General features: G+C 42.2%; 5 protein-coding genes across 5 annotated transcripts; 3 read left to right on the plus strand and 2 right to left on the minus strand.

The window, feature by feature from the left end:
• The first annotated feature begins 8,888 nt into the window (after positions 1-8,888).
• On the plus strand, positions 8,889-82,720 carry LOC121193932 (contactin-associated protein-like 5). The gene is made up of 25 exons (XM_041056362.1): positions 8,889-8,895; positions 9,391-9,474; positions 27,336-27,446; positions 29,530-29,723; positions 41,591-41,738; positions 44,379-44,582; positions 45,606-45,790; positions 47,998-48,141; positions 49,404-49,677; positions 55,502-55,645; positions 55,772-55,931; positions 59,737-59,843; positions 62,984-63,103; positions 65,402-65,602; positions 72,474-72,630; positions 73,483-73,610; positions 74,074-74,244; positions 74,884-75,102; positions 75,249-75,488; positions 78,107-78,334; positions 78,497-78,630; positions 80,111-80,198; positions 80,651-80,854; positions 81,778-81,852; positions 82,509-82,720. Exons 1-25 carry the CDS (start codon positions 8,889-8,891, stop codon positions 82,718-82,720), a joined length of 3,939 nt encoding a protein of 1,312 aa, XP_040912296.1.
• A 7,091-nt stretch (positions 82,721-89,811) lies between these two features.
• Positions 89,812-114,456, plus strand: LOC121193933 (secretin receptor). The gene is made up of 17 exons (XM_041056363.1): positions 89,812-89,960; positions 90,073-90,138; positions 90,266-90,382; positions 95,499-95,566; positions 95,816-95,895; positions 96,098-96,212; positions 103,215-103,310; positions 105,851-105,951; positions 108,096-108,205; positions 109,090-109,222; positions 109,914-110,067; positions 110,244-110,304; positions 111,008-111,077; positions 111,236-111,327; positions 111,602-111,740; positions 111,953-111,994; positions 113,160-114,456. Exons 1-17 carry the CDS (start codon positions 89,812-89,814, stop codon positions 113,337-113,339), a joined length of 1,773 nt encoding a protein of 590 aa, XP_040912297.1. The 3' UTR covers positions 113,340-114,456.
• On the minus strand, positions 98,099-100,516 carry LOC121194195 (piggyBac transposable element-derived protein 4-like). The gene is made up of 2 exons (XM_041056887.1): positions 100,293-100,516; positions 98,099-100,129 (listed from the first exon to the last, which is right to left on the minus strand). Exons 1-2 carry the CDS (start codon positions 100,457-100,459, stop codon positions 98,449-98,451), a joined length of 1,848 nt encoding a protein of 615 aa, XP_040912821.1. The 5' UTR covers positions 100,460-100,516; the 3' UTR covers positions 98,099-98,448.
• Positions 114,457-114,807: 351 nt separating the features above from the next.
• On the minus strand, positions 114,808-119,324 carry dbi (diazepam binding inhibitor (GABA receptor modulator, acyl-CoA binding protein)). The gene is made up of 4 exons (XM_041056888.1): positions 119,175-119,324; positions 117,849-117,966; positions 116,883-116,945; positions 114,808-115,160 (listed from the first exon to the last, which is right to left on the minus strand). Exons 1-4 carry the CDS (start codon positions 119,187-119,189, stop codon positions 115,087-115,089), a joined length of 270 nt encoding a protein of 89 aa, XP_040912822.1. The 5' UTR covers positions 119,190-119,324; the 3' UTR covers positions 114,808-115,086.
• Positions 119,325-130,193: 10,869 nt separating this feature from the next.
• Positions 130,194-131,556, plus strand: LOC121194734 (putative nuclease HARBI1). The gene is made up of 4 exons (XM_041057741.1): positions 130,194-130,632; positions 130,718-130,830; positions 130,910-131,021; positions 131,120-131,556. The coding sequence occupies exons 1-4, from the start codon at positions 130,194-130,196 to the stop codon at positions 131,494-131,496; spliced, it is 1,041 nt and encodes a 346-aa protein (XP_040913675.1). The 3' UTR covers positions 131,497-131,556.
• The last annotated feature ends 12,623 nt before the right edge of the window (positions 131,557-144,179 follow it).

Raw genomic sequence — 144,179 nt, forward strand, 5'->3', positions numbered from 1 at the left:
TTATCTATGAAGTTAATAACCAGAACCATGGACTGCTTCAGGAGGGGAAGAGAGAGAGACTTCATTTAGCTCTCACCACCTCTAATACCAAATATTACAGTGTAAAATAAAAAGCTCATTACTGGTGTGAGAAACTCAGGCTGAGTTTCATAACTAACTTATTTCATAATCAGTCTGTCATTGCATGGAGAAATATTGTCTTTGTGGCTGTCGTAAAAGAGAAAACCATCGTGGAACAATAAAGGCTCAAACCACCGGAGTATAATAATGTATGTACTGCATTGTAGTGGAAGGTTCTCTTTATACCATTGAAGAGAACAAAGAACCTCCCTGTCCTGTTGGTTTAACCATGACAGAGCTCCAGTTTCTGGAAGCACTCAGCCTTCTCATACATCAGTCCTGTGGACACACAATAATATAAACACAACACACATATCACAACTACCAACAATGTGAAACTGATACAAAAACATTACAAGTCATGAGTTCAGACTATAAAAAGTAAAATTCCTGTTGTATCATATTCACATATGTAAAGATATTATAAGGTGTTGGCTGGCTGCTGAACTGAATACCATGGTTTGGGGGCTCTGCAGGAGCAATTTCTGATCTGACATCCATGCAGTGCGATGTAATGACACATAGGTGCACAGAATAAGGCATGAAAGCAGCCCGTGAGCCATGATGAATAAACCACACCCTGCACATGCCCCCCGATCAATCACGTTACATGCAGCATTGATGTTAAGAATAAGTCCAGTGCTCTGCCCACGTGCATCCAAACTTGCTGATTACAGGATGTTTGATTCTGATTTGATTCCGTGTCTTTCTCTCATCATTCACTGCAGCATTAGAAATGCTATTGGTCATTAATCAGCTTTTGAGGCCCGGGGGAGCTCAGCTCTCACATAATTCTGACGCTGCTCTGTAATCACTTCTGTGACGGCGATTAACAGGCCGCACACCTCACTGAAGGTAGATGTTCATTTTCGCATTAGTGCATTGAATTGTGCTTTTTTTTTTTTTTGCACTGCTCTCTGTGGCACTGGCATGGCCCAGGTGCAAACACACCCCTCACAACCACAGCACAGCAGTTTTATATACTGCACACATTCAACAGTGGAGTGTCTCTCCTCAGGACATGAAGCTTTTCCCTCTGCTTTTGTTCCAGTCTCACGTGGTTCATTAGGACTTTTCACGTGACTCATTGTTCTTACTCTGTAAGTCATGTGACCTGAAGTACATATACATGGGATTAAAAAAAAAAAACAAAGTAAAATAACTGATGTTTTGGTACAGAATAAAAAACTACTTTGTCACAATAATGAAAGTAAATGTAATTTATTACTTCTATCCATGTTCTAAAGCACATAGTGATAAAATAGTCTCTCCATGTACGTTGCGGTTACATGGATTGCGCTGTTTCCATTCAGCTACCTGAGCCTTCCCTCTGTGATGATTTCTAGTTGACAGTGATAAGCCCTGCTGTATTTCCCATTTGGACATTTGCCTTAGTTTGAATGAAAAGAGCCGAGTGATTCAGATGAAAGCATGAAAGGAAATGAATTGGCTTTTCACCCAAAGAATAAAAAAAAAAAAAAAAGCTGGCCAGAACTTGCAATGAAACAAGAAACACTGGCTTTGGAAACCAGCTCTACAATCCATGCAATTAAAATGAAATGGCTGACAAATGACAGTTAAGTTTTTTTCTCCGTTCAGCAGCTCATTCCTTTGATCCATTTGTAGAGCTCTGTGGAAGAGGTCATCGCAAGACAAACACGCTGAGGGACAATTACTGAAAAAGCAACAGCATTTCAGATGTGTGTCCTGTTCACACTGACACCAGTTCCAGCCTGACACTGTCTGCTTTTCTGCTGTTTTAACCGGTGACTGATGACCCGCGTACTCTCAGCTGCTGACTGAGTCTGCGAGTTCAGCACACAGGGAGGTGAGTCCATGTCACCTTAGGGGACATGATTGTGATAACATGGACACAGAGCAAAAAAAGCAAAGACAAATAACTGAGGCCATGGAGTAGATTTCCCATCACATGGTTCAGACCATCATTCGCAGCGCTCTTGTCAACCTCATGTTCAGCCACAGCTGTTTTCAACACATCAAAAAGAATAATAAAAAAAAAGAGAGAAAGAAAGAAAGAAACAGGAAAACAAGAATAAATAAATAAAAAAAACAGAATGTCTAACTTTATGCTCTGGTCCCACCCGCTCCCATGAACTTTTTCTTGTCCCGTCCCAACAACATGATGAATAGTGATACTGATTCTCATCCCACAGGAATCCTGAAATACTGTCTGCCTCTGCTGGGATTAGACAGCCTCTGCCTCATCCCTTATGTCTCTGCAGTGTTTCCCCTCCGTCGTTTGTCCCCTGTTTGTCTCTTCTCCTGTGTGTGTGTGTGTGTGTGTGTTTGTGTGTGTGCGTTGTCATGGCCTGAGCGTGGCCGACCTATTTTCTTCTTCCTGCCAGATCTCCTGCACACCTGCTGTCCATCACCTCATCAACTACACCTGAAGCTGAAGAAAGTGCAGGACTCCGGTCCTGCACCTCCTTGGTAACATTCAGTCGACTCTCGCCAGAGTTTATTCTTCATCTTGTTTTTCCTCGTGCTCACCCTGTTATCTGCTGTGCCTCAGGTTCACCTGCACCTGTTTACCTGCTACCCAGCCACACGTCCTTTCTTCCTGTGGATTCCTCTTCTGCCAGCTCGTTAAGCAAGTCTACCCCACCATTCCTGCATTCTCACTCACTCCAGCCTGCCCTGCTTCTTCTTCGGTGATTTTATTATCACATTACTTGTGTTAGAACTCATTACTGTCTTTGGCTCTGAGATCTATGTTTAAGTGGTAAAGTGACACTGTTTAAATTTAACAAGCCTCCAGCAGAAAGCTGAACATCTGGTAGCTTATAAAGTCTGATAGTTTGAAAAGCAGTTGGTGGACAGAAATGTAGCATTGAAAACAGATAAAGAGACTGAATGGAACTTGCATTGGTACATATGGGCAGAAACAATCCCAAACGAATGCTAATGTCGCTTCAGAAGTGCTGGCTGTGTAAAGAGACAGCTGTTTGCTAACAAGTTTGTCAGATCAACTTATTGTTATGGTTAGACAGCATCTCTCCCTCAGTCCTAGTGTCTTCCCTCTCTTCTTATCTCTAGTGTGTCTCTTGCCGTGCGTGTGTCTCAGCCTGGGTGAGTCGTTCAAGTTTTCTTCTCCTGCTAATTCATCAGTGCACCTGCTGCCTATCTCCTCATCAAGTCCACCTGAAACCTGCAGTATTTAAACCTATGGTCCTTCACTCCACTTTACACCAGATCATTCTGTGGGTCCATGTGTTATCATGTTCAGCCAACTCGGCCAAAGTGTCTTGTCTATGATGAGTAACATGGTCTGAATAACGCAGCGTACTTGGCAGCTTTAGGAGACTGTTGTGGGTAAGAAAGGAAAGTTTTTTTCTAAGCTAAGGACAATGCACAAGTCACCATCAAGTGAGACGATGCACTGTCCGCAATACTGTTTTGCATGGGCCTATACTATATGAGTTGCAAGAAAAAAAATGAGTGAATGTGTCATGACTAGCCCCTAGGGGGGCTGTTTTCTGAGCCCTGTTACTTTGTTTCTTGTTGGGTTTGCTGCTCCTTGTTCAATCATTTTTCCTCGCTAGAGTGATTTTGTGTTCGCGTTTTGTACTTTTGTTTTTCTGCCCTTTTTCCCCATTATGGGTGATCCTTGTTTGCTACTTTGTTAAAATAAAATTATTACTTTTGATTTTGTCTGTGGAGTTGTGCGTTTGGGTCCAAGTCCTTCCTCAGTCATGACAGAATAGAAAAATTTTCCCATCTTTCCTATTCTGCCAATACTGCATTAAAATTACACAACACAGATTGTGAGCAACATTCAAAAAAATGCCCCCAAAAAAAGTTTTGTCTTAGTTTGTGATGGTTTTAAAGCAAAATAATAAATTCAGTTATTAAAACTTATCAGAAGGCTTTAGTACTCCTTAATTATAGTTTCATCCCTGGCTTTGAAACCAACTTTCATCCATCTCTTTCAAAAACAAGATAAAAAAAACATAATAATAAACAATCAGTTTGATGAATAAATACAAATGGGAAAAGTAGTTCATTTTACAGACTTCTTTTAGTGCTTGCTCAAACCGTTCTTGGGAAATTTGGACTCACGGCCTCAGTGTCCTTTAAATCCTGGCTAACCTGGTTACTGGCCTTTAAGTAATTATCCAACCCTGTCCTGACCTCTACAGTATATTCATGACACAAGTCCTGGTTCATCTTTTATGCTGCCAAATTTTCAATAATTCCTTTTAAGCCTGGGAACCTTTGCAGCAAAGGTAAGTTTGGGCTTTGTTGGCTATTTCGCCGACTTAAATCCACCCACAAAGCAGCCTTTAATTGGCTCAGTTGTTTCTCTGGATGGCTTGTACCAGCCTGCCAGCTGTGAAATGCTGTTGCTAAGGATCTGTGGGAGCAAAGAAGGCCAATCCTGCTGAGGCTCACAGATCACCTGAATCTGTGACACCTCTCTGATTGCAGCCTGCTCAGTATCTCCTATCTGGCACATCACCGCCTGAGTGAAACATCCTATGATGCAGCCACTGTGGAGAATTTAATTTGGGGAAACTGAGGCACTACACAGAGTTTCACTCATAAGGATGATGGATGAGCAGGGGTTTTCAGATGCAAAGGACTCTCACATTTAGGGCCCAGCACTTCTGATGACAGTGCCCTTGAGGAGATTGTTCTCTTTCACAATCACAGCAGCCAAGTAACCAGAAAACCGAGTTTCAAAGCATAACTGAGCAGACCCTCTGAATCTCTTTTCCTGAGTTTTTAAAGCAGCGTTTAACAGTGTCAGACCGTTGTAGGTCCGGACCTGGAGGAGGGCCCACTTCAACCTCCTTCACATCCTTGGGTTGCCAACTGTCATCGCAACTTCTCTGGACAGAGGGTTTCTGGCTGTCCGTTAGAGAACTGCCTCTGAGTCCTGGAAGCTGGCTCTCTACTCTGTGGGTCCTTCCCACCTCCAAGGTGGTCAACCCAGCAGTGGTCTGTCTCTGTCAAGAAGAGTCCTGGTCAATCAAAAATGCAGCAGCAGTTCCTGCAACTTGGTTCATCTGTTGTCTCAATTCCTGCCACTAGATAAAGCTGTGAATTGAATTGAAATTACTCTGTCATAGTCTGATCTATATTTATCTTTGATCTTCTGTTTCTGAAAATGTCTTCCAGACATCTGTTCACCTGACACGACAGATGGATGCAGAGACACTCAAATCATTCATCCATTCATATTTATACTTCCGTATAAATCTCTATTTATACCTCTGTACATACTTTGTATACTTGTTTATATGCATCTACATGTGTTTGTGTACATCCAGATGGTGATAAATTAAAGAAAAAAACTGCAGAAATATAATGAATCTAGATGGTTCCACGCAGGTGTACTGTGTAGTACAATGAGGTAATTAACATCCATCATACTCTGTAGCATGTGGATTTCACTGAACAGGCACAGTGGATTCTGATTTTACATCAATATGTATAGAGGAAATGATCTAAGTGACTTTGAAAGAGGGTTCATTACTGGAGTCTGGATGGAGGAGCTTTAGTCACACACACTGTTCGACTGGCTGTTTGAACAGGAGCAGATACTAAAGTGACATCTGCATTTAGATCTATTGGAAGAACGTTAGTAAGCAGGATCTCAGACTGTGGTGCACAGAGCTCATTAGATGATAAGGACCTGATTGTTCTGCTTATTCTGAGTGATCATCTTGATGAAACCTCTATCCTGATGGGAGGGGTCTTTTCCTGGATGACAGTGCCCTCAGCCACAGGGGTATTAACATGATGTGATTGTAATTTTGGGCTGATGGATTAGACACTTCTCTCCACCACCATAATCTAAACACCACATGAGGGAATATCTTCTGGTAGAACAGCGTCCATCAAACTCCAGAAGAGTTTCAGAGACTTGTAGCTTTAATGTTAATTAAGGTGCGCTAACACCTCACTAAGACATTTTACTGATGCTGATTTTTCCATGAATTTGTCACTGTAGCTGTATATATGTATACCTCTGTAACTGTGTATATACTCCAGTGCATACATTCTTGTGTATATACTTTTGTAGAGATGGTTCTCGGACATCTGTTTTTCATCGTGTGTAAACAGCGTCTCTGTCCTTGTGTCTCTGTGTCTCTGTCTGAGCTCATGTGTGAGAGGGAAGGAGCTGTCCATCCCCGTGGTGCTGAAATGATCTACAGCCACAAACACACGCAGCGGGAGGGGTGGGAGGTTTTATATGACACGTGCGCACGTTTAAGTCTTTATGAGCATGAGGATTAATTTGTGTGTGTTTCCCTTTTGATGACTCGTCGTTAATTAGTCGTTCATTCGTGTTTAGTTTAGATGTGGTTTGTGATTTCAGTGCCTTTTAGCAGCATAAGTGACTCATGCAAGTCCGTTTTCATTGGAACTACAGGGAGAGACGCTGGGATGAAGAGGGGCTACGGTCTGACGAGCGAACAATACAAATAAACACAATCCCGAATTCAAAGCAGTCCTTGGACTGGATCGCAGAATGTGTAAACTGTTGCCGCTGCAGCTCTGGCTCTCTGTGATAGTTGTCATTTTTAGTGCGATGCTCTCAGACGATGAGGAGTGAAATTTTGGGGGAAGAAGGGAGAGAGAGAGAGAGAGAGAGAGAGAGAGAGAGAGAGAGAGAGAGAGAGAGAGAGAGAGACGCTGGTTAAATAGGTAGAGGAGGGGAGGTGGGAGTGAGCTGGCTGTAGTTCACAGTGAGGGAGTGTCTGAGTGTCGACGTGGGAGCGTTTCACTCCTTCACACCACCACTCTCCTTCCATCCCTCCATGCTGGAGGCGCGAGAGAGGAGGACCGTCTCCTCTGTATCTTCTTTCTCTCTCCCCCCCACCCCCCTCCTTCCCCGACATTGATCACGCGGCTGCGGTCACTCGGATTTACCGGCCAGTCCTCAGTCCGGTTGGAAGATGGATCTATCGCTGCAGCTCATTTGGCTTTACTCTCTGAGCGTCTTCAGCGCTGCGTCGGCCGCCACGCACTGTGAGTACACTGACTACAGTCCACTGACTTACAGTACACTGACTGTGTTCACGCACAGCTCACCTCCAACCGGACTTGCACATCCCACATTCTTCTGGTTTTACCAAGAAAGGAGACGCGCTGTAGTGGGAGGGTGGAGGTCTGCTCATCCGTGGGCTGAGGAGAACAGGCTCAGACCCGCCGCGACTGGAGAAAGATCAGCATCTCTTCTGTTGTTGATCTGACTTTAATGGTCATGAGTGAGTCTGGGGGGGGGGGGGGGGGGGGGGGGGGTGCGCAGTGTTGGTGTCAGACACACTGATGTTATATCTTCACTGTGGGCAGAACAAACTCTCCACATGATGTGAAGGTCAAGCAAACAGGTTCATTTCATTTCATTCAGGATCCTCTGACTCTGCAGCCTGGAGATGTGTGTGTATGTGTGTGTGTGGCAGTATTTCACATGATCTGTCACATAAAGCTGAAGGTGCATTTGTAGGGACAGTCAGGTCGGGCCGGTCTGGAGATCAAGGAGGCCCGACCGACTCCAGCTGTGCTGGAGTCCGCTGATGGCTCTGGATATGCCGTTTAGATCAAAGCAGCCGGGTGAAGTTTCCACAGCCGCTAGAGGGCGAGTGTCTGTCGGCGGGGGTTGAACAATGAGAGAGGGGGGGATGAACCTGGGGCTGTTTGACAAATTCAGTTAAATTTTGAAGCCAACAGCAGAACAAAGAAGATGATGTCTTCTCCTTTATGTATATCCAGACTTAGAGTTTTTCCTCTCATCACCTGCTGGTGGTTTTATTCAAATCAATTAGGAGAAAACCTTCAGCTTTGAACAAAAACTCGGTAGGGTCAAGAAATCAAATGATAACAATAAATAACAATAAATATGAATTAATAAAAACAAGGCTGGAATTTGTTGTGTGAAGTGTAGTTTATAAAACCATAACTTCCAGCTTCCAGATTTTATACTGTGCTGTCATATTTATTTAAAGCACACGTACTTCATTCGTGTTCTGAGGGCTGCTGAACAGAAATAAACAGTAAATGGATAAAGATAGAAACCACCTACCTTTGCTAAATGTGCTAAGCAAACTGCTGCAGCAGCTAACAGAATGTTTTTTTGCTTTCGAAAATGGCTCCACAATGCTCATGATCTTCAGCAGTCATTGGGGAGACTCCAGTCAAGAGCACAAACCAGTTGCACATTTGGTTGTTTGGACCAAAGCACCATAATAACTGAATTCATGCTGGACTGATTCAGGATCTGAACTGCTGAGGGTTTGATCAGGTTTATGCCACATTCAGTAGCTTCAAAGTTATTTGGCTTTACATTTTTGACAGTACTAAGAACAGCCCAGTCTACAGTGTGTTGTTAGTTCTGTCCTATGTCATAGTTTGAGCTGTGTTGCTGAATTGGTCTTTGCAGCTTAGAGGACATAAGTCTTTATTCAAAATCCTGATTAACACTAACAACACATTGTAGCTTTTTATTTTTTGATCAGTGTCAGATTTCACCCACTCATAGCACCATGGCAACACTACATAGACATATCATACATGATAAGGTTGTATTATTCCTTCAGCATATTTCCTACATTAACTGTGTTTACTTGCTTCCCTGTATTTTCGGATATAGTTGGGAAACACACACACACACACTCATAGAATTGGAGTTACATCCAGTAGCTTCTCTTTTACCTCGTCTCATTACTGAGACAAAGACCACAGCTGTGAAATCAGCAGCTTTACGTTTTTTTAATTCACTGTCAAAGACAACTGCGATCATGGCGAGTAGGTTTTCAGTGGAGATGTCTGTTTGTGGATGCCTGATGTGTGTTAATGGAAAACAGCAGATTACAGAGCCTTTCTTCCATCTGCCTCACATCAGCTCCATATCAATATCACCTCCACCGCCATTAGAGGCTGAGAAGAGAAATATGTGAATATGTGCTAGAGTTGGTATCAGCAGCAGCCGAGCTGAGTCGGGTCCAGTGTAGAGGTTTGTAGCCAGCACTGCCAGAAGCAGTGTGAATGTACATGTATAGGAGGCGTTTATGTTGTAATATAATTTCTGTTGTAAACTGAACTAAACTGACAGCTGCATTACTCATTTATGATGCTCCTGTGCTTCTCAAATGCATCCAGTGATGAGAATTGACATGCTGTGCTGAGATGAAATGGTGAGATGCTCCTGGAGGACAAGGAGCCGCTCTCATATTTACCTCTGAGAAACAGAAGGAGGGGAGCAGACATCTATCAGGGCTGCTTTCGGTGGCCTTGTGTCAGGTGACACAGATAATGGCAGCCACATCCTCTCAGAGGACGATGTTGTGTTGCTCTTCGCCTGCCTTTACAAAGAGATGAGGAGAGGTAGTCTCTGTTCTCATCCCCACTGAGAGGCATTCAATACGTCTCCTCAGAAGCTCTGATACTTCGCATTACCGTGCCCTTTCAGTGCCTCGTGATCGGCAACGCAGCAGCTTTTCACAGTCGGACGTGCAGGGTCTGAGGCTTCCACTCGTTTCCTTTATCATATATAACTATAGGGAGAGCACAGCGAGGCTCAAGTCCTGAACTGAAATGAAACTGCATGTTTTTTTTTTTCTGTTCTGCAAACAAAATCTCTTGTACTCTACCTACAAGGGAGAAATGTATATTGTAGCTTTTGTAGTTTCATAACAGTCCCACCTGTGAATTAAGCAGTCAGAGCATTGTTCCTGTTGTCCATTGTAGACTGAAAAAAATCTTCCTCAAAGCCAAACAGATCATAATCATCATCATAAACCTGTAACACCACCATTCAGTCAGGCTTCCATGCAGGGGATTGCAATTAAGGTTTTTATTTAACCACCTTCCTCATATCTCAACCGTAGTTTATTTGCGATAACCACAATCATTCCCAGAACTTAAATATACTGTTTTCAGTGTATATAGTTTAGGGTCTATGTCCTCATGGCTTAGATGGGTAACACGAGCTCTGGAACAACCAACGTACACTCTATTAGCTACTATGATGCCAGAGCTGAAGGTCAAGAGCGGTTTTATGTGATGGGACAGGTTAGCTAGCCCAGCAAATCACATATAATCTCATATGGTTACGTATACCCTCCTGATGTTCAGGATGAGTCATCAAAAATATTATTATATTTTACACAAAGGAATACGAGAGAGTTTAGGGACATTCTATTCATTTATTTGATATATTATTAGGGACACAGAACTCATCTTTTAAAGGATAAGTTCCCATTAAAAGACCAACACCAACAAGGGTGTGTGTTGGTCGATCAATACTGATCAATAATACACTCCTGTGGAAGATGTGAATTTTTTAAAAACACCCCACAAAGATAGACACGTATCAAATCTTTTCTGACTTCAAGGGGATTTTTCTGATGTGAGGGTTTCGTTGTTTTTTTTTTTTTGTTTGTTTTTTTTGTTAAACCGTCTCTTGGCTGCAGACAGCGGGGGCTTTCATTACCACGCTGCTGTCTCATATGACACTTTTCACCGCAGGTCTGTGGGTGGAATATTGTTGCCCTCTCAGAGAGGTGGCCCCTCACAGCTGGTGGAAGCACGCTGCACCGGCATCCATCTTTTATAACCAAAGATTCTGTCGCTGCAGCAGCTCAGCTCAACACCCTACCTATATGTTGTTTTATTTACTTAAACTTTCATGCTTTAAATGAGCTCAGTGAGCAGGCACTTCACAGCAGATTATTTCCCACTCGCTGCGTGTTTGAGCAGAGGTGGCACGCAGCTTCACAGCAGCCACTTCAGGAGCTCCTGCTGTTGTTCGTATTCATGAGGACGTGATAAATTTATCAGTGGGTAAATGAGGCAGAGCAGTGTGGTGTGATGCCACTGACACGTTACCTTTCAGCTTTGAACAGGCAGCATGTTGCTCCACAGAGACACAAGTAACCGAGCACAATATTCAGTCCAAACATCCAGAGGCACTGATGAATAAATAATTAATATAAAAGTACCAGAATACCACTGATGAAATGATAAAACCACAAATGGGAGAATAAAACATACACAGTGAATTTACTCTGCTCACGCTAATCAGCCTCAGCTCACAGGTAGTCCCGACTTTATATTATAGAACATATTTTATTTTGGAATATAAAATAATATTTCATGGAGTCACAGTAACTTGGATTTCAGCCAAAGAATAGCTATAAATGCAGTGTGTGTGGGGACATACAGCGTGTTGTATACACACACACAAAAGGGGGTGAAAATTGTGATATTAACTTGTGCACTATGATCATGTGATTTATTGCAGTCCAGATGTTGGGGGGTCATGTTTTTAAAGGATGCACATGTGCACATGTTTCCCTCTCAGATGATGTGATATGTGCCTAGATAAACACCCCATTTTTTTTTGTTTTGTTTTGTAAAGATGTGACTAAAATGATTGACTCCTGCCACACAAACAATAGTAAACGCAGGCAGAGATAGATTTGGACAGTCCCTGAGGAGGTACGGTTTCTCTCTAATGCTGCTGATGACTGGGTATCGTTTACCACAGTTCCTGGGCCAGTCTCATCCTTCTGAATTTGCTGTTTCTAATACTGCTGGGCCACACGTCTTTGTAAATAACACAGCACATGGTTTCAGTTTGGCTTCAGGTAGAAGTAGCATTAGCTACTGCTGCCTGAGGTGACAGCAACCCGTGCAGGTGGAGGTGGACAAAGCAGATAACAGCATGCTGAAGGGGGGGAAATCTGCAGTCAGACGATGGGGGTGATCGACCAGACTGAGACTAATCAGCCTTCCAGGGAGACACTGAGTGGACCAGAACCTTTAGCACACGCACTACTGATCCGCACACAGCTGTTGTGTTCACTGTTGCCAGCATGAAGCAGAAGGAGTTCAGGGAGCGCTACCACTGGTTGGTTTGTTGGTTTGGTTAACGCTGAATACTGAGAGGAACAAATGAGCTTTCATTCTGCTTTTGGAGGCAGCTGATGATGGGTCGGGTCCACTGCAAAAACTGGGAGGGGGCATATCTGAAGGCCATGAAAAATGGAATAACTTCAGGCAGCATCCAACAGGAATCAGGCATGACTTGAAGCAGTTACAGTGTAAATGAGGAATGTATAGGGTCAAGTACATGCTAGAAGCACGAGAGAGCAGAGAGAAGGAGGGAGAGAGACAGAGGAGAGAGAGAGACAGAGAGGGACAACCTTGGGAGGACTGATTTTCAGAGCCTCCTGCAGAATCAGTGGAGTCAGATCAGTGGATGTGACTGAATCTTTGGCTGTTTTTTCTGAACATATTGGTTCATCTTCAGACTCCTGACTGTACACACACACGCTGTGTACTGTATATACTCACACACAGCTTTACATATATACACACACAGAATTATCTTGTGAGAATATATGCTTGTGCATGACGTCTCCTCTGCAGACCTTAGAGGTAAAATCTACCCTTTCACATGCACTGCACATATTCCCATATACGTGTATGTACAAGATGTGCATGCAAGCAGTGCCATTCAACTATCAGCACTTAACTGTAATTGTACTTACTGTGCATTCCCTAAGGGAAAAGTAGAAAATACACATAAACACTGTGTATAATGAAACCCTACATTTACATGAGGGCATGTTACTTTCAAGTGGAGGCAAATGATCAGTTTACCACACTTCATTTGTTCATGTTTTCATGTTTTAAGCCGTGGTAGGACAGCTTCATGTTTCTTTTCTTTTTTTTATTTTATTGGAAGGTGGCATGAGGAGTGTTGGATTGATCAGTGAATTTATACAAAGGGCTTAAAAGACTATTTTTCATCCCTATTAATCTTTGAATTATCTGGATGTTTGGGATTAGCATTTATGCCAATGCATTGGATATCCGATCTGACAGGGCTTTGCTATAAATAAAGGAAAAATAACCTGCAGCGCACCAATTTTCTCTTTTCTCCTTCATAAAAAAGTCACCATCAGACACTGAAGTGTTGATAAAAGCAGCCAGCGGTTTATCAGTCTGCTGCCTTTTGAATGCAGCCTGCTGATGTTCTGCTGTCTAAAAGCCTTCCTTCCTTTATGTGTGGAGACCAGCAGAAGATATGTCTGTGAAGACAGGTCATGGTTATGGAGGAGCTGACAACATTTGGCTGAAGAAATCTGAAGGCTTTGATTTCTTTTTATTCCCTATATAAATGAAGATGGATGAGGATAAGGTCTTTTATTTGTTTACTGTTTTCATCCTAACTCTATCAAAAAGAAGTTTTATATAAGTGAACTTACCTGTAGTACACCTAGAGGCAACAGATTTGTCTTTGCATTATGGTTTTACAAATGTGTTTATTGGTGGCATACATTAGAAGTTCCATCATATAAAGGTTTAAATGAGGCAATGCACCTGTTTAATGCTGTGAAATATAAGGTTCACCCCCCAACACCCCAACAATTTTCATACAGTCCCTTAGCTGATTCATTTCCCCTATAAAAGCTTGATCTGAAAACGTTATTTCGCTGATATAGGGGCAACTATGGATTCAATGAACAATCAGTTTTTGTAGTTTTCAACCCCCACACCAGAGGCAGTCCAGTTTAATATATGTTCAGTCAAAGACATTTCATAGTGTGACAGAGTCTTTATCATGTTTTTAGCTTTAACATTTGTTTGGTTGGAGCTGGTGAAAGACTAAAGCTAAAGAAAAATCTAATTCTCTATCAGCTTAGACTGAGAAAGGGAGGAGTGATGCAGACAATCAGAGAGATTAAATATGCATTTAAGAACCGATGAAAGCTGCTGCTGCTGCTCGGGGCCTGAAACGTTTTTGGGTTGTTTTATTTTGTTTGTTTTTTTTTTTTTTTTGGTTTTTTTTCCAGCTGATTGTTCACTAAAGCCTCCCTCCAAACAGCAATTGTCCAATCATAGCTTAGCAACTGCGTCAAGCTTTGGATTAGTCCATGTGATGAAACAGCACACAGTGTTCATGCTGCTCTTACAGAGTGTGGAGAGTTAGGCTAAAGTTTTTAGACTGAACGGTGTGTTTGTTAGCCCTAAGCTGCACCGTTAGCATGTCCCTCACACCGGTTCACTACCTAATAAACAGGCATTACTTTCAAAGCAGTCCTCGTCCAGCACATCCACTGTATATGATAAGTTTTCCACAACATGGAAAATCAGAGTTTACGCTAATGTCAGTCAGTCAGCTCTGCTGTTTATTAGATTTGAGGAAATTTAGACAGCCATCATGACCTGAGACAGCCATGTCTGTCAAGCTCACCGGTTAGTCCTCGTCCTACAAACCTTTTCTCTTGTAACGTTAGAAATGAAACTTTCTGTTTGAAAATAGGAACAAGGTTACTTTAGAAAGAAATTAACAGTCTGATCTGATGTTGTTTCTTTATCTCCATGTTTCCTACATTGGTAAAGACATGACTTTTAATCTGGGACCTGGTAGCTTTATGTTTCAGCAAGAAATGTGGACATCAAGTGCATAGCTTATTTAAGACATTTTTACAGATTTCTCATTTTAAAAAGACTCAGCTGGAAATATGAAAAAGTCAGGAGGAGATAGGGTTTGACCTCAGGGTTCAACTCACGCCGCTAACATTAGCTTGATTCCTTTTTCATTACATTAGCACAACATTAGCTTTCTTTCTTTTCTTTTTTTTTAATTAGCTGATAAAATCAAAACTGACAGCTGCTGAATAGAAATGAGAAACTTTATCCTCTTCAGTCTCAAACCAAGGACCCATTGTTTCAAAAATGACAATGGGAAATCTGCCGTTATCTTCATCCTGCATGCCGTGCAAGAACACGAAGTCGACATGCATAGTAACTGGGGCCTAGTGAACTGGGAGTTCTCACTACAACCCACCGTGCATGTCCGCTCTTATATTAACTGCTTGAAATGCCTCTGATAAGTCAGTTTATTTGTTGCTGCAGTTAAAGTAACTCACTGTGAATGAGAGGAGGATAAATAATCCTGTATGCGTGTTTCTTCTCTCACAGCTCTGTGTTCTGAGAATTAAGGTGACTCTGCATTGTCAGTGAGCAGAACACAGTGCTATTTGGTAGTAATAAGTAATTTACTGAGAGAAAACAGCATGGATATATGATATCAGGCGATGTAGAGCAATAATTTCTGCTCGGTCTCCTGGGAGTGGAAAAAAATCTGTTTTGATGAATGCAGCACCAGTGGAGGTCTTTTCCATTTCCAACTGCATTGCTCACACGAATGCTGCACCAGTTTCCAATCTATAGAGCACAAACAACAAATGTGCTTGAAACAGCCGAGGAGTCCACAAGTTTCATCATCTGTTTATTTTCAGTCTTACTGGCGGAGGGTTTTAGAGGATTATTAACACCCACTTTTTATTGACCGTGCCAATAAGACAACTGCAATAATCAGCAAGGGATTACTACAGTAATGAAAACTGGCAAGATGCTACTTTTTCAACATTTAGTCTCCAAGAATGAACAACTGGGGAGTTCAACTCAGAAAAAAAAAGGCGTAGAATTGCTCTGAGAAAGCTTCTGACTGTTGTTTTAATCAGACCTGCATTACAGGATTTCACACTTCTCAAACCACTATATCAAACAATCTAATCTATGTTATTTGATGTGGTGTCCATTCGGAGAATGGTTGTGAATCAGACACAGGTTTTCTGTCACTCTCGGATATTGATTAGGATTATCTGTAATGGATGGAGAAGAGGGGAGAGAGCTTGATCACACCATTAACATGCAGCCTGTTGAAGATGAGTACGCACAGTGCCATCTGTTGGTGTTTTCCTCACCCAGTGTACGTCCCTTTGGTTAATTGCACTTAGCTTGTATTAGATGAAACACAGGTTTAATCCCCGCTGCTGCGTGATGGCTGCTGCAACTTAATCAATTCAAAGGAAAATGTGTGTCCCACTTCCCCATCACTGTCATAGTTTCTGGAAAACCCCAGGTCTCTGACTTAGACTCTAAGTGACGTGGATGAGATTATTGCTAACACCCCGTGTACACAGGAGGCATGGCATGAACAGCACGTTAGCAGAGCAGCAGCAGCTTCACTGCTAAACAGGATGTATTCAGGAAAAGTACTGAGCTGTAGATAAGCAGGTGCAGGACTCAAAATATAGACTACAGCCCAAAGAAAATGGCTTGTTTGCACCTGGTGTCAGATCAACAGTGAATGTTGACAACAATCTTTCCCCCCTGCTTCCTCCAGACATTATGCTAAACTAGGTTAATCTGTCCAGACTCCGGTATTGATATTATCAGCTAACTTTCAGCAAAACAAGCAAATAAATGCATTTCCAAAATGTTAAACTATGCCTTTAAACAGCATATTAATGAAGCCTCGTCCAGGTTAAACCTGCTGTATCAGCTAGGACTCAGTGATGGTTTCCCCAGACTGTGAGGCTCAGACTGTAACTCAGACTCAGTGTAAATGTAACCGATGTTTCCAAGTGTGTTCACTGGAGGCAGCGTCTGCACTAAGATGCTGGGAAACCAAGGTGTCTGTCTGGAGGCCTGGCATTAAGCAGGAGCTAATCAGCTTCTAACCACTGGTGTCTTTGAGCAGAAACAGACAGAGAGTATTGTCTAATGACGGGTTCACTGCAGGGCTAACTCTCCACCACCAGCACCGCTGCTGAGAGCAGCTGAAGGAAATCTCCTAAGCCGACCAATGATGAACAAAATCCCTGTTTAGCAAAATGTGTGAATGAGGCTGAATAAGTAATGGCTGGCACATCAGATGAACATTTGCACATTTGTATTTTTTATTTATTTTTTTTTACCTTTCTACATGACACTGCATTTCATAAGAAAATAATTGATGTAATTATGTAATACTGAGCTCACAAGCAAAGATATTTGAAACTTCAGGAGAGGAAATTCAGAGAGAGTTCCTCCATTATCGTAGCAAAGGACAAGGAAATAAAAAACAAGAAATTAAAATTGTATCACTATTGTAGTAAATCAAGGAAATACAATAAAACCAAACCCTACTCTTCCTCACAAGACATACTTGTGCTTTTGATACATGACTCAATTTATCTTTCAGGACGTTAAATTTCAGGAATTTAATTTGTATTTTTGCTCAGTGGCCCGTGGAAGCTCATTCCTGCCAGAAAAAGTAAGAATCATGGAAAAAAAAAAAAGTAAAAACACATCAAAATTATGAGAAGGACTTTTTACCTATTGTCTTATAATTATGCTTTGCTTGTCAAATTTTTTGACTTAGTATCCAATTATTTTCACTTAGAAAGTCTCCATTTTGAATCAGCTCGTCATCATTTTGACTTAAGCTCCGAATTTTAATGAATAAAAATGTAAATTAAACGCTGAACCATTTTAATCTAATAAAGCATTTAGATGTGTTTAAATTGTCACTGAAAAATAACTCTGAATGTGGTTAAAGCAGGAAACGTCAGTGGATCCGTTTCATCTGTAAATGACTGAGTGAGTGTTGTCCTTTCACTGGACATAAAAACTTCTCCTTCTCTTGATTAAATCCCTGTAGACATCTGAGGGCAGCAGAACACACTGCCATTACACAAGGCATCCACTGCGTTTACCTTCATTAAACTGTGCAGATGACACCAGGCTGCTAAATAACAAGCCCGTACAGTGCTACACATACAGCCCCCATACAGACCTCTCCGTTATAACTCAGAAGACAGATTGCAGCAGTCTATCTGTTCTGTGTATTGTCTGCTGTCTTCCATTTTACAGTGTGATGTGACCATTGATGACATGACATAGAGAAGAGTTAAAAGTGAAATAGCACTCATTAAGCCCCTTCATCATCATTGTTTTTAGTTGTTGTTTTATGTGAGGTGCTGTGTGTTCTGATTGTGCTGCTCTGCATCATCCACATCCAACAACATGATTCACTGAAGAAGGATCACTACTTTCAGTCTGAACTCACTGGGACACACTTGATCAATGAGTGGTTTTAGCAAGTACAGATATTGTACATTGCTCAGTGGAGCTAAGGTATTTGTTGGTTTGGTTTAATTTCTACATTGGCCTATGATATATTACAGTTACATTCTGGTGATGGTGATGGTAAAAAATGCCATGAATTTGAAGCAAGGAGCAAAATCTCTCAAAATCATTGATCTCAGGATACATTTAATATTCATGTCAGATATAAAATATTATTCTTATCAATCACATCAAGACGGACAGGTTTAATATCAGTTGTCTAGTCCATCGTGTTTGGACATAGAGAATAATGCTCAACGTGTCATGAACCTTATTCTTCATGTCAGCTGATAATAAACGCGGCCTATAGCTGTATTATTCCCAACAGATGGTCTGATGTGGATCAATAGGCCGTGATAGATTCCTCTTCTCCTCTCTGGTTTCAGCAGCAGTGTGAGTAACGTACATGTTACGTGTACAATGTGTACACCTTCTACCTCCGGACATGTGAAGGCACACTGAAGTTCTCAGGACCGTAGATGTGTGTGTGTGTGTTGGGACAGACAGAAATCCAGCACTGTGACTTTCTCAGTTCTGTTTGTCAATCACTTGTATTGATGGAAGCGTCCTCGAATTCTGCCATCGTTTGGGACTAATTGTCAGCTGATATCTCAGCTCCCCTCAGAGTACTGCTTAGCAGAAGCCACCGAGCCCCAAGTCTGTTAATCCATGTGAGGGATCATATGAGGCTTTATCGACACCACCGGAGGTCTGGAGCCCTGCTGCCACCAAACACCGTCTTTATACCCTTTGATATTTTCTTCTCTGTGGTCTGTGACGAAGACACTCCAGAGGAGGTTTTCTCAGATTTTATGATTTTTAATCAGCAGTTAAAGAACATAATACATTTCGATGGAGTCTTAAGATATTTAATTGCGATCAGTGAGTACTGCAGATAAAGTGAAAGATTCAGTTTTGAATTTGATGATACATTAATAGATTAAAGGTGAAAAAAAGGGTTCTTAAATTAGCTAGTTTATAATGTTTTCTCTGTATAACTTTTTTTAATCATGACATAATGATGGCTTTAAATGAATGTATTTAAATTTAACTTTGTTTCCCATGTGTCTGTCTTAAATTCCATCTCACAGTTCAGTTGTTTCCTAATTTAACATTTATAGTTTCTGATTGGAGATCTTTAATTTTTAATTTTTAATTGAAAATCCTATAATTGTATCACTTAGCATACTTAATTGCATTGGATAACTTGTAAAGGGAACGTGTGATTACTGTTATGATTGCTATTTATTTATTTAGTATTTTGTGGACTTGATCAATCCAGTAACTGAAAAAAAGTCAAATTAAAACCACACCAAAAGTAAAATAAAATAAAAAGTCTTTTATTTCCAAGACTTATTTCCAGCTTTAGGAAAAAAACAAAAATAACAACAAAATAAATAAATAAATAAAGAAGACAAAAGTCACAGAAACTCTTTTGTTTGTAACGGGATCTCATAAATTTATGAAATTATTCAGAAGTCTGGTGTTCTGTCAAATCAAACACTTGTGTGTTTGGAAAAAAAAAAAAAATGACCCAGCTCTAATTCTATTGAAAGGTTTGTCAGCAGATCAGTCTGGCACTGCTTCACTGGCAGGAGAGAAATATCAGATCAAAAATCAGTAAACTGATTATCTGAGAGAGCAGCTGGCTTTCCAACACATTTGAGCCAAGATCGCAAAGCTGCGTAAATCTTCCAATATTCAGATCAGTGATAAACCGCCTGACTCTGTCTGTTGTGGGGGATTTCTACAAGAGTTAAATTAATCTTCTCTGCTGGAAAAATGGGACTTGACTGGTGTCACAAGCTGATGCTCATTCATGCTGTGGCTGCTGGGTCAGTGGAAGAATTCCCAAAGATCAGTGGAGAACTGTACGCCTGTTTAAGCAGGCTGGTCTCTGACTGTGCAGATGGAATATTAAACCATATGTGCTGGGTCCAGTTGGTAAAGAGGTATCATAGTCTGCATGTTTCTGTAACACAGAAGCTGTCTGTCTATATATCATTATATGTTAATACATCGGAACTGCTCTCCTATTTAATGTTGCTTTTTGGTGTCAGACACTTTCAGTCAGCCTCCTGCTCTCTCTCTCTCTCTGGCCAAACAAAACCATTCATTGATGAAACATACAAAGCAGCTGTATACATTAACAAGGCTGCATCTGCGCAGGCTAACGCCTGCTCCATGATTTGTGGCCTGGGTTGGAGGGAGCCCACACACACACACAGACAGGCCTCTCCTAAATCAATAAACACCTTTCACTGATGTGTTTAGCCTCTCTGGTCTCTGCTCTGTAATTCCACAGAGTGTGAGATGGGCTCCACTATGAAATCACTGAATAATGGGTTTAATCATATGAATTATTAAATTCCCATACACAGCAGCAGGGATGACACAAGCATCTCCATATTAAAAACACACACACAGATTTTCACACACATGGCACAGCAGCAGCAACAACTTCATGAATTATTTATAATTATTAATTATCCCATCACAGAGAGAGAACTGGTCCGGATCCTCTTCTTTTATACACATCGAACACTTATCCAGACAGACCCTTTGGAATAAAGCAGCCACCCTCAGGATGAGCCCTGATCTCCAAACAGCTCATTTAATTTCAATGCAAGAGATGGTGGTAGTTCAGGCTTCCAGGCAGGCAGAGGAACCAAACAAATATTTAGAGAGCCAAGTGGAGAATGGGAAACAGGTGATCAGGTGAGTGTGTGGACAGTGAGGACATCTGCTGGGTGGATGGGGAGCGGCAGGAGACAAGGGCACAATGAGACAAAAAAACTAGGACTGAGACAAGAATCCTGACAGCAGGTTTCTGGATCACAAACCTGTGATGAGCTGAAAACTTTACAGCAGACAGTCAGTGCTGTGGACTCCTGCTGCACAGGTGGACATTCTAACTGTCCAAAGTACTGTTCCTGGGACCTCCAGGGGTGCTAGCCACCTGCTGGTCCCTGGTGATATCTGACATCACATTGAATCAGGCTAAAACAACATCTGATCTGATGCATATTTATTTTATCATTTGAACGAATCTGCACTGGTGGGGTGTCTGTGCCTGTTTCACTCATTGGTGGAAACAACTGCTCATGTCATTGCATGTGAAACAAACATCAAATCTGAATATTTCACATGTGAAGACGTGAATTTTCACGTTTGGTGTGATTTGATTGTAACGTCCTGCATCAGCAGGTTGTTGGTTGTTTTCTTTGCTTGGGCAATGAACACCACATGAATACATCAGTCAGTTTGGTAAATGGCTGTGAGTAATTTTACTTTGCTCTTCAGTATTGCTGTATTTCCCTCTATTCAAAATTCAAACTACATTGTCATCCTGCCTTTCGTACTTGTTATTAATTGATGAGCATCTTATAAGCCAAAGGGCAAAGTCAGAATTCACTTTGCTGAAATGTGAATGTGTTTGCGATCATCCATCTTTGTGTGCATCACTGTATGATTGCTACAGAACTGACTGGCGGGGGGGAGGGAGGAAGAGGTGGCATCTATTATTTTTAGCCCAAAACACAATCAAGCGATAACCTTCTGGTGGTGTAACACCAGCTCGGGGCGTGGGGCTGACTCTGTTGTGCGCAGCCGTCAAGCTGTCGGCCTGTACAAACAAATATCACTGCGACACTTGAAAGTCTTTGCTCTGCTTCTTTTCTGATGTATTTATGGCTGGGAGAGTCTTCACACTCATTCACAGTTGTGTATTTGTTCTGTCGCTTGCAGATGCACGTCTGGGTTTGCATGAATATGAGATTTAAGCCCTGGAGCTTTGCATAGAGAGAGTGTGCCATAACACAATCACATGGCTGTAGAGGATTTTCAATTATCCCACAGGCCAAGGAGGCGGCGGGCGGCAGCTAAATCAGCCTCCATCCATAAGTCTCTGTGATTGACAGATCGGCATTTGGCTCTCCACCAGGCCCCAACAAGGGGGCTGTAAACAACAACAACAGGATTTATAAGATGCACTTTTGCACATGGTGAAATGGTTTTAGTGCCTGCAGAGCCTGACAGTTATGGCTCCATGAGTCAATTTAAGAATATGTCTCACGCCATAAAAATGTTATTGGTTTGTTTTCGCTTTTCCAGGACATCAAGGTCTCACTTGTCATATGGGGAAGCGTGAAGTGCAAATGAATAGAAGCTTTTGAAGGAGTTTACAGAGGTGAAAGATATGACCTGAGGGTTATAGAGATGCTGCAGTTATGATGATTAAAGGACAATAGCACAGGTTTTTGCGCGTTTAACCGAGTGACGACGTGGTTCGACATGATGGCAGGTTTTTGACAGTGAGATGAGAAAATCAGTCTCACTGAATCAGGCTGGAGTCAGGATGAAGTATGAAGACATGTATCTTATCTGTTTCATCCATACAGAAAAGAAATGAAACAATAATCATTTGTGGTTTTAGGGGTAGAAGTATGTGCTGTAGCCACTTCTCGAAAAACAGCAGTGAATCCATCTAACGAGGGTCAATGAAAGGGGATCTCCACATATTTTATACATCACAGTGTGTCTGTGCTGCATATATGAAAAAGTCTGTGTCTCCAGTGGTTGTCCTGTGAAGTCTGATCATTTCGCTCATGATGTCTTATCTTTGCTTGAGGCTAAAGGCTCAGGGCTGTTTCAGCTGCTACTGGCATCACACACCTGCATTTACAGCAGAAATGGATTGGAAAAGGAGTTAATATTCCAGATCCTTACCTGCAAATCACTTCTGCTTTATATTACCACAAACTATCCTGCAAACCATGTTGTATTTTATAAGTGTAATTGCATTTTTCAGTTTCCACATCCTCATGGCAGTGAGGGTCAGCTTAATGGAAATTTCATAATCTGCCCAAGTCTGCCTCAGCATGCAGCCTGAGATTTGTGAACACGTGGGATGTAAGCACTACAAGCGCACCCACTGCACACACTGAAAAGGTAAAATAAATTCTGATTTCATACACTTGTTTCATACACTGTATGTATGTTCTGAATTCCCCACAGTCCCATTCTAGCTGAGGAGCCACACACATCCTTTCCTTTTATTATGACTTTCATGTTGTTCAGCTCTTCTTGCTGTCTGGAGGACGCCATCAGGTTTTCAAGGATATGTGTGGAAAATGTCTGTGGATGAATGATGCAGACAACTATTTGTAGTATGGAGGTTCGTGATTTAAGAACAATTTATAGAAAGAACTATGTACTTTACTACTAATTATAGGTCAAATAAAAGAGACACTGTTGACCTGTACTCACGGGTTAACACAACATGCAAAAAAAAAATTGTGAAAAAAATTTACAATATTTCCAATATTTAATGATTAGTGAATAAAGCTTAACCTGGGTTTGAAGGAAACTTCAAACAAGAAGTGTGGAATCCATTTTCCCTAAAATGAGTCCCAAAGTTCACTCCTCTCTCCAGTAAACTTCCTAGGAAATTATTGGAAAATGAATTAAACCCATTTTGTTTGACCATTTCATGCATCCATTGGTTTCCATTGATTTAAACATGAAACACAGACTCTTGAAAGATGCTTAACTCGTGGTCTAGCACAGTGATTGATTACGTCTGCAGTAATTAGGTTACAAAATTGGGCAATGCTTTATTTTAAGGGTCATTGATTTCCTAACAATATCCCCGGAAGTTTCCTGAAATGAAACATGTAATTTGGTCCTGACGATGGGAAACTCCATCAGTGCGTTTCCCATTAATTGCTGAGACCATAACTTTGAAAATCTTTTAGTCAGAGGCATCAGGTCAACTTAACATGCAAAACAGAAAATTTGTATCCAGGCAACATACAACTCATTATACATAGAGAATAATGTTTTCAGTGTGTCATTTTATGCCATGTCATTTCTCTACTAACTAACCCCCCCCCCCCCCCCCCCGCAACCCCAATCCTGACCAAAATGGTATTCAATGACCCGAATGGCCCTGAGAGTGACATGCTATTAAAACACAATCCCATGAGACCACATTAAAATTACATACATAAAACAAAAAGCATTACTTGATATTGTAACTTGATGACTTGCAGACTTGATGCTCACTGTGATGGATTTCATAGCTCAAAGCAACTCTCCTGAGTCTGATTTTAATGCCACAGGGAAATGAATGGAAACATTTGGAGCAGTAACAAAACTTTATTGCCTGAAGAGAAAATGTACAAAAGGTTTGTCAGATCATTAGGCCAGTGAAGCAAGAAATGATGCACATGAAGCCAGGTAGTCCGAGCCATTACTCAAAAGCCAGTGGGCAGACAGTTTAAATGACGAGACTAATTACTCTCTCAGTTCTTATGGTCCATTAGCGCCCCCTAGAGGCGCCACGGAGCGCGTGAGGTGAACGTGAGGATGGGACTTTTTTTTTTTTTCCTGTTTTGAGACAGACAGAGACCAGCTGGTAGCTCTTGCACAAGAAAATAGAAAAGAAGACAGTCACCACTTGATAAAAGAGGAGAGTAAGGAGGAAGTCGACCCTGAAAGAGAAGCTGTAGTGTCAGTAACAGTCATGGAGCTGCCGACTCGTAAAACAGCGTCTGCGCTGAACATCACCAGTGAGCTAGCTGCTAGCTAACCAGCTAATTAACCAGTCGGAGTAAGTTATATTTTAGTGGCATGGTTTCACTTTTCTGTTGAACGTTATAGAGAAAAAATGTCAATTTAAAGTTTGTTCTTTAGCTGCAAGCAAATAGCAATTTATGTATTAGATATTTTGTGTCCTTAAACTGTGGTTGTTTTGTTTTGTTTGGTAAGCTAGTTATCCATCTGGACAGGTGAAGTAAGTTCTAAGTCTGAATGTGACATGTGGTTGCAGTATCTGGTTATATAGATAAATGTAAAATGAGAGGATAATTACAGTGTTAAGGAGAAAGAGTGCGTGGTATAATGTGGACAACTAAGCAGTGGCTCTGCAGGTCTTGTGGTGGCTGTTCTTTTAGTTTTGTGTTGAGTTGCCATCACTCTGCTTCCTCCTGGACTTCCATCTTCATTATTATCTTTTCATCACTCACTGGATCTTCGTCATCGTCTATTTTCATCTTCATTGTTCATAACACTCCTCCTTCTTCATCACTTTAATCACTGAGAACCAGGATGGAGAGTTTTCCTTGCTTTGGGTGGTGGAAGGAACTTGAGTGCAGACACACAAAAAAGAAGCTTGGGTAATCAAAGACTGACTCACTGTTACAGTTGTTCATTTTGAGATCTTATTGTATTGTTTATTATTATTATTTTGACTGTACTGTTGCAAAGGAAAATGTGTGAGAGGTTATCGTCCTAACAACTAAATGAGCAAACGTGAAAAGGAAAAATGGAAGTTAGACAGTAGAAAGAAACAATAATACAGCCCAGTCAAACAAAGAAAATCTAGTAATCACTTCAGTATGCTACAGTATGCCACTCTCCCAGAGCGTAGATACTCTGACACACCTGCTAGTGGCAACATCCACACAGGGTGGGTTACATACAGATAGAGAGGCAGATTGATGGATTGAGACTAGACCTTTTCATAGTTTAAAAGGTCAAGTGTTTCAGTCTGTTTCAGTCGTGTTTGGACAACATTCCAGTCATCATGTTTCTCTGATGCAACATCTGCATCTACAGTGAAGTTCTGCTGCCTTTTAAAAAGGACAAACAAAAAAGAACGTCACACTCCATCAATTCATCAACAGCTCGATTCCCTGCAGTCCTATTGCAGATGTGCCGGACCAACATCCAAAGCCAGTGTCCCTGAGAGAATGGTAATCTGATTCAGAGAGTGAAGGGATGATTGTAACAAGGCCGGTGCCAGTTTCCATTCTGGTCTCAGATTCCTCTCAGAGACCTTAATGCAGCTCTGAGCTCCAACAGAACAAACAGAACAGAGTGTTGTTGTCGTTGAAGCTTACTGCTCTTATTGTGGCGGGCAGGGTTGCATCACGGTAAGATGACAGACTGAGATCACTGGACTCTTAATCTGCTCCCGCATGTTGGAAGTGCTGTAATCTCACACTGCTGGATTAAGCAGAGCAAACACACACACACACACACACAAAAGGAACTAGAGCCTCCTCTGTCCCGTTTTCAGGGGTCACTGCACGAGTTAATGGAGTGCTGGAGAGAGATTTGAGAAGTGGATAAGTGAGGCAGTGATATTATTCACCACTCTTCTTGCCTTAAAACTGTTCAGATCGGACAGGCTGATGATTGATTTTCAACCAGCAACTCTGAACTCCTCAAGGCTGTATTTCCTATTCATTTCTTTTCAGCAGAATAAGCAACAATGCAGTGGAACAACTTCAGACCACTGAGCTCTTTCATGCGTTCCGTGCAGTGATCTGGTCTCATTCTGTCCTGTTTTAAGATTCGGATACACACACCTACAAAAAGTCCTGAAGCAATGGATGCTGTGCTGCAAACAGGGGAAATGATCTGTTCTAATAACTGGATGGTTGGTTGTTTAAGGTTCAGTATCACTCACATCTGTTTGATAAGTAAAGGAATCAGTGCATTGTTAGCATAGCTTAGCCTGGTAGCAGGGGTAACAGCTAGCCTGGCTCTGTCCAAGGTTAAAAAAAGAAATTTCTGTGGTAGAAACACAGGCCTGTGTGTGAATCACTAGTTATTTTCTCTTTTAATTCATTTAAGAAAAAAATGTATTTATCCAACAGCAGATGTCGTTTTTCCATTAGTGAGGGCTAACAGGTTTAGAGCAGCTTATGTTAATACTCATTTGGCAAAAAAAAAAAACACGACTCCTGGATGTTTGCTGTGTTTTGCTGTGAGACGATGGATGTAATTGATAGTAGATTTACTGTCTACTGACAGTAGATTTGTTAAAAATGAATTTGTTTCGCTCACATTGCTCGAAATGTAGAATCAAAAATGTTCCGAAATATTTGATCTGTGTCTGGTTTCAGATTCAGACACGCACACACCGACATGCCGTCATGGGGTACATGTGCCGGATTTTACCCTTTTGTATTTACTAATAAAAAAAAAAATCTAGAAAAAACTCACAAGCTCATTATAAAATCCCTCCAGATCCACAACAAATACGAATAACTGTCCACTTTCCTTGATCCATGGCCTTAATTTTTAACCAAATATTCAAATATGCAGCCAACAAAACATCAGCAGTTTTCACTTTGAGACTTTGCCTCACATTTAATCCTGATGTATTATATTTCCCTAAAATCCAATTTCAGTTTTTGAAAAGTTGTTACTGGCTTATGGTTAACGGTTTGTCATTTTCTTTCTTTCTTTTTTTTTTTTCATAGATACCTGTAACAGTCCACTGGTCTCCATATTACCACAATCATCCTTCCAGAGCTCTTCACAATCCTCCATCAGTTATTCTGCTCACAATGCCAAGCTCAACAGGAGAGATGGTAAGTAGGATAGAGGATGTTCAGTAATTTCACACACCATAGACACACACCACTTACCTGCTGTATGTCACTGGTCCCTCTGTAGAGCTTCTATCATTTCAAAGACATTTTTTCTTTCTCTGTCGCAATTGTGTGTCCCAATCAGGTTTTTTTGGCCCAGATCCCGATCCAAGCCCTTTCATTGGGGATCTGCCAATATTAATATAGTGTCCCATCCACTACTTCTATTTAGTAAAATGTCGATAAATTACTTCTGCCAATGAAGTTATGTTTTCACCTGTGTCTCTTCTTTTGTTTGGTGGTTTATCAGCAGGGTTATGCAAAAACTACTGAAGCAATTTGCACTTGCTGACTTGGTGGAGGGATTGGCCATGGTCCAGAGAAGAAACCAGTACATACTGGGGCAAATCTGGATCATTTATCATGAATTAGAATTTCTGCCTCTGAGCTCTGGTGTATGTTCTTTGACACTGCCCACGCTGTAGGTATGCACCACATAACTCTGTCTGTTAACATTGTGAGGCTATGGGCTGCACAGTGGTGCAGTGGTTAGCACTGTCGCCTCACAGCAAGAAGGTTCTGGGTTCAAAGTGCCCGTTCTGAGTGCAGTTTGCACTTTCTCCCCATGCCTGTGTGGGTTTTCTCTCTCCCACAGTCCACAGCCATGCACGTTAGGTTAACAGGCAACTCCAAAGTACCTGTAGCTGTGGTGAATGTGAGGGTCTATGTGTTTCTGGGCATCAGACCTGTGATAGACTGGAGAACTGTTCAGAGTGGGCCAGCCTCTCACCCAGTGTCAACTGGGATAGGCCCTCTGTAACCAGAGGGCTTTTGTTTCCAAACATACTCTGGATGTTTGCCCTAGACTCTGGAGAGAAATTCATGCGATTTATATGTTCACCATCCATCCCAGCCCCCCCCCCTCCGAGTGGGGAACATGGCCAGAGTATCCCCTCTTATGGCGGTCTGGATCATCTTCAAAGTGAGCTGCTGACCCACATTTAAAACAACTTGAGTCTTGTTTCTGTGTTGCTGCGTGCTCTGCAGAGTAAAGAGTGGTGAGCAGGCATAAACTTTGACTGCTGAGCATGCCCTCATACTCGGTTACAGTCACGTGCAATCTCTGCACTCTGTCTGAACCGGTGTTGTCCCACCAACACAGGTATTATCATTAGTTCTGTCTGCACCTGTGAGTGTGTGCCCAGGCAGTGGGGCACACACTCACAGGTTTCCTCGTGTAGGGCCCGTCATTCTTCTCTGCATGAGTGGAGCAAACAGGTAATTGTCGAACATCTTCAGGTTATCCTGGGCAAGGCAGGAATTTTGGCTGTGCTCATTCCCTGGCACAGTAGGTGTCAACATAGAATAAATAAATATACCAGGAATGCAGGAAAGGAGAGCAGAGCTTCTGGTTCAGTAAGAAAATCTCATTCAGTATCCCACTGACATTTGTAACAACTCTAACTACAAAAGCTACAGTCTTGGAACAGAGCCCTTTTTTAAAGCGGCCATAGCCAGTATTTTCACAATAATCTATCAAGTAATGTGAAAACAATGTGTCAGTACAGAAAGGGGTCGGTTGTAGTCGAGAAATATGCCTTGAATCTGCAGTTGAAGAGACAGATATTTCCCTCAGAAGCTGGTGAAGAAAGAGCTGAAGGAGAGTGAATATTGGACTTCATTTTGCCAGGTGGCCAACACCACCTCAAATAAAGGCTAATGTTGTTGTTTCGTAACTCTGGACGTGTAGATAAGCAACTGTTGGCTAGTAAGTTTGCCATATCAACTTAAAAGATGATAACATGTCAGCGTTTACAGCTCATTTTCCCAGAAAGTCCGAAGACAGCAATTACAGAATTTTGCGGAACAGAGGCTACCACTGAAGTGAAGTCAGGACTTGTGCACACATTCCTGATTTCCTTGCTTTGTTAAATGACGTTAAGATGGCAGAAAAAAATGACTGATGCTCAGCAAATTTAGTAGTAAAAGTAGTAGAGTAGTAAGACAAAGACAAAGAAGAAGAAACCTCTTTAGTTGTGTTTTTTACAGGAGTTCTTCTTCATGTGTTTTTCTACCCTCCCAGGAGCAGGAGGCTGGTCTCCCATGGTGACAGACCAGGAGCCCTGGCTCCAGGTGGACCTAAGGGACCGGAAGGAGGTGACAGCTGTGGCCACACAGGGGCGCTATGAAAGCTCAGACTGGGTCAGCAAATACTTGCTTCTCTACAGTGACACAGGCCAAGCGTGGAAACAGTACAGACAGGAGGATGGTATCTGGGTGAGTCTATTACACTTTCGTGTCAGTATTACTGCTGTGATGATTTTGTCACTTTGGCTGTAATGCTAAAGAAACCCTTGGTGGCATTTTACTTTTGTGGTTCACTTCCTGATTGATCCCAAGTCATGTGATCACACTCAGAAGCTATGAGAGGCAGATGTTGCCAGTTTGACTCTGTCTAGTGGTCTGAATTAGAAGGAGGGTTGAAATTGGAGGTCTTAACTACTGTAGTCCTCTTAGTTCCAAGTAACCAAGGTTAAATTGTGGACTCTAGTTAGACCGGGTTCAAATTATATTCTGATCTGATCGGAAAGGGTCTGAGGTGGATCCAAGCTGACACGATCAGCCCTGAAAAATGACATGTATTGATGCTCTGTCTGTCTGTTCAAGCCCTCTTAATTGTTTAGAAACTTAGTGAGGAGAAAACACAAGAAGTCCAAGCTGAGAGATCACAGGTCTAGGTGATGGCCTGCAGGGTAGCTACAGTGGTACATTAAAAACACTTTCTTCATGCACCATAATCTCCAGAAAAGCATGAGTTTATACATTCTTACCGTTCCAAGGGTGTCTTATCAAGTTCATGTTTACGTTTCAAAAAAGGCTTTTAGAGCAAGTTAACGCAGGAAAACAGGAAAAATAGTTTAATTTAAGAGCCATTTTCCGTGGTTTTCTTGATAATAACCAAAATCACTTAGGTTCTTACATCAATAGCTGTGGCATTGTAGTGCCAAAAACAGTGCTTTTAGGCATTCCATGTTTTCTTTTCTGTCTGTTTTAGTCACATGATACACACAGGAGTTAGTACTTGATTGCATAACCATTGTTTCTGATGACTGCGGCCATGCGTCTTGGCATACTCTCCACCAGCTTCTGACATTGTTCTGCCATCACAGCAGCCCATTCCTGTTGCACAAATTCAAACAAATTAGCTTTGTTTTTGGGCTTGTGCTTCTCCATTTTGAGTTTGATGATTTTCCAGAGGTTTTCAATTGGATTTAGATCTGGTGATTGAGCAGGCCAGGGCATGCTTCGAATGTTCTGGTTCTCCATCCAGGCTTTAACTGACCTTGCCGTGTGGCAAGGGGCATTGTCTTGTTGGAAGATCCAGTCATTCGAGGCAGGAAAGTTTTTCAGCTGATGGAAGAAGACTGTTTTCCTTCCTGGTTCATTCGCCCTTCAAACAATTGCATTTGCCCTGTTCCACCCATACTGAAACAACCCCAGATCATCACTGATCCACCCCACGAATCCTGACACAGGAACGGATGAGTGCACGGTCATCTCGTGGGGTAGAAAGACGTTTCCTGCCTCGACCAGCTAGCAATTTGGTAGTACCATGTTCGGCTTGTTTTTTCTTGGTGTAAAGAACAGCTGTCTTGGAGATCTTCAGTTTTTTGGCTACCTGTCTCTCACTTATGCCAATTTCCAGAAGTGCCAACATGGCTGCCTTTGTGGCTTCACATAATTCTTTTGTTTTAGGCATTATGTGAGAGCTGACAACTTCTGAGTTGTGCTACGGCTTGAATGTAAGCAGGAAACCACTCTCGGCCTTTGCATGTGCAGTGCTGCTTATGACATGAAATGGCCTGTTATATACCCTGGGAATACAAGCTTAAGCATGTCAAATAGGACATAAAATATTATGTAATCATCTGCATTTTTTGTTGTGTTCATTGTATTTTTCAGGTAATATACCTTTAGTGGTACCAGGCATCAAAATGAACAAGAAACTGAAGAAAACAAGGGTGGTATTTTTTTCCATGACTGTATAAATATACAGTTGAACCTCTTATGCAGTAACAAATCTTTACCTAGCACTGGACATGCTTTGTGTGTGTGTTTGTATTTGCCCCAGTTATAGTACATCTTTACAGCCTATTGAAATGATTCAGTTGTAAACACAACACATACAAAATAATTGTCTGGACAAAACAAATTCCCTCCAACATTTGTGGGTGTCTGACTGAGCCCTGTTCTGAAAACCTGTCATAGCACCGTGCTGACATTTTCTGTCATTGTCCTAAAATGAAAAGAGCATGAAGAGTGTGAGGTTGAAAAGCACATCAGTGCTGTCCATTGTTCTGAATTATTTATCTTCCTCCAAACCTGTTTAAAAATGTATTATCTACAACAAGAAAAAAAAAAAAAAATCAGACCACATGAGTTTTGAATAATAATGTTCTCATACAAGGCCAGTTTGAACTTTTAGAAAACCAAAACAGAGTCTTTACCACTGACTGCACCACTGCTGCATACTGTGTGAAGAGTATGTGCTGTACTGATTTCTCCATAATAACTACTTTAGATTTCAGTGACGCTAAGGAAATAGGAATTTTTAGGAATGTATCAAATGATAAAGACGCATAAAAAATAGGGTGAGAAAGTACTCCCCTTTCATCATTTATTTTGGTCGACTTCAAAGTCACATCTGTGTCTTAAGAAACCAGACCAATTTACTGCACAGTGGCTCACATTTAGTGATCATAAACTACATTAGTGTGACACTGGAAATGACCTTTTCATTATTCTAATCATTCCTTTCAAAAGTGGCATAATTAGTGCAGTTTTCCACTTATGATAATAAGGACAAACTACTGGTAACGTGACAGTTAGAGCTGAAGTTGTCAGGTATGATGTAAATGAGTCTCTTTGAAGAGCTCAGTCTCCCCTTTGGATACTGAGCTAATGCTAGCTAACGTCCTAATTTCACAGGCTGTACTGTTAGCTGTCAGTGTTGAAATGGCAGCAGTTCATTTTGTAGTTCAGCTAACTCGCATTATAAATGTTGCTTATAAAATCTAAACCTGAGAAGCCTGCTAACAATGCTAACTAGCACTGATAACACCCTTGGCTTCATTGCATACAGCTGGGCCCAGAGAAGGTGTTGTGACGGGATATTTTATATTTTAAACGAGTCATTGTTACAGTAGTGTGCTCTGACTCAAACAGTGGCTATCATCTACTAAAGGTGGCTGTATAATTTGTGGTCTGTATTCACAGCCTGTCCAGAACAGGAGGCAGTTAGGCCTTTCTCAGTGCAGAGTACCCAGGTTGAGACTGTCACTACGCTAAATTCAGACTCAGTTTGAGCCTAGCTTCATCATCACTGCTCGTTGATGTGAAATGCTTGCAAGTCAGCGTCCAATGTATTGTAGATTAGACAGGCAAAGCAAAAGCAGCTCCAGACCTTGGAAGCATTGGATGCCCACTGTGCATTTAGACAGTGCTCAGGCTGTGTATGTGAACAACAAGAATGGGAAAGGCCTGTTGTCTGTCTGTTGTGAGTGACCGGTTGAAGTGTGATGGTAAACAGCACACAGCTACTGTGACACTGTGTCTCTGCTCTTATCCCGAGGAGTGATAGAGGGAGTAAAGCTATTGAACATACTCAGACCCTGTTTATTTTAATTTAGCATGTTAGCATTCTGACATCTCAGCACTAAAACACAAATCATGGAGAGGCTGGCATATTTCATTGAAGAAGTGTGACCTGTTGTGCTAGAAGAAAAGGCAGATCATCACCTCGGTCAGTAGAATGAATCCTATAGAGTCTTTGTAAAATCAACCCATGCAATAGCTGTAGATAGTTAGATATTTGAGTCTGGACCAAAACAGGCCTACACTGCCATCACTAGAGCCAGGCCACTGTCATGGCTAAAAAAGACAGCGCAGCAGGATGAATGGCAGCTAATTAGTGAGGTGTCTGTGATGAAGCTCACACCGAGCTGGACAACCACAGCTTTCACCCGGACCTTTGGCTCATACTAATTGACGTCCGTCTGGCATTTTAACAAGTGAAGTTCAAAGGTAATGGCTCAGTGCCGGTGCCTGAGCTGAGGGGACTAATGAGAGAGCAGCACCTGCTCATGACTGTTAGCTCTCAGCAGCCCTCTGGCTGCCAAATTAGACTCAACCTTTAGCTTAAAAAAGAAAAAAAAAAAAATAGAAAATGGTGTAAGGTCTTCAGTTTGACGGCAGTGGTGTCAAATGATTGCCACTACAAACAGTTGGTGACGCAGAGAAATGAAATGAAACAGCAAAGGATTTAAACAGGTGTGCAATCTTTAAGTCAGAAAAAAAAATTGCATCAGATTTGGTGGGCAAGTTCTATGGACTGGATTTAATAACAAAATGGTGAAGTAATATTTCTGTAGACCAAATGTGAAGTCATGTTTCGACTACATCCTTTAGGCTTGTATAAATCCCATCTGCTCTATTTTATTTTATTTTATTTATTTATTTATTTATTTATTTTTTAAAGAATCCTCCATGCAAAACTGACAGTTGCAAAGTGAAGGATGTAGAGTCACAATCAGCCTCTGTTGACATATGATGAATTTTTTTTTTCTAAAAAAGCATAAATAACTCAGACTTGTGTGAAATCCTTTACTTGGATGCTGGAAAGAATCACACTTCAGTCTTTACTCAGGATCTCTGGCTCTACTGATGTAACGGGAACATCTTTTTTTTTCTTTGTATCTACTGTATCTAGAATTTGAGCTGTATATACATCCACTTCCACCCATTTAAGTGGCACAGTTGCAAAGACAGCAACTGGCGAACTGTTTTTTTAATTTTGTTGTGTACTATAAAAAAAATACGATTTTTCTCAGGGACTGTGGCGGTGGATGCAAGCATCACATGCATGAAAACTCCTTCCACCTGTGCAGTCATCCCAACATGTTTATTTTTCTCTTTTACATTCACTTGTCTCTTTTGTGTCTCAGTCCCAGCTGCAGCTTTATCCCTTATAAAGCTCCACAAAGACAGTCTGTAGAATCATACTGAGCAAAGCTTCCAGAGGCACAAAAAGACATGAAAACAACAGGATGGCACAAGCTCATAATGACCTAATTATCCAACAGCAGGCAAGAAAAGCTATGGAAAAGACTGAGGTGATGAAATGTGGAATATCCTGTGCAATCCCAAGAACAATTGAAACATTGGCAATTATTTCAGCGTTGTTTCCTTTATGAAAAGTACAGGGTTTCACAACAGATTCAGAAATATTTTATGGTTGACGAAAAGTAAACGAAGAACTGCACAAGTACTGCTGTTTGAATTTGCTGCTCCTCTGCTACTTCTCTGTAATATATTTGCAGCCTATTCCACAGTTGAAGTAAATTAACTGGACACTCAAGCGCATGTGGAGCAAGCAGAAAGTCTTCTTTGTAGGCGTCCAAATTTTTCAAATCACTGTTATCATCATCATCATTATCATCATCATCATCGTCCTTGAAGAGCTCTGCAAAGAGCTCCTTTCATTCTGCAGGGAATCAAAGCCATTTCTTCCCCTGCCCGATGAATTCATTCCTGTCCAAGCCAAATCAGTTTTTTTTAATCATATAAATTGCAGGTTTGAGTTGTAGCTGGAAAATCACCGTGTTGTGTCTGTCCATTAGTCATACCTGAGAGCTTCCTAGCACTCAGCACCATCAGCACTTGTTCAGAATACTGAATATCTCTGTCAGGTATCCTTCATGTGCATGTGTTAGCCATGTAGTAAACATTTTGGTAGTAGCTTGGATTGATCATTACTAATATTTAAGAAATTTTATATCCAACAGGCAAAATAAAGACCCTGAATTCACCAGACCCAAAGAACAACACAACTACAGTTATTAAGAACTTTTTATTTTAGTTGAATTGGATTTAAAGCCAAATTACTACTATCTGTTTACACCTGTCTGTCATCCCACAAAGCATGTTTTTTTTTTTTTTTTTTAAATATTTTTCTGAATTGTTAAAACTTTCAAAGTGGAACATTTCTGGATATTCACCCACCTTAAAATTCAGCACTTCATCTGCCAAAGCACGCGAGTACATTTTTAACTCACACTAGTTAATTCCATGGCGTATAAAGTGGCTTTACGAAGTCCTCAGACCCCTTCGCCTTTTGCACTTTGCATTGTAGATTTAGATTTAGATTTGTCTACACTCAGTGACGACATGAAAACATATTTTTAATTTTTGCAAGTTTATTAAAGGTCAAAAACTGAAATCTCTCATCTCCAAAAGTATTCAGAGCCTGAATTCAGTACTTTCAGTCGAGGCCCCTTTGGCAGAAATTTCAGCTTCATGTCTCCTCAGCTAAGTCTCCACAAGCTTTGCACTCCTGGATTTTGTGCAGTTTATCCCATTCTTTATGGCAGATTATCTCCAACTCTGTCAGATTAGATGGGAAGCGTCTGTAAACTGCCATCTGCAGGTCTCTCCGCAAGATTTTCCCTGAGGTTTAAGTCTGGGCCTTGGCTGGGCCACTCAGGGACAGTCAGAGACTTGTCCTGAAGACACTCCAGTGTTGTCTTGGCTGTTTTGCTTCAGGTGACGAGCAGAGCCTGGTGTACGCCAGACACACAGTGTTTGGAGCTTTGCCCAGAGGGTTCAGTTTTTTTCTGATCAGACCAGAGAATCTTTTTTTCCTCGTGCTCTCAGAGTCCTTTAAATGCTGTCTGGCAGCAACTCCAAGAAGGCTGTCATAAGCCTTTTATTCAAAGTGGCTTCTGTGTAGCTGTTCCACCACAAAGGCCAGATTGATGCAGTGATGCTGAGATGGTCCTCTTTCCAGCACGTTCTTCCATCTCTGCAGAGGACTTCTGAAGCTCTGGTAGAGTAATTGTTGGGTTTTTGCTCACCTCCCTGACCAAGGTCGTTCTGGTCCAGTTTTTATTACACTTCTATCATGAGGGTCTACAGAGAGTTCAGGGCTTGGTTTATGTCCTGACATGCAGTGTTAATTGTGGGACCTTATGTACACAGATGTGTGCCTTTCTAAACTATGTCCAGTCAGTTCAGTTTGACAGGTGGACTTGTTTTGTGGGGACGTGGCTCTGCTGCTGACCCTGTGCTCGCTGCCGTGTGTTTAGCTGAGATTTTAGGTTTGTTTTATTATCTATCCTGAGCTCTTCTTTTGTCTGATGTGAATTGCACTTGCTGGAAATGTTATTGCACCTTGCACTTTGTCACCATAATGAGTCTCACACTACGGCATTTGCACCTGGGAACATTTGCTGGGCGGGCTGGCAATATATATCCTTACCTACATGTGAGAGCACCTGCAGTCACTATGCGTGGGGAACTCATTTTTAATCTTACCTGCAGCCTGAAAGAATAAACAGGAAGAATAAAGAGGAAGAAAAGCAGGGCTCACGAGGAGACATGAGGCATGGACACTGGAAACACTGGAACAGGGAAACCTGTCTAATGTGTAACTCTGTAGGCAGCAAACTGGGTGAACTGAACCTGACTGTGAATTCAGACAGAGACCTTGTTTGCTTTATCGAAAGATCATCATGCAGCCTTCAGCCCAACAGGGTATACTGCTATAAGAGAAGACAGAGACAAGCAAAGCCCATTTAAATCCATCAGAGGAGGGCTATGGGTGTTCGTCGACAATAGCTGGGCCACACAGGATTTTATACGGGAGCTGGTGTGCACGCCAGACCTTAGATTTTAATGGTCTTTTTGAGACCTTTTTTATTTCCAGCAGGAGTCACACTTTGTCTGGACTGAATGACGACGCTGCAGGGTGCAGAGAGCAGCGAAGACTTACACTGATGGACTCACTCACTCTGCCGTAATTCATGCAATTTACCTGAACCTCTGCCTACCCTTCAGCAATATGTGGACTGTCCCAGTCATCTAAACCAGACTGTTGATCGCTGCTATGAGAACGTACCTGATGCTTATATAAAAGCGGTATGCAGACCTCCCCTTGGGAAATATGACCATACTATAGTTCATCTCATGGCCAAATACGAGGCCGTGGCAAAGAGAGTGAAGCCTGTCACCAAGCAAATACAGGTGTGGTGTGATAGGTGGAGAGAGCCACTCGAACCTGCTTTGAGGAGACACAGTTGGGACCTTTTCTCCGAGTCTTGTCAGACGCTATCACCTCCTTTATCAAATTCTGTGAAGACGGTGTGTCTGAAGCGAAATCTGTGAGAAATGAGAAATGCGTATCAACACAGCTGAAAAGCTGTCTCAGTGAGAGGAAGGTGGCTGCCTGCACTGGTAATGTGGACTTACTGTGTGACAAGAGGGATGGTTAAAGGGGACAATCTTTAAGGCAGTATGTGATTTTTTTTTTTATTTATTTTTTTTTTTTTTAAGAGGGCATATTTTTAACTGGTAATATAAGAGAGGAGGGACTAAACACATTAATAAACACATGAATGAATAAAAGGGTGATTGTCCTGTGAGTAACAGTCAAACCTTTGTTAATGGATGGCAGAACAGATGTGATGAGGTATGGAATAATACTTAGGCCTTTGCCAAAAAAAAAGCCAGGTGACGAGCAGTGCTTTTCGGCCTGACACAGTAACCTCTATACTGTGTAAAACCATGGAACGAGGACCAGTCACTGTGGCCACCTTTCTAGATCCACTCCAGTTTGCGTATGAGAGCGACAGAGGCACAGACGATGCTGTGCTGACTTTGCTTAATACAGTCCAGAAACACATTACCCATCCTAAAGAATACGCCAGGGCGGTATCTGTGGATTTTAGCTCAGCTTTAAATTCATACATTCTGATGAAAAGGCTCACTGATCTCAACATAAACACAGGGCCACTTCTCTGGATCAGAAACGTGTGTGTGTGTGTGTGTGTCACCCACAGAGGGTCTGTGTCGGGGGAGCACATCAGATGTGCTCACTGTGAGCACAGACTGCCCACAAGACTCTGTTCTTTCCCCCGTGATGCTCACAGTGACTCTTATCTTCTGAGAAAACTCAGCAGCCTCAGTGTTAGTCAGCAGATTTTAGAATCAGAGCACAGAACTAGTGTTTTATTATACAGAGGGGTGTTTCTGTTATTGAGCCTGCCCTTTGCTGATATGAATAGAGCAGACAGCTGTCTCATGTGAATGGATAGCCTGCTGTATGAAAGGAGAATGAGGCTCAGAGTTTCTCAGCAACATGACTCTTATATCACTGGAAGACTGATACTCTCCTCTATTTATTTCTATACTGATGTTCACTGTATGTCAAAATCCTGTGCACATACAGACAAGTTAATGTTTGTTAGAGAATGAGAATGAAAATGTGGCACTTCATAACTAACACCCACCTATCTTAGCTAGCTGTACAAGATCTGGAAGTCGACGTGGCTCAACAGCTGCAAGTTGCAGGAAGTGAAATCTGAGGCACGGGAAAAACAAGAATTAGCACAGAGCAGGAGAAGCCGTAGGAAACGAGGAACGAGGAAGTGGCCATGTTGTTTTATCGCACTGGTAGATGGAACAGTGTAGCGAAGACTGGAGGGATGAGCCGAGGTTCATATACTGGCATAACATCTCCGATGTTTCCTCTGATGCTAACCATCCTCTGCTCCTCCTCCAGAGTCACAGCAGACATGAGATGAATGTTTTTATTCACATACTAATGTTAAACCAATTAAACTAATGTGATCTTTAAATCTATAGATTTAAACCCTATAAATCTGTAGATTCATGTGACTTGACAGTCGGGGGGATCTGTGTGTTTATGGGTAATTTGTTTTGATTCGTCAGGTCTTCCCTTCAGCTGATTAACAAATACCAACTGCTCATTACTGCTGAATACATAATAACTACCAACTGCAAGATGATCCCTACTGAACTGATGGAGGGTAAAATGAACATATGCCTGCCCGCCCTATGCAACAATGACATAAAGGAAAAGTGGCACGAGGGAGCTCATCACAAGAGAGGAAGGGGAAAAGATCTTAATGATGCTGCTCGTCACTCAATACCAGAATAGAAATAATGAAGTCACAGCGGGGTGAAGACTGCTCACATGGACCGAGCTGTGTTCTCCTGGGACCGTCTTCACCCTCAGGCCTCTAACCAGAGGCTGCGCTTCATCTGAGAGTCAGACCTGACAGGATGTGCCTGCCGCAAGACTTTCCATAGGGGGAAGGAGCACAAAGGTCATTTCTCAGGAGTCTTCAGCCACGAGCTTCATGTATGAAAAGTAAACAGACTGCAAGGGGGGATTGCTGTACGGTTGTTGTGACTCATGCTGATGTGTTTGGCATGAATTGTTAAAATGACCTCACCGCAGCCACAATCAGTCCGCTTCATTAGCTGAACAGAACCTTAACCCGATATTCAAACCAAAAAAAACAAGGTAAACAACTGGACATGATGTTACTTCCAACATGATGAAACAACATTTATGCTAATGATAAAACAGCTCAGCGTGCTGTACATTTAATCCAAATTAAAAGCCAAATGAATGCTTTCCATGGCATGGCTGCCGGGGGCCCTCAAGGACCCTTGAGTCTGTGTGCAGCACAAAATTGGTCACCATTTGGACCTGACTGTGCAGATGTGCAGATAACTAAATGCTAACACTAGCATAGCGTGACTTCACACAAAAGCAATGCTAACATGCTAATATCTAGCAGGTACATATTAATATTAATGGTTTACTAAACCATGCTAAAATTAGCACAATACACACAAATCATATGTATACAAAGTGGAAAATAAATTTTCTTTTTAATTTTGGTATGAATGTGGAGGAAAGTGTAGTCAAAGCGTTGTTTATGACTAAAACTGTCCTGAGATTATGCGCAAAAGATCAGCATGGATGGAAGCTATGTTGGGCAGGTAGGACACTATATTGTTGTTTTTGTTACTGTCTTTTCTGCGGTGGACACATAAATAGTCCATCCACTCCAGTGAGTCTTAAACAGGCTAAAACCCTGTAAGGATGGGCACAGCTGCATGTTTGGTCTCCTTCATATGTTTCAACTAAAAACATTAAGGAAACCCCCGTCTCATGAATATTCATGTCATCTTTTCTACCAGGCCGACTTGTTTCTTTCATTTCATTTGCCTCAGACGGCTCTGTGAAATTAGTGAATGCCTCCTCTGCAGAGGAGAGTGACCGTGTGCATGGAAGTGCTTAGTGTGCATCTCGTTCAAGAGTCAGCTGCTTAAACCGCTCTAAAGAGGAAAGAGCTGAGTTTAATCACAATAACAGCCTTGACAGTCACCTTGTCAGACCGACGCCTTCATTATCTGTAGTGAAACAGCGTCCTCGCGTATCTATGTCCCCAGAGAGAGATTTAGCAGCCTTGGACAGTCATTTGTTCAGCTGCTCTCCGTGTGACTACCTCTATGGCTCTTGAGTTTCTTTCTGTTGTGGGGGAAGCACTGAATTACTGGCCTTCTTTGACTTTGATTTCTAGCTTCTTACATTGCATAGCTTTCGCAGCCTTGGGTAGCTTTCACACCTGCAGTTGGGATCACTTGGTCCAGACTAAAGGATGAAAAGTACCGGTTCCGATTCATGTTCACGCTTTCCTTTTTACTATTGAGCTAAGAGCAGTAAACATGAAATCAAATTTTGGTCCCTGAAAGCCAGTCACACTGTTTATTTATCTTCTCTGGTGTCAGAAAGAACCCACCAAAACACAGGGATCAAAGTTCTGTTAAGTCCTTGTTCTGAAATGAAGGTGTTGCAGGTTTTAACTTGTGTGTCTGAGCTGCAGATGTAACATCCTCTGCTCTTTTGCTGCTGTGGAAGGAAAATGGAAGTGGGCGTGGATAATGACGTCACAGAGCTGAGGGTCTGTATTTCCTGCGGAGAGGACAGTGCGAGACGCCTTATTTCCCCACTTGTTACTCACCTTGGTGGCCCTTCATATTTCTGCTCCACATGATGCTTCTTATCTCTTTCCATCAAACAACATTTGCTCCGTCAGAACTTTGCTGTTGAGAGGATTTAGATGTATTCCTCTGCTTGGATTTCAGCCTTTTCAGCTTTTTCTTATTCCAGATGGGAATTTTATCGTTCTTTTTTTGGTACATTTGTTTGCATCGGTTAATATGCTGCCATTATAACCGTGATTTTTTTTTGTGTCTGTCTGTTCCTTCAGAGGTTTGTGGGGAACATGAATTCAGAAGCCGCCGTCCAGAACAAGTTGTCCCACTCGGTGAGAACCCGTTTCCTGCGTTTCGTCCCTCTGGACTGGAACCCCAGCGGCTGGGTGGGCCTCAGAGTGGAGGCGTACGGCTGCTCCTACAGTGAGTGACACACACCCTGTGCAGTTCAAATTACACTCACAACAAGAATGATCAGTTCATGTCTTCATGCAGTAGATGAAGACAAGATTCTTGGGTCTTTAAATAATTTATTGCTGGGCACGAGCTTGAGAATGGCCTCAGAAGTACGCTTGAGCTACGCAGCAGCCCCTGGCACACACATGCCTCCAGAAATTTTCTCCCCTAATTCGTTATTTATTATGCACCAACTTTACTGCCAAAGTCTACAGACATCAACAAATTCTGTTTACACTGGTTTAAAGTAAACTTTACCTTAAAAACAATGGAAACAACACATTCTGCTGATTTGTGAATGGAAAATAAATAAATACATACATACAACCTCTACAGAAAAAAAAACAGACATTAAAAATGAGCCTTTCCTCAAACATTAATGTGCTGTTGCTTTTTATTTCATGAACTGAAAAGAGTTTTTCTGTGCTTGATGTAGGAATTTTCAGCCTCTCTTCCTGCAGGTTGCTTCACCCTCAGATATATGTTCAGGCTGTCTTGCACACGCAGCATGTTTAAGATCTTTCCTCTATGCATGTTTCCTGTGTCACTGGCTGCCACACAGCCCCCCGAAGCAGAATATTTCCTCCCTCATGCTCATCTGGCTGGTAAAGGTGTTCTTTGCCCACCTTTGGTGACTCTGGTCCCAGAGCTGAATTTTTTAACTCCCTTCTGTCCACAGCACTTGTTGGCTTCTCCAGATGTTGCTTTGTTGTTTGTGGTTCAACACTCCACTGTTCCTGTGTCAGATAAAACTTCCTGCAGCTCCTTTGCAGTCATGTTAAATGTGGAGTTTATTCTGAAAGGTTTTTTTTTTTTTTTTTTGGTCTTCCATATTTCCCACTTACCTGCCATTTCTGAAAGACATTTCAGACAGGACGTGGATGTTTAAAGCTGGAGGTGCTGTGATATCGTTTTTTTTTTTTTTGCCGCCTCTGTAGACATCATTTAGCTTCATTTTCAGATCCTCAGTCAGCTGCTTAGTGGAGCTCACGATTGTTGAGTGCTACCACAAAGTTTGAAGAGTTAGAGAATTTAGACATTTAACAATCACTGTTTAATTTATTTAAGGTCATAAAACATTTGTAATCTCTCTAAATACACCAAACTGTAAAGTTACACTTTGCTACATGTTTATTTGTGTGTGGCACGTATTGGTTGGTTTTTATTTGAATCTATATTATTTAGAAATACATTTTTTTGTCATTGAACTGGTTTTGCTACCACTTTCCGGTGTGGCACTGCATGTCACTCCTTCAGCCTCTGTCTCAGCCCCCCCTCTCTCTCTTCTTCTGTCTCATCTTTCTCAGTCATTCAGGACTCACTGAAGTCATGTGGAGGCCTGACACCAAGACGATGTGCAGATTTGGGTTGAGTCTGATTTGATGTGGAAAATTCTACAGTATCATCTTCTCTGGTCACAGAACATTAGCTCTGCTGCAGAGCCAGGCAGGACTGTGCTGTAAATCCATTGCTGTGTGATGATGAGTAAATGCATTGGAAATGAAACGGTGACACATTCCTCATTATGTCTTAAGAAAGTCAGGCAGCCAAACATTATTTTTATTATATTATTCGTGCCAGCATCTGAGTGGAAATGCAGCTGTGTTGTTTGCCAGTAAAAAGTGTATTAACAGAGATTAATTGGTGCACATACAGTGTGTAGGCTTTGGTTTCGTTCTGTTTTTTGTCTGCATTAATATGATGCTGTGTGCACTGTGTATATGGATTTATTTATTCCTACTGTTCGACGTCTTCTGGGATTTTAAATGTGTGGGCATGAGACCAGTGTGTGAGTGTTTTTCAAGGCAGCTGTGCTGTGAGTCCGTTGAAGGATGGGTGATGTAAATGACACACAATTTGTTTATTTGTACATTTATATATACAGAAAGATCTTGGAGAGAATCACACAAACTGGGCTGAAACTGAACAAAAAGTAAAAATCAAGAGAATGGGAAAGAAAGAAAGAAAGATGGAGAGAGTGAGGGGGAGGGAGTGAGAAAGAGTAGGAGGGAGAGAAAGAGAGAGAGAGATGTGGCTGTGTGGTGGTGGTCAGTTCAGTCCAGCAGGCTGTGGCTCCGTGTGGACACACCATCTCCCTCACATCTGTCCCTCTCCTCAGCTGGCATGGTTTAGTCCTTCAGCTCCGTCACCAGCCACGGACTGTTTATGTGCTGGTGCCTGTCGTGGTTTGAGCACTGAGGCATGCAGCAGTGGACTGCGGCTGTATGGATTTACATGAATCACAAAGATGAAATAATTTTAACAAGTTCAAATCCAGAAAAAATCCAAAGGCTTCAAATAGTATCAGCAGTACGCAGAAGACAACTTAGCAGGATCATGCTGGAGCTGTGTTTTTCTGCTCTGGTTTTTGGAAATGATAAAATGCTAATTATACTCAGAGTCTGTGTGATTAGTTTGAGACCTACAGAGTTTTATTCCCGAAACATCCAGTGAAGGAAGGAAAGCGTTACCACTGTACTGTCTGAATCCTGATCTCACACATTCTCTATAGCAACTAATTTAGATAGGATTTTCAGTCTGAACACAACTTTAAATCCATCGAATGGAAGTGTCAATGTTTGTCATTCTGACCCATCTCTCTTTTAGAATCAGATGTGGCGGACTTCGATGGCAGAAGCTCTTTGCTGTACCGGTTCAACCAGAAGTCCATGTCGACCGTAAAGGATGTGATCTCTCTGCGCTTCAAGAGCCACCAGGCTGAGGGGGTTTTACTGCACGGGGAGGGACAGAGGGGGGATTACATCACTCTGGAGCTTCACCGAGGAAAACTGGCCCTTTACCTCAACCTGGGTGAGTCACCACTTTTTCCCACAGCCTCGCTCTCCAATTACGTGTTTCTGAACATGAAGATGAAGGCTGTTATCTTGATTGACAGCAGTGTCAGCCTGTTACCATCAGCCACAGTGGGTGCCAGTTATCCACAACTCAGGCTTCAAAGGCAAAGTTTAGTGGCTCCAGCAGAAAGCAGTAGACCTAAATCCAGGAATCAGCGTGGCCCTACAGAACATGTTTTGACAGCATATGGTAGTTTGTCATTTACACAGGGTGTAAAGCAAGAGTAAATAAGTAAATCATTTTAAATGGTTCATAGATTTTCAGCGGGACTTGATGTCTTCCGGAGGACTGTGCTGCTCAGTTCACAGTAAACAGACTCTCTCTGGAGATGAGGAAGGTTGGTTTTCTTCATTTAACTGCAGAGTGATGGGAGACGCTGCTTCCTGGCAGACAGAGCAGAGCTTTCTCTTACTGAGTGAACGCACTGAAATTTAACACATAGTCAGCTCCTCTGGTGCTGAGGCCAAATCAGAGTAAACTTCTATTGAAAACGCAGCCTGGAAGGTGGCAGTGAAATATAAGTAGGTGTATCTACCAGTGTGAAACAGTGAGGTCATGTGTTTGGGAGTTTGAATGACCTGAGGAGTTTACAGTTACACACTAGTTACTATAGAAGCACATTGCATTTAGAAAAAAAAAAGAAATGACTAAATAAAATTTAATTTTGTAATTGTGACTTAACATCTCCTGAGATCTCCTAAGTATAAAATGTTAAACCATAATTATAAGATATGTAATTATATGGATTGCCCATAATTAGAAGATATAATTTCTTTCTCCTTCTTTCTGGTGCATCTTAGTCTCAATATCTTTGATAATATTATCTGGCTAATGCTAAGACATGGGCATTGAATAGTCAGAAATGTGCTCACATGATGAAATTTCAGAAACTGAAAGGTACCAAATCAGATGGCCCAAATCATGTGACTTAAAGCATCACAACATCTGTTGTTTTCGGTCTCTCTGTGCTACTGTCAGACGACACAAGGCTGAGGTTCAGCAGCAGTCGCGTTGCCGTCACAGTTGGCAGTCTGCTGGACGACCAGCACTGGCACTCTGTTGTCATCGAGCGCTTCAACAAGCAGGTGAACCTCACAGTGGACTCCCACACGCAACACTTCCAGACCAAAGGGGAAGGAGACTCGCTGGAGGTCGACTATGAGGTCAGTCCACCCTGTCAGTCATTCAGACTGAACCACTGTTTCACTACCTCTTCAGTTTCACTGCCTCTTCGAGGCTCTGATGGTCATGAAGCTCTCCTGGTTGAACCAAATGTGTTGGTATCAGTTTCTCTGAGTTAAAGTCAAAGGTACACGTCTGAATATAAAACCTGCAGGAGAGAACTACCTGTTTCACAGCGAAGCATCCAATCACACAGCTTCACGTTCTGTTTGACCTATTACAGTAAGCTATGGGTAAAGATTACACTGTTAAAACCCGATAAAACATTCAGCATTTTAAATCACTTCAGTCACTCTCAGGATCTGTTTAGGATGAATTCAGTAGCTGTGCTCTGCGTGTTCAGTTACCATCCACTGTATCAAAGTGTTAAACCTCCATGTAGCACTCAGTTTACGGCGGCAGAGATAGAAGAGGCTGCTTCCTGGCACACAGAGCAGAGCTTTCTCTCACAGTGTGAAGGCACTGAAATTTAACAAATAGTCAGCAGGGGAAACACTCAGCTAATTATTTCTCCTTTCATCCACCTTCTCCTTTACTTTCCCTTACTACAGTCTGCACATGTGTACATGCAAAAAGCCAATTAGAAAACTCTTTACCCACTTCAAGGAGAAATCAGGTTTCTCTAATCCTCTACCCGAATACAGAAATCAGGTTTCTCTAATCCTCTACCCGAATGCAGAAATCAGGTTTCTCTAATCCTCTACCCGAATGCAGAAATCAGGTTTCTCTAATCCTCTACCCGAATGCAGAAATCAGGTTTCTCTAATCCTCTACCCGAATGCAGAAATCAGGTTTCTCTAATCCTCTACCCGAATGCAGAAATCAGGTTTCTCTAATCCTCTACCCGAATGCAGAAATCAGGTTTCTCTAATCCTCTACCCGAATACAGAAATCAGGTTTCTCTATTCCTCTACCCGAATACAGAAATCAGGTTTCTTTAATCCTCTACCCGAATACAGAAATCAGGTTTCTCTATTCCTCTACCCGAATACAGAAATCAGGTTTCTTTAATCCTCTACCCGAATACAGAAATCAGGTTTCTCTATTCCTCTACCCGAATACAGAAATCAGGTTTCTTTAATCCTCTACCCGAATACAGAAATCAGGTTTCTCTACTCCTCTACCCGAATACAGAAATCAGGTTTCTTTAATCCTCTACCCGAATACAGAAATCAGGTTTCTTTAATCCTCTACCCGAATACAGAAATCAGGTTTCTCTATTCCTCTACCCGAATACAGAAATCAGGTTTCTCTATTCCTCTACCCGAATACAGAAATCAGGTTTCTCTATTCCTCTACCCGAATGCAGAAATCAGGTTTCTCTAATCCTCTACCCGAATACAGAAATCAGGTTTCTCTACTCCTCTACCTGAATGCAGAAATCAGGTTTCTCTAATCCTCTACCCGAATGCAGAAATCAGGTTTCTCTACTCCTCTACCCGAATACAGAAATCAGGTTTCTCTAATCCTCTACCTGAATGCAGAAATCAGGTTTCTTTAATCCTCTACCCGAATACATAAATCAGGTTTCTCTATTCCTCTACCCGAATACAGAAATCAGGTTTCTCTATTCCTCTACCCGAATACAGAAATCAGGTTTCTCTATTCCTCTACCCGAATACAGAAATCAGGTTTCTCTATTCCTCTACCCGAATGCAGAAATCAGGTTTCTCTAATCCTCTACCCGAATGCAGAAATCAGGTTTCTCTACTCCTCTACCTGAATGCAGAAATCAGGTTTCTCTAATCCTCTACCCGAATGCAGAAATCAGGTTTCTCTACTCCTCTACCCGAATACAGAAATCAGGTTTCTCTAATCCTCTACCCGAATGCAGAAATCAGGTTTCTCTAATCCTCTACCCGAATACAGAAATCAGGTTTCTCTAATCCTCTACCCGAATGCAGAAATCAGGTTTCACTAATCCTCTACCTGAATACAGAAATCAGGTTTTTCCTTTACATGACGTTTCAGAAATCAGTTCACTGCAGAAAGTAAACTGTGAAAGCTGCCAGAGTTTTACTTGTTGGCACAATATTCTGTATTTTCCATCACCTCCTGCTTCTAAAACAAGGTGGTGAAATCATAGTTCACATAAAAATGCCAAAACAGGTTTAATTGTTAATTTAATTGTGCTATGATTACTAAAGGTTTTGCATTACACTTCTCCTGTTTCGTCTCTTCGTAAAAGCTGAGCTTTGGAGGCATCCCCCTGCCTGGAAAACCCGGTACGTTCCTCAGGAAGAACTTCCACGGCTGCATCGAAAACCTCTATTACAACGGCATCAACATCATTGACCTGGCAAAGAGACGCAAGCCACAGATTTACAGCGTGGTGAGTTGGATTTTAGCTCATTTCTTTTACCCCGCTCTGCTTATCCACTCCACAGAGAAATGTTGATTCTACTCAGCTGCACTGTCAGAGGACCTGATTTACTTTTCACTGAAACTTCTTATTATTCACAGAAATGAATCCAAACAAAGACGCACACATGCCGATACAAAAGAAATGAAAATCTGCTTGAGTTTAATGAATCTATTTTTCATAGATATTTAATGGAAATTCATTTTCAGATTACAACTCGAGCCTTATTGTCGTTCTTTTTTTCCCCCCATCATTTCTGCACTCACAAAGTAAACTGCTGAAACCTAAAACACAGTAACGTCACCAAAGGAAATCCCTCCCACATTTCGCTCAAGACCTACAGCAGTGAGACAGTAAGACAGACAAACCCCTGAGCTCCACAAACTCATACAGAACAATGGTAAAATGATCCAAACCATCCCACTGTGCTGACCCGCTGTCTGCTTCAGCTTCGACCTGCTGTATAAGTGATGCAAGGACTAGTTTGGAATTTAAGAGCAATTTATCAAATCTTAATCTTGTTTTGAATTTGCTTATCGATCTTGGCCCCCTTAGAAAGCCATATTAAATGTAATTAAGTTTAGCTTTCAACATTTGCATGTACGTCCCAGGTACAGACCCTGGCCTGCAGAAAGACCTCCAACCAAACAGCAGCCAAAACTTGAATTATGGAAGTTGCTGTCTTTGTTATTCTGTATTTGTCGGTACGATCTGCTGCTGGTGATCGCTGTCATTTCAGATGATGAATGCAGTGTCAGCAGCAGCAGCTACAGTGGAGAAGCCTGCTGCCTTCTCTTTGCTTATAAAGAAGCAGAGAGACGAAAAGGCTCTGTAAAGATTTGTTAGCATAATATCTCAACAAATATGGGTGTATTCCCTAAGGGAACCGGATCCAAAGAGGAACTGGATTTCAGATCCTCAGCTGTAGCACAGGCAGTTTTTTTCCTGTGAGATGAGGGATCATAGCTGACATTTCAGGTGCATTCACCTTCAGTTTGACCTCCAAATAAAGTGATTTACATAGTCAGAACAAAGTGTTGGTGTCGTTGTCTGGCTATTCAACCTACTTGAGTCTTTTGTGATGTTACTGTGTACCCAGATCTCAGCTCTTAAGTTGGTGATATAACTATTACTGATAAAAGTGATTTTCAAAACAATAGGACTAAAAAAAATAAAGGTAGGACTAAAGGTGTAATGAGCAGAAAATATCCCGTGGCTTTTTCATCCTCCAGGGCAACGTGACCTTCTCGTGCTCGCAGCGCCAGCTGGTTGCCTGCACCTTCCTGAGCTCCAGCAGCAGCTTCCTGAAGCTCCCGGCTGCTGCACCATCCTCCATCATGGCCGGTTTCTCCGTTCAGTTCCAGTTCAGGACGTGGAACCAGGACGGACTGCTGCTCTCTGTGCAGCTGAGCCCAGAGCCCTGGAGACTGGAGCTGCAGATCAGCAACAGCCGGCTCCTTCTGACCCTCCACAGCTCGGGACAGCAGAGATCAGAGGCCTGGGCTGGTCAGGAAACAGCAAACACACACACACACACACACAGAATACATGTAGTGTATGCTAATATAACTGACTTTATTTTCTTGGCCAGACATAATTGAATCTCAGGCTCTTAATTAATAATCTTTTTTTGAACTTTTTAAAAGGTTATTGTTTTAATAAGTGCAGTTATAAAACGACAGGAGTCATCATTTTAATTAAAACATCAGTCTGCAGCTCTGTGAGAATCTACTCTGATACTCTGATGTAATGCGGTGCTCAGAGCTAAATGCTAATGTTGGCCCGCTAATTTGTTTATAATGACAATGCTGACATGCTAGTGTTTAACAGGTAGAATGCTTACCATGTTCACTGTCTTGGTTATGCATGCTAACTAGCACAAAACAAAGTACAGCTGAGGCTGATGGGAATGTCATTAGTTCTGAAGATGTTTAGTCTTAAACCAAAATATTCAACAAACTGAAATTTTGACCTGCTGATGGGTCTAAATGAGAAGCCAGGGCATCATAATTCGTCCTGAGTCGGGCAGGAACAAAACTTGTTGTTAATCCATCCAAGAGATGCTGACATATTTCAGTCTGGACGGACGGGCCGACCTTAATATCCCTGCTTTTAGCCCCCTGTCATCCAGGGCTGATTCTAAACCTCACCACAGCATTCCTAACCTGGACCCATGACCATGACCCTGCCATGGGTAGTCCATTAATGACAATTTGTCTTTGTCTTTGTGAGTTATGAGCCTGTTTCAAAACAGTATGATACACTTTCAGAATTCACAGTTGAGATATTAATGGTCCATAAAATGCATGTCAGTTAGAAATGTTTATCGGCTTATGTGTGAGAACCACAGTCATTACTGTCTCCAGAAATTGAAAACCTTGTATGGACACACTGTCTTTTAATCTTAATCCTACAATGTTAAACCACATGTTAAACCAGACTCCAAAAAGTGAGGAGATGAGACATGCTTTCTCTTTTTCTCCTCTTTCTTTCCTCGCTCCATCTTGTATTTAAAAATGCTTCACACGTCATGTAGAGACAGAACAAGACGTGGCATCACAGTGTCATCCTTCATATTTGTAGCACGTGTCCTCAACAGAATCTTTATTTTCATCGGCGTCCTGTAGAGACTCATCAGGGGATCATGGAATTGCGTTGTAAGGATAACACGGAAAATCATGTTTGACTGGGGAAGCCAGAGCCTCATCAGAGGTCGGGTTTGAAGGAAATACAGCTGGAGGGATCACAGCTAGGAATCTCTTTACCATCAAGGTTCATAAAGCACGTCAGGTCCTGTTTGAAGTCTGAGCCTCACACCAGAGGATCCTGTCATAGACTCAAATATAACAATGGATCCACTGACAGACACATCATCAAATGAAGCCTTTTATCAACTCCTTTATATATTTTTTTCTCTTAAACCACAAAAACAATGTTTTTTTTAAATATTGGTGAAGCAAGACAAAATATAGAGGAAAAAAATAGAAATCATTTTTCAGGATTTAGCACATCTTATGTATTTCCACACCAAGTCCAAATTTATGCATGAGATACCTGCAGGAAACCAAACAGGTGATAACACATTTTTGTGTCTCTGTTGTTTCTTACATCTCCTTCAGACTGGATGCATGTCTCCGGGGGGGGGAAGCACATACGTGAATAACTATTCACTATTCACTTCTACCCCAGTAATAATTACAGCTCCCTGCTGTTTTCCTTGTGAATCCTGTTCCTCCTGTGGTTTAAACCCCCGTCTGCACTGACATCCTTCCATTTAAAGTGGCTCTTTAAAGTTTTTTCCTCATAAAGAACTGCTCGTCCTTTTTTTTTTTTTTTCTCCCTCAGCTCAGTGTAAAACTTGAGTGAGACAAAAAGGTTTCTGCTGATCTGATAGAAACATACTCCCAACATAATGGCCTATTGGAGAACCAGTGCAACAGCAGGAAAACTTACAGACCAGATCCTGTAATTTCCTAATGATAAAAATACTGTGCAGAAAAATGAATTATTAATTAAAATATTAAGTTCCAAATTCATTCATTCAACGAACCTCAAACAGTTTAGTAGCTGTTTTGAATTTTTTCATTCTCATCACACAGTCTTCATCAGAGGTTTGCCAAGCTGTCCCTGAATAGCAGATGGTCAAAGCTCCTGTGCTCTTGGTTTATTTCCTTGGTGGTGATGATTAAAAATTCCTGTCAGAAATGATCCTTTAAATAGCGAAGTCTTTGTTTAATGATGTCACAAGATCAAGGCAATTTAATTCAAATGCTCCTAATCACTTTTATGTCCTTAAACTGGCTTTAACTTGGCACCACCGTATATTACTGAATTATTCACCCCAACCTCTCCGCTCATCAGAACAAGGTCTTCTGACTGTGCCACATTTAACATCTCAGGACACGTGGTAACCGAGCCTCTGCCGTCCCGGCCCTCAGGATATGGAACAGGGCCCGGTCACTCAACTCTCATCCTCACACACATTTTATTGGTGCCTCCTGCCCTGATTTGTTTCTCTTTGATTTTATTCTTTCAAACATTTTTGCTTCTCTTTCATTGAACTATGTGTTTGTGTCCACTACTTTTATGACGAGTAGCTATAATATATAATATCACAGGAAAAACATAAAGGTTTTTTTTCAACAAAGGATAGAATTTTTTTTCGGTCAGAAACAGAGGGTGAAGAAATTATGAGAGATTTATTGTTCAAAAGATGATGAATGGTTTTACAAAGAAATGTGGGATTATTTTTTTCAGCTGTTCTGTAGAGACAACACCACTGCAGATAATGCCAGGCTCTAATCTCATGTCTATCTGCGATGTCCATTATTATAGCAGTATTATTATTTTGCTATATGCCTTGTTTTTTTCCTCCTCTTTGTGGTGGATAATTATTGTGGTGGCAGCAGAAGTAATTACTGAGGACATTTTGGATGCGTTTCAGGGTCTCATCTTGCTACTCAGCATGGAGACATATTGAATTTCAGTCACATTAGGAGACAAATTTGGGATTTCTGTCCTAACAGACTTCATGTTAGAATGCAGAGCACAGAGCACACAGACAGAGGGGGGGGGTCGTCCATCTGATGCAGGAAATAACTGGAATCTTTGTGCACACAGTGAGAGATGGATCAAAAACGGATGTAGTGTATCTTTAATAGCAGCAAACACTGAAAGGTGAACTGTGTCAAAAAAAAGTATAACAGACCAGCTGGGACAGTAAACATGAGGGCGCTCAGTGCAATTTATCTGCCAGGTGTGTGACTTTAAATAGTAAGACTACCTTCTATAATAGAGTCGTGTCGTACAGCGACAAACTGTGAAAGAACAGTCAGGGCAGTTGGTTAAATCCAATCATTTCCACGTCGTACAGGGCAAGTCCACTGTAGGTTATCACAGAGACGGAAAGCTGTCACCATATAGGTCTATCAAAAGTAAAAATAAGTTTAAAAAAAAAACAACTTCGAGCAACAGCAAAAATGTCTGATTTACATGTTGTCCTGTGTTAGCTCGCAAGCTAGTCACTATCCATATTATTTAGTCTGAAGCTGGTAAATCAAAGGCTGGGTAAAGCAGAGTATTAATCTGAGCAAGCATTTCCCTCCAGATTTAGGCCGCCAGCACGTTTTAAGCCATGGCTAACTAATAGTGTGAAGGTTTGACACCCTGCCTACTCCTGCAGTCCATCATGCGGTCAGCTGGGTTTAGCTGACAGTGTTAGCGTAGTGTTAGGACAGAGGTCAAACATGGTGACCCCACTGTGAGTTCATGACCTCGGAGATGCCGTGTTCATGTTACTGCACCCGGCAGCTGTTGGTCAACACATATCCCTCCAACACTAACTACTGCTAAATCATCTCATTTTTTACATTTCTATTTTTATGGTTGCAGCTCACTTAGCAGTGTCCCTCTGTTTCCGCTTTTCGTGTTAAGCCGAGAGTCAAACTGTTTCTTTTATTCCAATGACTGCTTCAGTAGTCAGTTTGTGAAATCTAAAATTTCACCTTCATGGATTCAGTGTATTCTCCATTCACCTACAAAGCCAAAAATAACATGGTTCTTAACAACATCCATTTTAGTGCGGGGTGGGGGGGTTGTTTCTGAATGATCCTTAAACTGTCCTGTGCAGCTCCTAACCAAGTGTTTAAAAAAATGTTTGTCTCACTCTGCCGTTTTAGAAGAACAGTAAACCACTGTTATAGCTGACAGTTTTGACAGTTAAATAATTGCAGAGTCTGAGGAGCTGTTCAAGCTATTGTTTGACAAAAAGGTCTAGAAAAGGATAATTATATCAAGCGCCCCTACTTTGCCATGTTTTTCAGTGAAACTCAGGATTTCCTGCAAATGTTTTACAGTGAAAGCCTCCCAGTAACAGGAAGGATCATCACTGCCGATTATGGTTTTAATATGAAATATTATAGCAGATCAGAGCAGCAGTGGTGAATATAGTATGATGGTTGCTGCACTAATGGATTCATTGCTGTAGAAATCTACATAATGCTAAGTTACAGATTTTTTTATGATACCTTACATGTATCAGAAAACCAAAAGTAAGATCAGTTCAGCAAGCGTTTGTTTGCCCTTGTGCTTTACTTTCCATTTCCTGCCAAGTCATCAGGGCATTCAGAGTGCTGTGATGAAGTCCTAGAGTGATATCATTAAACTATCACGTGGGGACTGTTTCCTGGGGGCAGCTGTGGGGCTCAGAGATGTAGACTCCCAGCATTTCTGACAGATCAGCCACAGGGGAAACCAGCAGGGTGATGAAAAAGCTCTGCTGAGGTTTTGTAAGCAAATGTTTTCTTTTCTCAAACAGCCGAGCAGTAGATGCAGACAACACTGTGTGTGATATTAAAGATATTAGAGGCTACATATAGTTACTGTTCGGTCACGTCAAGCTCATTTGATATGGGTGTGAGATGTGAAGGCGGTAGGAGCTCGCCAGCAGTCCCTCATGGCTACACCGCTTGTACCATGAAACAGCCAATCGAGTGGAAAGAATGATGCCCGAGGCTCTCGCAGTCTTCTGGGAGGAGGACAGGCATCATTGGATTTTAATAGATTCTGAGAGAACAGGGGAAAGTGAAACATTTCCCCAAGAGTCTGGACAAATATGTCTTAACAGCCCATGTTTTTGACAAATAAAAATAACTCTCAATCAATGCGCATCCTGTGTGAAACCTTTTGTCCCCTCTGAGCTCTAATGAAGAAGCAAAAAAATCTGTTTTTACAATCTGGGGAGCTGAGCTGTGAACATGGTGCTGTGACTCATCATCACTCCCAGCTGCCATCACAGTGTTGTCCTCCTGATGGCTGTAAAAATACATCAGGAACGTTCCGATAAAAAGGCATGTTGTGGATTAGGCTTTTTTTTTTCTTTCGCTTTTCACATGTTAGAGTGACACAGGATACAGCAGTTTTCATACAACCAACATGTCAACCAACATTTCTATCACTAATAACAACAAAGCAGATGAGAAAGAGATGAAGAACATCACAGAGCGCAGTGTGGCAGCTGACTTTTGGACAAACTTTATATCTCAGTTTACCAGTAACTCTGCACTGTCGCAGGCGTTGTTGTGTTTTACATGGTCTTTTACAGCTTTTCCACCATTTTCATACTTTATTTGTTTCTATGCAAATCGTATTACTATTGAGTGAGTGTGGTTATACCCTCAGTGATGTGATGTGCACACTTCCTCAAGATCTCTCCATATTATTATTTTATTATAAAAATAACAGCTGTGTGGCAGAGAGAGTGGGACAATGAAAAGATAGGAAATCATTACTTGCTGCTCAGTTTTCATCAGGTCCTTCCCTCTGTCCTCAGGTTACAGAGTCAATGATGGGCTGTGGCACTCCGTAAGCGTGGACACCAGAAGTCTACAGATCACTCTGACTCTGGACAATGAGCCTGCGTCCACCATCGAAAAGTGGGAACAACTGGAAGCGAGAGGCAGCTTCTACCTTGGAGGTCTGTGAAACGTGTGGCTGTTCTACCTTGATTTTATTGTGTCTTTCCAAATACAATATCAGAATAACTCTTGAAAGGTTTCTGATGTTTTCTAGCATGAGATAACAATGTGTCATCTCCACCCAGGCTGTCCCACAGCGGCCTGTCAGAACCCAACTTTGGCCTTCCAGGGCTGCATGCGCCTAATATCCATCAACAGCCAGCCAGTCAACCTCAGCCATGTCCAGCAACGATTGCTCGGAAATTACAATGAGCTTCAGTTTGACACCTGCAACATAAGAGACAGGTAAAGAAGTGGTTTTTGTTTTCTCATTCACTGTTGTCGGGCACGGTGTTCAGGGGATCTTGTTCAACTTCTTGGGAAGTTGGGAAATATCTCCTGAATTACATCCAATATCTTTTGAAAATATATACAGTTAAATGTCCTGCTCATATTCTGAGGACGGCTTGTGCAGCATTAGGTGTCCAAACCTGGGAACCTTACGGGAGACCAGGATTTGTACCCCAATCTGCTGTTCAGCAGGCAGCTACATTACCACTGCAGCATCCATATGAAGTGATGGAGGAGCCAGATGAGAAGAAGAGTCATACAGCTCTCATTACGGGGACTCGTTAAGTTCAGCTCCTCAAGAGCTTCTCACCCATGAAGCTTCTTCATCACCTCAGACTACTACCTCTTCCCCAAGATGAAGAAGGAGCTCAGCGGTCCCCATTTTGACAGTGATGATGACGATGTCATCAGTGCTGCAGACCACTTTCTAGAGATCTGAGACACTGACTTCTACAAACAAAGGATCTATATGCTCCAAGACCGCTGGACTAAAAGTGTTCATGTAGGAGGAAGCTATGTACAAAAGTAAATGTGCAAGCTTTTCTAAAATTGACTCCTTCTACCTGAGACCACAAACTTAAACTCACCTGGTTCACCAGTTAAACTCACCTGGTTCAAAGATGATTGTTTGTAGTTTGGTTCACATTGTGCTGCTCTGCACCATCCAGTCAACACCGAGTGGTTCATGCTTCTTCTCTCCTGATGGAGCTGATTCTTCATTTATCGAGCTGCTGTCATCATGTGTGACTGTAACTGACTCGGTTATTTCACAGTGGTGGTATCTGTTAATCGCCTCACCCATCCCTTTAGCATTTTGTGACGCTGCAGATGCACGAGCTAAAGCAACAAGTGCACTTGGAGACGTCGCCACAGTTTGTGCACTAGTTGCTGATCGTGTGAAAATGATTAAAATAAGGTTCTTTTTTTTTTTTTTTTTGCACAAGGTAATACTGCCTTCATCTCTTTTTGTCAACAGTGTTGAGGCTGGGATTATTGAATAACCTTTATTGGAACGGTCACTGGACAGCACTGACTGGGCGTTTTGTGCTTATGCTCAGTGGGAGCTCCACATTGTGTCCGGTCAATTAATTTGTATGGAGTGAGCTTTTGACTGTGCAGAAAGTCCTTGATCATTAAAACGTGTAATTAGTTAACACAACATTTACGGTTAATATAAATGAGTCCAGTTTATCGATCGTTTATTCTGACTCCACCCCCTTTTTGTCGTCATGGCCGCCAAATATCAGCTTCAGTCTTTGGTTACAGAGAGAGAGGGCAGCTACAACAGGACCCATGTTGTTCACCTCTGAAGATTCATCAGGACACATCTAACATTTAGCAGTTAAAGTGGAGTCTGTGCCTCAGCAGGGAGTTATCTGTGGCTGCATTATTCATTTGTTGATGGTGTCATGTTTTGGGGAGAACGCCGAACGTTACTGACATCTTGTCCAATGGAGACAGGCGCACTGACAGAATGGTCCAATTACATTGCAGCAGAGGCTTGGTCGCACCTTTCCTGGCAGAGGATTCTGCTAACAAGCTGCTCCCTCCTGTCTTGCCTGGCATCAGTCCCTCATCAGATCCGCAAGGTCCACGACCGTATGAGTGTAGTCTTGAACACAGACTACGAAGGGACACAAACATTTTAGTTGCCATTTTCTCTTGTAAACTGCCCTGAGGAAAGTCTCTGTCTCTATCTCTGTCTCTGTCTCTTATCTCAGATTTGAATCTACCTGCTGTCTGTTGCCCATTTTTGGGAGCTTTTGGTCTGGGTTTGTTTTTCATGGCTTGTGCTCCTTTCTTAAATGCTGCCGTGTACAATGATACAACAGATTAGGCATGAGCAGTTCAAAGATGTGACCTGTGTCAGTCCATGCTGTGATTTAAAAAACGTTCTTCACCGGTAACCAGTCAACAGAGGCCAGTGAAGATGTGGTCTGTCTTCTAAGCGCTAATGAGGAGTCTCACTGCTGAATTGTGAACAGCTGCAGGCCAGACAGGCCTGTCTGATTCCTACATACAGAGATGATTTGCAACAAGTCAAGGTGAGGGGAAATTAGAGGAAACTAGGAAAGATTTTAATTTTGCAAGTGATCTAAAAGGGAAGAAGCTAGCCCTGACAGCGGAGTTGATTTGTATATCAAATTTGAATCCAGAATTAAAGATAACACTGAGATTTCCTGCACGAGGCAGCAGAGACATGTAAAAGAATGAATGTCAGAGTGACTTCCTGTGTCCATTTGTCCATGACGCTGAATTTCTCCAAGCTCAGTTTAGAGAAAACAACTTTTTTTTTTTAAGAATCCTGTATAAGAGTGAGAGCTTTGGGATTGGTTGATTATATAGAGGATGAATGACAGCATGTTAGACACAGCCACTGACCAAGAGCTCGACAGCATCCAGGACTTACAGTATTTAACAGAAACAGCACCACGTGCTGTGGTCAGCTGTTGTCCGGATGACATCACTGTCACATTGGTTGTTGATGTTGTGTCTGTTTTATGATCAGGGCCACACGTTGTGCTTTGTTTACAGGGTGAGAACATTAACCTTTACGGGTCTTGATCTCTTTTTCTCTCCGCGTCTGTTTAAACTTCATGACTCGGTTTATAGCAGGAGAGCTCTTCCGCCGTTTGGCTTCTGTAATTTTCACGACCTGTGAGAGCAGCAGCGAACACAACAATAGAGAAAAGCTTGACTGTAATTAAACCAACAGCCACAACACTTTATCCGAGCCGCAGCCGGGCCTGCTCTGCTGCAATTAATGGCGGAGAGATGAAAGCGTATGAAATTATAGATGCATGCTTGAAAGGATGGCAATTATATGAAACTGGAGGAGGGCTGAGGAATGGACTGTTCATCAAAAAGTGCACTTCCTTGAAATGCCTTTTTTTTTTTTTGTGTTCAGATCCCATAAGAATGAGCTCTGATCTGACGTTAATGCTGTTACTTTTGGACGAATCACCACGGCCACGGCCTAAAGCCAGTTTTCATAATGACATCATGGAAATGAAAAAAGCAAAGTGGTGAGAGTAGAAACTTTCTTAACTGATGATGAAAAGATCGGTTCTGGGAAAAGCAGCACCTGTATATGTTGGTGTCATCACATTGCCTCAGGGTTTTTTTTTTTTTTTTTGGTGACCTTTTTATTTTTCCTATCAGGAAATCCTCTTTCATTCATCATCCTGTGCATTTCCTAATAGCTTTGTTTATCCTTGAAATGCTGCTCTGACACATCTGTCTCCAGAAACGCTCTGATCAAACTGCTGCAGAGTTGCCTTCAGCAGTCTGTGAAGGCAGAACAACACAAATAACTCGTGCTTTCCATTTCTAAGGTTGTTGTTGCTGCAGCTTAAACCACGCAGCTGGGTGCTGATCTGGACTGGTCTGGTGCCGATCACATGTTCCTCTGAACAGCAGATAAACCAGATATCTGAGCTGCCCTGTGCAGGTGTGTCAGAGACGCTCAACACCCACGCTGGCACAGGGAGAACATGCAAACTCCACACAGAAACCTACTGCACTTTTAATTCTAAATAATATTAGCTGACTGTGGTGGGAATTGGTCAAAGATTACATGTGTGATTATTTGTTTCTGTGAGTCTTCCTCATGTACATTAACGACAGTGAGTCGATGGAGACACCACGTGGAGACCAACTGTGACTGGTCAGCTTGTTGTTTTCTCCTTAAACTACAATGAAGATGAACAAGCAGGTGAAGTTTATTAAAAAAAAACAAAAAACCACTCCTCTGTTGCAGGTGTCTTCCTAAGCTTTGTGAACATGGAGGTCGATGTTGGCAGTCCTGGAGCTCCTTCTTCTGCGACTGTTCGGGGACCGGCTACTCTGGAGCTACCTGTCACCACTGTGAGTTTGCCGCTTCTTTATAGTTTCAGGGAGAAACAGGGGGAAAGTGACTGAGAAGAAAAAGAGAAGGATACTGACAGATAAATATGATTCCACATCTTTACAGTCACCTAAGAGATATAATGAAGTAAAGGACGTTAGACAGTAAAAGTATAAAGTATGACAACAACAATTGAGGAAAATAAGATTTAAGAGATAATCTTTTACTCTGAAAAAATACTCAGTTTTTTTTTTTCGATCTAATTCTGTCTAAACGTTTAAAAAGAAAGTAAAAGTATTTCAGCCTGAGTCCAGTAGTTATCAACTGATGGGAACAGGACGGGATAATGGAGACAAAGGAAACATCACAGCTCCAAGTCCACTGGTTCTTACTGAAGACAGAAATGTTTAACAACACCTAACAAATACGGCTTAGGGTTTCATTTGTACAGACTCAGTCATTCCCTGAAACAGCTGGACACTGTAGTTTATATCACACGTTGCTCAGACAGGAGGACCTTTGTTGGAGACTATTTTCAGCTGCAGACGAATCTACATTTGGTGTTTTTGTATTTTCAGCAGCAGGATGGTGCGTATGGGACTGAGTCAACATAAAGCACAGTGTGTGTGTGTGTGTGTGTTTGTTTTAATGAAGGAATGTGTCACCCAGTGCAACAGTTTGGCTTTCTGATGTATTTTTAATACTGCAACACACACACACACACAGAACACTGCTGCAGGTTTCATTCACATGAGATTTATTCATAATGATCCAAATACTTGTGGAGGTTTATAAGTATATACATATAGTATATAATCCTGTGCATCCTTGTGTGTGAAGCTTAGTGCTTAGGTAACTGTAGGTTAATACGACTTTAGTTTTCTTTCTGTAGCTTTTTGTTTGTTCGTTTTGTTTATCTAACTTTTCATAAATGATAACGATGGAGTGTCTCCTGCCCACCTTCCACCCAATGCCCACCTCTCACCTCTGAATACACCGCTGAATGGAAAACGGATTAATAAGGAAAAACAAACCCCTTCCAAGAACTGTGCTGAAAAAGGATGCAGGAATAAGAGGCACGCGTACGTCAGGGTAGGATTTAGGAGATACTTCACCTGTGTACAGCTCGAAGTACATCAGTTCACACCTGGTATTAAAATGTGTCTCCAGTGAAACTTGTGATCAGATCTCAGTTTCCCCGCTCTAAATGCGAATAAGGACGTACGTCACTGCTGTTTGCAAAGACCAGATCTGTTTTTCACATCTTACAGGCCGTGAAAAAACCAAAATCATCTACGTTGTGTGACGCACTCATGATATATCACTATGGGCTTTTTGAACATTTCAGTTCAGTCGTGTGGACAAAGCCAGCTCACGGGATTTCTCACACCTGACCACTTGTTAATACCAGGTCTGAACAGAGCCAGAGAGAGTGTGAAGTTGCTGTTTTACCACACACTCATCCGCAAAGTAGAAATTCATTTAGTTTGAATGCCTGAATAAAAACACATCAAACACAGAAATAAAGTTATTTTGAATCAGTGAATGAATTGTTTGACACTGTGACATGTGAGTCTAAGTTTCCTGTGGACCAGCCGACAGCTCATTCACTTACATTAGTGACTGACTGTAGTTATAAGTGATGGATTGTGCTGCAGGAGGCTGTACAAACAAACACTCAGAGGGATCTTATTGGCTGAAATGTATTTCTCTTTCTCTCTCTGTTTGATTTGTTTTTTTTTTATGACAGCTGCTGGAAATAGCACTTTTGGTCTTATATTAATATATTAATATTATCAGTGACTAACTTACCCAGGCTTTACATGCAAAAATATGTTACCAAAATTATGACAGAGCTTAAATCTCATATTTATGAGAATTTGCACTAAGCTGTAAGAAACACTGACAAGACACATGCGTTACTTAAACAGAACATGTATATGATTTAAACTCATCCCAGTCATCCAATCACATTGTTTTACACTGCCTGCATCAATGCTACATCTTTCATGTAGTGTGTATATTGCACCCGCTGTGGACACTATTCAACTCAACTTTCAGCTACAGCCGTTTTTAACTCATGCATCACACAGGTGGAGAAAATCCGTTTTATGTCTGTAATGTCCCCCCAGCTTTCAGACATACACAGCAGGGATGCGAACACATCTCTGAACGACAGCTCCAGCACACAGACTGAATGATTAAGTAAAATGAAGTCTGGATTTGCATGAGTGCAGCTTGTTTTATTTTTTTTCCATAACTTCATGCACCGTGGCGGTGAGCGAAATGACTCTGAGCATTATCTGAGGAGCTGTGCGAGCGTTAACGTTTGATGGATTCCTACAAAGATGACTGGTCGTGACAGAATCGTCACCGTTTCAAGGTTGTGAGGACCTCGGGCCTCAGTGCTGTTGAAAGAGCAGAGCGTTCGTATCGTATCTTTGAGTAAGCTCGTAGTCATTAATAATACTGTGCTCCCGCAGTGTGTGCACTTTCTCTCTGCCTAAATGCCGCCTCTTGGCAACCTCTAACAAGTAGGGACTCCTCTTCCTCAGTTCTCTGGGGTTTTCAAGGAAGGATTTCCTCCGTTAAGAAACTTACTAAAATGCTTTAATTCCTCATCCTGAAAGTGGAACCAAATTTGTGTCACCATGAGAATTTTTGGCCAGTCATTTCCTGCTTTGAGATGCTTGATGAATATGTTCTCACGTCAGATACCAGGGCCGTCTCTTCCATCTGTTACCCTCTGTTTGTGGAATTGATTAACATGTGTAAGCTAACAGGCTGCTGCAGCTACAGACTGCTTCTTAACTATAAGTCAGTGGTGGATTAAACCATTGTCATTACACTGCATCAGTGACTGACTTCAGTTTTTGGTTTTCATTGCCCCCGTTCATCCTGTTTCTCCCCTCGTTTCTCTGGTTTTCCTTTAATTTGTCACCCGTCTGTAAATCCATGCACCAATCAGGATTTCTTACTGTTTGAATCTTTAGGTGGGTGATTAGCTCACACTGCCTCCACTGTCTCCACACTCTCAGTAAATAATACCTTTTCTTTTAACTAGAAATATAATTATTGCTCATTTATCCATGACTGTCTGCAGGGATCAGCTGTTGTTTCTGTGCCGACAACCTGAATAAAACATGTCTCCTCCTTCCAGCCATTTACGAGTCGTCCTGCACGGCCTACAAGCTGATTGGCAGCTCCTCTGGATTTTATTCCATTGATCCAGACGGGAGTGGCCCCTTGGGGCCCGCAGAGGTCTACTGCAACATGACAGGTGAGTTCACTGCAGTCCACCACGTTGTCACCTTTAGTCTCTCAGAGTTCCAGAGTCAAGTCCCTCAGAGATCACGCTGCATCGATCCACAGCACTGACACACACACACACACAAAGAAATCTTTACAGTCACTCAATACTCCTCCTGCTGACAGTTTGGACGCTACATTTGTGTGACGTCAATGTGTTTTGTAAAGCTCATTGATAATATACTGCTTTTCTAAACAGCCTGGCAGCAGGGTGAGCTAATCAGCTTCCGGATGAATCCATTTGTTTTCCATCATCATTTTTTATTTAAATCCAGAGTTTCTTCACACTATAATCTCTGCATGGTCATAAAGCTTCTTCAGGGATACAAGGCAAACACAGAATGAAAGAATGCTCGAATAATACAGAGAAGTTCTAGTCAATACTCCCAATACAACATCAGCGATTAACATCAAGCAAAATACGGTCATATATAACTCATATATAAATCATTTTAATTGCATCCGTGTTTATCTCATAACAGCATGGTTTAAAAAAATATAAAAATAATTTAAAATACTAGATGTCTGTAGAAAGGACCTTACCCTACATCACAGACTCAGACCTTGAGTCACTGAGCCAGAAATCCTCAGAGGAACCACGAGGTCATTGAGCACTTGACAAACCTGATTATTTAGTTATTTAGATATATTATTATTTAGATATATTTCTAGTTTATAGATGAAAAACATGGCAGTGGTGAGATCTTATGGGCTTCTATTTATGAAAAATCCCATATCCCATTTTTCATGAAAAATGTTTTGGATTGTTTTGGTCGCTTACTTCTTCCATTCCTTCTTCCTTCTTTCACTTGGGAGGTGTACTCCTGCGTGAGGTCGGTGGGATTTGGTGCAGCCACATCACGTTCCTGTGCGGAGTGCGCAGCGGCCTCTGCACCCGTCAGGAATGACTCTGCAGAGAGTGAAAATGATTGCTGTTATTAGTCTGTGGAGCTGCTGCGCTGATGTGGAGCTCTGTGGTACAGAAACACAAGTCAGGTTTTGGACACACAGCCAATATTCATTAGCAAGATCAGTCCAGTGCCATTTGGGCTTTTTCATGGGATTTACTGATGAGGAGAAAAACATATTGAGGCTCCTCCTGTCCATATTGTTAAGTGTCCCTGAGCTAGACACTAACCCCGAATTGTCTCCTGCCGTCAAGGCCGCACGCTGCCTCATTGTCACCGGTGGGTGAGCGGAATAAACCAGTCACATGAGAAGCAACTTGTAAAATGCTTTGGATAAAAGTGTTAAGTAAATGCAATTCAAATGATGTCTGTTAATTAGCAAACAGTTGCTCATTTTCACATCCAGCACTTAACGGTGCAACATGTCCTCTGCTGCTGCTACTTGTAGTATACACGTGCATTGCTAATGTGCTGTTTGTGTGAAACTCTGTATACAAGTGCTCTTTATACTCTTTTATACTGTTTTACATTTTCCACACCTTTTATTTATTTCTGTATAAAGTATTCCTTACTGTTGTGTTTTTTGCTTTACAACTGCTGGAGTTGTCTTGTTCTATAAACTGAATTAGCCAGTTTGACTCTGTGAAATATTTCAGAAATCAGAATCAGAATCAGAAAGACTTTATTAATCCCCGTAGGGAAATGTTACGTACAAACTCCCAAATGAAATGAAGAAGAAAAATTGCACAGAGAATGTACACCAAGTGAGAACAATGTTTCTAAGATTAAGATTAAGATATACATATATTCCAATATCAAACAGAAAATAGAATAAAATAGAAAATAGAAAAACATAAAGACATCTTCATATTTGCATTATATACATGAGGTATGTGGTTTAACAGTTTAAAAATGATGTATACACAGTATACATCTTGATTGCGACAGACAGGAATGATTTCCTGTGTCGCTCTGTTGTGCAGTGTGGAACAGTGAATCTGTTACTGAACAAACTGCTGAGACTGATCACCGCATGGTGGAGAGGCTGTGAAGGAGAGTCCAATATTGTCCTAACTTTGGACAATATTCTTCTCTCCAACACTGTATTTCAACTTGTTTCTAACAAGATTTGGTTTGTTTTAAAGAAGTACACATTAGTGAGTTGTAGAAAATCAAGATAAATGGTCCACAGGTGGACAGACTTGTGTACAGTGTGCACTACCTGCTCAGCACCAAGCTATAAACACCTAATTACTGACTCTAAAGCATGTTTTATGTGTGTAGAGGAGACGGTGCGGACAATGGGTCCACACCAGAGTCCTAACAAGTGGTTGTGTCTGTGTATATGTATGTGTGTTCAGAGGAGAGGGTGTGGACCGTGCTGACCCACAACATCACAGCTCCGGTCCGAGTCCAGGGCTCGTCTCTGCAGAAACCTCACGTCATGAAGTTAAACTACAGCACCTCGGCCGAACAAATACGCGCCATCATAACGGGGTCGGAGCAGTGCCAACAGGAAGTGGTTTACAACTGCAGGAAGTCCCGCCTTTTCAGCACCAAAGGTAAAACAGTCTGATTTTTCTCTGAAGGTCACTTTCTTGCCGCCTCTTCTCCTCCAGCCCGTCTTGTGTTACACTGAGAAAAACCTGCTCTGACCTCATGAACTAATACCGACGCTCTGCCTCTTGCGTTACTCGCGTCCTTTATGTTTTTGCCGTAACTTGAAAGGCACTCTCCAATCTTTTCTCTGTACATTCATCTTGAATTGCTCTGGGAGCCTTTGGTGTCACAAACACTGTGCATTTGCTCCTAAATCATGAAACATTCATGAGGTCTTGAATTCCACCGTTCCCTCGGCGCCTTGTCAACACAAACAAACAAGTTCATTATCGCAGCAGATCAAAGAGACAGGGAACACGCTGTTTTTCAGCTGTTTGGACACCATCTACTGCAGCCCCATTTGATCAGCGGTTCGCCTCTGTCGCCTGGGGACAGACTCCGACTGTGGAAAAAGGTCAAAAGCTATCCGTCACTTCGCTGACCATGTAGACAGAAATAAATCCCCGTTTCCAACACACTGAACAGCCTTCTCTAATTAATTATTGGACGGGATCCAGTTCATCGGTAATCATGCTGATTTATGAGGAGAAAATATCTTTTATTGACCTGAACTGCAGAGGGAACTGAACTTTTATTTGAAACAGGTTTGTATGGAATGTGTATGTTTCTAATTTCCCCTTTTTAACGAGTACTTTTTAAAATATATGGTAAGTCTTTTTTCCCAGTTCCTGATCTGCTCCTGTTTCCGTTTACCATTAATTGCATACTTAACATTTCCTCAATGATTAGCTGTTGTCTTGACATATTCTACATAAAACACCTAGAGTTTTTTCAGACAGCAAAGTAGAATCTACAGGAAGTGTTTTTTCATTAACTGTAGCTTTACACTGATTGAAAAAAAAAAACCCCCAGCAAAGTAGAAGCGACTGAAGTGATTCGCAAGTGACAAGAGTCTACAAAATAAGAGAAACTCAGAGCAACAACTTTGGTGAACTTTCAGATTTGCAGTCAGAATTCATAAATCAGCAAAGCTGCTGTCAGAAGCATCTGTTCCTGCCATCTCTGGAAAAAAATAAAGACATGTTCTATAATAGTAATAAATAGATTTTGAAGCTCCTTCCACATAATACAGCTTTTCATACAGAGAAACTGCTTTAAAATAAAGAGAGAACAGCCATTAGAAATGTAACACATGCACATGCTTGAGTGCAGATAAATGTAATATTTAAAAAAAAACTACACGGTGTGTTTGACTTGTGTGGCTGGTTTTACTGTTTCAATCCTTTCCTTTGTTTTTGCCTGTATTTTACTTTCTTTTGTTCATAATTACATTTGATAGAATCTAAAATGGCAAAAAAAAAAAAAATATCTGGAGAGTGGTGAATCATATGCTGTCCTTCTATGCACAGCGTTTTGTATCTTTGTCAGTTAGTTGGATGCAGGAAGCAGGGTCACATGATGTGACAGATGACTGAGTTCATTAGAACGCATGCATCTTTTTATCCAGTTTTAAGCCTCGTTATGCTTGTTAGTTCCTGGGTAACATATGACTTTTCTTTCAGTGTTTTTTAACTACCAGTTGTCAACGTTGTCCTGTCCAACAGGTGGACAGTTAGTAGTTAGTTGTTTGCGTGTGCAGCGAGTTCCCAGTGCATGGGCCAAAAATACCCTCCCTGTCACCCCATCCCTGTCCAGAACACACAGACAGCGAGCAACTGAAGACAGGCATCATCAGTGAGAGAACACTTGTCCCCTGTGATGTCTCTTGTCTCTGTAGGAGCTGCTCTTGACCAGTCCTCTATCAGGGTCTGCTGAATATCCCTTTATCACTAAGACTTTACCCTCATTTGAACTTAATAGGGCTAAAGCTGGTTGATTGAAGCCTTTCTATTCTCTTCTAATTTACCCATCTCCTGGCCCATCTGGCCTTTTCCTGTCTGATTTCTTCTTTCTTATCTTCTGCTATAAAACTGGACAAAGTTTTAATTATTGATGATTTTAACTTCTCAATTATTGATGATTTTAATTTCTCAATATTACTTAGTCTTTTAACTTTATACAGCATGTTTCTGGACCCACCCATTAGAGTGGAGCATAAAGTGGGCACACAGTCTTAACTATTGATGTCCCTCTTTGAGGATTTCATAAATTGCGATTGCGTTGTTATTGATGTTTCTTGTAATTTAGATCTGCTGCCCCATAAACATATGTCTCGTAGGAGCATCATCACCCAGAGCAAAGCTGAAAATTTCATGGCTTTATTTGACTGAGATGTACGGTCAAACTGTAATGATGTGGAGGCCTTGGTCCAATTATTTAATGAACAGTGCTCCTCCGAATTGGATAGAGTGTTTCCTTATAAATCTAGACAAATCTCCTCTGTCAGATCCTCACCTTGGATGAATGAGTCAATCTGCAGTTTTAGGTGAAAATGTAGGAGGACAGAGGAGAGATTTATGGAAAGCCACAAACGAGAGGTCCATCACTTCCATCTTAAAGAGTTTTTAATCTGTTTGAATGAAATGATGAGGGATCCTAGGACTGCTTATTCTGCCAACCTCATTTCATCTACCAAAAGGCATTCAGAAGTTCTCTTCCAGCCTATAAACACTTTTCTCTCCCCTTACAAAAAAAAACACATGAATTTCCCGGGCTTTCCACGTGACCACATGTACATGTTATACACACCTGGTGGTTGAATTAGTATTAGTTACAACTAAAGCTATGACAAGTTAAAGGAAGACCATGAAAAAATGAGTGGAGAAACTGGATGACAGTGCCCCCCCCTCCACAGGACAGGAGGGGTCAATGAATGGTCTGATGAGTATGAACGTGATGTGAATCACATCACCAATATCAACCCAGCTATGTTAGATTTTGGACTGATGAGTTAGACAGAGACTTGGAGAATCAATGTCAAGGATCATTGAGGATGTTCAGGTGGCAAATTAAGCCGTAACACCTCACTAAGGCATTAAATGCTGTTTTTTCCCTTTAATTTGCCTGTCACCTGTCTGTATAAACAGTAACACAAACATAACAACAAAATACACAGATTATAGATTATTATTTAACAGATTATATTGAACTACAATAAACATTAAGGAAGTCATGTGTGCATTGTGGGCATGGCTTTATTATCAACATTAAATTAGTTTCTGCATCAAACATATCTTTCTGTAGTACATTTTGTTGTTTCTTATTTCCCAACATAGATGCTGATGCACAGTATCTGTGGTGAGAAAAAAAATCACCGTTCTCTAGGTCTCACTCCATCTAGTCACTGTGGAGTCACCCACCTAGACTACTGAAACCATCAAAGAGATGAATGAGATGTAAAGACTGGATACTCTCATAAAGATGAGAAATTATTGGAATTGTACACGGGGAGATTGACAAGTGTGTGGCCCACAGTAGAAGGAGATGAGTTATATTCAGCTCTCATTACATGCATGTGCAGTTCAACCTTCTGATTGGTTATGCAGAAAGTTCGACGTTAATAACTTTCACGTTTTTTTTTGTTTCGGGTAATTGAAAATTGCAAGTCAGCTCTGTCTGAGACAATGGACACATCAACCTTCCTCGTCTTCAGTCATCTGGTACCTCGGTCACAAAGGCGCGTCGCCCACGGAGGTCCTTGACCTGATTTAACCTGATTTAGCACTGTTAAAATACGACCTCTTCCCCAAGGAAAAGCACAAACTACGGGAGAGAGAAGTTACACCGTTAATGACATGCAGCAGTGTATTATAAATGCATGGGGAGGGAGATAGAGAGTGAGGAAGAGATATGAAGTGCGTTGTGGGAGCTGCCCCCACAGCCTTGGCCTATAGCAGCATAACTAAGGGATGGTTCAGACTTCACCTGAGCCAGCAGTAACAGCAGGCTTTATCGAAGAGGAATGTTAAAGCCTAAACTTAAATGTAGAGAGGGTGTCTGCCTCCCAAATCCAAACTGGGTGCTGGTTCCACATTACTAGTAACCACAAGTAAGGCTGCATTCTGTTAGCATAGTGTCCTAGTAATAGGGTACATTGTTTGAGCAATGGAAATGTGTGTTTCCTGGTAATTCTGCCTAAAGGAAGCATATTTAGGATGAAAAGTATTGGTCCCAGCATAGAACCTTGTGAAGCCCCATGACTAACTTTTGTGTGCATGGAAGTGTTATTGTTATCATGAACAGACTGGAATCTATCTGAGATAGTTGGCCAAAATGTCTGGATCAAGAGGTGGCTTTTTAAGTAGAGTTTTAATTGAACCTGTCTAAAAGACAGGTTGATGGTTTAGGTGAAGTTAACTCAGAGAGATCTATAGGAGAGAAACAGTCTGAATATCATTCAGGTATACAGCAATTCTATTCTAGACAATACATCTAGATAGATGTATTTATTTTTCCCAGACTGGGATATCCCGATCCCAAATCTGTGACATTTATGTGAAGGAGATTATGAATTTTTTTCTTTAATAGTTACAATTGTATTTTTAAAGAAGCTCATGAAGTCATTACTGCTGGGAGTTACAGAAATACATGGCTAAATAGAGCTCCGACCCTCACCTGAGCCTGGTGTGATACCAGCTTCTTTCAGTAAATTCAATTTAGCATTTGCAGATGGACCCACAGCACGGTAAAACACCGAACAGAGGAGACACTGGTGTTTTATACACCCTGATATCTGTAAGGTCAAGGGCTCAGAATGAGTTACACATGATCTTGTATTAGCACAGATTCCGTCTTACACAATGGACAGAGCAGTTTAGGTTAGCACATCTTACCCTGGTCTGTCTTGTCTCTGAGCACAAGCAGCTTCTGTTTGTAGCAGTTTGTAGAGTCATAAAGAGCACAGTTCGTAGGGTTTCATCACTCATCATTCATTCTATGGTGTGGTGAGAATCTCATTAGGCCGCAGAGATTACATAGGTGCAGGTAGAGGTTACCAAGATTGCATAGCTTGGGGATAGAGGTTACCTGGTGACAAGTTAACAATTACATATGTTCTAGGTCTCTATTGATTATTGGTTTCTGCAAATTTCTACTACACTGACTACAGATCTGAAAAGAAACATGGGGCTGTTCTTATTTTATTCCACTAATGTATAATAGGAATTCTGGCATTACAGGTGTTGTCAGACTGTCTTTTCAGGTCTTTTGCAGCTTTGGCAGTGTCTTCTTTAAAGCTTCCTCTGATTCACTCTCTTTTTCAGAGGGGCAACAGTGTCGAGTGTATTTACATTTTGAGAAAAGCCAATTGATTGTAATAGTGAATTAAAGGCAGAACTAAGGGTAATTGAGGAGAAGGTGGATGATGTACAGTAACTTAAACGTTTCTGGAGAACCTTTGAATGTGACTGCTGCTTGGTGTGTATTCAGGATTATCAGCTGTCAGATGCTGGGTATTTGTACAGGTGGATGTGAGGCACCACTGCATGGTAGACAGACACTGGTTGTGATGGTAGCACTGGGTGATTGGATTGGTGGCATTGATAGTCCTGCTGCCACCTCAGGCTGTGATATATAATAATATATAATGTGATATATAATCTAATTAGCCAATCAAAGTCACAGTTGTCTGCTTCTGCCCAGATACTGCTCACTCACTGGTTGCTATGGTGACTAGGCCCACTGGACCAGAATGTAAATACATAGACAAACTGATGAACTTCTGTGATACAGTTACAAATTCTTCTTGCTGATTTATTTAATTTAGGTGGTCAGGTTGCAGAAACCATCTCTGTGGGGTTTGGGGAGTGTTGGGAGGTTGACATCTCTAAGGAAACCACAGAGAAGCATGTGGGACTTCAGCTGCCTCGTGGTCTAAACTCTGGGATGTCACAGCTTTAGCTGTCTAATAAACTCTGTCACATTTCTAGATATGAGAGCTATTCTCTCCAAAGTGGGATGGATTCCATGTATATAGTCTACGTTGTTTGCTGGACACCACCTTGACAGACAGCGACTTCGTTTTGGGGACCTCTGATTGCTGGTTGTCGGGTGTTGGATGATTCTGTATTGGCCGCTCTGGCTCTGGTGTCTAACTTTTCTCAAACTAGAGCTGGCAGTAATCAGAGTTGGTTTCTCAGCAGATGTGCTGCTGAATGGGGAGATCCTGTTTGAGTCATGAACTGGTTGGTGGTGAACCATGGACCCAGCCAGCCTGGCTTCCCAGGTACCCTGAGCAGGAGATACGCAGCTCACCAGTCCCATCAAAGTTTAGCTTTTATTAGTTGATAAAAATGTAAAACATTTCGTGACATATCTTGTTTTCAAAGGTCACCTTTTATCTAGATTTAACCATTATGTTCAGGAGGAAAAAAAGGTCGCCTTTGTCACACACACAAATTTTCTATGCCACATCATCATGAGATCACAATGCAGAAAAGTGAAGTGAAGAAATGTGTTGGATTTCAGTCCAGCAAACAGCAGCATGGACCTGCCTGTTCTAAATGCAAAAATTCATACATAAAAACCAAATACATGTAACAGTGCTTATTGTAATTCGCTCTATTTCTTCTAATCTTCCACCGGTCTTCTTCTCTCACCTTCACTTCTTTACATTTTTATTCACTCTCTTTTTCATGGTATTGTTCTATGCCTTACCAAACCAAAGATGGCTAATAAGCAATACAATAATACAAAAATGTATTTGTGTATTTAATGAAATTATAGACATACACACAGCATGTTACATACACACCTACAGAATGTATCTGTAAACGTACAGGACAGCAGGACCTTTGGCAGAAATACAGGAAACACACAGTACACACATTCTGTGGACATACCCATCACTCAGTCATCTTTACTGTTTGTGTTCAGGTCTTATTTCAGTGTAATCCAGTGTAGAGCCACTTCTCTGACTCTGGTGTTTGATTGCAGACGGCCGCCCTCTGTCCTGGTGGCTGGATCAGAGAGGAGAGAGGCGGAGCTACTGGGGGGGCTTCCTGCCTGGAGTACAGCAGTGCTCCTGCAGCCTGGAGGAGAACTGCATCGACATGAACTACTTCTGCAACTGCGATGCCGACAGAGACTCGTGGTACATAACACACAACAGCAGCTGTCGCGTCTGCACAACACTAAAGATTCTCAAAGCCGGGATGAAACTATAAGAAGTGCATCAAAAGCACTGTGATCAGCCTCAGGAAAAATCTCAGTGAAGCAGAGTTCATGTTCACGTTCTGATTTCTTTTATATGGTGGTTAATTAATACTAATATTAACAAGGAGAGGAACAAGCAGAAGATTAAGCCTTATTTTTTATAGCATTTGCAAAGCGTACAGCTTTACATCACACAACAGCTTTTCATTAAGAATATATGCAGATGCTGCTGAGCAGCAGTGGCCTTTGCTGCCCAGGTGGTAATGACAGGACACTGGCACTATTCTGTATTAATACAGCACTACACAGAGAGACAGAGAGAGAGAGAGACCCACAGTAAGTTGCTTGAAAAGGAGAAAACATCCAGCAGCATGACAGAAATGAATCGGTGTGTGTCACTACAGGTTGAAGCGCTCTGAGACGAAAGGCTCAGAATCATATTACACACTATATTAACCTGAAAGCTTTCAGTTTCAAACTCTGCAGTTTGCTTCCGAATGATTAATTAGAGTTCATAAAGGACTGGGACGAAACAGAGCACAGTGTGTCACAGTTTCGGCGTGTTACACTTTCTGGATCGCTTTGCATACTGTATGTTAGTCCTCACCTCGGCTGGTCCTCTCTGGGGATTACACATTAGGGAGCTTCATTTGCATTTTTTCCACAGGCACTTGTCTGAATCGTGATGTATGGTTCTGTTTCCACTGATTTACTCTACAGAGGAATACATTTATCTGTGGTTTGTGTGACAGCTCTGTTTTTTTGTTTTTTTTTTCTTCTTCTATCACAGGGCTAATGACACAGGAGTCCTCTCCTACAAAGACCATCTGCCAGTGAGCCACGTGGTGATCGGAGACACCAACAGATCGGGCTCGGAAGCCACCTACCGAATCGGCCCTCTTCGTTGTTATGGAGACAGTAGGTGATCTTTTCAGCGTTGAGGCTTTGGGTTTCTGGGTGCAGATGGAGACGCTGAATCTCGGGCTTGATGTTGATTGAGACGACCCATGTTAACCTGTACTTTTAACATCATATCAAGATTAATAATAACGGTTGCTTGCCAATGGCTGTTGGCCAGTTAGCCCTGGCCTTAGCATGCTAACTTTAGCAGAAGAAAAGAAGTAATAGAAATAGAAGCAAACCAAGAGTTAACAGTGATGTTGCATTCCAGAGCTGGAGGCAGCTCTTGGCAAAGGAATGAAATTTAATACTTAAAACACAACGTTTCTTCTGGACGGATAAGTAACCAGCTGTTAATTCTAACGCTGGCTGTGTAGCGATAGCAAAAACTTGCATGTAGCTTCTTTAATGTCTCACTGAACATTTTGCCTTTCTATCAGCCTCCCACCAGCTCGCCCACTTCCCTTTGATTTTCTTCCAGAGTCCATGTGGAACGCTGCATCCTTCTACCAGGAGTCCTCCTCCCTCCTCTTCCCCACCCTGCAAGCCGAGCTCGCCTCTGACATTTCCTTCTACTTCAAGACCAGCATTCCTTCAGGAGTGTTCCTGGAGAACCTGGGTCACAAAGGCTTCATCCGAGTGGAGCTCAGCTGTGAGTGAATGATCCAACATGACTCCTAACCAGCTGGAGTGAGACTGATAGGAAACGCGACAGAGGAGAGCACGAGGGCATGTTCGCAATAAGCAACACCACACAAACTTTCTCTTGCTTTTCTTTGATGGAAATGCTGTAGCTGCTGAAGTTTAATTTCCCAAGAAAGCTGTCAGACCTGTACAGCGTGGATGGAAACCTAATGACCTTAGAGAGTAGAATTTCCTTACTGCCTCTGCACAGGAGAAGAGTTACGTTCTTAAAGAGCATACGTGATGTAGAAGTAAGATTTATTTGACCCTCTGTTGAAAGAAAAATAATGTGCGTGTTGTTTGCTGTGCAGAGCAGGAGACCAGGGGTCTCATTCATAAAACATGGGTTGTATACCACATGTAAAGTCAAACATTAGAGCACACAGTTTTCTCTTCTTATAAATCATAATCAACGTGTGGTATAATGCACTATAATTTAATACAATATAATGTAATATAATTATTTTTTGTGCAGTACTGAAATCAAACCAACCCCCTTGACATGTTTCACTGCAGCACCAGAGATCAAGCTCTCCCAGCAGCACTGTGTAATAGAACATACACAAACACACATAAGATATACAATCTGACTCTGGGTGTGTCTCAGCTCCCTCAGTGGTGACCTTCTCCTTTGACGTGGGAAATGGTCCAGCAGTCCTGGCTGTGAAGTCCCACCTCCCTCTGAATGACAGGCAGTGGCACTACGTGAGGGTGGAGCGTAACGTGAAGGAGGCGTCGCTGCAGGTCGACCAGCTTCCTCTCCGCTTCCTGGAGGCTCCAGCGGATGGACACCGCCACGTACAGCTCAACAACCACCTGTTCGTAGGTACGACAGCTTCTGAGGAGAGAACAGAATCACATCGCATCAAATCGATCAACAGTTCAGATGATGATAGAGCATTTTCAGTGTGTTTTCACATAGCCTGTATAACCTGGTTTCTATGAGTAACCTACCTAGTTGTCTTCATCCAGGGGCAACGGCATCCCAGCAGAGGGGCTTCCTGGGCTGCATCAGGAGTCTGACTGTCAACGGTGTGGTCTATGACCTGGAGGAGAAGGCTAAGACGGCGCCAGGGGTGAGCTCTGGGTGCCCAGGTTACTGCAGCAGCTCCAGCAGCCTCTGCCACAACAGAGGAAGGTGTATCGAGAAGAGCAGCGGCTACACCTGCGACTGCTCGCAGTCAGCCTACGGAGGACCCGCCTGCAAAGACGGTGAGCGACAGTCAACCTGGGATCACACTGTACACACAACCCTAGAACCTGTAAATGTGTGATAGGAATTTGAGCACAGAGCAGTGTTCAGATGACCGTATGGTGGTGCTAGGGTCAAGGGTCACCTCTCCTCTGGGCTCCATGAATATTTGAAATCAACAACCCTAAATTGTTATACAAAGCGACCTGTTCATGTTTCATTCACAAAAATATCTGTAGAGCTTCAAGTCCTGCTGTTAGGAATCAAACGTTCAGAAGGTTCGTCCAACGCTGTTACACAAGTTTGGTTCTGTTCTAGTGTTCTGGGTCCAACCACTCTGTCTGTCTCCGCTCTGATACAGTAAACCGTCCATTGTTTCATTTCCTTTCACTGCTGCAGGAAAACGGGAAGTGAAGCAGTTTCTTCATCCCTGAAAAAGGCCTGTTTCATGACATTTACAGGATCAGTGATTGGTCACCTTTCAGTGAACCTTTTCTTTTTTTTCTTTTTATTGTCTTATCTTGGGAATTTTACCAGTAAAAAAAAAAGGTAAAGACCTTTGTAGCTGCTTCATTTTCAATAAAAACTGGAAAAAAATGGGGGTTTGCTAAGACTTTTGAGCAGGTGTTGATGCTAAATAACATCTTGCTAAAGCAGATTGGTCCATGAATGGAGGGACATGACAGGCGATGGGCTCTGGTAGTGTAAAATATCTCGATTTGTTCATGTCTCATGAGTCCCTTATCTATGTCCTTCATTCACGTTTTCTGTTCAGCTGGTCTCCTTTGCCTCTAAGAGACATCAGCAAGAGAAGAAAACAAAAAGACTGATGATGATGTGTACAGATGTGGCTGTTGTTGGGACAGACATGGTATAGTCAACAAAAGACCTGCAAAATATAATGTTTGTAGGTCCCTTTGTTTTAATATCACCTGTCCAGCATGTTAAAGAAAGAACCTTTTCAGTAAGTTGACGAAGATGTGTGCTCTGCCTCAGCCTTCTGCTGGTGTTATGTCTGCAGCCAGTTCATCTTCAGGTAATGTTCAGTCCATTGTACATGCAAAACATCAGTGATTTTATGTAGTTGATATTCACTGGATGTTAGAGTAGAATTAATATTTCCACTGTGTAGTTTTTACTTGAGCTTCTGCAGCTTGCGGCACAGCCTCCCTGTGAGGACGCAGACGCAGCAGAAGACAAAATGAGCGAGCAGACTTTGTTCCACAAGAATCAATTTTAAAATACAATCATCAGAATTTAGAACTAGTTATTTTAAAACACAATTTCCAAGGCTGTCAGTCAGTCATCAATAATTAAAACAGGATGTGCTCAAGCTTTGAGAGAGAGGAGCTTTTTGGAGCTAAAGAGGAAGCTGGGAGGCACCTCTGAAACAAGTAAGAGAAGGACCACCCACTCCGCTGCACTCCTGCGTCACAACGACAGAACAGCATCAAGGAAACAGTCCTCCCAAATTAAATCCAACAAATGTAAAGCCACTAAAGGCTGACAATGTAGGAATACAATAAAATATCACTAAAACTAAGTGCAGTGCATAAAACACCGGCAAAAACACGGTGAACCAAAGATTAAAAGGCAGCGTCACGTAAAATTCAAGTGAGTATCCTGTCTCACTGTTAGAGTGGGCAATACAGCAGAGGCAGTCTCTGCTCTGCGGGGACACAACCATCCAGTGATTTACATATGCATGAAATCAGTCAGGACTGACAACACAGAAAGGGAAGCTTGGCTGTACACAACGCTCCTTTATGCCAGGGAGTAACACTCAGGACCAGGTGGACATTCACAGCAGGAAGAGGGAAGATCACACTGCTCTACCACGGGTCTCTATGTCCAGGAGACTACTGACAACTCGCTGGTGGAGGGTTAGCTGGCTGTAATGGGTGGTAGAGAAGGGTGACTCAACCTAACCTGACTCAACCTGATTCAGCCTGGCTTAACCTGCCGGTTCCACAAGCTGTAAGTGATTTTACAGTGTCAGGGGCAGCAGAGGATCTCCTCAGTGACAGTGACCTGTGGAAAAACACTGAGGCAGCAGTTCCCTAACAACTACTGAATTTGCTTCATTTCTGTTGATTTTGATGGCAGATTTCAATTCAAGGGGGACAGTTCTAAGTATGAGAAAATCAGTAAAAGGAGCCGGGGCCCCGTAGCCAGGGGCAGATTTTGAACCTGAGGTCCGTGGGGATAGCCGTGGGGGTTGTGGAAAGGATTTCTTCTCATTTCTTGGAGCACAAAGTAAACTGCACCCAACAGTTAGAAGCATATTTACACTCTGTGACGCTTAAAGTGTTTGGACAGAGAGTTTGCTTTTGCTCTTCTCCCTCAGATGCTTCAGAGGCAAATAATAAAGCCAAATACAGGCTGAGTATGTCACAGTGCATTTACACACAGTCTGATCTGTGGACAATATCCTAAACTGAGACATTGACAGAAGAGACTCGGAGAGAACCCATCTGTTGGTGCAAATGGTTCTTGTGTGAGACTTACTGACTGGTCCATCCATCCAAGACAGAAGACATGAGGACAGCTACTGATAATGACATGTGTCAGCCTTAGATTTTTAGATTTCTCTCCTGTTATACACAGTGTCCTCTGTGTCCTCTGTGTCCGTGTGCAGAGGTTTCGGTGTCCTTCGACAGGGAGTCCTCGGTCACCTTTACCTTCCAGGAGCCTTTCTCAGTGATGCAGAACAGAAGCTCCCAGGCCTCCAGTGTTTCCAGAGAGAGCGGCAGCAGGGCCAGAGAGGACGTGGCCTTTAGCTTCATCACCTCCCAGACCCCGGCCATGCTGCTGACCGTCAGCGCCTTCAGCCAGCAGTACATCGCCGTCATCCTGGCTCACAACGGTACACGCATCTGACGTTTCACAGTACACTTACACTGAACATGAGTAACCAGCGTACATCGAATAAAATCAAAATTTACGTCTAAAAGCTAAATACGTGTTCAGACAAGGGCCAGCAGAAGCTTTTCATGCTGTTTGTGTGATTGTGTGTGTGTGTGTGTAGGAAGTCTGCAGATCTGGTATCACCTGCAGACACACAGGAAGCCAGACATGTTCTGTCCCATCCTCAGCAACCTGGCAGACGGACGACTCCACCAAATCAGAATCCATCGTGAGGGCAAAGACCTTTACATACAGGTGAGCCTCTAACTAATGCTGTGTGGAAAATATAAGCATTATTTCAGCTTTAGTGTAATTAACCGAATAAGTACATGTTATGTTTAGAACAAAAAGTCTCTTTAAGGACCCAGAAACAGGAATCAGACACAGGACAGACGGACAGAGGTCAACGAAAGGTGGGGTTTTTTTTTTTTTTTTTTTTTTTGTAAAAAGACAACACAGTCTCTGAGGTTGGAGCCGGGGCTGGCAGGTAAACCAGAGCAGGGCGTCCGTTAACTGGACCAGCCAGACAGGAATGGTGTCCAGGAGTAACAGGAAGCAGGTGAGTATCCACAGGAACAGGAGACAGCAGGAGAAACCACTGAGCGTGGCGAGGGGATGTCTGCCGCTGACAGCACTGATGGAAGGCTTTGCTTCATTAGAGCAATTCAAATAATATTTATTATTAAACTCAGACAATTCAAGTGCAGAAACATTTCCATCCCAAAGACGCACAGTTGACTTGAACGGATGATTTGTTTCTTCATCCATGAATATAGATTTAATACTGCGACTGCAGTAACTTAAACACCTACATCCCTGTCCTCTGTCTCTTCCCACACTGAGTCTGGGACATGTGCCGTCTTAGAGTCAAAAGACAGGTGTTATTGTCTGTATGTAACATAATAATTATCATGTCTAAAAACCTTTTAAAAATAAAGACATGTTCAACTGGGTCCATCGCTTGATAGGAACCCAAGATTAGCATAAACCCATCCATCCATAATTAAAAGACTATAATCAATAAGGTCCAGAACCAAGCAGATCTCATTAGGGGTAGATCTTCCTTTGAGGAATCCTGATTGAGCTGCGCGAATGATTTTCAATAAGCCTTCTTTAATCTTGCTGCCAAGACTCTTGTGAAAAGCTCATAATCCGTATTTAGAGGAGTAATAGGTTTTAGATTAAAGCTTAAAAAAAATCTCTTGTTCTTTTTCCAGGTTTAGGTCTTAATGTAATTATGGCTCGTTTTCATTGGTTCCTTTTTGATAATGCAGTCATTTAATATGGCAACATTTCTCTTCACAGGAATGGAAAAGCTGATGATATGTTTTTTTTTTTTTTTCCTGCCTACATTTCTCTAAATGACTGAAATGCGAGGTGTTTTTTTTTTTTTTTTGTTTTTTTTTGGATTGTTTCTTCTCGTTTCCTTGTGGTCGTGTGAGGTTCATGATGGTCCTTTTGTCAGTCATAACATAAATATGTCGGTCATAATAAACAAAAATAACCAAAGAAATGTTTGTTTCTGTGCATCGAGTCTTCAGTCGTAGGGTTTTCTGCTCTGTATCGAGCTGAGCGTCTGAGTCATGATGTTAGTGCGGCGGAAGCACTTAAAGCTAATTGTTTGGCTGATAGTGATTTGTGTGAAACGCAGCCTCTGATGTATCACAGCGTGCTGCTGTCTTGGTTTAGGTTTCTTGTAACTGGCTTTTTCTTTGATTGCTTTCCATCCCACCAGATCGACCAGGATATCCACAGGAAGTACACCATGTCATCTGATGCAGAGCTGATCTTAATCAGATCCCTGACACTGGGCAAAGTCATCAGTAAGTCCTCTTAGTTTTCCCTGAGAGGAGGTTGAGACGAGAAGAATGGATCGTTTCCTGTAACCGTTTCCTCTCCGTCCTTCACGTGGCTCTCAGAGATGACTTCAGATAGGGAGCAGGGATTTTTTTTTAATTTCTGTTCTCCCTGCTGCTGTAGTGGAGGGGTCTGAAACCACAGGAGGCAGTCTGCTGCCTGGATTTCCTGGTAAAGGATGAATTCGAAGCAATTACTATCAGTTTAATAAGTTAGAAAAGTTGTGGCTAATGTTGTAAACAAAGAGTAATCCATGTTATAGTGACCCAGTTCACTAGAAAACAGTTCAAATGAAACTGTCGAACCTTTTTACATGTTGAAAATATACTCATCAAATCAATTTAAAGGAAGGAAAATAATCAAACTCAGATAAACTCTGTCTCTGTCTGTCTGTCCATCTGTCTGTCTGTCTATCTAGGAAGAGACAGCTTCCATGAAGAGGTCATTCAGGCAGGTTCGAAGGGTTTCATTGGCTGCCTGTCCTCGGTCCAATTTAATCACGTGGCTCCTCTGAAAGCGGCGCTGCTGAATCGAGGGAGCTCTCTGGTCACTGTCCGGGGTCCACTGGTCCAGTCCAACTGTGGAGCACTGGCAGACTCTATCACATCCCACAATCTGCGAGGTAACACACACACACACACACACAGTTTATTTGAGTTTATTATTTACTTTTTTACGTTGAACAGTAACTGCAGCTGATAAATGAAAAGTAGAACACTCGAGTAAATGTATTTAGTGGCATAAGCAGAATACACCGACAGTTTACACCACAAATGATTTGACAGTGGTGAAGAGCATCGCTCAGAGGTCAACTTTCTTCTGTCAGAACAAGCCAGAACCCTGTGGCTGGATCATCACGAGGCACCACAGAGGGAATTAGCAGGGCATAATGTGCTTCAGACACTTTGAAATGAATTACAAAAAAATCAACTCAAATAAAGTTGGAACATAAACAGAGCCTTAACAAGGAGATGATGGAGACGTCAGCGTGGCACGTCGTTACTAAGACGGTTCAGAAATATCGCAAATGAGTTGACCCCCAAAGCATCTGTAAGCAGCTTATGTGATGGTCTGAGTCACACACACACACACACACACACACACACACACACACACACACACACACATACACTGTACATTAGTGAAATGTCAGCTGGTTGCTTGTAAGTACTTTTTGTCAGGCAGCAGCTGTTTTCTGGGAACACTGGTCCCTGCAGTGTTTTCTCATTGGATGATTAACATCTGTGGGATCAGACAGCCGCATTTCAAAAAAAAAAAAAAAGTTATAAACAACAAATAGAAAAGAATAAAAAAAAAAAAGGTTCTGAACCACATTTCTTTCATGTTCCTGTGTCTTTGCTGGTCGATTTCACGCTTCCACCGCGGCCGTTCGTGTCGTGATTATATTCCGGGAATCATTCAGGAGTGTATTCTGAAACACCTTTGTCACTGAGCAGATGATGGAGCTGACACAGGGTTGGACACATCACTCTGCATGTTGCTCAGAATACGGCGTTAATTCATTTCTTCCTCATGCTTCTACAGATCAAGCTGCAACAACAAATAAAGATAAGGAGCAGCGTGGTGGGGAGGCCAGCACCGGCGTGGCTGTCATCGCAGGTGTGTTTTTTTTTACTCTTCTTACTGAAAATGAGTCCCAGCGGTTCTGTATGACACTCAGTCCGTCTTCCTCCACCTTCATCCATCTGTTTTCTCAGCTCGGGCTCTTTTACACACACACACACTGTGGTTATGTCGGTGACTGCTCTGGTCTGGTATATGTTGGTTGGAGCCGTGGCAGTGCTGAGAACGAGGTCTTCCCGCTCTCGTCACCCTCCTGTGCAAGTCTGTTACCTGGGTCGACAGCTCAGGACGCTTTTCGCTCCATAACAGATAGTTAACTGCACGTGATTGTTGAATGGATCACACGCAGGAAAACATGCTGTCACACCTTTAACGTGACAGAAGGGAGTGCGAGTTAGAGACACCACCACCTGCTCACACAGAACATTTAATCTGATGCATTTCTGTTTGAATCTCTGCACGCAGACAGTTTCCTCTGAGGAAACCTCTCTGCAGGATTCCCCACACCTGTCAGTGCATCATGACATGTCCCACCAATGACGATTGTACCTGTCACCAAATCACCAAAAGTGTATTTGAGCCACTCCCCCCCCCCCATCCCTGCGACCGCTGCGTGGTTAGTTTTGTTTGGAATTGTTTGATAGTGACGTTTAAGAATTGTACTTGAACCTGGACCGGCGTCTGCTCCTCAGGTGTGGTGACAGCAGTGGTGTTCATCACGGCTTGCATCCTGGCCGTGGTGAGCCGCCTCCTGTACAGGCAGTGGGCCCAGAGGAGCAGCAGCGGCGGCGGCGGCGGCGGCATCAAGGAGAAGGAACAGGGCCACGGCGTGGACACGGACGCCAGGACAGAGATCCACCTCCACAACTCCCTCAGGGACAACGCGAAGGAGTACTACATCTGACTACACGGAGGAGTTCTTCACGACACCAGGAGTACTGCATCTGACAGCAGCATCTCTGGAGCTGGAGACCTGCACATTGACCCCGGGCCGTCCAGGGAGTTTCCTGCTGCGTAAAGAAGAAAGTAAAAACAACAACAACAAAAAAAAAAACAACACACAAAAGAGGGTGGAATCTTTACAGGCAGAAACTGTGAGCTGCTGCGGACGAATGAAAGGAGGAGTGAAGCGAGCCTGCTACACCACCTGAATGTGCACAACACTTTCTTAAGTCGTATCTCTTTTCTTTTCTTTTTTCTATGAACTCCAAATGCTGAATATTTCCACATTTCAGTAGAATATACTTCATGATACTTGGAAAATCGGTAGAAGTAGGCCTGGCCTGTAGGACTCTGTGCACAGTGGCTGCCATCTTTGTTTTGTTTTTGTTTTGTTTTGTTTTGTTTTTTTTAGTGTGGTGGTGAATGTTCTGCTGTCGGCAGTGAAGAGAAAAGGGGGCCCCGATTCTGCCTACTGTATGTGCCTAATTTGTCCTCCAGATTTTCTTTCAGCGTTTTTGGAAACTTTTATAGGCATGATCAGCACCGAGACAAGCCCGTTAACACAAGCAGGAACCTAAAACTAAAAAAAAAAAAAAAAAGAAAAAGAAAAGAAAAAAACAGACAGACGAAGGTGGAATTTGATCTCCCTGTAGCTCAACCACATCAGTCATGTGACCGTTAGACAACGAGTGAAATGTTCCTGTCGCTGGGTTGTTTTTGAGCTGCATTGTTGCAGTAGTATTATTAATCATTAACTCAGAGGTTTGACACACCTCTGAACTGTTTTGATTATTATTATTATTATTATTTTGTTTTATTTTTGCATTATGTCCTATCATGTGATTACTGCTCCTTATTAATCAGTAATGATTTGTACAACTGCAGTTTTATTAGGGGTGTGTTGTAAAGATGGGTAATTTAATAATAAAACGGAATATATTCTTATCCGTTTGCTCTAACATGGATTTACTTTACGGTTTCAGAGGAACAAGAGTTTATACCATATAGCCACCTTGCCAAAAGTGTGTGGACACCCCTGTGTTTTTTTTTTTTTTTTTTTTCCTGGTTTGGGTCCCTTAGCTCAAATAAAGGCAGATGCTAATGCTACATCATACAGTGATGTTGTAGACGTCACATCACTCCTCTGCTGTCTGTATCATCATCCTCTGCCTCTGCATCGTCCTCCTCCTCTAAAGGTCTTCGTCTTCGGAATCTGAAAAAAACGAGTCCATGCAGTTGTTACTTCTTACCCCTGCGTTTCTCCTGTGTTAGCTTCTCTGCACTGGCTCCCTGTAACATCCAGAGTAGAATTTCAAATCCTTCTCCTTGTGTGTAAAACCTTTAATGACCAAGCTTTGTGTCCTCTGTCTCCCGTAGCTTGTGCTTTTCCTGTCTGTCCTCTCTCTCTCTCTCTCTCTCTGTCCTCATTCTGCAGGTGTGTCTGACTCTGGAGCAGCAGGATCCCCACCCCACCCACCCCCCCCCCTCTCACTGAGTCCACTTTTCTCTGAGGTTTCTTCCCGTCGTGGGGACTTTTTCCTCTCCGGTGTCTCCAGGTGTTGCTCATGGAGGGAACTGCTGGGTTTGCTCTGAGATGTGCTGTCATCATCTATTTGCTCCAAAAACAAGAGAAACTTCAGCTGAACATTAAGGGTCCTGGCTGCCCTGCCTGAGTCCTGAGTCCACAATAGAAAGTGATAGCCCTAATGGCAGCCAAGCACTTGGCCCTGGGACAATAAGCTGTGTGCAGCAACCTCCAGAGACCTAACGTCTCAAAATGTAGAAAGTCCAGCAGAGGGCAGCAGGTATCTATTTATTTTTTTTTCTTACATGAAACAGCATTGTACCAGTTCACCAACACTGACATGACAGTTGCATTACATCCTGCATTAATACATTGAATATGAATGGTGATGAAGATCGCAGCACGAGGCGAGTCTGGTAACGTTTTATGTGAAGTTTGCTTGAGTCATTTTTCCGTGAATACGACACGGACAATGCCAGACGCACCGAAAACGGGTTGCTCAAAAGGAGGCTTCCCAGTCTATGCATACATTCCTGCTAAAACCCAAACAAGATCCAAACGCAGATAAGGTAACAGCGGCTGAACTAGCTAGCGTTTACCACTCCCTATCATACAGGTCAGAAGACTGTGGTAATAAGCTAACAACCGGCTCTGAGATTGCAAAGAAAATGGCATGTGGTCGTACAAACCAATAACCAATGCTTGTGCAGAGAGAGTGTTTTCCCTCATGACTGCAGCCTGGACTGATCAGAGGAACCGTTGCTCTGTGGACCTTATCAAGAGTGAAATTCAAGTCAAGACCAATTTTGAATACTGTTGCAAGGCATTCTACAGCTATGCACTTAAGCAGAAGGCCTTATTAGAAGCTGCACGCTCAAGCAAAAAGTATAAAGCCAAGAACATCTAAGGTAAGATCATTGTCTAAGATATAGATTAGAATATTGTGAGCACTGAGCCAGTGTTTCACCGGCAGGTGCTTTCTGTGCTGCTGAAAGTGCATTGTCTGTGTGGGCCCGGCCTGCCTGCAATTGTTGCTGTGATGGAGAGAACTGAAAGACTTTTGATGGAGCAGAATAGAAATGTTTATTTTTTTTAGAAGTTTTTTTAGACTACCTTGATGCATTGGTATCCCACATTGTCCCACACAAACGTAGTCGTCTTTGTCCCACATCTGGTGAATTGGGATCTGGTCACCTTAATTGTGGACCTCCTGACTATGGAGTAAATAATCTGATTCTATCTGAATAACAGGTCATGTTATCTCGTCTGAGATTTTTGTTGACATTGTCTGACCTTGTAATTGACTTTTTTTTTTTTTTTTTTTTTAATCCGTACCACTCCCAAACAGTGAGGCTCTGCACAAATCAGTAACAAAACAGTGCGTTTGGGTTAGATACTCCATACAGTGAGGTTTCACAGTGGCAGCATGATTACCGTTCCCTCAAATTATACTACTCAACATCTGAGGGAGCAGGTAATGGATGGACGGACGGACGAGGCTTTGATGCTTTCAGGCTCTCTTTCTGTTTTTGCTGATGATGGATTTAAAGCTTCAGGGATTCAAACTCCAGCAGCACAGTGACATCTGCTGGTTTGCCAAACGTATAGCAAGCTCTTAGACGGGCTGAAGCACTGATGAACTGAACAGTGTCTCACTGTGGTGACGCACACTGTTTCAGTACATTGTGTCCAAGCTTATATCAGATAGGGCAGTTTACGGCCCGTTCAGGCTGCTTTATAAAACATTTGGCAAGCAGTTTTTTTTTTGAGGATTGTGAAACTACTTTTCATCATCAACTGGGAGGAAGACAATTTGGGGTTTATTCCAACGAGCCTGTCCTTCTATCCTCCATGTATTATGATTGAAAACAATGTCCTTTTATGACTTTACTTTGAAGGACATATTAAAGAATAGGTTCACATTGCTTCTCTATTTAGACAACAGTCAGACGCCCATATGTGCAGGGAACCGGTTGTGTTTGCTGTAATCGTTTGTCCTCTTCACACTGGCTATTAAGAGATCGCTTCATAATGTGTTTCCACATGGTGTGTGTGTGTGTGGTGTATGAGTAGTACTATCACAGCTACAAAATTGAAGGGTTTAATTATTTCAGTTGTAATTGTTTTAAATATAATTAAATATAATTGAATGAATTTAATCATGCAAGCACAATAACAAGTGCTAACAGCAGGTCTTAGGTCCATGGACTATGTGGGCGTCTCCATCTGCTGTTTAGGTTCATGTATGTGGGGCAACAAGGTTCTGTAATCAACACACTCTCAGCCAATCACATCACTGGTCTCTGAAACAGCTGAGCCAATCACAGTAGAGCATGAAATAAATAGGATCAGCTGGTTCTAGTAGTGGTTCTACATTGAATTACTCCCTGGGCTAGACACCCCCCCCCCCCCCCCCCCCCCCCCCCCGTCCCTCAACCCTAACCCCTAAACCACTGCCATGTTTTATCAGAAATAAAAAGTTATCAGAAATTAAATAAATATACTCTATATACATAAAAGTGGAAAAAATATACACAATCATACAGAACAACAGCAGAGAATAACAGTAATATGAAAACAATATAATTTTATTATTTTAGAATAATGAAAAAAATAAGAATAATATACAAATAAAATATAGAATAAATATTCTGAATAGCACAAATCCTTCATCACACAAATGAAAACACACTAAAGGAAATCTAATTATAGCACTAAGAGCCGCAAACAAAAACTAAAACTGAAACCTGACCTTTCTGGCCTTCCTTGATGCTAAATCATGAGTGACTGATACTGATGACAGCAAGGCCAGTGAGCCGTTCCTGAGACATGGTTGACCTCAGGTATGACTTGATCAAAGAGCCTCCTCTATACAATAGTATACAGTGCAGTGAAATGGCTGTGAAATGGCTGTGAAGCAGGTGGTTTCTGCTTTCTGATGAGCTAAAGCCTCCATGTGTAGGAGTTAAAGATGTTTTCTGTTTCAAAAATGACCAACAGTCTGAATGTACTGTGAGCACATAAGGAGAAACAAATCAAGACAGGAGCGTTCTATTATGTGGCTTTGCTTAAGGTGTTCTCTCTCATTTTTTTGTGAAAAGTTACCGTGCTGAACTTTGCTTCTGATGCTTCAGGTGGTGACTCTTCCTTTCATTGTGACTAGTGTGATAACAGGTAAGCTGCGGGTGTATTTCTCTCTCTGTTAACTGTCACATTAGGTTGTACATGTTAAACACAGCATTCAAAGGGAACAGTACTGATTTAGTTTAAGCTTATGAAACTTGAATACAGTGTGTTCCTTTACTGAGCATCAGTCTTGTTTGACAGAGGAAAGATTTGTTCTGCCCATCAAAGACTAGTCAGTGTGTTTCCTGCCTCTTCAGAGTCTTTATTCATTTCCTGAGCTCGTCTCCTTTGACAGCTGGCAGAGTCTGTGGCTCACACACACTTTATTATTGTTCATTTGAACAGTGGAAACATGACAGTGCTGTTTAGTTTGTGTGGCCCAGGTGGTGGTTCCTGATTGGTTGCCAGGTTACAGGTACAGAATCATGCATTCATTCATTCATTTTCTCCCTGCAACAGTGCTAACCACTGTACCACCGTGCACCACCTGGGACATAAAAAAATAAAATTGTAATAATAATAAATACTAAATAAGTACTAAGAAAAAGACAAGAAAACAAACACACTCATTGATTCGTCATTTGCCCTGATGAGTCCCACCACTGTGGTGTCATCTGCAAACTTTGTGATCAGGTTCCCCCTATTTCTAGCTGCACAGTCGTGTGTCAGCAGTGTAAACAGCAGTGGACTGAGTACACACCCTTGAGGAGAACCGGTGCTCAGCGTTATGGGTTTAGAGATGTTTTTTCCAACCCGTACAGACTGTGATCTCTCAGTCAGGAAGTCCTGGATACAGAGACATGTGGCGGTGTTCAGGTCGAGTAGGAGGAGTTTCTCCACTAGTGTCTGTGGGATGATGGTGTTAAACGCTGAGCTGAAATCAATGTACATGATTCTGGCGTAGGTGTTTTTGTGGTCCAAGTGAGCAACGACTGAGTGCAGGGTGGTGGATATTGCATCCTCTGTTGAACGGTTGGGACGGTATGCAAACTGGAGGGGGTCCAATGATGCAGGGAGGCTGGCTGTGATGTGTGGTTTGACGAGCCGTTCTAAGCACTTCATCACAATCGCGTTAGTGGGACGGGGTGGTAGTCATTCAGGCACGAGACGACTGGTTTCTTTGCCACTGGTACTATGGTGGATGTTTTAAAGCATGTGGGAACAGTGGCCTGATTGAGTGAGATGTTAAAGATGTCAGTCAGGACCTCAGCCAGCTCACCAGCGCAGTCCCTCAGCACACGTCCTGGGACGTTGTCTGGGCCCGCTGCTTTCCGTGGGTTGACCTTCTTCAGGATCCTCCATGTGTCTGCTACGCTGATGGTGTGAGCTGGCCCAACAAATGGTCAAGGGTCGGCCCTCCTTCCGGTTCTCGGGTTTGGTTCCTCGAAGCACGCAAAGAAGTTGTTGAGCCTGTCAGGAAGGGAGGCGTCGTCGTCCTCGACCCTCTGCCTGGGCTTGTAATCCGTCAGCACCTGGAGTCCCTGCCACATTCGTCTGGTGTTACCTGTGTCACAGGTGTAATAGAAATGAACAGAAATGTGTAAAATGCTTGTCAGCCAGTCACAACACAAGATTTGAACAAACTGTGGAACGATTTGCTTTTTTTTCCTCATAAAGTTTGAAATATGATTTCTTTAAAATAATTTGAAATCACCTGTTTATTTACTAAATCCAAGCTTTTTATTTGAAGGTAGTGAGTAGTATTGTACCTGTCCTCCAGTCCTGACTCACCTGCAGACAGTCCTCTGAACTTCTGAGATGTGACGGTGGAGCTCTGACTCTCCGTGACCTTACAGGGTCTGCAGATCACAGCTTCTGGTTTTTCTTGATCGTGTTTTTTTTTATAGGCGTTTCTGGTGTGGAAACCTCCATGAGAATTGCTGTATGTGCAACAGCATGCTCCGTCTTAACCACTTTTCTGTCAGTGATCACAGGTGAGAGCAGGGTCTCAGGTAGATTAGATTAAAAAGTCTCAAAGATCAAAAGTCTTACATTTTCTCCTCAGCTGTTTTTTGTTCATTTACTGTTGTATATGGCCAAAATAATATACCCTCATTACTGTCCTTTCATCCATTGTTCACGATGTCAGTAACAGGACAGTGAATAGCTCAGGCTCAGTCTCTCCACAGCTGAAGCATCGCAGGTTTAGCCTCTTTTTTGGTTTGTTGGTCCATCAGTGTCTTCAACAAGACGACGGAAAATCCCGTCTGTTCCTTTAGAGTTTCTCTGAGGCAGAAATGGTTGTTCATGTCAGGTCCTACAAACTTAGACTAACGTCTCATCGCCTCCTTCATTAGGTTCCATTTGTTGTATCTTTGGCCAACATTTACACGTTTGCTAAAAGTGGGACTTTTCTTTATTGTTTGCAGGAACATGGTCCCACAAAGCCTGATTCAGGCATTATGGAGAGAGCCAACATGCTGGGTCTCATTGTCTGCTCTTTCATTTTTGGCCTGGCCCTCAACCAGATGCAAGAGAAAGGGAAAATCCTGGTGGAGGTCCTCACTATCCTGAAGGAGGCCACCAAATGGGTGTTCAGCTTGATACTGTGGTAAAGTCAAACATCATCCTCCATGATTCTCTCTGAATGTAATCCAAATGCTGGGTCTCTTCTGCTCAGTGTTGAGGCTTTTATTTTGTCGTCACATCATTTCCTTTTGCAGCTACTTGCCATTTGGAGTTCTCTTCATGATCACAAGCCACGTTGTTGAGGTGCATTTTTTCATAGGGTTAGTTCACTAACAATACGTCTCCTATGTTACGTGCTACCTGTTTTCAGTCTTGACCACTGAGCGAGTGGTTGCACCCTCAGACGTGACTGACTCAGCCGTTATACCGGATACTGGTGCCTTTCAGAGGCCGCTGCAACACTGTCATCAGCGTGATGGGAGACTGCATCAGGGTCACACTTGTTCACCAAGTGTCCAGGAATGAACTGGAAGAAATGGAGGAGCAAGGGCAGGAAATGACAAGGTGAAGTTCTAGATGCTCTCAGTGTTGTGTTCATTTTCAAATCTGATGCAAATGATTATTTCAAGGAGGGATGATGAAGGCACTTTGACAGTATGTGAGCTGAGGGGACCTGTAGACCTGCAGACCTGAATCCAGAGAAAACTTCTTGGACAGGCATCTAATTTCTAACTAACTTCATAATGGGAAATCATGGAAAATATTTTACTCTTAATTTCAACAATTCAGAATTCACTGGGATACAGTTGTGTTTCACGCTGATGACCATGTTGTACTCTACACAGTATGCATGGCAGCGATGCTGAGGGTGCCACTCCTGATGAGATCCACCTTCTACACTGTGCTGGAGGACCCATTACCCCAGAACAGTGATGCTGAAGATGTCACGGGGAGACCCCGTGCCCTAAAGTAAGGCACAGGCACTACACACTCTTTCTCAGGTAGATTTGATCAAAATGTTGATACCTGGTGGAAACTGCTGGGGAGATGTGAGTGATATGAACATTTGGAGGAGTGGGTGAAGGGGAGAAGACTCATTGTGATTGGGTATTTGATTTATTGGATTTAAATTGTGTTCACCTGTCTGTAGAGTGTAATTCTTTTGTTGTGTATTATTTGGATTGTTTTCTTGAGAAGTGAGGTTTTTTTTTTTGTTGTTTTTTTTTTTCTTGCGGGCCCAATGTGCATTTTTTATTTTTGGTGTAAAATTTTTGAACAGGACTCTACTTTTTCTGAACAAAAAGGAATTTGGAATTGCTCCGGACTGCCGCAACTCATTGTTTATTACAGGTTTCTTGGCCACCCTCACATGACGACTTGGAGGAATCTGAGAGTACTAGAGGAAGAGATAATAAAACATAAAGTTACAGAAGAAAAAACACATTGAATGCTCATTATTCTATTCAAACTAAACATGTGCATTATAAGAAAGAGTCAGAACAGATGTTATGGTCAGAAATCAACACCTTTATGTGAATGAAACACGCACAAACTATTCACAGCAAACTATTTACATATTTACAATTTCACCTTCCCCAGTTTGGCCGCCTGGTTAGCTCAGTTGGTAGAGCATGAGACTCAATCTCTCAGGGTCGTGGGTTTGAGCCCCACTCCGGACGGCACCGCCTGTGGGAGATGCCGTAGAACTTTGGTGCATTGTGGGCTGGGCGGCAGTTCCCGCAGTTGGCCCTGCAACCTGGGCCTGGACCCAGATAAGCGGCAGATGATGACATGATTACATGTTACTCTCAGCATGCCATGCAGTAAAGTAAGAGACTTGACTCATTTGAACAACTGATCTCAGTCTTCAGACAGTTGATTGGTCAAACTGTGTGCTCTCGATTGGTTGGAACAAAAACCTACAGTCACACGTCCCTTTGTGGAACAGTTTGGACACCTCTGAGGTAGACACCCTCTCCTGTTATATGGAGAAAACTTGCTGCTGCTGTCCCTGCTGAGGTCTGCTGAAATTAGCACCTACTCAGAGGCTGAAAAATAAAGTTTGAGCTACTGGTCTGATTTTGACAACCTGAATGTGTGTGTATCACGAGTGTGTTGTCCTGCCTCAGACTTTTTCCTGCTCTATCAGCTCAGCTCACTCTCCAATCTCAGTGATTGTGATACTGAACAGACAGTTTGCATGTCTCTCGCCCGTCACAGGTCTGATTGAGCAACATGAAAACACGTTCACGTACGCAGGCAACAGCCAAACTGTAAACTGTGTGTCTGACAGTAATTTTCCCATCATCCAGCAGTGGAGTAAAACCGTACACTGGTTGAGTTGGAGTAGGTTAACACTGGAGAGGTTCTCAAGTCAAGTAGTCAAGTAGGTTTATTGTCATTTCAGCCATATACATAGTACACAGTGAGATGAAACAACGTTTCACCGGGAACAATTGGTGATATACACAACTGTTAAAATACAGTAGAGACAAGACAGATACAGTATAGTACACACACACAATTTCCAACCACACACGCACACATTGCGTACACACACAATCACTGAGATCACACATTTCTTCTTCTTTTTTTCTTCTGAAGTCCTGCAAGTCAAACATCTTTCTTACACAAATACCAAACTACAAGGACTGGCAGATGCTTGATGTGTTTCATTATGAATGCCTCCTTGCTTCTGGCTTCAGGCGTCCTGCTGCTGTCGGTTTTCGGTGTGTGTGATCGGCCAGTGGGAGCAAAGAGACAAGAACCAGAGATTTCACCTGAGACGCACAGCGCTCGTCTCCAAGGCCTCTGGAAGCTGCACATGAGGGACTCCCTGCTGAAAGGAGAAGGTCAGAGAGCAAAGAGGAAACTGTATTTCACGAAAGTGTAACCACATTTCTTAGAAAGACAGTTCTCTTTCTATGCTTTCTGTAGTCTTTCATCCAGGACACAATCCACAGGGTTTAGGAGTTTCCTAAATTCAGTCGTGAAGTAGTTGTCATTTTCATTACACGTCCTTTTAGAACTCTGAGTATACACACTCAGAAATTGATGTGAATTTTTCAGGCCAAGCTGTAGACCCAGCTGAGGGCCAGTTGAAGCTGAGTCCAAGTCTGGCCGAGTCCCCACACCTTAATCTTTTACTCTCCATTTTCTAAGTCTTTTTCATCCCAAAAAACTTGTGTTCAACTCTTGTGTTCAACTTTTCTTTTTAAGGAAACACAAAGAGACACATCTTAAGCACTGGAGACCAGGGAAGTGGAATCCATAGAGCTTTTTTCTTCAATACAGAATTCAAAAGCCCGAGAAGTCCTGCAGGAACATCTGAAGAATCAACAAAAATACATCAAATCAATTTTTTTCCTGGGATTTAACAGACCTTGACCTGTAATAGGGTCTCTGTCCCACATGTATCACAATTTTCTACCTTGTATCTATTGTACGAAAACAATAGGTGTGTGTGTTTAAAGGTGCCCTGTGTGGAGTTTTTCCTGTAAACAAACTAAAGTTATTTTTTACAGTGTTACTGAAGAGGACACACACACACACACACTCACACATTAAGGAGGTCACAGGAAGGACGGTGAAATTTTAGAGACTAAAAGACTCATCTTCCCTGACCTCCCATGATTAAACCATCACATGGACAGGAAACACAGACAAAGAGATCTTTCTCCCAAAATCAGATCAGCGTTTAAACATGTCAGAGGAATTTATGACCAGCTCATGATCGAATACGCAAAACAAATGAGAATAAACAGATCGAGCCTCCACAGAGGGGAAATGAAGCTCATCGTGCCACAGTAAGACTCACCTCTGATTGATTTCTGACTCTGATTCTCCTCAGAGTAAACAACACAACAAAGACTGTAGGAAACCTTTCCACAGCACAGACTCCCTGTCATCATCTGCACAGACTCTCCTGTCTCCATGTCTCACCTTCTCTCCCAGGCCCCCAAACAGCAGACAACACAGCTCTACCTCAAACCACACTGCACTCCACGTCTTGACTGTGGGCTAACACTTTCTTCCTCTCAGCGCACGTATGAAATGAAATGAACTAACCACTCTGTGACACAGGTGAAAGGGCGTTTTGTATTGTTATGTTGTTTCTTTTCCATGTAGTTAAATAAAGTTCAGTAGAGAAGTCATTCCTTCTTTTCTGGTTTAAACTAAAAAAGGGAGAGGAGAGAAGACCCCTGATTGGCTGCCGCAACTATAAACACATTGCATCAGCATCATAAAAAACAGTTGTTGCCCTTTTTAACCTGTCTTTCTTTACATTTTCATTCATTTGAGGCTCTCCTGCTGCCTTGCCCCAGGGCTACCTTAGGATGGAAACATTTCCTGGATGATAACAGGACCTGTGCAGCAGCGGAAGCCAGTGGAAAAGCTGCAAACTAAGAAGCAAGCCCATTGAGGAGCGGTTGTGTCGGACTGAAGGCTCCCTCTGGTGCTGCCTCCACTCACAGGTGTGGTCAGGGTGCTGGGCTGGGGAGGCGGGGGGGAGGGTCAGGGTTAGTCTGTTGATGTATCCACAGATCCTTCACAGAAGACTGAAGTGACCTGTATCACCACTGAGGTAAACACAGTGAAGTTCACATTCAGGTCACCTTCAGTTTTAATATGCAGGTATCAACCTCTGATATTTCTGTGGTAAATAAAGTGTTTCTCCAGAAGCTTTCATCAAACCCTGCAGCTGGATGAGGCCTAAAATATTAGTGTTAAGAATCCAGGTGTAAAACTGTGACAGCGGAGGATGAGTGAGATTTATAAAACAGAGCACATGCCTTGTTATTGTTCTCAGGTGCACACATTACCCACAATGCAACTCAATTCACCTGACTAGATTCAGATGTGTTGTGCTAATAATGGCTAAAGTAGCCTGGAGCCTTTGCACTCAAGCAGAGATGAGGAGCAGGCTGGAAAGGTGTGGTGAGCCCCCCTTCTTTCTAACCCCACCCCCAGAGATATGGTGATGTCATCATTTATGAATGAAAAAGACTGTGACAGCGTGGACGTGTCAGAGATTAGACCAAGGAGATATTACCCACTTCCAGAAAATGACAAAAAAAAAAAATTCCCATGGTGACAAGTTACTTAGATACAAAAATGAAGTTTGCGACAGATAGAAAGTTAGAATTGTTAAACTTATTTCAGCGGGGCCATGTTTGAGGAGGAAGAAGGCTGTTTAAAGTCCATCATGGTGTCCAGGGTGGCCTTTTATATTGTTAAAGAAAACACTGCTCACCTGCTCACCTACTTGCGTTCCCTGTAAACATCACAATACGATCCACACCGGGTAAAATCACAATCAGGGTTTAGAAAAATCTGATCACAAAAGAAAGAGTGGTTTAGTCATTTGCAGTCAATTCAGCACAAACAGAGCTATGATCCAGAAAAGATCACAGTAATGAGACTGCTGTGGTTATCAGCCACATTTAACAGGATCACGGGCAAAAACAAATAAATGTGTTGTCATTTGAGTATTTAATAACCAAACCCTGGCCTTGGCTGCACGCTATTTGGATTGTGTACAGGACCAACATGATCAAACTCAGCCATAATGAATACAACCCATATTGATATGATGAAGGGGGAAAAAAAAGGAGGGCGTGGATCTCTGACACTGAAACTTTATTAACACCCTGTGAGTGTTGGTCATGTGACAACTCAGTGCTAGTGTTTCCACAACAGCGTGGTCGCGCTCTGATTGTCCCGCAGAGGGAGAAGGAGGAGAGGCGGGTAAGTCAGCGCTGTTAGTCCCGCCTGAGAGCGACGCCGCATACAGACAGACACACACACAGAGACAGGCAGGCAGGCAGGCAGACAGCAGCTCTGAATACCTCCGCGGACTGAAACACGATGCAGTCCTCCAGCGGTGCCGCGGGATGTTTGTGGACTCTGCCTCCTCTCTGTGACTGAGCCCTCCTCAGCAGGCTGCCTGACCTCAGCTCCTTACTATGCTCTGATTACTCTCTCTCTTGCTGTCAGGTGGGATTATCAATGTCATCTCCATGTGGATACCGGGAGCAATAACGGTTATTACTCTGCTTCTACAGTGCCGTCTGCACGTGAGCCCTGCTTTATACCTGTTTTAATAGCAGTCATTTTATTTTTTATTTTTTTTTACTGCAGACACGTTATCTTTTATTCTCAAAGAAAAACTGTAGGAAGTAAACTCACCATTAACAGCAGTACTATGCTCATGGTCTGCAGTTCCCTCACCTGGCAGAGCACCTGCTGTACTTATAGGTCTTTCAATATGTTTTGCAGGCAGAAGCTCTTCCTCCTCCTGAGTGCGACCCTAACTACATTTTACTCCAAGATGAAATGTTCTGCTTGGAGCTGCTCAGAACCAACCAGAGCTCCCCCAGTCCCGGAACACAAGGCGAGTACTGTATAGTGTCTGTTGTCATGATGAGTAATGGGAGAGAGGTTCAGAGAGAGGGAGCCAGTGGAAGGTGCTGTAACACACAGTTCAAGCTTTAAACGCATCGACTTTGTCCTAATACTGGGAAGAACTATTGATTTGAACATCATGCTGAGTAAACCTTGTAGTGATTGATTTGACAACAGTCTGAGGTATAACAGGACGGTCTTTAACGCTGTGCTGCAGGGTGGTGAAAACCTACAGCACAGGTGGACGGACGGAGTGGGAGCCCCGCTCACTTCTGCCTTTGTTTTGTTGACACGTTGTCACTGTTTTGGGGATATAGCTTCCAGAAATTCTCCCTGTGATGTGAAAGTGTTTGACATCAGTACAATATGTAGCTGTTTGTAGGATCAGTGACCACAGAGGTCTTGAACTACCGATACCCAGAAGCAGAGGAAATGTCTTGGATAAGCATCTGACTTTCCGTGGCTGGTCCCTTTTTCAAATTAAATTCAATTCAATTTGATTGAGTGGTCATTAATCATTAAAAAATGGTTATGGGAAATAATGTAAATATGGTCAGTGTTCCCATTTTTTTTTTTTCAACAAAATCATTTGATGGAATTCAGGGAAAGACTTATGGTGATTATTATTATTATTTCAATTTGGTGAGAAGTTGTTGCACTTGTTGCATAATGATCCTAGTGAAAGATTCACAGCATTTTTCTGTGTGATTTCCTTACAGTGTGTTTGTGATTTAGCCAGTGTAACCACAGCACTGCTGTTAGTCTTAGTTATCATCACACATACAGTGTCACTGCTTCAGTTTATCATAGTCACTCTTCAAAGGAGAGACTTTAAATAATACTAATAATACTCAGATTTGAATATAGGAAACCTCACTGAAAGCCTCTCTACCGTCCCGTTGCACGTCTGTCTGTTGAGCTGCGGTGAGTTTTCAACAAATGTTGTGACTGCAGAGGAAACGCCACGCACCTCATCCCATTATTAAAGCAGGTAATAGCATGATCTGTCAGCTAATTGCGTTTGCAGCCAAAAAAAACCCCAACTATTACCAACGTGTTGCCATGGTTTCCGCTCCCAGGTTGTACTGGAGATGAGAGAACTGAAGAGGAATTGCATTAACTGTTGTGCTGATTGGTGGATTGATGTCTTACACAATGACATCACACATTGTTAGAGTTCCACTGGGCCGAGAGGCCTCACTTCATCTCCTGTAATGAATAACAGGCATTTCCTTCATGTCCAGTGTTTTCAGAAGCAACACAACACAGTGTCCTTCAGGTTTTACTTCTCTGCTGCTCAGATCTTTTATTATTTTATTTTTTTTACATATCAAATGAACTAAGACAAAATTAATTGTGAACTTTTAGTTTTATTCATTCATGGAAACATAAATCATGTTTATGAATGAAGTTATAAGGAGATCAATTTTAGAAAACCACTGTTATGACCTAGTGAAAACTTTGTGCAGTGTAAGTGAAAACATTTTGGATTGATTGAATTGGCATAATGTTTTTAACCTGCCATAGAACCAAATCCGCCAGAACATATTTTACATTTTTACCTGCTGTGGTGCCATTTCTTGGAGTATTTTAATTTGGTATACATCAATACAACCCTTATATCCCAGATTTTAAGAATATCTATGAATTTATGTCCATACTAACTAAATAAAGTGCCAAAACTGCAATAAACCACAAAAAAATTTAAAATCTTTTTTTTTCTCCACATATTTTTCTAAATACAGAGATGTCTTAGCTGTATCCCTCAAAATTAGAAATGTAAAAAAGTTGCACTAAATAATTTTAAACCACAATAAATTTATTTTGAGTGTATTCACTGGATAGTTTTTGAGATACACTCAAATTTATAAACTAAGACAAAAATGAAAAAAAATGCTCATTGTGCACAATTTGCAAAAAAAAAGAAACCATGAACATCCAAATAAACTATTTACAACAGTGCAATCAAATGTATACGTTTCTAAGTTACTTATGATCATAGATAGCTTTGTATGAGACAATAGTCATCAATATAAAGTGCGATAAACAACAAAAATGAAAATCGTTTTTTACTGTGTTAAAATTTCAGAACAGGAGAACAGGAGGAGAAGAACACAAATAAAATACACAATGAGGCATAAATATATACAGGAAGGCACAATCTGCAGAAAGATAACATGAACATACAATGAAACTATTTACAGTGCAACAGTATTTTACTGCACTCAAGAGCTGTGGAAAGACTTGTGACAGTTCCTGTCCACAATGACACAGAGAGGCACTTCACATGCCTCACACATGAAGGGAGTGCACTTCCCACACAGCCTGCACTTCCTGCGCCCCCGTGTGGCTTTTTTTGAGCCTAATGCCCCCTCACAGATGGCAACAGGGATGTGCTGACGTCCTGTGCTCTCCCGGACTGGTTGAGATTGCACTCCACAAAGCTCCGCAGTCAGCTGCTCCTGGAAGGCCTGGTGGGTCATTGGCCGCTGCTCCAGTCTGCCACACAGCTCTTTGTGCAGCAGATAGCTGTTTGTCACAGCAATGTCAACAAAATGATGGAGCACAGTCAGGTACCACTTTCTGGTTTTTCTCCAAGAGGAGTAGGAGCCAATCAGCTGATCTGAGAGGTCCACTCCCCCCATGAACTTGTTATAGTCCTTCACAGCTGAAGGCAATGGCACCTCGACCGCTCTGTGCTTGCCACTGACCCTCAGCACTCTTCTCACAGAGTCCCCTGAGAAGGCAGTGTGCAAGGTGGAGCACACACTCACCTCCCTCGTGTCCATCCACTTGATAAAAAGGAGAGGTCCCTCTCTGATCCACCTGATGGTCCCTCGTGGAGAGTTTTTAGTCAAGGCATTGACTTTTGTGTGTGGGATGCCAACTTGTGTGTCCCGAAATGTCCCACAAGCTCCAAACCCCAGGTCATGCAGGTGGCGGAACAGTGCTGGGCTGGTGTAAAAGTTATCACAATAAATGTGATAACCAGATCCCAGGAAGCTTTTCTGCACAAGGGACATCACCGCATCAAATGACAGCCCCTTCCCAGTTTTTGGAGTAGACCTCCCTGTATATATGAAAAAGTCCACTGTGTAGCCAGTGTTGTCAGACAGGACAAAAAGTTTTATCCCCCACTTTGTGGGCTTGTTTTTTATGTACTGCTTCAGGGCAATTCTGGCTTTGGTGGCTACCATGCGCTCATCCACAGACAGGTTTCTCTGGGGGTGGTACACCGATTTACAGGCAACACGTAAATGATCATACAGCGGTCGAATTCTGTGTAGACAGTCATAATCAGTGGTGCCTTTTTTGCTGTCATTGACAGTGTCTTTAGCTGGATCACTCATGTGAAGGTTCCAGGTTATGGCGAGGAACCGGTCTCTGGACATGACCTTCTGAAGATGACCCACATGAAAAATGGTATTGCCACGCCAATAATCTCTGAGCTTTGGCAGCTTCAGAATGCCCATAAACAGTGTGATGCCAATATATTGGTGGAATTCGGCCTCCGTTAGCTCAGTCCACTTGAATTTTTTGCCTGCAGCAATATGTTTTGCTGCATTTTTATTTGTGTTGGCACATATAGTTTTGACCGCAGCTCGGTCAAAGTACACACCAAACAGCTCAGAAGGAGATGGTATATCCACATACTCTGTTAGAGGTGGCTGCACACCTGGTCTTCTTCTGGGCAGGAAATGTAGCGGGGCATGTGGCAGGCTGTCAGGCTCCTGTGCAGTTTTCCAGCCAGCAACATCACCAGGGAATGCCTCTGAACCGGGACGATTCCCAGTTTTAGCTGGAGGCAGACTCCTTCCTCTCCCTCTGCCTCTCTCCGGGGTGCAAGGTGCCTCAGTGGCACAGGAAGCCTCCGAGTCCTCGTCTCCATTACCAACCTCATCAACACTACACGCAGAGGAAGATTACACAGCGTGTTAGATGTGTACAGCACGAGAGTATTACAATAATGATGCGTATTTGGCGCGAAATTCTTTCAACTAAATATGTTCCTCACTTTTCTCTGACTAAAAATTAAAAAAAAAAAAAAAAATCATCAACATATACTTACATGTCATGGGCTGGGTCTATTCCATCAATAAAGTTGGCTTCATCTTCACTGTCGGCAGAATCCGGACCAGATGAACCGGCAGAAATAGCGCCATCTTCGTCCGAAGCGGTAATAAGCTCGAAAGCCTCTTGCCAGGTGTACCGTCGTTCGGCACGTCGTGGATCCATGAAAGTGTGTGCAAGTGTGTAGGCAGAGTGTAGTGAGTGCCTGGTGTGTGCTAGCTGTGTGTGTGTGTGTGTGTGTGTGTCAAAATGTTTTCGAAAGAAACTGATAGCGAGAACGCGACTGCAATCCAAAAGCTTTTTCCACGGAAAAACAACCAAAAAAACGGGAAGATGACGTCACTCCCCGTTTCGCGGGAAATATCGCGGGAATTCATGCATGTTCACAACGTGATGACGAAATCACCTGCGTCGGAAGTGCTGTGAACTATACTATTTTTATTGTGTGCGCTGTTTATGGATTTTTTTTGGCGACTTTTTACTGGTTTTCTGCACATCCACTCGTGGAAGAGAACAGCTCTGTTACTCCTCCGGTTAAATATGCAAAAAGAATTATTGCTCCATCTTATGTGGTTGCAGTTTTACCGGCATTTAAAAATTGATATGCAAATGAGATCGCCGGCGCTCCCGTCGGTTTAAGCGGGTTTAAAAGAAAAATCTGATAATATTCTGTTCTTTATTATTACAACAGTTAACAACTCCAACCAACAATGTGTTAGTCAGGTCAGTTTTTATTTAAATAGCAGTGTATCATTGTGCAATTGGCAGAAACAGTAACTGATATTTACTTCATGGTTCTGTGTTCCTGCCTGTCTGCCTGCCTGGCTCCACCCACAGACAAGAGCCCGTTCAAGACTGCTTACAGCTTTAATTCTTGAATCTTTTTTTTTTTTTTTTTTCAGTTAAATTCAATTTTATTTATATAGTACCCTCCACAGTTAAAACTGTCTCAAAGCGCTCTCAGCTCAGCCTTTGATGCACCTTATATGTGTTATATATATATATATATATATATATATGCTACTGTAAATTATATTATAAAGCATCATATTCAGATCTATTCAGTTGAGACTCTGCCAGGTGTAGTGCTTGACAATAACTTTTCATTTGACACACACGTTAAAAAGTTGTTCAGTTCTGTTTTTATCAACTGAGGAGCGTCTAAAAAAAAAATTCTTTTCTCTTTTGAGCTGATCTCATAAAATGTTTACAGTATATCATCACAGTTAGAGATTTGTAATTCACTGTATTCAGGGTTAAGCCAAAAGAATATGTCACACTTCAGCTGGTAAAAAAAACACACAGCTGCTCAGCTTTTAACAAATACTACATGACAAGTTCATCTCGCTCCTCAGTGTTTCCCATACATACACTCAACTTGAGTGGAAGATGAAATCACTGGGTTGTGACTGAGGTCAGTCTCACAGTAGAATGTTTTATTTCACTTTTTTCAAACCAACTGATTTTTGGCCACTTACCTGTTTGAGTTGTGTTTCCTGCAGATAGTCACTCTCAGCATGTGAGGGACACACACTGATCATGTGTCTTTCACTGGTTACCAGTGGATTTTAGAGTTGATCTGAAGATTTTACTGATTACTGGGTTTTAAAGCATTTCATAGTTTGGGTCCTAGTTGTGTTTCTGAATAGCTGCTCCCCTCTGAGCCAGAGAACAGACTTAGATCCTTAGACCTGGACTCAGCTGGCTGTTCATAAGTCCCGGGCTCAAGACCAAAGGCTTTTACTAGCCCCTCAGCTGTGGACCTCCCTGTTATGACCTGGCTCAGGTGGCAACAACAAAAGGGAGACACACCACAGGGGAAAAAAAAAAAAAAGAATATTTTTATTTACAACATAGGGTGTGGGAATCAGTAATATCAGTGGTGTGTGTGAGTGACGGATGTGGGTGAGGGTGTGGGTGTGGCTGCCTCAGGTGTTCTAGATACACCGGTCAGCTACTGTACCTGCAGAGCAAAGACATACAGACTAGTTTCAGGTAGTTTAAGGGTCGTCACACTCAGCGTCTGAAGATGTGAGGCTGCACAGCCTGGAACATCCTTTAAATCATTTCTCAGAACGTTTCATTTAAAAGAAGCCTTTTAATAAATGCTAGAGAACTGTTGTATTCCCAACATACCTTTATCTGTCATTACTGTTTATTTTATATGATACTCCATTTCACTTCTGTGTTTGTTTCAGTTGTCAGGTTTTAGTTGCCTCTTTGCAGCCCTGAATTGTTTAATCCTGGTTCAACGATGTAAAGCACTTTGCTTTGAACACAGAGCAGTGATTACTGTGCCATTCTACTCTGCCATTTCTTGGCCTTCACTTCTGTTTTTTATTTAGTCTATTTTTTACTGTGACTGCGAGTGTTTGCAAGTCAAGCCAAAGTCATTTGGCAAAAGGTAAGACATAACTCTGGAGAGACATGTAGTAGACTCTTCAGAATGTGATATAGTGTTGAGAGGGAGTTATTATGCCATAAATGGACACATCAGCGGATCACTTCTATAAACATCTGAAGGTGATGGAGGGGAAAACAGTCTCAGCACTGAAAGCACCACACACAGCAATCAAGTGCATTTCTTTTGGTTAAACTTGTGTTAAAGACCAGCTGGAATGAACTCTTTCAAACAGCTTATTATTTATGTAAAATAGAGTTGTATCCTCAAATTATAATTTAGAATATGAATAAAACTGAGCTGAACTTTTTTGAGTACAGCTAGATCTCCTGATTGCATTGACAATAAAACAGCCATTTGTATTTCAGGAATGTAACATTTCTCATTTTACCTGTCCTGAATCCTTCGCTGCTCATCTTACACAAACTAAATGTGTTCAAAGATCCTGAGTAGCACCATGTGAAGCCTGCTGTTCTGTTTCTTTTCTCATGTGGTGACAGTTACTGTTTTCTCCGACAGAGTGCAGGGGCTGGTGGGACCAGCTGAACTGCTGGCCCCATGCTGCAGTTGGAGAGATCGTGTCTCAGCCGTGCCCCAGGTTCCTTCACACTACAGGTAGGAAAGAAGGCCGGTCAAACTCAGCACCACGATGTTAGCATTTATCTCTGATAGCATAGCTTCACAGAGCTGCGAGCATGGTGTAGACTTTGAGACTTGTTGAATGAAGTATCATTGTGGTGGAACTGGTGCAACAAAGGCTGGACCCAGCATCTGGAATAAGAAGACACACAATGAGATTTTTTCTCACTCTGTTCTGGTGGATTTGTGAAACAGCATCAGGACTGCTCCAATTCAAAGTCCACACCCAGCCAAAACAGCTCAGATGGCTGGAAAGTGTCTTCACTCCAACTGTTTTACCAAGCATACTTTACAGATTCACATTTCACTAAGAATCAACAAATAAAAATAATGTAAGAGAAAGTGAAATGAAACAGAGACACGGGTGTTTTTCTTTCGACCCCGTCACTCCCATACTCTATGTGCTGTTAATGAGGTTCATTTTCTTCAGAAAAGACTGTTAGTGGGCTTTTGAGTTGAGGACATTTTGTCACAGTACAGTAATGTAAAAGCTGTAATGACCAGAGCTGAGCTGAGTCAGTGGTATTAGCGAGAATGCTGTGGGCCCAATGGCAAATTGGCAAAAAATGGCAAAAACCTGGTTCATATGTTATTACTTCCTGGGAGTGAAACAAAGTAGGTCGATAACCCAGAGGGGACTCGAAGGGAGACAGACCTATGATGGGCAATTGGAAGTCTTTCCCCTGAGCACAGATGGAACAAGTGGTAACAAAGTCTTGGGAATCCGTCTCCATGGAGAGCTACCAAAAATATCACTTAAGGAGGGCCAGGGTGCCAAGCAAGGCTGCTGGTGATAGTTTGTGGGAAACGAAAACCCATACATGGAGCTTTTGGTCTGGACCAGAGCACTGAGATAACATCACTCCCACTCCATTGTCTAAAGGGACGGCTTCCACAATGAAGTGAATCAGGACAGGTGTGGGACTGAAAGCCTAGTCAGCCTCTGGAGTCCAAGTCCAAGTGAATGGTGTTGCCATTCTGCTGAAGTCTTTGATGAATCTGCGATATAGAAGTGTGTAGTAACCTCCGTAGTTTATGAGTGGTTGGTGTCAGCCATTCAGCGACTGCTCACATTTTTTTCTGGGCCAGTCTTCACCTGCCTGCTCTGGATGATGTATCCCAGGAAGCTGATTGTGTTGATGTGGATCTTTCACTTATCAGCTTTATCAAACAGCTTATATTCCAACAGTTTCTATAAGACCTGGCGGACATGAGAGATGGGATCAGTCAGATTCTCAAAGTCAATGAGAATATCGTCAAGATAGAGGAAGAGACGTTGTTTACCAGTGCCTGGGAGAGTGCAGGAAAGTTAGGTAATCTGAATGGCATTACCACATACTCAAAGCAGCCATGGGGTGCACTGAGTGCTGTTTTCCACACATTGCCATCTCCTATCCTCACCAGATGGTAAGCATTCCTGAGGTCTAACTTTGTGAAAACAGTAGCACCTTGGAGAGATTCAAAGCCGAGGTGATGAGTGGCAAGAGACATTTGATTCTTGATGGTGACACTATTCAAATCACAGAAATCAATGCAAAGATGGACCCAGCACCAAGAAGAGAAGAAGAGGTGTGTATGATAACTGCAGCCAACGAGTCACGGATGGACTTCTCCGTGGCCTCTGTTTCTGGATGGGATTGGTTGTAGAGTCTGCTGGAGGATAACAGTGTTTTCCAGGGAGCAGGTCTACAGCACAATCATAGGGGCAATGAGGTGGCAAGGAAACGGCCACATCCTTGCATCCTTGCAAAAGACCCTGGGACTTGGTTGGAATGGTCGACAGATCAGGCGGTGTGGGTTATGCTACCCTCTGTGGGAGGTAAAGCAGACAGCAAACAGAGAGACAGAAAGAGCTCCAATTAGTTATTCTGTCCTTAGACCTGTCAGTGTGTGGGCTGTGTAGTTTTAGCAGTCTGTGTCTGAATACCAGGGGCGTCTTTGGAGCACTGATGACATTTAAATGAATCTTTTTTTTTTTTTCTATGGTTGCCTGACAGTGTCAAAGCCACAAGTATGGTGCACCATGTAACACAAACCTAGAGTCAGTAACCTGCAGAGAGAGTAGAGCTTTGAGTAGGTCTAAATCTATCCCAGACTGGATTTACATGTGTCCTGGGTGATCCTGTCACAAGTGGACAGCTCCAAGTACAGATGTGAACGCACCAAAGACTCACTGATAAATTTCCTAAAACTATAGCTAGCACTGACTAACTAAACTAGTGTTCAAGAAGATAAAAAAAAATATAAAAAGGTTATAAAGTTCTGGCGTAATATAATGTAAGTGATGGAAAAGAGGAAAAACATTGAGGAAGTCAAAGAAAGTTAAAAATATTGAGTCCACAGAGACAGAACTTAAGTTCTCCATGGAATTCTGGTAAATCATTTTCTGGTGAATGGCCGACTGTTTTCCACACCTACACCTAATTCCTGCTATTGATATATATAAAATGTGCTAGTAATTATAAAGACCACAATATCTAATATGTCCCAGTAATATGTCCCATTTGTCTCTGTAGGGCGAGTGTTCAGGAACTGTACAGAGCTTGGATGGACTGAGCCGTACCCTCCACATGATATAGCATGCGAGTACAGCTTCAACGAAAGCCTTCTTCTGGAGGTAAGCCTCACCCTCTTAGCTTGGACACAATGCTGGTGTGTCAGAGGCAGCTGACCCACAATATGACCCTTTAAACTTAACTGACCCCATCATATAATCATATTATTTCTGGCTTCTGTTGGGTACCTACCTGTCCCACCTGAGCTCAGATGCTACAGATGGATACAGCGAGTTGTTTATTTATGCTATATGATATATATTAGCCTGAGTCAGAAAACAGGAGTACTGATCTTTGATGAGAGAGAACAGACTCTGAGCAGGGCATCGTGCTCGTGCTGTGTCAGTCCTCTCTTCCTTCTATTTTTGGAACAAGCAGTTTTATCTGAAGGTTCAGTGTTTTACTTTCAACTTTAGACTGAGCAGATTCCTGTTAAACAGCAAACGTTCGGAAAACATCGGACCGGATCAGTTATCATTTCATTTAAAACCATGGATCCGTACTAAACCCACTTATTCATGCAGCTGTTTGCTGATTGTCTAAACGTTCTGAGACGTTGTAATTTTCAGTCTAACACAAACAAGCTGTGTATCATTATATTCATATTAATGGGGTTGGAAAGCGAACTAAGAATGTGTACACTGTTACATAATGACTGGAGGTGGAGGTACACCACCACTGCAGGCTGCTTTTATTTGATCCATTCCTTAATGTTTCTTAAAATATAACCCATCAGCCTGTCAGTCCATTTGTCAGTGCTCTGACCTCCCTGCTCTGTCTGTGGCTGTCAGCCCCAAATCCACTGCTTGCACTAACCAATGTTTGTACATAAACGATGTCTTTAAATGACTATATTATAAGTGGCAGAGAACGCAGAGACGGCTAAATACTGAACTTATATTCATCAGGTGGACAACAGCAGAACTCACATTAAATGCTAATGTTGCTGTGTGTCTCCAGCAGCCATGTGACCATGTTTTTTTTTTTTTTTTTTAAGGTGATGATGTGGAAAACATGTGAGTGATGTTCAGCTTTCTGTGGAGTTGTGCTCCAAATGCACGTGTGTAGATTTGGGATGGGACAGTAGGGACGTTGTCGCCAGTGTCGAGGTGTTGCTTGTCTCGAATGATCTTGCCATTTTAATTCCATAAATTAGCCCAAATTAGCTGTTTAGCTAATGGGATTTAAAGATCGGTCTGAGCATCGCTGTGGCTCTGTCATTAAAACTCTCAGATGAACAGATCTGACTCACAGCAGGCTGCTGACACCGTTGCGCTGGGTCTGTATGGGATCGGTTGACAGTGAGAAAAATATGATCAGACTCATCTGTTAACTGAAACTACTGAGCAGCTCTGCTACTGTGCCACTTACACCTCCACTTAACCGTCATCTGGTGTGAATAATATTATCAGCAAATAAAGTGTGGCGCTCAGTGAACAGCTACAGCTAAGCACCGGCTCTATCTACCTGATTCCCCACCGTCTTTGTTTGGATTGGAGAGATGTGAAATTAAAGTTGTGTGTCATTACAAGCACTGGTCTGGTTCCTGTCAGTGTATCCTCTCAGCCATGCAGTGCGCAGACTTCCTGTAGGGAGGAAAGCAATGCTTAACCAAAGTGAGTTAGGAGGTAGACTTTAACTACACAGACCGAATGTACTTCTTTATGTGCTGTGTTTCATTACCAGAGGTTACAGATCAAGTGATGCTACACACCCTCCATCTGCCAGACAACATACACACACACTCATGCCTGCACTCGTGCTGAATTCATTTGTAAGCATCTATTCCTCTGTGCTTTTAGCTGTAAATCAGATTTTTTTTTTTCAGTGATGGCTGTGAAAGAGCAGCTGATGAAAGAGTACCCCAGGAGTCCTGCACTTAGGACGAGTCCTGAGAAGGAAAGATCCCACAGAAATGTGACCCCTAAATGTTTAGGGGGAAAATCTTTATTAACGTCATGGTTGCATTGTTGTTGGATGTCTATGTATTTAACAAATGATGAGGACGTGGACGTGCAGCAAAACAAGGAGAACGAACAACATCGACTGTGACAGCAGAAAAATAGAAACAACAGTGGACACAGCATACAGTGTATATGCGAGGCAACCGGTTTCTGAAGCGGTCTTTCTTCATAGTGACACAGACATGTACGTGTTAGTAATCCTGCTGCTGCTGAAGTCTCTGTCTGCATCTATGCCTCCCCAGGTATTCACGTCTCAGAGGTACTTCCTGTACGTGAAGGTCATGTACTCTGTGGGCTACGCGGTTTCACTGGTCTCCCTCACCGTAGCTGTTACCATTCTCTGCCTCTTCAGGTCAGTGATCAGCTGCTCTCTGAACTAACAGACAGAACTAACATGCGATCAGGATATTTTCTCTTACATAAACAATTGTGAGCTAATGATTCCATGAATGTTATTAAGCTTTTTTTTCTACATGTTGGGTCAACCAATGAAGTAATTCGAATCTGATTTGAATCACTTAGTTTGGTTCAGGTTTGAAGTCAGCAGGTAGTTTGTTTGTTTGTAACACTGTACAATGGCTCAGCAGCACGTTATTTATGAGAGAGCCTTCAGATTCTAATGGTTTCTGTGGCTTCTCTGGACTGTTTATAGGCTTTTAATGAGAAAGTAGCTAATGATGATGGAGCTCCACTACTCAAAGCTACTGATCTGGTCAACAATGGTGATTCTGTATAGTCACTTCAGTTTTATAAATTCTTTGTTCAAGCTGTACTGAACACCTTCAGCTCCAGTTTCCTCCTGCTTCAGTGACATTTGTTCAAAACTACAGTGAACATCTGAGCTGAGCCTTAAAAAAAAAAAAAAAAAAAAAAAAAACATCAAATGATATATTTGTGAGCTGTTTTTAAAGATAAACAGTATAGGAACCGATGGGCTCAGAGCAGAGAGCCACAGAAAGGATAGGGAGGTCAGACAGACCAACAACGCATTGTTGTTTTTGGTCTGCACATGAAGAATAACACCAGTTTCATCCTTTAACTTCATCCATCAGAATACTATTAGCTCTCTGTGGACGTGGATGGAGGACTTGTTTCCACAAAGCCAGTGTTTGCTGCGGACAGTCACACTGAGACAGACAGCAGCTGCTGCACAACACAACAGCTAAACTCTCCTTTTAATTGACTTTGTGACTAGACGTGATTTCAGTCGGACTTTTTCTGTCTTCTTTCCACCAGGAGGCTCCACTGCACACGCAACTTTATCCACATCCAGCTCTTCCTGTCCTTCATCCTCCGAGCTGCACTCATCTTCATCAGAGACTCAGTTCTGTTCTCAAATGAAGACCATTTCCACTGTGGCGTCTATCCGGTACGTAAGGGCTCAAAAGTCGATGTGGTGGAGTTTTATTTAGAGCAATGCACCTTTATTATGTTCAATCACAGCAAAATGAAGTTTTCACCGATTCTCTGCAGAACTTCGCACGTAGTATAAGACCTAATGACACTACATGCCCGTCTCCAGAGCTGAGGCCAGTGCATAAGGAAGAATATAATGTGTGCTGTCTCATTGCAAGGAGTTTCTACTTTGTCAGTCATGGAAAATGCACTGAGCAGCTCTTCAGTGGGTGGACTAGCTAATGTTAGCATAGCAAGTCGTGGCCGGAGTGGCTGGAGCTTGACAGATGAGGAGCCTGGTCCTCTGGTCCTGCTGTGGCTGGTGGAAAGGTTTTCACTTGCAGTTGATCAGAGCAAAGCTGGCCTCGTGACGTCCCCTCAGAAGGGTCATAATCATGGTAATGATGGTGATAGAAACCCTCACCCTTAGTTTCCATCGCTTTGTAGTAAAACCAGTAGCCTATATGACAGGCCTCTGTTAAACTCAAAGTCCTCTTACAAGCTTGTTTCTGTCTTTCAACTGCATCTCATTGTCTTCACCTGCTGGTCCCTCACTCCTTCATTATGAAGATGCAAAAAGAAAAGCTTCCAGCTGCAGCTGTAAATGCACTGACTGTTGCAGAAATGTGTTTAACGTGTCCTCTGTCCTCTCCTGCCTCCTTCAGGTGAGCTGTAAACTGGCCACCGTTCTATCTAACTACTGCATCATGGCCAACTACAGCTGGCTGCTGGCGGAGGGTCATTACTTGTACAGCCTGGTCAGCGTCTCGCTGTTCTCCCAGAGGAGACGCTTGTGGTCGTACATCGTTGTCGGCTGGGGTACGACAGATGGACTGTGCTCTGGAAATGAATGACCACGACCGTTTTTTTTTAAAAGAACAAAAAATGAGCCACTTTTCTATTATTTATAACACAAAGAAGCCAATCGTTCATTCAGCTGTACAGTCATCCCATTAAAACCAAACATCAACATTAACGTTTCTCTTTACTTTCAGGTTCTCCAATGATAATTATGATTGGCTGGAGTTTTGCCAGGTATCTCCATGAAGATGAAGGGTAGGTTCAATATACATTTACCTAGACTGCATAGGCTATACACAGCCAAAAGTTTATGGACACCCTGGCCACATCGAGGATAAAGATTTTCTTTTGATTTTAAAATGTTCACCTCCTTTGGACTAAATCCCTCTTCTCTCATGATTACCAGAAAATTAGTTCTAACAGAGGAGTAATGACCATTTTAAGTTTAGTTTTAACATTAGGGTAATCTCCAGCTTTTTACAGTTGTATGTAAAAGTTTGGGCAAGCTCCACATTTTGTTGATTTTTGAAGAGAAATGAAAACTTCTGCAGTAAACACATGTTTTAATGTAGACGTTGGTGAGTAATAATCGTAGCTAATTGTTGCAGCAGCCTGATTTCATGCTGCACGGTGTGCACAGTTGTGTGGCACAGCAGAGTAGGTTAGCTTTCTGAGAGGCTGGAGGTGTGCGGCCTTCATCTAACATCTCACTGAGGCTGCTCAGACTCTTCCTTTGTTCCCTGGAAAAACTACATTGCTAACATTTAAAGCAATGTCCAGGGTTTTGGAATGAAATCTTCAGCTATCACATGAGGAGGAGGAGGAGGAGGGTTCAGCTGTCTGCATACAGTACTTAGTGTGTCCACATACTCTTGGTCTGATATTGCATTCATGGTGGGGATGTGCTGACCAGCATGTCTGGCTTACTTGTACTTGTGTCTAATTCCCTGCTCTGAAGCTGCTGGGAGACGAGAAGGAGCGAGTGGATCTGGTGGATTCTCAGAGTTCCTGTTCTGCTCTCCATTATAGTCAGTACATCTCTCATCTTTTTAACCTTCTTTCATCATGTCATGATGGAGGAAGCACATACTTCTGTAATGATGTGGTTTATTGTACACTCACCAGTGAAGCAGAATTCATCAGCAGCAGAACGTTAAACTGACTCTCGCACTGATGTGTTGCTCAGGTGAACTTGGCATTCTTCCTGTGTATTATAAGAATACTGGTGGCCAAGCTAAGGACGCAAGACATGCCAGGCAGTGACTTCCACCACTACAGGTGAGTAATCTGTTCAGTTCCACGAGCTTCTGTTTTTCAGATCGTGCTTAATTAGACTGAAAGTTGAACTCTTGGGTTGATGCTGCTAACAGACATTCACAGGGAGAAGCAGCACAGGAACCAGCGAAGCTAGCTAACCCCACAGGATGAAATATTTAACCCACCCAGCAGTGATGTTACAAACAAAAATGGAAAACTTTCATGAGTCATTTGTACTTTACTTTCTGTTACACACTCTTGTTTGTTTTTTTTGTTTGTTTTTTTTGAACAACAGGAAACTTGCCAAGTCATCGCTTCTCCTGGTGTCGCTCTTTGGCTTACACTACATCCTTTTTGCTTTCCTTCCACACAAAGTCAAAGGCAGGACTTATGAAATCTGGAACTTCATTGAGCTGGCTTTTGCCTCCACTCAGGTACAGTAAAGCTCCCTGGAAGTTACTGTGCAATCACCAGATGTAATATTCCTCTAACACAGCTGGGTCAGCAGCACACAGCAGCCTCATAGTACCTGAGACACTAGAACAGGAAGTTGCTTAAATATCCCTGAATTCTCTGCCTGCTCTCCTGGGAAGCATTTCTATCACTGTCATGGAAATGGCTGATGTTTCTCTCTGTGCTGTTTCAGGGTTTTGTTGTAGCAGTTCTATACTGTTTCCTGAATGGAGAGGTAAGACTTTATTTCTCCCATTTCCCAAAAACAAAAACATTAAAAAACAAAAAAATTCATCCTTACATGCCAGCTCCTACTGTCCTCTGCATGGCATTACTTTGTCACAGCTGGAAGTTTCCAGAGTATAAGGAGAGACACAGAGAAGCCACGAGCCTCAAAATCACTCAGCTGTCACCATTTTTCCTTTTCATTATTTCCATTGACAGGGTTTTTTATCAATGGAAAACCTTTTCCCTAAAGTGTGTTTCATGCAGAGAGAACACGTCAATATCAAAAACAAAGCTGTGGGCTGTGTCTTTAAACCTCCCGACTGATAAAACACAGCCTGAAATATTAGGAATGATTCCAGCAATTTAAATTATTATAAAAATACAGAGCCTCCTAAACTTCAAATCCACCAGAAACAAAGTTCAACAACAAACAAACAAACAACACGCACAAAAAAAAAAAAAAAAAACAGGATCTGCAAATCTTCACCAGCTCGATGGAAAATCTACAGCTGAATTATTTTACTACAGAATAATCATCTGAAGCACAGTCGCAGCCTACAGGAGTCAGTGTGGGGAGATGTGGGGCTGTTGGCTATTTACTGACATCATGTGGACAACAATGGAAAACAACTACTTAGAAACAGCTGTAAAAAAAAAAAAAAAGCTGTATATTTGACTGTTTTTCTCCAGTTAATCTTCACTGACTATCTTCAGTGATTTCTTCATCTAAACCATCAAACGTCTCTTAGACCTGATCCCAACCAGGCTGCTCAATGAAACTTTACCTTCCTAGATCTGATCAGTCTGTTTATGAACAGCCCTTTAACGATACTAACCTTCATTTTCTCTACTTTGTTTCTGTAATTTCATTTAACTGTTAACAGGGTGTTGCTGTAAAAGGTCATACAGCTATGCTCAGTTCCCCTACCCAGTATATGTAGAGGTTAAATGGATGAATTAGCTAAATCAAGACGAGAGTTTTCTTGTCATGTCTCTGGGTTCCTTTAGCTTCAAAGTGAAACTGGACAGAGTCCAGAATAGTTGCCTCTTATTTTCATATGGAGCCACCAAAGGTCTCCTGCTGCTCTAACATGTAGCTGCTGATTACTGTTTGGATGTCCATTCCAATGCTATAAATAGTTAAATTGCATGCAATGTAAATGATTGTCCAGGTGCAGAATGAGATCCAGAGGAAGTGGTTGAGGTGGAGGCTGAAGCAGCGTATGCAAGTGGGGCCCAGGAGACAGTGTGGCTCCTTGAGCCAGAGTGGGGGTGGACCCACTAACGCCACTCTGCTCATCAAGACAGTCACCACACCTGAGTCCGGTCTGGTGGAGCAGGAAGCTAGGTAATGGTACAAGACTCCAAATGGTCAAATCCAAGATCAGGTCCAGACCAGACTGGGTCTAAAGCAAAAAATCAAAATACATTTTTTTTTTTTTTCAAATAGAAAGATTGCACAGAAGGAGTTTATAGGGAGCCAACAAAGATTTAACTCAATCAGCAGGCACTCAGGACACACAGGTGTAGGGACACACAGGTGTAAGGACACACAGGTGTATACAGGAGATCTCCTCTGAAAATGCTCGTAACGCTGGGGGAGATAAACCAAGCATCAGTGGAATTATCATTTTTTGCAATGCCAAAAGCATTTCTCTGACACGAGGTTGAACATTGTTGGTGTTTAGTGAAATGTCTGACCAAAATTAATTGTAATAACTCTTCATTCAGAGACATCAGCGGGGCAAAATCCTCAGTTGTCCAGTACTTTGCTTTATGACCACAAACCTGCAACACTGATGACGTTCCCGTCGGCCTCAGTTGTACTTTGTGTGCTAATCACCAAATGTTAGTGTGTTAACGTGCTAAACTAAGATGGTGCACATAACTGGTAAACTTCAGCATGTTAGCATTTGAGCTTGTTAGCATTGAGGTCAGCATTTAGCTCTGTGAGCCCTGCTGTGCCTGAATGCAGCCTCACAGAGCTGCTAGCATGGCTACTGACTCATAGGCCCAACCAACGTACTACATGCTACAGCCTCAGTGAGTATGTTCTGCATACCACCTACTAAATCAACAGTGTGGTCAGTTTATCTAACACCTGTCTGGATATTTGCATAGTTGCACGTAGCATGCGCACACACAAGAATGAGACACTTAAAACTAATGTTGTAAATATTTTCTACTGCACCCTGTATTTGTATTTATGTGTAACTGTGGACGACTGTTTGCTGACATGTAAAAGCTGCTGCACTGATTTTTACTGGCAGTAATAAAGTACAGTAGATGTGGACCCTGAGATATTGTAACACAGTGATAAACAGAGTTTGTGCTGTTTTGTACGTATACCTGAAGTGGTAACACAAAGAACTGTTGCTCCCAGTCAAATTTTGTGTACTCTGCTTTTAGTGCTTTTTAGGTTTTGTGGTTGTGCTCTCAGAATAAAACTCAGTAAACTGTTGCCTCTAACCTACTGCCTGCTGTAGTAATTAAAAAAAAAAAAAAAAAGCTTGGTGTGCTGCCATGTACACTGACAGTGAACAGGTCTACTGGACATAGTGGATTTGTTCTCGGTTGACCTCTAATATCTTATTATGTAAATGTACACTAAAGGTCACTGCCTGTGATCAGCTGAGATAGTGACACACAGTTCTGTTTGAATTCATTTGAGGTTCCTAAAATGTAGTACACACTACACCAAGACAGTGAGAATAGATGAATTTAGTCAGCCAGTAACCATCCAGTAAATCCCTCTCAGTCTCAGTTTGACACGATGCACAGACATTGTGTGTGTGAATCTACATCAGAAAATCAAAGCACTTAGAGAAAAAGGATTTTATTTTGAAATGGCAGGATTCTGTGCAGATCCGTGTTTGAAAACAACTAAAACATGATGGTATAAGTGGTTATTCAAGCCAGCTTAATCTCACTGGGACCACGGCAACCCAGTAGGTGTTCAGGCGTTGTTTAAGGACACACTCCTTGGATTTAAAGGCGTTTCACTGCATCGGGATGGGGGACGAGTGGTGGTGGCCTCAGCCGGCGTGCTCTCAGTCCATCCAGCTGTTGGCCCAGCCGGTCTGTGGTCATCGTATAACGTTAGATTCCATATTTTTCCTTCAGCTGTTCCACCAGGCTGATGTACTCGTTCATGGCATCCTCTTTGCTCTTTCCTGTTAATGAAAAAAATCTAAATGTATTTAAGTAAATACATAAAAATAAACTGGTCAGTGTGGGCTGTTTGTGTTTTCCCCTACAGGTTTCTGATTTTGAGATTCTGAGAGTTGAGGCGGTTTGAGAGAGCATAAAGCAAACTGGAGCTATTTCTGTTCTAAAAGATGCTGCTCTGTGTACGAGGAAGGACAGAGTCATGAACACAACAGTTGATTTATACATGTAAGTGGGACTGTGCAACTCCATGTATGTGAGTAACCAGGATTCTCAAACCTGTGATTATAAAAGCTGCTCACGTTTACTTTGAAACAGTCTGAATCCTTGCACTGCAAACTCAGACTGAGAGCAGAGCTTCACCTCTTTTGACCTGGAAGTGAATGGTCATCCTATATGATCTTTCCTGCTACTTTCAAAATAAAAGCTGGCACAGTGGCATTTGTTAACCACCAGATGGAGACAAAGAGGAGTGTTCAGTGTGCAATTTCTGAGAAAAAAAAAAAATCAAACTGTGATGACCACAAATGACTAAAATCACATTCATATTGTTGGGAAATGGTCTAGTTTTTAAGCCACTGAGTCATTTTCAAGTGTGCCTGTGCACTATTCAATGATGACTTTCAGAGTGAGCAGCAATGAGAATTTGTTTTTTGCTCTCAAATTTTCTATATTCAACGTATTTCAATTGTGAAATAATTCAAGAAAAAAAAAAAAACAGTGCACAAAAGTAGTCTCTAATTCAGCAACACAATAAGGTGGACCTTTATTGCCAGGTGCAATAAACAATGTCAACACTTCACACTTTATATAGCCTACTCTATACACTGTATAGTTCATCTTGAATATATTTTATATTTTATTACACTGTGATTTATATGCCTTACTTTTTGAACTGATGTGGGACAGTACCTCAATTTTGTTGTTTCACTTTTGAGTGAAAGCAAGTTTAAGCTTCTCAAACACATTTGTGCTCGTCAGTTTTGTTTAAATTTAATAAAAATATATATTAACTTCAGTCCCTAACACCATAAACTAATGGAAGCCACAAGTACATCTAATGGATCAATATCAGGGCCTGATGGTGTTTCTAGATGATATGACTGCTGACAGAAGTCACAGGATGAATCCTGAAGTGCTTCACAGTACAAACGCATAAGGAGCCAAAACACACTGTGAAAGCAAAGAGATGGAGTATTCTTCAATGGCCAAGTCAGTCATCTGACCTCAACTCAACTGAGCGTGCCCTTCACTTACTGAAGACAAACCTGAAGGCAGGAAGACCCACACAGGCAGCACCTGAAGGCAGCTGCAGTAAAGGCCTGGCAAATTATGTTAGTCTGTCCATTACATCTGACCCCTCTGAAAATGAGGGACTACGTATAAAACAGCTGCTTGAATAAAAGCTGAAAGTCCACACTTCAATCACATATGAATGGCTTCATTTCAAATCCACTGTGGTGGTGTACACAGGCACAAATACGCAAACCCTGTCACCGTCCTAATACTTAAGAATCTGAGAGTAAAGGTATGGTAGTGGACTTGGTACTCACATCTCCAGGGTCTCTGATAAGAAACAGATGGTTGGTGTGGTGGTTGTACTTTAAACTGATGTGACAACATGCACACAAATGGACTGGATGTCGAGGTTTTGCTGTGGCTACATCAACATAGCAGTGATGTTTTGTTTTTGTTTTTTTTAACCATCCACAGGACAGAACATATACCTTTCTGCTTCTCCCAGGCATCCCATTTAGCCTTCCCGGTGAAATCGAACATCCCAGGGCGAGCTGCAGAGACAGGAAAGACAAAGACAAAGTAAATGAAACAAGTTAGAAGACTCCAGCTGTACTGGAGGTGTAATGGATTTGAGATTAAAAAGCCTCTAGACGGCTGGTTACTAAATAACAAGGCAGATGCCTTTAAATCAGTGGTTTTTAAAGTGGGTGCCTTATGTACTGGCCAAGGGTGGTGCAGGTATTTTAATCCCTCCCAGTAGATGTGTAATAATGGTTCACCAAATAAATAAATAAAAATCAGGCCACATAAAAAAATGCATTTACATATTTAAGTTTCAATAAATGCCAAAAATCACTGTATCACCATCATCATCTTACTAAGTATAATATCAAGGATCAAGGAACTTTATTGTCATACCAGGACATTTACATGTTATGGTACGAAATTAGTACTCAGGTCCCAGTTTAAGCCATTCAGAGCAAGACGTGAACAAGAATGAAATCTAAACATAAGGGCAATAATATAAACATTAGAGTAGAGAAATAAATATAACATTAGAGAAAATAAAAATAAACATTAGAGCAGAAATATATAAACACTGTGAAATTTAAACAATTAACAATTAAATAAAGTGAAAATAAGATAAGATAAGATAATATTATATAACAAACTGGTGAGGACAGCTCTTGGGTTCTGGTCATCATAGCAACATAGTTTGCTTTCCAGCACATGTTTTTCAGGTGCACAAGAGTCAGAATTTAGGGACTGTCAGAGCATGTGATGGTGACATTTCTCAAACTGTAAACTAAGGTCAAAGAAATGAACAACTGACAGCTGACCAAAAGAACCAAGAAATCACTGACATGGTGCTGTGCAGCACATATGACAGTGGTGACACTGAGCTGTGAGTACCACACTGCGTTTGTGGCAGGAGGCAGTAAGTGCTGTCTCACCTGTGTTGACGTCACCTACGGTGGCCTGCTTGAACAGGGAGTAGGTCTGCAGCATCTCTTCATCTGTGGGCTTCGCCTTCAGCTGCTTCACCTCAGCTGCTGCTGTATCAAATTTAGCCTGAAAAGGAGACGACAACTTTATTAACAACTACATTAACAACACTGCTGTCTTACTTTGTTGAAAACAAACTTTTGAGTAGTAGTTTTAATTTTAACCACCTCTGCTAACATATGTCATGCTTTTAACAGGCTAACATGAGCCTGTATTGAGATAATGTTCATTCCTTCACCTCCAGAGTTTGATAAGACAGAGATAATTGGTTAGTGTGTTGAACTTTAAACTAGTATGAGAACCTGCACACAAGCTGATCCGGGGCTGAACTCCAGCACAGCCTGAAACATCCCTCAAATCTGTCCAATGAGACTGTGAATCTAGAGATGAATGTAGTGTAACTGAGAAGAGGCAAAGTCCTACAAATACAATAAGCACATTGATTCACTCAGACCCCTCCACACACAACAAAGCCCCACAAGCTGTGCCACTCTGTGCCAAGTGGGCCAGAGGGGAGGACGAGGTTGGGTAATTGGGAATTTACTGAAAACACCTCATGAACTACAACAACCCGTACTGGAAAACTAACCACACTGTGCAAAGTATGCTGCTGGTGTTTGAATCCAAATATTAAAAAAAAAAAAAAGAAAAAGAAAAAAAGAAACCTATGAAAAAAACTCAGTTACACAAAAACAGAACCTGGGTGGATATAGGTGAAAGGTCAGGGAGATAAATCTGAACTCTGGCACCATTTTAATTTTAATACTCCTCCAAACTCGTGCTGGTCAGCTGTCAGATGTGGCAGTGTGTCTGACTGTGACAGGCTGGACATGGAAATTTAGGAAGTTTCCTTCCTAAATTTCATAAAAAAAATTCTAACTCTTACTGAATCTGAGCTCTTCACAGCTCACCCGTTCAAAGTCCACCTGCCAGCACCGAGGAGGAGGGAGCACATTTTGTTAACACTGGGCATAAACTGCACTCGGTGCACACGTGACCCCGCGGAATGAAGAACAAAGGTGAATTTTAAGTTTCACCACACAACTTCACACACTAACAGTCCGAGCCCTTACCGTACATCCGCGTACCCGTAAAAATTACCTTCAGTTTCCATGTGTCCGCTTTAGCTCAGGAAGCAAGGCCCGAGCCTCTATTTCATTTTGGTTAGCAAGACTTAACGCCAATGGCTTCCTCTACCGCTCGTTTAACGGGACACGGCGGAATATGAACTTGCTGTTCAATGCCTAAATGCTGCTAACTAATTTCACACCCACCTGGAGGTCAGCCATATTTAGTTAAGGATCCCACAAAGCAAGCTCGCCGTTCAGCAGGCACACGCCTCTACAGAGTCTGAGGGGGCAGAATCTACTGCTCCTTTCATCATGCAGCTGCTGTGCTAACAGGTCGACCCCGTGCTCCGACAACACGCCATCCCCTCAACGCCATTGGCTAACTCGAAAACTGACGGTCATTCATTGGGTGGCGTGAAGGTTGTAACCAATCACGGCTGCAGAAATCGGGAGCGTAATGATGAATAAATGATAAGAGATCGCCGTGTAACAGGAGCTGAAGAATACACGGAGTGTAGGGTGTGTGCAGAGAGCTGTAATAAAGCGAGTAGTAGCAGCAGCGCTTATGAGACATCCATCACCTAAGAACTTTTAATAAACGTGGCAGAGGTCACTAACAGGCGGATCGCGGTCCGGGTCCGGACCCAGACGCCGTCCTATGCGGACCCAGATCTTCAATCAATAAATTATTGAGGGATTCATCACGACGCGGCGCTAATGTTTTAACCGGCACAGCTTTTCTAGTCTTCACGGTATCTGTTTAGCGGACCTTACAGACCAATTGCATGCGAGATAAGCATACCACGTGACGCTGCTCAGCCAATCAAATTTGAGAGTGAAAGCGCGACTCTGAATACAGAGATGAGAGAGATGAGAGGTGAGCGACCGGTGGAAAGGGAAGTTAGCGATACAGGGAGATGACATTTATAGACAAGTGAGCCGGAGACAGGAAGAGAAGACAGAGAGACGACTGAGCGGGAGACAGCAAGAGAAGACAGAGAGGCGAGTGAGCGGGAGACAGGGAGAGACAATGGCCCTGACACCATTCCAGCCCAGATTTAAAGTCCTGGCAGGAGAAGTTTTAGCTCAGTTCTCTCACTGAACAACAGAAAGTGGGGGTATAAGATATAAGAGGGGAAGAAAGAGAAACTGTAAAACTGGTCAGTTGTTAAGATGTGTTATATTCATTTATTGTAAAAATTTGTTGAGACAGTTTACAAAGAAAAAAGGAAACTCAAGCTGCTGGTATTTTATTTTTCTAAAATTAATCACTTTATTATTTATTTTGCACAATTTTTCAAATGTTTTATTCATTTTTTCTATTTTATTTTCAAATGCAGCCTTAACCCAATGAGAGAAAAACATTATTATTATCATATGTATAGTTCAACATACACATATATACTTCACAACTTAAGTGACAATAAATATTTTTGAATTGTGCTTTGTTTAAGTTAGTTGCAGATGTTGATACAACTATGAGGCTACTTCTATATATATAAATATAAATATAAATATATCTCACTAATTCATAATGTTTGACATTATGATGTTCCGGACCTTCACTTGAAGAAATTTTCTCTCACTGGACCTCTTAAAATTTTAATTGAATACCCCTGGTTTATATGAAGGAACACATACCAAAAAAAAAAAAAAAAAGAAAAAATAAAGAAAACACCAAAATAGTGAATGAAGACTTAACAAAGAGTAAGCGCCTCAGACAATCGCTTTGTCCACTACTGCCAGCTTAGGGACCTTTCAGACCCTTTAGCGACTCTTTCTCAAAAAACACCCAGCGACTTTCCGTAGAAGAGAGTTGCCAGTACTGGCACTAATGATGTGTCAGTCGCGAACGAAACGACTCTTAGACCCGGATCTTTGAAGTCGGAGTGTGTCCGCACTGAGCAGGAGGGGGAGGGGTCGGGGTAGCAGACACAGCTCACACAGGATCAACACCTCAAACCTGAGGTATTTGGTTTGTCTTAATGCCAATCTACACTAAAGACGAGCAAAAACTGTTACATGGATGCTGATTTATTATTTCTGTTTTACACATTTTCATTTATATTTTCTTGTGTTAATCTCTAAGCTTCTCTATGTTGTTTCACTGAAAATAGTTAAAAATGTACAAATATTATACATCCAATCAGAGATTGGATTTTTTTTGTGAATTTGAGATGGGTATTTGTTTTTGTACTTAAAATGTATTTTTTTGTGCCCCCTTGTTCCATGTTGAGTATAATAAGCCATATAAATGACTTTTAATGTTTTACTCGTCAAGGCTTCCTGTCGTTGCCTGAATTATCTGATGTTCGAGTTTTTCGGATTTTGTAGTGTTTTATTGTGTTTTTTTATACTGCGCTGTGGTGTTTAGTTGTGTAGACTGAGACAGAAACAGAAAAACTGTCTGTCAGGACATATTTGCTGTTTTTATTGATGTCTATCTGTGTCTCTGCTGTTTGGTTTGGTTTTGGTTGTTGCTGCTTCATATAGTTACTACGACGACGTTACTATTATAAAAGGCAGGAAAGTGCCAGAGGCCTCAACTAAAAAGGCCACTGGAATAATATTGAGGAGAAATGAAGTGAGTCTCAGTTTTTTTGTGTGGAATAATCACCTGCAGCTTGTTTCATCAAGTCATTCTCTACAGAAAGACTGCAGACAAACAGATTGTCACATAAAATCAGTGGATCTCAGTCCATCTGTGTGTCAGTGAATGGAAATGGTCGTCTCTGAATTGTGTGTGAAAGATACGAAGGAGGAAAGAAGAGCCAATCAGTGGAGGAGCCGCTGATATTTCTACAGGACAAATGATGGAGAGGATGATTTCAGTTGATGTGCAGATAAATGATTTGTGTTTTCTCTCCAGATGAAGGTAGAAAGTGTGTGTGAGCTGATGTGGATGTGAATTCAGCATCATGAATCAGTGTGAGGACAGAGAGGAGGGAGCCCCTTCCCCTAAAAGCAGTCTGTGTGGGGACCATGAGATCCAGACCAAAGCTCAGAGGTGAGATGAGGATCTCTAACACGAGCCGCGCACGTCGGTGGAGGACCGGCCGTTTGGCGTCTGCGCCAGCGACGACAAGGCGGAAGAAAGCGGGCGACCAGGAAGTGGGCCTTGGAGCCAGGAGCAAGAGAGGGTCAAGATGGCCACAGCACCCTTTTATAGAGTGCCCTCATGTGGTGATAGGCTAACGAAGACTGAGGTGAACAAAACGGTGCAAAGCCGCACTGGGAGATGCAAGGCGAAACATTTCATCCTGCTACAATTGGAGAGCACTCCAAAAGAACTGACAAACATCCGGGCACAGGATTGACTACAGACTAAAGAGGACTCAGGTCTAAAGAAAGCCCTCAAAGATAAAGAAGAAAAAAAGGCTAAAGAAATGCATGTTAATGGTGCCCTTTAACTGAAAAATGCAGAATACAATATTTCAGCTTTAGAAGAACTTGTAAAACAGTTGACTAAACAGAACAAGAGCTTAAAGGGCAAAAATGAAGAACATCTGTCCAAGCTCAAAGACAAAGAAGCTGCCTTAGATGAGTCCAAGAGACAAAACAGCCATCTCAAAGAAACCATGGAACATCTGACCCTTAAACTCAAGACCCGTGAGTCAGAATTTAACAAGCCGAAGACTGAGTGTGCAGACCTGAGGGCAAAGCTGCTGCGTATCAAGGAGAGCATAGCGACATGCATGGATGATATTGATGAGCCAAAGAAATTAAGGAAAAGAATAATGAATCTGAAAAGGCACTACATAAATGAAGAGGAAGTAGAGCTTGATGAAAACACCAGGATGGCTTATCAGCATCAGATTGAATGTCTGAGAAAAAAGTGTGCCTTCCTTGAAAGGATCCAGCAGAGTCAACGTAATGAGAAGAAACATCTGGAGAAGACCCTTGCTAGCACATGTGAGCCGCTAAATGCGGTCTGAGCTCGGCTGGACAGCGGCTGGAGAACAGCTCTGACCTTCTTTCTTTCTGACTTTCATCATTAGATGAACTCTATGGGACTGAGCTGAGAGGGTTTTTCAGGCTCTATGTGATTTTCAGAGAGACAGTTAACACTCCATCCACAGAGTCAGAGGCCTCCTGGTCCTATCAGGACAAACTCCGCCTGATGAATTACATGATAAAGACCCAAATCCATAAATACTCTCACAATAAAGCATCTCAGCGGCTCTGATAGGTGATTATATCTCGGTGGCTGGTCACAGTACAAACAGAAAAACTGTCTGTCAGGACATATTTGCTGTTTTTATTGATGTCTGTCTGTGTCTCTGCTGTTTGGTTTGATTTTGTTTTGTTGTTTCTGCTTCACATAGTTCAGACTTTACTGTTAGAAAAGCAGGAAAGTGCCAGGGGCCCCAACTAAAAAGGCCACTGGAATAATATCGAGGAGAAATGAAGTGAGTCTCAGTTGGTTTGTGTGGAAAAATCACCTGCAGCTTGTTTCATCAAGTCATTTTCTACAGAAAGACTGCAGACAAACAGATTGTCAGATAAAATCAGTGGATCTCAGTCCATCTGTGTGTCAGTGAATGGAAATGGTCGTCTCTGAATTGTGTGTGAAAGATACGAAGGAGGAAAGAAGAGCCAATCAGTGGAGGAGCCGCTGATATTTCTACAGGACAAATGATGGAGAGGATGATTTCAGATGATGTGCAGATAAATGATTTGTGTTTTCTCTCCAGATGAAGGTAGAAAGTGTGTGTGAGCTGATGTGGATGTGAATTCAGCATCATGAATCAGTGTGAGGACAGACAGGAGGGAGCCCCTTCCCCTAAAAGCAGTCTGTGTGGGGACCATGAGATCCAGACCAAAGCTCAGAGGTGAGATGAGGATCTCTAACTGTCTATGACTCTTCTCCATGTCAGAGCTCAGCACTCACATCACTGCACCATCATTATTCACACTCAAAGCTCTGTGTGTGTTGTGTTGAAGGTCAGAGCAGCAGCACACACCAGACTCTGCTGGACCTGGACCTGAACATGGACCTGAGCCCAGCTGTGTGTCCATGAATTTGCAGCACTGGGAATGACCCACGAGCCGCGCACGTCGGTGGAGGACCGGCCGTTTGGCGTCTGCGCCAGCGACGACAAGGCGGAAGGAAGCGGGCGACCAGGAAGTGGGCCTTGGAGCCAGGAGCAAGAGAGGGTCAAGATGGCCACAGCACCCTTTTATAGAGTGCCCTCATGTGGTGATAGGCTAACGAGGACTGAGGTGAACAAAACGGCGCAAAGCCGCACTGGGAGATGCAAGGCGAAACATCTCATCCTGCTACAATTGGAAAGCACTCCAAAAGAACTGACAAACATCCGGGCACAGGATTGACTACAGACTAAAGAGGACTCAGGTCTAAAGAAAGCCCTCAAAGATAAAGAAGAAAAAAAGGCTAAAGAAATGCATGTTAATGGTGCCCTTTAACTGAAAAATGCAGAATACAATATTTCAGCTTTAGATATGTTGTCCCTGTCCGCATGTCCCTGGTAATAGAAACAAAGCTATATATATATAAGCTTTATATTAGTATTAGTAATAAGTTTTCCTGTTAAAATCACAGTTCCACTTGCAACCGTCATGCGATCAGATAAAAGGCCTCTCCAAACCAAGCTCCCGGGCTGAATTTCAACCCCAGCCCGCCCCTGGCAGGAAGTTAACTATACTCTGTTGGCTGGTTAGCCGATTCACAATGTAAAACTGTATTTCCTAGCTAGCTAGCTAACTTAACGTTATATATTAAACTGAAGTTATATCATAAGGTTATACCACACACACAGTGTGTGGTATAAAAGGCCTCTCCAAACCAAGCTGAATTTCAACCCCAGCCCGCCCCTGGCAGGAAGTTAACTATACTCTGTTGGCTGGTTAGCCGATTCACAATGTAAAACTGTATTTCCTAGCTAGCTAGCTAACTTAACGTTATATATTAAACTGAAGTTATATCATAACGTTATATCACACACACAGTAACGTTAAATATAAAATTAGAATAAAGACTAAATTACACTGGTCCGTGAAGGCTAACGTTATGGTGCTGAATTAATTCAGAGCAAGGGGGCTAAGGCTTGAGCATGTGAAACTGACGTTAGCAAGAAACTACGTTCGTGCTTCACCTCATGACAAGGTAGGTTAAAAATGAACACTGATAGAGTTCAATTTTGACACTGTACACTAGTGTTGTGTAATTTCAACACTGCCAGTGTTAAATTTCAACTACTGAAAGTGTTGCTTCAACTGTCACAGTGTAAAAATATTTTAACACTTTCAAAAATGTTGAATGAACTTGATTAAGTGTGGACCAATATAGACACTTTTGGTGTCAAAAATACAGAGTCATTTCAGCACTTGTTTAGTCATTTCAACTACAAGAATGCTGAATTACTAATTTTTGTTATTATTGATGTTTTTTCCATGCAGATATAGCCATAGTACAAGATGCACACACACACCGTAGTTTTAATTTTTAAATAAACAGTGTTTGAGTATGCATATTATGTGTGAGCATATGTAGCTTACTGTAGTACACTCTACTGACTGTATATCACGTATATCATTAGATTGTTTTTATATTAGTATTAGTAATAAGTTTTCCTGTTAAAATCACAGTTCCACTTGCAACCGTCGTGCGATCGGATAAAAGGCCTCTCCAAACCAAGCTCCCGGGCTGAATTTCAACCCCAGCCTGCCCCTGGCAGGAAGTTAACTATACTCTGTTGGCTGGTTAGCCGATTCACAATGTAAAACTGTATTTCCTAGCTAGCTAGCTAACTTAACGTTATATATTAAACTGAAGTTATATCATAACGTTATACCACACACACAGTAACGTTAAATATAAAATTAGAAGACTAAATTACACTGGTCCGTGAAGGCTAACGTTATGGTGCTGAATTAATTCAGAGCAAGCGGGCTAAGGCTTGAGCATGTGAAACTGACCTTAGCAAGAAACTACGTTCGTGCATCACCTCATGACAAGGTAGGTTTCATGTTCAAAGCGCAATGCTTCATGCGGTTTTTGGCAGATAAAGTTTTCTTTTTTGTTAAGAAATTGCTATTAACACGCACAATGCACTTGATAAATGCATGCACCTTTGTCTGTTTCAATGCCGAAGACCAATGTTAGCGATTGCACGTTTTCTGTGAGGGGGTTTAAGCTAGCGCCATCAATGTAACACGAGCATATGCTGCAGACGTTTGATTATTATATGGTCTTATAGCAATGCATTGAATGTATAGGGGGGGTTTCAAATGTTGGATGTTTAGACATTCATAATTGCCAATTTTATGTAACTTTCTGTGGCGGCATGCTCTGCTGTTGTTGTGTAACTCAGGTGAGTCTATTATGTGAGAACTGCCAGGCTCGTTGGCCTATCAAGGTAGGGGGCGAGGCAACTGCCGCGACTGCCTTTTGTTCTGGCTGTGGCTGCGTTCCGGGGTCTGTTTGTCGCTTCATTTGCGGCGGCGGCTATTCCCGGTCCTCCTCACTCCTTCCCCTCCGAGAAAGACGTCTGCCGATCCGGACATACGGCTCGGGTCACCTCGACCATTAACACTCCTGCTTCGCCTATGCCTGCTTTTTTCACAGTTTATACAATATTTGAGTTTTTCAGTCCATTTTGTTTTTATCCAGCTTCATATTCTGTAGAGCTCACATATATGACCTATGGCTGAGATACATAAACTCATTTATGCTTTGTTATAATGTGGCTTAGATGATTACATGTCAGTGTTGATGACATCAGTAAAAACTATGATAGAAAAACTCACTAACAACCTTTTATTTCACTATGAAACCAAGATTTCAACTTAATACTAAGTAATGAGAACTGTAACAAAATATATTACAATTCTATTAATTAATAAAAACTAAATGAAAATATGAAAGACAAATGAATGGACACATTAACTAATTAATAATCCTTAAAGTTAATTCTAATAATTTAATATAAGGCCTCATTTAAGGAGTAAGTTGAGGATTAATGTGGACAGTCAAACATCTAGATCTTCCTCTAGATGTTCACTGATGAAATATCCCACGTTTTAGCTTCTCCTCTCAAGATAAACCCAGATGCTGAAGAGTATTTTAGTCAGTCAGCATCTGAATGATCAGCTGCTCTTCAGTGAAGAGGAAATGTAGCTGTGCCAATGCTAATGTTAATGCTACGTCAGCTTTTCAGAGTTTCTAATGAGAAGTGGATTTACTGAGGAGAGTCAGTCTGTTTTTTTAACTGCAGAGCAAAGTCACATGGTCAGTGTGTGAGTCAACAAGTAAACAGCTGTAACCATGGTAACTGAACACAACAATGATGGAGACAGCTTGACCTTCAAAATGCTTAGACTCAAAAATCATGTCTCAGATTTCACAGACTAAATCTAAAAACTGGTAAATGGCTGCATTTATATAGAACTTTTACCCACAGCTCTTTACATGCTGCCTCTCATTCACCCATTCACACACACTGATGGCAGCCAGCTGCCATACAAGGTGCTGGTCTGGCCATCAGGGCTGGTTTGAGGTTGAGGTTTTTAGCCTAAGGACACTTGATGTTGACAGGATGAGAGCTGTGATTAATGGACAAACCTCTCTACCTGCTGAGACACAGCTGCCCTGTACTTACAACTAATAAACAGTTTTATTAGAGTATTCAAACAAAATCAAATCAGGTACCAACATTAACACAGTTACAGTCAAGACCTGAAGTATTTGGACACTTATTGTTCTTCAGGCTCTAATTTTAGCCCAGTTTTCAAATGCCGGTCTGTTAGTTTGCTGTGAGCTGCAGAGCAAACTGAGAGTTTTGTTCCTTTGATTTTTCTTTCAACACAAATGTTATTTGACTTTTTCTTCATTGTTTCCTCTTCAGACTGAGCAGCTGTAACCTCTCAGAGAGAAGCTGTGAAGCTCTGTCCTCAGTTCTCAGCTCCCAGTCCTCTAGTCTGAGAGACCTGGACCTGAGTAACAACAAGATGCAGGATTCATGGGTGAAGTTTCTGTCTGGTGTGCTGAAGAGTCCACACTGTACCCTGGAGACTCTCAGGTCAGATCAAGTTCCAGTTTCTTTGAAATGACTGCAGATATTTCATAAGTCCATCGATGCTGACTTTAGAGAGGCCCATATCTAATGATTTTCACAGTTTATACAAACTTTGAGTTTTTCTGTCTTTTTTATCCAGCTTCATATTCTGTAGAGCTCACATATATGACCTCTGGCTGAGATACACAAACTCACTTATGCTTTGTCATAATGTACCTGTCAGCGTTAAAGACATCAGTAAAAACTATGATAGAAAAATTCACTAACAACCTTTTATTTCACTATGAAACCAAGATTTCAACTTAATACTAAGTAATGAGAACTGTAACAAAAATATATTACATTTCTATCAACTAATAAAAACTAAGTGAAAGTATGAAAGACAGATGAATGGACACATTAACTAATTAATAATCCTGATAGTTAATACTAATAATTTAATATATGGTCTCACTAAAGGAGTAAATTGAGGATTCATGTGGACAGTCAAACATCTAGATCTTCCTCTAGATGTTCACTGATGAAATATCACTATGTTATCCCATGTTTTAGTTTCTCCTCTCAAGATAAACCCAGACACTAAAGAGTATTTTAGTCAGTCAGCTTCTGAATGATCAGCTGCTCTGCAGTGGGGAGGACAGGTAGCTGTGCTAATGCTAATGCTACGTCAGCTTTTCAGAGTTTCTAATGAGAAGTGGATTTACTGAGGAGAGTCAGTCTGTCTTTGATTGTCCTTTCAACACAAATGTTATATGAGTTTTTCTTCATTGTTTCCTCTTCAGACTGAGCAGCTGTAACCTCTCAGAGAGAAGCTGTGAACATATGTCCTCAGTTCTCAGCTCCCAGTCCTCTAGTCTGAGAGACTTGGACCTGAGTAACAATGACCTGCAGAATTCAGGGGTGAAGCATCTGTCTGCTGGACTGAGGAGTCCACACTGTACCCTGAAGACGCTCAGGTCAGGATCCATAAACCTGTTTAGCTGATGACTCATATCTGATTTACATCAGTGAATAAACAGTCAATTTGTGTAGGACTGTTCAAAGTAAATTGTACTGTAGTTCAGCAGAACTTTCTGGACTTGTTTTTGCTTCAATTGTTAATGATGTTTTCTACTCTTACAGATGATTTTTAAGGTATTTGACTTAAATGCAATGAACTTGAACCTAAATGGACCAGAGCCAAAATCACGAAAATCGACCAACCAGACCAGCAGGTGTTGACAGAGGGTTCCTGTGTGATGTTGTGTGTGTCTGCAGGCTGTCAGGATGTCTGATCACAGAGGAAGGCTGGGCTTCTCTGGCCTCAGCTCTGAGCTCCAACCCCTCCCATCTGAGAGAGCTGGACCTGAGCTACAATCATCCAGGAGACTCAGGAGTGAAGCTGTTGTCTTCTGGACTGAAGGGTCCACACTGGAGACTGGACACCCTCAGGTATGGAGAGACCTGCTGCAGCCACAGACAGTGTGTGATAGAGGAGGAAGAGCTGGAAACATTTAGTGTGTCACAGCTGATGACAGATCTCTACAGAAGTGCTTTGAATTCAACAGCTACACACATTCTGACTTCAGTATCTCATCATGACTCACTGTGTCATATTTAAGAGAAAATATTTGACAATCATTAAATCAGGTGTGGTCAGCTGTTTTCTGTGACCTGAGCAGGACTTTCTCAGACTGGATTTCATGAAATCTTTCCTCCATGTTGCCTCCCTGCTCCGTATAATTCCAAGATAAGGACCTGTGTAAGCATCTGTGTATGAGAGCCATGTAATGTCCATGTTTGCATGCTGAAAGAGAACGTGCTGGTCTGACTCCCCTCCTCCTTTCAGGGTGGAGCCTGGTGGAGTCCGATGGTTGAGACCAGGGGTCGATTTCACGAAGCAGGTTATGTGGAAACTCTGAGTATGTTAAGCCTGAAATGAGGGAAACCCAGAGTTAACCGTTTCAATAAGAGAGGTAAATTAACCCCGAGTTAGGGGTAAGTCAAGGAGTAAGTTAAGCCCATTTCATAAAGCGAGGTAACTCGTACTCGGAGTCTGTTACCATGGTAACTTAGTCTGTGAACATAACCTGGTCGGGAGCAGGTTTTATTCCAGAAACCCAGAGTTTGTTTCGGACTCCTCCCCTGGAGTGCATAAAAGCTGAACCGTTTCCTTATAATTGAGTCTCCATAGAACCTGCTTAAAATGGCATGTCCCTTTCTGGAAGACCCGATTGATGAAGAAGCAAGACTGATTCGCAGAGAACTGCGATTGCGTCGGGCGAGGATTTTCCGTCCACGTTTGGATACGTTTTCATATCCTCCCGACTTTTTCTTTGAACGTTATCGTTTTTCGTTACAGTCACTGCAATACATTCACAACCTCATCCGCCCTCTCATCACTCACATCACCCACCGTGGACGTGCACTCACCACTGAACAAATACTTTGCATTGCTCTACGTTTTTTTGCAAATGGAAGTTTTCTTTATAATATCGGCGATGCAGAACACATAAGCAAAGCAACCGTTTGCAAGGCTATAAGAAAGGTGTGCCTCGCTCTGAAGCGGTTTTTATCAGTTTTTGTTGTTTTTCCCGGACACAAACCTGTGAGAGCCATCAAAGAAGAGTTCCATGGGATTGCAGGTAAATAATTTTAAATGATTAATAACTTTTCTGTCAATAACATGTTGCTGTGACCTCTGGGAGCAATAATTTGAATGTCTTTTAGGATTTCCCAATGTGATTGGCTGCATTGATGGCACCCACATTCCTATCACTGCTCCTTCAGAAAATGAAGGAGATTATGTGAATAGGAAGTCCTTCCATAGCATCAATGTGCAGGTACATACATTGACTACTACTTTTAAATGTCAGAGCACAAATATTTCAACTAACTTGTCTCATTTTCTGTACTGTCAAGATCATTTGTGATGCAGCACACATTATCACAAATGTGGAAGCCAAGTGGCCCGGGTCTGTGCATGACTCCCGCATATATAGAGAGTCTACAATAAGCAATAGACTGGAACGTGGTAAGTGGTCTGAAACATTGCTGTTTGTCACCGCAAAGATCTTTGTCTAATTTTTCTGAGAAAAATATCAGAAGTAAAAAATGTGACTTCACTTGCAGGAGAGATTCATGGCTTCCTTCTGGGTGACAGGGGTTACCCCTGCCAACGAAATCTTATAACCCCTTACCCAGACCCTCAACCAGGACCCCAGCAGCACTTCAATGTGGCACACTGCAGGACGAGAGCCAGGGTAGAGATGACTATAGGCCTGTTGAAAGCCCGTTTCCAGTGCTTACGTCATCTCAGAGTAACCCCTGAGAGAGCCTGTGACATAATTGTGGCATGTGTTATTCTCCATAATATTGCAACTATTAGAGGAGAGCAACACCCTGCCCTACAAATAGAAGACCCTGAGGAGGACCCCATCCAGCTCCCAGAAAATCAGGATGGAAGGGCAATCAGAGATCTGATCTGCAACAACCATTTTCCATGTTAAATTACAGCCACACAGAATACCACACTGTCACACGTTCATTTTATTTAGTCTTCCTTATATCCTACAGACAGACAGAGACAAAGAGAACATTTTTATATTTCCAACTAACCCGATTGAATTATATTTTTATATTTCATTTTCAACTGCCTCCAAGTCCATTTTTCGCCCCCTGGGTTGCACCTGCATGAACAGGGGGCCAACAGCATTTTTTGCATGCAATATTTTATGAGTGATTAAAAACAAAACTTACGCATTGACTCGAGCAGTGATTTTTTCCCATGCGTTTTCTCTATCTTTTGCCGCTGCCACTGTGTTGCTTTTTTTCCGGAAAATATGCTCATATTCACCGTATGCCTCCATCAAAATTTCAAGCTCCAGGGGTGAAAAAAATGTTGAGCGCTTTCGTTTTGATCCCACTTCCATGGTGAATCAAGGAATCGGGGCTCCATTGATGATGGCTTATTTATAGTCGTGGTGCACGCGCTTGACTCGGAGTCAACATACTCAGAGTTGACAAAACTAATGTGAATCAGCTGTGTTGAAACAGGAAACTCAGAGTTTTTCATCTCAGGGTTTGTCAACTCAGGGTTAACACTCATACTCAGAGTTTGTTGAACCTCCTTCATGAAATCGGCCCCAGGTCTGAGGAAGTGTGCTTTTCATTTGATTCCTGAAAACAAAGCAGCTCACATTAAACCATCTTCAAAGTGTCAATCAATGATCAGGTGATAGATCAATAACTGCAGCTGTGTTGTGTCTTCTTCTCTCCATCAGATTTCTGTGAACTCACCATCAACACAAACACAGTAAACAGAAAGATCAAGGAGAGGAGGAGTTTATATATCAGTGAGTTACAGAGGAATCAGAAGGAAAGGACACAGAGAAAACTGTGTGTTTGGAGAGAACGATCAGTCCTGGAGTCTGAACTGCTCTGATGGTGGTTACTCTGTTTGGCACAATAACACAACGACACCTGTCTCCTCCTCCTCTTCCTCCTCTTCTTCATCATCTTCCTCTGGCTCTCACAGAGTAGCAGTGTATGTGGACTGTCCTGCTGGCTCTCTGTCCTTCTACAGAGTCTCCTCTGACTCACTGATCCACCTCTACACCTTCAACACCACATTCACTGAACCTCTGTATCCTGGGTTTGGGCTCTGGTCTTCTGGTTGCTCAGTGTCTGTGTAGAGTGCAGCAGAGAGAGTCTCCTCCTGTTAGAGAAACTCTCACTGTTGAACAGATAGTTCAGTCTGTACATGTCTGTCTCTTTCACTCACACACATCTTTTCAGATTCATATATTAAAGCAGTTTATTTGTTAAACTCTTCTAAATGATTCCTTGTAAACTTCTTCCTCTTCCAGTCCTTTAAAGATGGAACTTGTCAAACTGTCTTTCAGAGGTTCAGAGTTAGAAAGTTCCTGACTACTCTGAAAAGTTTGAGCCTCGATTCTATGAATTTTAAAAGTAAAATAAAAAAAAAGACTCAGAAAATATGAGACTGAAAACCAGCAGCTGAAATTTGAGTAAAACAAGAAGCTGTGAAGTTTATTTGAAAAATGTTTAAAGAGTTTTTCAACCTCATCTATCATTTTTTACAGTGTATACCTGGTTTTCACCCTGTTCTTCATGTTTTACAGTGAATCCTCTGGCTGCTGATAATACTTGTGTACTTTTACTGCTGATGTTGTCATATGTCGTTACATATTGTTGACAGTCCTTTCCCTTGTGATATTTTCCATGTTGTCACCCTGGTTGTTGTGTTTTTAACAGTGCAGCCTAACTTCCACTTTACATCTGCTGGTTTTTGTTTTTTACAAGTTCATTACACTGTTGTAATATTTTACAGTGCATCCCCTGGCTGTAAGTTAGTCCAGAGCTCATCGATGACCATCATTTTTTATTATATATATTCTGTGTCACCTTTGTTGCCATTTTACACAGTGCACAGCCTAAATTCTTTTACAGCGTATTTCCTGAGAATCAGTGTTAGAATTTTTTACAGTGCATCTCCTGTTTATCATTTATCAGTGATCCTTTTACAGTGTATCTGCTTGTAATGAAAACACATATGGAATAATACATGGAACATTATTCAAACTATGACCAGTCCTCATCTTCCTGCTGATGTCATCAATACTGATTGGTACATATTGATCCTAATAATCAGTGAGAGTCCTGTTGGACACTTGTCAGTGTGACCACTGGAGGGCAGTAAACTCTCTGATTATTTGTCCATCAGTCAGAAATCAGTATTTATAGCAGTGTAATAATATGTGTGTTCACATTCAGAGAGTCATTATCAGACTGATGAACATTAGAGCTAAAATAAGTCAGTAAATATGGAATAATGTCAGTGTGAACATCAGTATCATTGTCAGTGCTGTGTGCAGAGTTGTAGTTACTGACAGTGACCACTGGAGTGCAGAAGACTCCTGTTCAGTCAACACTAAAGACTGAGAAGCAACGATAAATAAACAAAAGAAGTCAGATCAGACGATCAGTCATGTTTACATGTGTTGATGGAAAAATGTGGAGGGTTGAAGAACTTGAAGAACCTCTCTAATTTTAAAACTAACCTTCTTGTTTGACAAAGCTTATAATTAGTTGTAGTTACAGTCTTAGTTATTATGACTAAACTCATAGTCACAATTATTTCTATAGACACTGTTACAGTTAAGGATAAAGCCCATAGTAGGGCTGGCTCAGGCAACTGAACCATCCCTTAGTTATGCTGCTATAGGCCTAGGCTGCTGGGGGACTTCCCATGATCTACTGCGCACTTCTCTCTTTCTCTCCTCAGACCCACTCTCAAATTTATTAGCCTTTATTACATGTCATTAACTCTGTGTCCTCTCTGTCCCGTAGTCCTGTGCTTGTTTCTCTCTGGTCTCTCTTTCTCTGTACCTTTCTGCAGGTATCTCTGGCTCCGGAGCTGCATGTTCTATGGTCCTGGCTCCACCCACCTGCTGCTGTTTATTGTCTACAATTATCCATTTCTAACACATTACTATGTTTAATGTTCCACTGTGCTACAGATAAATTTTGGATTAATATTCTTTGCAGACTGTAATGTAAATAATTACCAATCATGACAGCTTTTTGCTTCTGTGCTCTGTTTCCTATCATAACTGTAATCTGCTGAGCACACAGTATCCACCAACTGTTCACTAACTGTAACCTAAACGCTGGCCCTCTAACATTGTCCATTGCCAACCCTGTTTGTATTATGTTGCATGTCCTTCTCCCCCTCTCCTCCATTCCCAGCTGTCCTATCTTCCTCCTTTTCCTCCTTTCACCCAGCCCGGCCATCGGCAGGAGGGTCCCCCATCTGAGCCAGGTTCTGCTCAAGGTTTCTTCCTGTTAAAAGGGAGTTTTCCTTGCCACTGTCGCCTTAAGTGCTGATCTGGGGTCAGGCTCTGGGTCTCTGTAAAGTGCTTTGAGACAATTTTGTGGAAGGCGCTATATAAATAAAATTGAGTTGAATTGAATTGAATTGAATTGGTTACTTACCTGAGGCAACTGGTGGTGTAGATCTCCTCCAGCTTGGGAAGATGAGTCCCGATTATCCCTTGTGCACTGGACAAAACACACTGAAGTGCTGTTCTGCTGCAGAGCAGCTGTGATACCACGTGGAGATGCAGCATGTTAGAATGCTCTCTATGGAGGAGCGGTAGAAGGTTACCAGCATCTCTTGTGGTAGTCCGGCCTTCTCCAGTGTCCTCAACAACCGCTGCTGTGCCTTTTTCACTTGTGAGGTGCTCAGAGATGTGTGCTCCCAGGAACCTAATGCTGGACTCTCTCTCCACTCTTTCACTGCTGATGAAGACCGGAGTGAAGTCCTCAACCTGGGATCTCCTAAAGCTGATGACGAGCTCCTTGGTCTTTCCAGCGTTCAGAGAGAGCTGGTTCTCTGAGCACCAGTCCACCGGTTTCTGTATCTCTGCTCTGTAGGCTGATTCATTGCTGTTGTCGATCAGCGCGACCACAATTGTGTCATCTGCAAATTTCACTTTAGTGTTGGTGTCAAATGCAGGGACACAGTCGTGCCTGAACAGAGAGTACAGGATGGGACTGAGCACACACTCCTGTGGCATACCTGTGCTCAGGGTGATTTTGGAGGATGTGTGGGGGCCCAGTCTCACTGCCTGAGAGCACTCTGTGAGGAAGTCCTGGATCCAGTTACAGAGCTGTGGGCTCAGGCCGAGCTGGTGGAGTTTGGTGGTGAGTTTTCCAGGGATGACTGTGTTGAAGGCAGACCTCAAGGAACTGTACTGTCTCCCTTTCTATTCACCACCTACACGGCTGACTTCCAGTACTCTTCTGAGTTATTTCACTTCCAGAAGTACTCGGATGACACAGCCATAGTCGGGTGTGTGGAGAGAGGACGGGAGGATGAGTACAGGGGCCTTGTGGAGAGCTTTGTTAGGTGGTGTGGGGAGAATCACCTGCAGCTGAACGTGGCCAAGACAAAGGAGATGGTGGTGGACTTTAGTAGAAGTCAGTCCCCGCCCTCCCCTGTCTGTGTTAGTGGGAAAGATGTAGAAGTGGTGACTTCTTATAAGTTCCCGAGTGTTCATCTGGACAATAAACTGGAGTGGTCCACAAACACTGATGCTGTCTACAGGAAGGCCATGAGGAGACTTTACTTCCTGAGGAGACTCAGGTCCTTTCAGTGTTTGCAGCAGGATGCTCCACATGTTCTACCAGTCTGTTATGGCGAGCACCATCTTCTTTGCTGTGGTGTGCTGGGGTGCTGGCATTAAAGCAAAGGATCAATCATGGACAGTCCCTCCCACCCGCTCCATAAAACTGTGAACAATCTGGGAAGCAGTGTTTGTGTGTTTGTGTGTGTGTGTGTATATATATATGTGCAATTATCTGCTGCTATGTGTGTATGTATATGTATATAAGACCCCCTCCTGTATATGTTGTATTACTTTTCCATGTTTATTTTTCCTATATATAGTGTAATTATTGTTCCTTGTGACTGCTGCTACAACTGAATTTCCCCATGGGGATTAATAAAGTAACTCTTAATCTTAATTTCAGGCACTTTGGGACTGTTTCCAGAGACAGAGACAGGTTGACGATGTTTGCGAAGACTTCAGCTAGTTGTCCTGCACAGTCCCTGAGAACCTGTCCTGGGACGTGATGCCTGCAGCTTTGCGTGGGTTAATTCTGCTCAGTGTGCGCTGCACATCGCGTGTGCTCAGTGCCAGAGGCTGTTCCTTTCCTGTGTCCGTTGTCAAACCAAGCAAAGAAGTTGTTGAGCTTGTTGGTTAGTGAGAGCTCTGATGTCTGGCCACATGCTCCTGGTGTTGGTGCTACTGAGGTGGTTCTCTACTCGCTGTCTGTAGGATTCTTTAGCCTTCTTTATGCCTTTCTTTAGATTGTGTCTGGCAACACTGTATGCTGTGTTGTTGCCAGATTTAAAGGCATTATTCTGTGCTTTTAGTAGGTTTTTTACCTTCTTCCACTGTTTGTGGTTTGCATACCTCTTTATTTGCTTGGGCACTGTGACATGTTCTACACAGCTGTCGATGTAGAAGTTTACAGTGGCTGTGTATTCCTCCAGCTCCAGCTCTGTGCTTTATTAATTTCTGACCACTTTTCTGTTACATTGAATTTTAAATAAACCTACTATAAGGTCATGGCGCTGAGTGCATTTTCTATGAACTACAGAGCACTGACCAGGTTTTTCCAGATTTACTATAAATCTTATGATGAATCTAACAGGATGCTTTGGTGAATTAGTGTTTTCAGTGTGATTAAAATGGGTAAGAACAAAAGACTCACACAAGGAAAGCACACATTTTAATATGTCTTCTGATCTTTGTCAAGGGTCAAGGACAGCAACATAAAATAAACATTTCTATTATTTATGTTGTTGATTAAAGCTACTGTAGAAATAGACTCGTGATTCATTACAAATTCTGGTGAAAACCTCCGTCAGTGTGTTTAAGTTTATTACTTTATAATCCCTCAAACTGGGGAAATTTATTCTCTGCATTTTATCCACACCAAGTGTATTTCTGTGTGTGTGTGCGTGTGTCTGTGTGTGTGACACTGTGGGCTGTCTTTTGGGTATTCTTAGCTGTTGCTTTTGCGACTGAGACAGTGAATCTGCAGCAGTATCAACACTATGAAGTTTGATTTTTGCACCAAATTTCAGACAAAATGTCGTCCACAGGTGTCAGCCATATTTATGTAGAGAGAGGTGAGAAAAGAGGTGAGAAAACACAGATGGGAAAAAAACACTGATGTGGTGGTGTGATGTTTACGTTCCACTGAGTGTGTATAACCCAAAGGAAACTGATGTCCTAGTTGTGCGTCCTATCATCACACAACCTCTTGAGTTTAGTAATGTCCCTGTAGGTTCACATCTCTGAGCAGGACCTGTGAGAGCACACAGGGTATGTTTCATGTGTTTTCTCTGTTAGACGCAGCTGTGAAGTTTTAGTGTGATTTGTGTGGCTCAAATTGTCTTGAGGTTCCTGAGCAAAAAGGTTGCTCTGTCCTTACAGCCAGCTGTCCATCTTAGACGAGAGCTTTCAAGTTTCTACCCTTCACAACTCAACAAAGATGTGTGTGTATGTATGTGTGTTTAACTGTGAACTAAACTTCAAGCAGTCTCTCTTCTACAGTCCTTACACTATATGAATCCCCAGGCATGGGTGGATTTTGTATGTGTGCATAAGTCAGATTGTGTGTGTTTGTGTGTTTCTACATGTGAGTGTTTGTTGTGTTCATATCTCTGCTTTTCATCCCAATCTGTCAGATGTGAGTGAGCGAGTTGTGTTGTAAACATTACTTCTGCTTTTATTTCTGCTCTTTTATTTTACATATTCTTTTTTTTTTTTTTTTTTTTTTAAAAACACATGACTGAAGAACTGCACACACATTCCAATGTGCATGGACTTTGTGCAAATGGCGATAAATTCTCTTGAATCTAGAATGTGAAGCTGAGTCCCCACAATGTGGATGAACTAAAAGACAAGTGTCCCCATAATGTATTATAACATACACATACACACACACACACACACACACACATGTTCTGTTTTCTTTTCAAAATCAAAGGGACATGATGATGTCACATGTGATGATGTCACCAAACATATAAATACAGATGAGGTTGAACTTCACAGCACTTCTGAATCCAGACACACAGTGATTGTGTAAGATTGCAGCAGCACAGCTACCATCAAGAATCAGCAATGGACAAGAGGGAAGACAAAATACGGTCTAAGATTGCAGCAGCACAGCTACCACCAAGAATCAAGATTCAAGAATCAGCAATGGACAAGAGGAAAGACAAAATACAGTCTAAGATTGCAGCAGCACAGCTACCATCAAGAATCAAGATTCAAGAATCAACAATGGACAAGAGGAAAGACAAAATACAGTCTAAGATTGCAGCAGCACAGCTACCATCAAGAATCAAGATTCAAGAATCAACAATGGACAAGAGGAAAGACAAAATACAGTCTAAGATTGCAGCAGCACAGCTACCATTAAGAATCAAGATTCAAGAATCAGCAATGGACAAGAGGAAAGACAAAAGACAGTCTCTTAAGACTGAAGAGCAGGATTTGCAGTCGGAGCTGGAGGCCTTCAAGGAGAAGTACACTTACTTAAGTCAATCTGGGGAATGTGAGAGTGAGACAGATGAAACTGACCAACAGAGTGATTTTATATTCAAAAGACTTCAAGATAGTCTGACAAACATTTTCGAAGAGTATGTACTACAGATAAATGACTTACATGACTCTCAGGAAAAGCAGTTGGCAGACCTTAAACACCAAGAACTTATGCGAGAAGAATCTGAAAAGAAACTGGCATTGCAAAATGAAGAAACGTCCAGGATGTTGAGAGAGCAGGCAGAAAAATATAACTGTGAGCTGTTGAAAGTGAAGGAAGAGCTCAGTCAGGTGAAACAGCTCAGGCAGAAGGAGCAGGAGGAGCAGGAGGAGAACAAAAGGTTGGTGGAGAAGCTGCAAAAAGAAAAGGAGGATTTGGTAGAAAATGAGAAGTTACAATCAAAACAGATGGAAGAATGGAGAAGGGAATCTGAGGAATTAAAGCACACTGTCTCAGTACTAACGACAGACCTCAGAGATAGAGAAGAAAAAATGGCTGAACAAATACGTGCTATTGATATCAGCGCAAAGTCTCTGAAAGACACACAAGACCGTAATTCAGCTTTAGAAGACCTTGTAGAACAGTTGAATAAACAGGTCAAGAGCTTAGAGGGTGAAAATGAACATCTGTCCAAGCTCAAAGACAAAGAAGCTGCCTCAGATAAGTCCAAGAGACAAAACAGCCATCTCAAAGAAACCACGGAACATCTGACCCTTAAACGGAAGGCCCGTGAGTCAGAATTGAACAAGCTGAAGATTGAGTGTGCAGACCTCAGGACAAAGCTGCTGCGTATGAAGGAGAGCATAGCGACATGCATTGCTGATATTGATGAGCCAAAGAAATTAAGGAAAAGAATAATGAATATGAAAAGGCACTACATAAATGAAGAGGTAGTAGAGCTTGGTGAAAACACCAGGATGGCTTATCAGCATCAGATTGAATGTCTGAGAAAAAAGTGCGACTTCCTTGAAAAGATCCAGCAGAGTCAACGTAATGAAAAGAAACATCTGGAGAAGACCCTTGACAGCACATGTGAAGATATGTTTAGGACCACCAGTGTTCTCATGACAACAGTTAATGAAAAGACTGTGGAGGTGGAAAAGATGAAGAAAGCAGTTCAGGAGACAAAAAAGCCAAAGAGTATAAACTCATGGATTAAAAAGAAAGTACTGAGAAAAAACAGGGTTCACCCAGCTGCTCAGGAGGAAGCACCACCCCTCCAACCAGAGTCCAAGAAGCTGCCTTCTGACACAGGTCACAGGATCATACATGTCAGGCCGTATTCAGCTGATGGCAAGCCACCAGTTGATGTCAAGCCACCAGCTGACAATTAAAACTGTAAACAAAATCCCCCTCTCCACCCCCCACCCTTCCCCTATCCCCACTCCCCCCGACCCCTCGAGTTTTCTTATTTTTTCCTCCCCACTGTTGCCTCGTGCTTGCTAGGGCTAGCACCCCCCTCTCCAACCACTCCGCCACCCCCCCCCCCCCCCCCCCCCCCCACATCCCCCCACCCCACACCCACTTCCCCCACCCCCCCCACTCCCAAAGCCAACGGTCGAGGCAGATGGCCGCCCACCAAGAGTCTGGTTCTGCTCTGAGGTTTCTTCCTATAAAAAGGGAGTTTTTCCTCGCCCACTGTTGCCTAGTGCTTGCTCTTGGGGGCTTGTTGGCTATTTTCCCATTAATAAATCTCATAAAATCAAATTAATATGTAGTTGAAGTTATTGTACTGTACTGTATTTATACTACTTGTATTTTCACACACACTTTGCCACAGATTTTTAACTTTTAGATGGTTAAATTATGTTAGAGACAGCCTTACCAGTAGGCTGAAGTTTCATTTTTGGTCTATTCAATCGAGACTATTTCATTTACAATTTAATTATCAGTTTATCCTTAGAAATGTTAGGAGTGGCCAGATTTACAGTTTGGTACATTCTGAGGAAAAAAAGAGAACAGTGGTGAGCTTGGGAACTCAAAAAGGCCTGGACGTCCACGGAAGACAACAGTGGTAGATAATCGCAGGATCCTTTCCATGGTCAAGAACACAACATCACAACATCCACCCAAGTGAAGAACACTCTCCAGGAAGTAGGTGTGTCAGTATTAAAGTCTACCATAAAGAGAAGGCTTCATGAGAGTAAATACAGAGGGTTCATCACAATTAATTAGCCTCAAAAATAAAAAGGCCAGATTAGACTTTGCCAAAAATCATCTGAAGAAGCCAGCCCAGTTCTGGGACAGCATTCTTTGGACAGATGAGACTAAGATCAACCTGTACCAGGTCTGTATCTCTCCCTTTGTTTTCTCTACATGAATCGCTATCTTTCATTTTATTTCTACCGTCTTTTCATGCGTAACTTGCCCCTAACTCTCTCATCTGTCTGCACTGAGTCGTAATGTTTACCACCTAGAATGCACTGTGTGTCTGTGCATTTCCTTATCCACTAAACCTCGACCCCAAAGACTACAAAAGCTGCGCTGGTTAAAATAGAAGTGTCAGGTTTTAAATCATAACCTTCTGTTTCTGTAACCTTTCTGTTTTGGCTGTAGGTCCAGGTCCGTATGGGACAGCTTCTGGGTCCAGCTGGGTAGGCTGCTGGGGAACTTCCCATGATCCTCTGCACACTTCTTCTCTCTTTCTCTCCTCAGACCTACCCTCACATTTATTAACCTTTATTACATGTCATTAACTCTGTGTCCTCTCTGTCCCGTAGTCCTGTGCTTGTTTCTCTCTGGTCTCTCTGTCTCTGTACCTTTCTGCAGGTATCTCTGGCTCCATAGCTGCATGTTCTGTGGTCCTGGCTCCACCCACCTGCTGCTGTTAATCGTCTACAATTATCCATTTCTAACACATTACTATGTTTAATATTCCACTCTGCTACAGATTCATTTAGGATTAATATGCTATGCCAACTGTAAATAATTACCAATCATGACAGCTTTTTGCTTCTGTGCTCTGTTTCCTATCATAACTGTAATCTGCTGAGCACACAGAATCCACTAACTGTTCTGTAATCTGAATGCTGGCCCTCTAACATTGTCCATGTCCAACCCTGTTTGTATCATGTGTTATATAATACAATCTGATATAAATGGACTAACAGATTGTATCTCTGAGTACACTGGGTTCTGTGTAGATAATTCCATCAGCACCAAAAAGGTCCGCTGTTATCCAAATAATAAACCATGGGTCACAAGTGAGCTGAAGAGCTTACTTAATGAAAAAAAGAAGGCTTTTAAGACAGGGGACAAGACAGAACTCAAGAGGGTACAAAAAGAGCTGAAAAGGAAACTAGGGGAGAATAGAAACAACTATAGGAGTAAGCTGGAGGAAAAACTGGAAAATAATAAAGCCAGAGCAGTCTGGAGTGGGATGAGGGAAATAACTGGCTTCAACAGGAAAGACAGAGGCACTGTTGAAGGGAATATGCAGTGGGCCAATGAGCTAAACCAGTTTTTTAATAGGTTTGACACAGCTACCATCAACAGCAGCTCTATTACCAAGCCACTGCCCCATCTTCCACTCACCAGTTGCAGCCCGCAGGCCCCAACACCTTCTCCCCCTCACTCACCTAATGGCTCTGTACCTTCTAGCAGTACAGCCACATTAAGCTTTACTGCTGATCAGGTGAGGAGGAGTTAGAGAGGCTTCATCCCGGAAAAGCACCTGGACCGGATGGCATAAACCCTCGAGTACTGAAGGCATGTGGGAGCCAGTTGTGTGGAGTCCTGCAACACCTGTTCAACATGAGCTTGTACCACCAGAAAGTCCCGGAGCTATGGAAAACATCATGCCTGGTCCCAGTTCCAAAGAAAGGACGCTCTGCGGAACTGAAGGACTACAGGCCCATAGCTCTGACCTCCCACATAATGAAGGTCATGGAGAGGCTGGTCTTGGGACACCTGAGGACGCTGGTATGTGCAGCTCAAGACCCTCTGCAGTTTGCGTACCAGCCCCATGTGGGGGTGGACGACGCAATTATATATCTACTGCAAAGGGCCTACTCCTCCCTGGACAGACCTAACACCACTGTTCGGATTATGTTCTTCGACTTTTCGTCCGCCTTCAATACCATCCAGCCAAGACTGTTGAAGGAAAAGTTGGAGAGCATGGATGTGGACCCTTCCCTCATCATGTGGATCACCAACTATCTGATGGGCAGACCTCAGTTTGTGAGGTTGCAGAGATGTGTCTGACCGTCTGATCACTAACATCAGGGCCCCCCAGGGCACTGTGCTTTCTCCCTTCCTCTTCACCACCTACTACCTGTGGATTTTAAGTACTGTTCCGAGGCGTGTCATCTGCAAAAATATTCTGATGACACGGCTATAGTGGGCTGTGTGGAAAGAGGATGGGAAGAGGAGTACAGAGGACTGGTGGATGACTTTGTTAGGTGGTGTGGGGAGAACCATCTACAGCTCAATGTGGATAAAACAAAGGAGATGGTGGTTGATTTCAGCTGTAAGAAGGCTAAGCCACTACCAATTTCCATCGCGGGATCAGATGTGGAGATTGTAACATCATACAAATACCTCGGTGTTAATTTGGACTACAAGCTGGAGTGGTCCACAAACACTGAGGTGCTCTATAAAAAAGGCCTGAGTCGACTTTATTTCCTTAGAAGGCTCAGGTCCTTCAATGTCTGCAATAAAATGCTCCACATGTTCTACCAGTCGGTAGTGGCCAGTACCATCTTCTTTGCGGTGGTGTGTTGGGGAGCAGGAATCAGAACAAAGAATGCAAACAGACTAAATAAACTCATAAAAAAGGCTGAGTCAGTTGTTGGCACCAGCCTGGTTCCATTAGAGGTGGTGATGAGAGACAGAATGCTTGGAAAGATCAGAGCAATTTTGGACAATGTCTCTCACCCCCTTTACAACATCTTGGACAGTCTGAGGAGCTCCCACAGCAACAGACTGCTGCAGCCCAGATGTTCTAAGGAGCGCTACAGCAAGTCCTTTCTACCTGAGGCCATCAGACTGTATAATACACATGTAGCCTCCAGAACTGTGCTCTGAATTTCACGAGAATCTCACT

This window comes from Toxotes jaculatrix, chromosome 15 (assembly GCF_017976425.1).
Source record: "Toxotes jaculatrix isolate fToxJac2 chromosome 15, fToxJac2.pri, whole genome shotgun sequence".
NCBI classification, from domain to species: domain Eukaryota; kingdom Metazoa; phylum Chordata; class Actinopteri; family Toxotidae; genus Toxotes; species Toxotes jaculatrix.

Bases quoted from the DNA above. Each gene is read 5' to 3' on its own strand.
- LOC121193932 (XM_041056362.1), top strand. The intron at 55,932-59,736 runs GTAAAGAAGTGG...CCTCTGTTGCAG, and splicing joins ACCTGCAACATAAGAGACAG to GTGTCTTCCTAAGCTTTGTG. The intron at 80,199-80,650 runs GTAAGTCCTCTT...CTGTCTATCTAG, and splicing joins GACACTGGGCAAAGTCATCA to GAAGAGACAGCTTCCATGAA.
- LOC121193933 (XM_041056363.1), top strand. From the start codon at position 89,812: ATGGAGAGAGCCAACATGCTGGGTCTCATTGTCTGCTCTTTCATTTTT. The intron at 108,206-109,089 runs GTCAGTGATCAG...TCTTTCCACCAG, and splicing joins ACCATTCTCTGCCTCTTCAG to GAGGCTCCACTGCACACGCA. The intron at 111,078-111,235 runs GTCAGTACATCT...TGTGTTGCTCAG, and splicing joins CTGTTCTGCTCTCCATTATA to GTGAACTTGGCATTCTTCCT.
- LOC121194195 (XM_041056887.1), bottom strand. From the start codon at position 100,459: ATGGATCCACGACGTGCCGAACGACGGTACACCTGGCAAGAGGCTTTC. The intron at 100,130-100,292 runs GTAAGTATATGT...CTCTGCGTGTAG, and splicing joins ATAGACCCAGCCCATGACAT to TGTTGATGAGGTTGGTAATG.
- dbi (XM_041056888.1), bottom strand. The intron at 116,946-117,848 runs GTGAGACAGCAC...CTGTCTCTGCAG, and splicing joins CGTAGGTGACGTCAACACAG to CTCGCCCTGGGATGTTCGAT. The intron at 115,161-116,882 runs GTATATGTTCTG...TTTCATTAACAG, and splicing joins TGCCTGGGAGAAGCAGAAAG to GAAAGAGCAAAGAGGATGCC.
- LOC121194734 (XM_041057741.1), top strand. From the start codon at position 130,194: ATGGCATGTCCCTTTCTGGAAGACCCGATTGATGAAGAAGCAAGACTG. The intron at 130,633-130,717 runs GTAAATAATTTT...AATGTCTTTTAG, and splicing joins AGAGTTCCATGGGATTGCAG to GATTTCCCAATGTGATTGGC. The intron at 130,831-130,909 runs GTACATACATTG...TGTACTGTCAAG, and splicing joins TCCATAGCATCAATGTGCAG to ATCATTTGTGATGCAGCACA.